A 144179-nucleotide genomic window follows, 5' to 3' on the forward strand; every position below is an offset into this window, starting at 1 on the left:
TTTTGTCGGGACAACGCCCACTTTCACAGAGTAAAACGTGTATCCGTTTTTTTCCCGTGAATGCGTGTATCTTACTCATAGCAAATCTTCGCTGGAATAGCTCTTCTTTGTTGTTGTATTTTGGGTCCAACCAGCCAATCAACGTACGATTTTGCCCATGAACGCCCACCAGTTTTGCGAGCCGTCCAATCAGCGAGTCCTCACGACGGACGCCATCTTGTCCGTTTAAAGCGGCGGTGCTCGGGGTCCCTGTTGGCTGCTGTTGGGACCTGTTGCTCTGTAGTTCCGTGTTGTGCAATGGACGGGTGAGTTATTCCACAGTCTCACGGTGACACTCCGCTTAAATGTCATTTCTGCTCTTTCATGGAAACCCGGGAGCACCGGGGTTTGTCGGAGGCGCTGTAGTGTGCAGGGAGCGCTCCTGCTGTCGCGGAGTAGTCGCAGAAGTGGGTTTTGTGCTGGGAGCAGGAAGCGAGGCTAGCACAGTTAGCTGTGCTGTTAGCTCACGGTGGGCCGTGCTCTGCGGGCACATACCTCTCTTCTCCAAAGTCCCACATCACGGCCGCACTGAAGCGCGACCCGGTTACCCGCTGAGGCTCTGCTCGGGGACGTTTTGGAAGGTTGTTGGTGATGTGTATAGGATACATGAGCGGCGAGAAGTAACCAGAGCACACAGGTTAGAGGCTCACGCCCATTCTGGTTTATCTTGCCAGGCAGTCGTTCACGTGAAACAGTTAAAATGTAAAAAACTAATAAAAGCATAAATTAATAAAGTAGCTTCACTTGTGTCGTGTGTCCCGAAATGTGGAGCTGGCCCTCTAATCCTTTAAATGCGGAAACTGTACTTTAAAGTGTGTGTGTGAGCGAGAGAGGACTGCTGTGAAACTCCTAATTGTCATGTTTCATCTGGAGTGCATTTTTAAAAGCGGTAACACACTCGTAGAAGTCGCCATCAGGAGTGTGCGTGTGTTGTTTTCTGCGGGTGATTTTGTTTTGAGTGTGTGCTCAGGTTTAGATGTAAAGTAGATGGTGTCTTGCTTTAGTCTGCTGGATTAGGGAAAGGGCCTAAAAGTGGCTGTTTTTCACAGAGTTCAGTTGCAGCGATGGTGAATAGGAGAAAGCAGCTTTGTTGGTGGAGGGAGGGAATGTGAGGCCTGTAAGCCTGCTGCTGTTAAACTGTGTGGACTGACGGGGGAAAATAGCAGCGTTATTAGCGTTGATCACACTGGTAGCTGTGTCCACTCATAATATAATGCGTGTCATTTCAGCTTTAGTCAGGGGGCTGTGGAGCATTCACGGTCCTGATGGAATATTTGTGTTTCGTCAGGACTCATCCCTGCCCTGAGGGCTCCTCTTCCAGCTGCTCCTCATTGAACACAGTGGTGTGGGCCTCAGCCTGGCCAGCCGGTTTTCACTTGCTCTGGGCCATACCTTAGTGTGTAAAACGCGTTTTGTTTTTTGTTTAGTTTGTTCCAAGCTCTTTGTGTCATTTATTCATTTTCATATCGAGGCGTCTTTGGGAAGGTTTGTTCAGCAAGCCTTTATTTTTGAGACTGACCCATTGTTTGTACATTTCCTCCAAAAAGCTGTGGGGTGAAAAAGGGCAGGTTTCCTTTGACTTGCATCCGATAAATCAGTTCCACAATTACGTAACTCTCACCTCTGTCTACAGGCAAACATACTCTTTAAGGGGGAAGTGAGGAACTTGAGCATACTGGATGGAAGTTTGTGTGTTTGTGGGGAGGGGGGTGAACAACACCAACAAGTCATGTTTGGAGTATAGCCTGCAGTCCATGTTGATAAGTCAAAGCGGCAGCAGAAAGGATGTAGATATAGTACCTGTGTGTGAGAAAGTCAAACTGCTGTTCAGTGGACTTGTGCACTGTGTGCTTATAGTAGTGCTTTTAAATTAATTAATTTATTTTTTACACAAAGGAATTTCTTGAATTGGAATATAATTTATCGAGTAATTCGAAAAATTCTCCAAAAAAGTCTTTGCTTCGATTAATGCACGGCTCTGTAGCGCGCCGTTGTTACCATGGAAACAAGAACACGAGCGTTTCACCCCCATCTGCGATTAAAAACAGACCTGCAATACAAACGCATTTAAGAGCAGCGTGTGAAAATAAAGTCTGAAAACATTAAGCCTCTAGTTTTAAACAGAAACAGACACACACAAGAGGCGGAGCCGTTACCGAGACGGGAGCTCACGATGAGTAAAAGAAAACTTATTTGTAGCATCCAACACAGCAGCGCTGTTCCTGTAACCACCATTAAAACCTTTCCTGGGAAAAAGCTCGCAGGAGCCCTTCATCAAACCACCCGATCAACAAACTCCAATGTAAAGACTGTTCGTTTTACACAGAGATAAATCTGCAGTATACCTACAGAAGTTGTATTAAAATATGCAGATGAACTATTAATTCAGTCTGATACATGTTTCAATGGTACAGCCTGCTGCAGGCTGTTGCCAGCCTCCTGTTTTACATATAGCCATACCGCAGCAAACAGGGGTGAGTCTAAAGGGGGGCATGGGGTGTACTAGACCAGCGGTCCCCAACCTTTTTTGCACCACGGACCGGTTTATGCCCGACAATATTTTCATGGACCGGCCTTTAAGGTGTCGCGGATAAATACAACAAAATAAAACTAGTACCGGTACCGAAAAAAAGAAAAAATATTCATAACACACGTGAAAAGACCCAGGAAAACAGAGTAAACGATAAAAACCCTGAAAACTATACATTTCACACCTGAACCTCAACTCTCGCGGCCCGGTACCAAATGACTCACGGACCGGTACCGGTCCGAGGCCCGGGGGTTGGGGACCGCTGTACTAGACCATATTTATTTCAAGGCTTTTGTAACATGTTGTAACATTTTTCAGATTAAAAGTGAAATAGTGTAAAATATTTTATTAATTCAGTTACATTAATATTTAAAAATATATAAATTTTTTTTCACAAGCCAATAAATGTATTTTCTTTAAAAAATGAAATGTATTTTCTTTGCAAAGACCTTCCAGAGCCCTCTAATAGTTTGTTAGCATTGCTTGACTTTCACGGCAATATCCGTGTATTCAAATGCATTGTAGTGCAATGCTGATGTCTCCACACGGATTTGGGATAAATGTCTGTGCGTTTTATTTTGTTTTTTTGTTAGGAACAGCTGTTCTGATAACTGTGACTCTACAGACTGTAACAGAGACCGTCGGGATGCCACCATGTTCCCGACAGACAGGAACTAGAATTGAAGTCAAAGCTTAGTGTTGATGGGCAGAAAGACACCAGCACTCCTGTTACCGAAGGAGCGTGTGCGTGCGTGCGTGTGCGTGCGTGCGTGTGCGTGTGCGTGCGTGCGTGTACACCACGGGTCAGTACACTCTGTCAGTTCTCTACACATCCCTGGCTTATCAAAGCCTGGTCATCTGATGATTTGCTGATAAGAGCTGATGGTTTGCTTTGGCAGTAAAAAAAAATTTCTTCATCTGTTCACTGTGAATCCTTTAGCATCACTCAGCTTTTTATTGATTTAGTTTTAGTTGAACTTGGTCTAGGATTTCAGTCATATCCATAGTTGATAAAGCAGCTGTGGAGCACATTCGCATCCTGTATCTCCTGTACTGAGTGACCATATCCCATGTGACTGGCAAGACGCTTCAGCTGCTCCGTGTTCACAGCCGCCTTTACTGGTTGGTTGCTGGAGCTTTGTTGTAATGATTTGGTCTGAATGAGAAATTATGATAGTGAATAAGCAATAAACACAAGTTTCGGGTCTTAAGTGCCTCAAGTGTTCTAATGTCCAACTGCAAAAATTGGTTCCAAAAACAGCAGAACTTCTCAAGCTTTTGGGTTGAGCGGCCGCTCCTGTGACCTCTGACCTAAGGAAAAAGGTTGGTGATGGAAAAGAGGGTGCAGGATTCCTTGACCTGAGAGTTCAGTGAGGTGCAAGTGGCTCTGACTGGCTTCAAAAAGCTGCGTCTCAATAGGCAGCACCTCCACCGTCACCAAACTATTGTAGCAGTCAGAGCAGTTGGAGGCTGCGTGGAGCTAGTATCCATGTGCTGGTTGTGGAAAAGGTCTGCTTCAGACTCTGCTTCATTCTCTTACCACCGTTTGGATCTTGTGTGAAAAACACTTGAGGTTGCCGTGAGGTTTTTATGGAAAAGGTGAGGTGCACACTGAGGCAAGCAGGTGCTGAATAGAGATGTCCCATCTGCAGGGCAAACCAACCCACCGAGCCATCAGTCCCTTGCCGATCGCTGCTGCCTGCTCGGCCTCTCGGCTTCTGTCCACCTGCTCCCGCACAGTCTTCAACATCATCACCTTTCTTTTTCTTTTTTGATACCTCAGTGAGACTCATTCTGTGTTTGAGTTTTCCCTGGCTGCCTCTAACACGCTGTCTTTTCTTCACAGCAGTGTCCACCACGATATAACAGTTGGCACCAAGGTAGGCACCTCTGCTTCCTCCTCCTCTTCCTCTCTGTCTGGTTTCTTGCTTTGTTTGCTGCTGTGTCATCACCGAGTGTCTGAATAGATGGAGATGCTGCCATCTGGAACAGTGCAGAGCTTTCTCCTTTAATCGTTGTGGAGGTGGCTCCCTTGTCTGTCTGTTGAATGCCCAAAGCCCAGCAGTAATTTGACCTCAGGTACAGTCCAAAACTGGTCTGTGGATAATCAGTTTATTCAACAGCAACATGCACATGCATGCATGCACTCTTAAGCAGCATGCTACTGCTGTTGCACAAATCAGCCACTCAGCAAAGATCCTGTGGATGTTTGTTGTCATTCCTGTGGACTGTTGAAAAGTCCATCACATCAGAACTTTCACTTTGAAAGTAGTCTCCTGCAGTGAGTGCTTTTCAGGTTCTAGATGGGCTGCAGAGTGTTTTTGTAACTCCTAATCAAGTCTACTCTGAGTCCACTCAGAGATGCTGTTGATTGCTAAAAAGCACTGACTAAACCAGCTGTGCTCAGAACACTCTCACAGCTCGGCAAAGATCATGTGGTCCAGTTATGTCTAAGAAATGTGTTGAACTTCTTGAACTTTACACTCCCAGATTTAACCTATGTACAGTCTGATGGGAAAAATGGACATTGATGAAGTGTCATGTTGAAATGTCCGATATTTCCCTGTATTTCCTAACTGCTAAAAGATCTCATCAGAGCCGTCCTCCAGCATTAGGGATAAGAACTAGGAATCCATATTAAAATAGTCCAAGTACCAAATCACTAATACACAAACAGCGGACTGTTTTTCATTCTTAATTTGATGGCAGAGGTGATTCTCACAGATGATTTTGTGTCCACGTTCTATGCTCTGCTTCTCCGACGATGAGGTCAGACACAGTGCAAGGATTCAAAAAGTCCAGAGTTAAAATCTGTAGGAGTGTGGTGCTGCGGCAGAAATGGTGCTGTGACATACTTGCTGTACTACATTTGAAGTGCAGCCGAACTCACTGACTAAAATGGTGTGAAAGTGTAAATGAGGCAACACGAATGTTGATCTGTAAATTACTGGATGTTGTTTGAAGGGAACAGCATCATCAACATAGCCTTGAGGCTCCAGTGCAAACACCAAACTAAAAGAGTGGTTTTCTTAGAAGAATAATTTAAAAAAACAGAGTAATGGTTTGAAGCTCTTCCTTCAGTCGTCCTTACCAATGTTTGCACAAATGACAGATTTTCTAGTAGCTAGCTGGCAGACGCCTATATCAAACTCGTACCTGCTGGCTTTCGTGTTAAGATGAAGATGTCGGTGAGCTTACCAGTGTGTGAAAAGTGGCTACAACCACTATTTTGTCCTTACCAGTGTTTGGAGAGTAGTATCAATACAGGGAGTGCAGAATTATTAGGCAAATGAGTATTTTGTCCACATCATCCTCTTCATGCATGTTGTCTTACTCCAAGCTGTATAGGCTCGAAAGCCTACTACCAATTAAGCATATTAGGTGATGTGCATCTCTGTAATGAGAAGGGGTGTGGTCTAATGACATCAACACCCTATATCAGGTGTGCATAATTATTAGGCAACTTCCTTTCCTTTGGCAAAATGGGTCAAAAGAAGGACTTGACAGGCTCAGAAAAGTCAAAAATAGTGAGATATCTTGCAGAGGGATGCAGCAGTCTCAAAATTGCAAAGCTTCTGAAGCGTGATCATCGAACAATCAAGCGTTTCATTCAAAATAGTCAACAGGGTCGCAAGAAGCGTGTGGAAAAACCAAGGCGCAAAATAACTGCCCATGAACTGAGAAAAGTCAAGCGTGCAGCTGCCAAGATGCCACTTGCCACCAGTTTGGCCATATTTCAGAGCTGCAACATCACTGGAGTGCCCAAAAGCACAAGGTGTGCAATACTCAGAGACATGGCCAAGGTAAGAAAGGCTGAAAGACGACCACCACTGAACAAGACACACAAGCTGAAACGTCAAGACTGGGCCAAGAAATATCTCAAGACTGATTTTTCTAAGGTTTTATGGACTGATGAAATGAGAGTGAGTCTTGATGGGCCAGATGGATGGGCCCGTGGCTGGATTGGTAAAGGGCAGAGAGCTCCAGTCCGACTCAGACGCCAGCAAGGTGGAGGTGGAGTACTGGTTTGGGCTGGTATCATCAAAGATGAGCTTGTGGGGCCTTTTCGGGTTGAGGATGGAGTCAAGCTCAACTCCCAGTCCTACTGCCAGTTTCTGGAAGACACCTTCTTCAAGCAGTGGTACAGGAAGAAGTCTGCATCCTTCAAGAAAAACATGATTTTCATGCAGGACAATGCTCCATCACACGCGTCCAAGTACTCCACAGCGTGGCTGGCAAGAAAGGGTATAAAAGAAGAAAAACTAATGACATGGCCTCCTTGTTCACCTGATCTGGACCCCATTGAGAACCTGTGGTCCATCATCAAATGTGAGATTTACAAGGAGGGAAAACAGTACACCTCTCTGAACAGTGTCTGGGAGGCTGTGGTTGCTGCTGCACGCAATGTTGATGGTGAACAGATCAAAACACTGACAGAATCCATGGATGGCAGGCTTTTGAGTGTCCTTGCAAAGAAAGGTGGCTATATTGGTCGCTGATTTGTTTTTGTTTTGTTTTTGAATGTCAGAAATGTATATTTGTGAATGTGGAGATGTTATATTGGTTTCACTGGTAAAAATAAATAATTGAAATGGGTATATATTTGTTTTTTGTTAAGTTGCCTAATAATTATGCACAGTAATAGTCACCTGCACACACAGATATCCCCCTAAAATAGCTAAAACTAAAAACAAACTAAAAACTACTTCCAAAAACATTCAGCTTTGATATTAATGAGTTTTTTGGGTTCATTGAGAACATGGTTGTTGTTCAATAATAAAATTATTCCTCAAAAATACAACTTGCCTAATAATTCTGCACTCCCTGTATAGCCACACGTGATTGTAAGTGGTTCTTATATAGTGCTTTTCTACTTGAGCACTCAAAGCACTTTATACAACATGCCTCAGTCAGCCATACAAGCACTTTTTCTATGCTCAAGTTCTTTCTATGTAATAATTTTCACTATTAATATTGGTGTTAATAAAATACTCCCCATATTCTTCATAACCCAGCAGTGTCAATAAGTTACTATAAGATGATTCACAAATTTATTTAATAAGAATCTTCCTTTAGCTTATTAAAACCTAAACATTGTCTGGGTTTAAAAATAAGTTGGTCTGAAGTGAAGTGCCTCCCTCGGCTTTAGTGATTGGCTAGTACACTATAAGCACAAATGTCTTAAACAGTGACTCCCTGCTGTTCAGCAGGTCTGTATTCAGTCATTAAACTGGAATGCTGCTTGATCTCTCTGACTTTTCCGGCATTGAAGCCACGTGTCGGATTACAAGAAGTCCTCAGGTACATGACTGCTGCTTTTCATTCTTCAGGAGCACAATGAATAATAGAACATAATATTATAGCGGCATCAGAGACGTTTATTTGTAAGCAGTAGATGTGAAGTACTCATCCTTATTGTGCATAATAACAGGCAGGTTTTTATTCAGCTGCCTTGAACATGCAAACCTGGAAAATAAGTCAGTGTTGTAAGAAATGCAGATGGGGTGTGGATCTGTGACCGTGACCTGTGGGGATTTAACATGTACTTATTAAATGGACTGGTTCTTATATAGTGCTTTTCTACTCCTGAGCACTCAAAGGCTTTATACATCTTGCTTCATTCATCGATTCATACAGGTACCACCACCTAATAGAACACCCTAAAAATAGAGTCGACCCGTGCCGACCCGATTCGAATAGGTACTAATGGAAAAGGCCCCCTTGACAGCATCAGCACTAGTTCCCCTTATCAACACTAATTTCTACATAAACGCATCCTTATTCTTATTCAGGCCATTCAAGGTAGTAATCAAAACTAATCAAGGTGCTAATTAAACATTGCATTCATTTTCTATTTTACACATTTTTTAAGGCTGCAGCTGTCTATTATTTTATTGAGTAATCTACCGATTATTCCATCGATTAATCGGGTAAGAAATACTTTTATCTTATTAATGAGCAATAATAAATATTCATGATTGAGAATGCATCAAGATGCCATATTAAAGTTAAAAATTTTAAAGAAACTATTTTCTTAAATGGAAAAATATATAAATGATGTCAAGTACAGTCAAATAAAAATAAGACGTATGAAATCTACACTAAGGCATAAAAATTAACCTTTACTCTGTGTTCTTGGAAGAGTTTCTGACATTAATAGGAGACCGTTTTCAGTAGCACAAAAACCTGACTTTATGATGGTGTAGATGTTGATCAAAATTAATAATAATAATAATAATCAGTGGCTCAGTTTTACTAGCAATGTACATTTTTATTGGCTTGTGAAAAAAGCATTTTTCAATATTTTTAAATATTAATGTAAATGAATTAATAAAATATTTTACACTATTTCACTTTTAATCTGAAGAATGTTTCAAAAGCCTTGAAGTAAATATGGTCTAGTACACCCCATGGCCCCCTTTAGACTCACCCCATTTTGCTGCAGGTATGGCTATATGTATAAAAGAATGGCTACTGTCAGCCGTCAGTTGATCTGCATATTTTAATACAGCTTCTGGAGGCATACTGCCGATTTGTCTCTATGTAAAACAAATAGTCTTTATTGGATTTAAATTGGAGTTTGTTGACCAGGTGCTTTGATGAAGGGCTCCTGTCAGCTTTTTCCCAGTAAAGGTTTTAATGGTGTTTACAGGAACACCGCTGCTGTTTTTGGGTTCCAGAAACACATTTTCTTTCACTCATCTCGAGCTCCCGTCTCGGTAACGGCTCCGCCTCTTTACTCTTCTGCATGTGTGTGTTTAAAACTTTAGGCTTAATGTTTTCAGACTTTATTTTCACACGTGGCTCTTAAATATGTTTGTATTGCAGGTCTGTTTTTAATCGCAGATCGGGGTGAAACGCTTGCATTCGTGTTTCCATGGTAACAACAGAGCTACAGAGCAAAAAATTTGTGCCAAATTTTTATTTGTATTTTTTTAATATTAGAATTACTTAATGAATTGTTGCAGCCTTATTATTATTATTATTATTATTATAAATTCAGATTCTTTGGACCACTGTTTGCACGGTCCTACCAAAATAAAGTCGCAGCTTGAGTTGAAGCCCGGCAGTTCATGCGATTCTAGTTGTTTTATTAAGGTTTCTGTTACTGAAAAAGTAATGCTCACAGTTGTGAATGTGTGTGACATCTCAGCAGCCAATACTCACATTCCTCAGGTCACGGAGTTTGTCGATACAAGCTAGAATCTAAGCCAAAATCACATGAAGGTAACAAATAGCTGCGATCTAAGAGCAGGAGGAGATCTGAGAAGGAGGGATGTTCTTTGATGATTACAGCTCTCCTGTTTCTTTTTGTCTTCAGGCAAGTCATTTAAAACCATTCTGAGCTGGTATTGCATGTATTCCGCTAGAATACGTGCAACACCTTCATACTGCTGGAATTGCAGCGAAGCAACTTAATCATGGTATTTATTGTCAGTCAATCACATTTCTTTAATTTTGATCTGTGTCAAACAATTACCATGTCTCCTTTATTAGGCCGTGAGGCATCAAGCTGTAATGTTTAAATGCATCTAGTCAGAGCTCTAATGGCTGTATTCATAGGGATCATTTTGTGCAGAGTTGCGTGGTATGTGAAATACCACATTTTATATAAACACTCAGAGCCTGAAGGAGAAAACATGGCAGATGGGTTCAACTTTCTTAATGAAGAAAGCTGAGAACCACTGTCGTGATACCTTCTATCTCCAAAGCCCTTTTTTTCATTAGTGCCTTCTTGGATCGACTGGTTTCCCATTACAATCTTGTACCACCGATTGTGCGTGGTCATTGTTATAGCAGCATGTCTGAGTTTGATGTCATTATTTTGCAACGCGAATTATACAACAAAGGTGGATGTCGAGGCGATGATGTACCTGCTGCTTGGCCTGTGACTTTTCATCAGATTCAGGACACATTATTTTTTGTGGCCATTTCCCTGAGAAAAATACAGGTACTATTTTAGCACCAGGTACTATGACCTAATGAAAAACCATGGCAGGTCGATCCGAGTAGGTACTAATGGAAAAGGGGCTCAGCTTGGGTGTTAGGTTTTATCAAGCCAGCCACCACAAAGCCAACACTGGCTGTGTTTGTGTTGAACTTCCACTACGATCAGAGGGGAATACTACATTGGGATCCTTGTTTTGGAATGCTGTAATTCTGGGACGATCAAGATCTTTCCCAGATGTGGGAAACTTCCTGACATTTGGCTGATATCTGATTATCTGCATTCTGGGATGTTTGAGCACTGGTCGACTGTGAAGAAGAACACCCTTTAACACGAAGCGACTTCCTTACGAGCGCCTTGGAGAGAGAGTCAGCTATTTGTCCTACCTGGTTACAGGCAGTTTCTAGTGCTTCTATGACTTTGTCATCGACTCTCGGTCCATTCTAACCACATTCCATCATGGAGAAAAATTTACTTTTCCTAATGACTCACTGTAGAGTAATATGCTTTACCTGAATTTGAGTGATGGATGAGTGGAAGACCTATTGCTTTAATGTGTTGTCTTCATCCCCTTTGTCTTTGTTGTCTGCGTTGTCTTTGTCACCTTCTTTCTTCTCTTGTACTTCATCCTTCTCTTAAAGTGTTTTTGGGGTGAGTCAGCCATTGCGTTAATCACTGGCAGGCACATAAAACAACTCCCCCTCAGTCTAAATGGATTACAGTTGGGCACATAATGATCATCCAAACTCTGGTCTGTACATTAGTGATGAGCTTTCCCTGAGTTTATTCCATTTGCAGTATGGCTCCAGAGGAAGCAGCAGGTCCTCTGTAATTACATGTGGATAAACAGAGTTGTGGTTTGACTGTAACAGTCTGTCAAAACCAGATGTCTGTGTGGATGCGCACAGCTATGGCTCTTTTGTTTTGCTCCTCAGTTATGGGTCAGGCTGGCAGTTGGCATCTGTCAGACAACAGATGGAGATGGCTATAGAGGGGCTGGATGGGGTGGCACAGGAGACAGAGCGGGGCTCAGGTTTCTGCAGCTTTTTATTATTCATCTGATCACAAAGTTGACAACAAATTTGTGAACATAAAACCTCCTGCTTGGGCTCATGTATGAGGAAAGATTCTGGCAATATCAGAAACGTATTTTGGGGGGTGGTAAATCTGCTCACATATTGACACTGCTCATGCTCAGTGTCAATGTGTGTGAATGATAGAAAGTGCTTGTATAAATGGATGTGAATGAGGCAAGTTGTGAAAAGCGCTATATAAGAACCAGTCCATTTAATAAGTACATGTTAAATCCCCACAGGTCATGTTCCACACTAGGGCTGCACGATATTAGGAAAACCTGCAATGTGCGATAACTGCGATCAATACTGCGATAACGATATGACTTGCAATAAAACAAATATATAAAAAAAAAAAAAACCCAAATACATAATTTCTGTTTTACTGCAACAGTTTTATTTAATGAAAGCTGCTGTATTAGCAGTGTAACAACAAAGTGCACTTTAACATCGAAACATTGCCCCCATAAAAAAATTTCTGAGGCTTGAATTCTGAAAGACGTCCTTCCTGGTCTCTAGAATTAGTTTTAAATACACAACTTAAATTATACTGCAAATTATCTCAGTGCAGCTGTTCATCATTTTACCACTCACAAAGTAGTTATGATGTAAGTCAAAACTGGAGAGGAAACTTTACTACATTTCTTTTCAGCAGTTCAAACGTGATGGTCTTCCGGCATGTTTCGTACATTTGTGGAATGGCGACATGGGGAAAAGTAGTTTCGTGAGGGGATGCAGTATCTCTGGTCCACTTTATGTATCAGACTGGTGAAGCCCTCTCTGCTAACTGTATTTATAGGCATCATGTCTTTGTCAAAAAATGTGTGATGGCCTCTGTTATTTCTTTGTAGCGCTTCGACGTTTTCTCATAAGGTGTTCCACTTGAAAAACTCGGATACAGAGACGGCTGTTGGACTGCTGCGCTCTTTGTCTTAACATTAGCAACCTTTGTTTGGCTAGCCCTGTCTTTCTGGAACTATTCAAACAGTTCTCTGTGGTTGTATTGAAGATAATGGTGGAGATTAGTCGTGTTTCCTCTGGTGGTTGTCACGAGTGTTCGGCAAGTGTTGCAGAGCACCTGTGTTTGGAGAACGTCGTCTTTACCAAATCCAAAGTACCTCCAAATAAGCGAGGTACTATTATTTTTTTTTTTTGTTTTGTTTTGTTTTGTTTTTTTTTTTTTAGGCACGAGTTCATAGTCCGTAGCGTTCTCGTCATGCGTCTCGCTCTCAGCCTTTGCAACTCTGACTCGTTGCTGCAGCGTTGTTCGCTCCCCACCTGCGTAGGAAGCGGGCCTCTAATCCATTTGATTGGTTAATGCCGTGAAGGGCTCTATTCAACTGGTCAAATGTATAAAGGGTAAATTGGTAAATTCTTTAAAGCACATGTGTAAACATTTTAAGGTACCCAATTATCGCAGTTTACGTCGTCTTTTGCGATGGGCCCATCGCGCAGGCTGATATCGCGATGACAATAAATTTTCGATTTATTGTGCAGGCCTATTCCACACCCAATCTGCATTTCTTACAACACCGACAAACTTATTTTCCAGGTTTGTGTGTTCGAGGCAGCTGAATAAAAACCTGCCTGTTATAAGCAGTCACAAAAATACAGTTTACAAAACTGTAGGCAACTGAAAAGCTCAGGAGTTCGAGTGCTTCGGATGTTTTGTGATAAAGGTAACTTGTAACTGTGCTAATGTGTTAATTGTAGCTACATAAACTTTGTGCAAATTAAAGGTTCTTTAAAGCAGCGGTCCCCAACCTTTTTTGCGCCACGGACCGGTTTATGCCCGACAATATTTTCACGGACCGGCTTTTAAGGTGTCGTGGATAAATACAACAAAATAAAACTAGTACCGGTACGTGAAAAGACCCATGAAAACAGAGTTAACGATAAAAACGATAACAAAATAACGCTGAAAACCGATAAAAACCCTGAAAACCATACATTTCACACCTGAGCCTCAACTCTCGCGGCCCGGTACCAAACGACTCACGGACCGGTACCGGCCCGGGGGTTGGGGACCGCTGCCTTAAAGAATTTAAAGTGACGACTTTAGCCTGAAGTTTGGTGCACAGTAGAATATGTAGGACATGAATGGTGGCGTTTTAGTAGTTTTGACTTTTGAAAATCTACTCTCAGTACTAACATTTAATATTGAATTAAGGTCCTGATTTGGAACAACATCTATAGCAGTGCTGTCTTTACCTCTTCTAGTTGAAACACAACTTCACAGAGACAGACACACAGCTCGTCCTCACTAACAGCTGGAGTAGTTAACGTTCATAACACTGAACAGGACTTAAGGAGAAAGTTCAGAGGTCAGTAAAGGTCCTGTTTCATTAACACTGAAGTATTAAAGGGTCTTCATACATGTTAACCTGGCTGACACATATGGTAACATTAGCCGTTTACTATTAGCAATTACATGATAGCTACATTTGGGGGGGGGGACCGTGGTTCGATCCCGCAGCTCTCTGTCCTGGTCGTTGTGTCCTTGGGCAAGACACTTCACCTACCGCCTACTGGTGTTGGCCAGAGGGGCCGATGGCGCGATATGGCAGCCTCGCTTCTGCCAGTCTGCACCAGGGCAGCTGTGGCTACAACTGTAGCTGCCTCCACCAGTGTGTGAATGTGAGAGTGAATGAATAGTGGTATTGTAAAGCACATGGAGTGTCTAGAAAAGCGCTATATAAATACAATTTTTTATTATTATCATTATTATCATTATTATTATCATCAGCCATCTGTTATCATTAGTACTGTGGCTAGCAGACTGTAGTTGGATAAAAGAATCATTATTGCAGGCTGAACAGGTCACAGATGGAATTTTGAGCGTTGATGGTGGATTAGATCCATTTAGAGGCTGTTAGGCTGCTGACTGTACAGAGCAGTGGGAACTGTAGCTGAACTAAGGAGAGAGCCCAGAGTGTGAAGAACTCATCCAAGCAAATAAAGAGTGAAATTTGGAGCACGGTTGTAGCCAACTGTGGGGTCACTTTTAAATTGCAGGCAGTGAGCAGTTAAATCTGTCCCAGTGAGTGCATTTTTATTTATTTATTTTAAATATTGGCTCTATTTTAGCATAACTAATACCACACTCCACAAAGTTGGTACTTATGGATTTTGGAGCTGCAACCAGCTTTCAGTGTTGGTTTTTCTGGCTTAAAGTTCAAGTCAAGGTGACGGTATTTATATAACACGTTTTGAACAACGAAGTTGACCAAAGTGCTGCACATTAAAAAGTATATAGGAGCTTCTTGCTGTGAGGCAACAGTGCTGCCCCTGAAATGAAATAAAATAAAATAAGATAAGATGAAAAAAAATTAATAGAAATAAAAACAAAAAATAAAAATAAAATTGGAAAATAAAATACAATCGTGTATGGGGATGTCAAACTGCTGCCAAATGCCAACGATGATGATTTAAATGTGTGTACTGTCTGAACTGTGTGGATATGGAGAGGAAGGTTGTTTCTATAGATCTGGTGTTATTGCTGTAAAAGCTCCATCACCTCTGTTTTAATCTGGTTTTAGGTTTGCAGAAGAGCACCTGGTTAGATGAACTGAGAGCTCTTACAGCGGTGTGAATGTGAAGCAGCTCAAACAGATACCCAGGTGTAGAGCAGGGCGATATGACCAAAAATATTTATAATAGCCATGGTTCACCCCCTACCACAATTAATGTTATACATTTATCAATGAACTGCTAAAATCTTGTTGTCATATTATGCGTCCATAATTGTAAAGTTGATGCAAACTACCACATTGATAATCGGGCAAGATATTACAGCCATTTCATAGGTAGGCTTCCCTACAGTTGTGCGAAAGAATTAGCGAATTGTTACATAGCAGGTATGTCTGCAAAGTCACTCCATTCGATGTTTGTTCGCAATTTCTATAACCTCCGAGACCACCAACGATAATATTATTAAGCTATAAAGAGTGATATGAACATATATAGAACTTACCGGAATGAAAATGTCCAGTAAGTTAAGTGATATCTGGAGATGGAAACAAACTGGATATCAGCTCGTCTCACGGCTGCTATCCAGGCTAGACGCCTTCGTTTGGTAAGGTCCGCCATATGAGCTGCCTCATGTTGCATCCAGGTTGGGAAAGAATAAAAAGACAAACCCTTTTTAAGCTTATTCCTGTGCCGGTCATGCGATCGAACATTGCAGCGGACCACACAGCAAGTACGAACGATGGCTGTTGTGTTTGCCTTCGCTTTTTTGCTTACACAGTAGCAGGTGGGATTTTTCTTTTTTGAGGACAGCTCCTTTTACCTTTCAATACGGATGGTTTGTTTATGTTTTGATCAAGAGCCTTTTTTTGGGCAGCTGAAGAGGAGAAGTCTATCTTATGGCCAACCACTGGCTGTATCTTAGTCATATTACCCAGCAAAACCCAGTATGCAGGTTCATCTGTAACAGTTCTTGTGCCACGGATCCACACTGTTACTTCTACATTAAACAGAAGAGCAGCGACATGGGTGCAGGTCTCCGCGACTCCGGCCATACAGGTGCAGCGGGCGGCTTCAACCTTCCCTGTGATGCTCACAGTGACCCATGGCTGCAATGCTGGTTCATTCAGTCTTTGAGAGTGCATTACCTGAAACACACACAAAGTTAATTTAAAGACAAGAACTATGAGCCAAGGTCGACACAAATGTGTTTTATCTACTTTATCATAAATGTAACAAAGTGTTTAGAAAGTTGGCACATACATGTAATTTTTCATATTTTTATGTGTCCATCTATAGAACGCCGCATGTTATAGTGTAAATCTGCCTGTTCTCTGTCAGAAACCTGCCTGCAGAAAATGAACCTAAAGTATGTAATGCAAGGATGTCATCACTTTAGAGATGGAGAAAGCGTAAAGTGACAATTATGAATCACTTAATATGATCAGGAGATTCTGCAGGTCATTAATCAATGTATAAAACTAAAATAAAATTTATTTTTAGTGACACAAGATACAAACATGGAAGCAAGATGTATAATTAGAATTATTTATAATAAATATGAATAAATCATTGCAATTTCTTTAACCATAAAGAATAACTAAATCCTTCAGGACAATGTCACAGCAATGCACTGAACTCACTATGTTATCCACCTAACAGCCTCCACATGTTCTCACTGTAATTTCCCCTCATGAATGAATTTATGCTGCACTAATCTGAATGTTTGGAGGGAAATCAAACGCATTTCACACGCAGTACTCGAGCTGACTTACCTTTGTTTGAATGACGACTTGTACACGCTGACTCCACAGACAAGGTACGAAAATATGTCAGGCTACGTCAATAGCGGTTGGTCTTCAGGGTTTCTACTCCACGGCCGTATTTCATACAGGTCCACATTTCCAATGCACGCTATTTTCTGCAAGTACCGCCGCTTCGCCTCTGGACGCAATCGGTCTCTATACAGTCCATTCTCTTTTGAGCTGCTTTTAAGCATCTTTCTTGTAGTCGTCGTTCCAACAGTGTGTTTGTTTTGATTCGTAGACCCCTAAATGGCACCGCGCTCCCACAATGCATTGCGGTGTGACGTCAACTCCAAAGCCCTATCACCATGAACGGCATGATATGGCCCAGCCCTACCCAGGTGCCAAGCTTTAAAAGTAGGCAATAAAATCTTAAAATCAATACTAAAACGTACAGGAAGCCAGTGAAGGGACGACAGGACCGGGGTAATGTGTTCATGCATTTGAACACCTGTTAAGGGCCGAGCTGCTGCATTCTGGAGTAACTGCAAGTGGTGAAAAGATCACTGTTAATACCAAAGTATAGGGAGTTACAGTAGTCCAGGCAGCAAGTGATAATAGCATGAAAGCATTGTGTGTTAGAAAGGGCAACGATTGAGCTTAGCATGCCTTTTATTGTGTGTTAGAAAGTGTTTAGGCATAGTTAATGGTGCTGTATGATTGTGTGTGACTGGGTGAATTTGACCTACAGCAGAAAGGTGCGTTTACCATTCATCTTGTTTTGCTTTCTAAGACTAAGGCATGGCCGCTATAGACTGTTTCTTTATTGACATCTAGTGGCAGCAGCATTACTGTGTGCCCCTCAATTCTGCTTATTTTCTACAAGTTGTGTAGTTTTCTTCCCTTTGCCTTTTGCTGTAAATGTTGTACCCACTGTGACCTGGAAAAAAAACAAACAATCAAACTGTTAATCGATCAATCAGTTACACGGCAGGGGGACTAAACGACTTTTGGATCAGACTCTGAGCCTGTCAGCAGAGCTTAATGTCACGGTGTACAGTTGGTGCAAAGGATAAAGAAGTAGCTGTCTGATCACATTGTTTAAACCTAAAACACGAAGTCAGTGGAAGTGCAGTCCAGAACCTGCCCCAGGCTGGATGATGTCAGGTACAGCTCAGGGTTCTGCAGAGGAAAGCAGGTTTTAACAAACCTGGATGTGGACTTCACTGAGACAGCTTGGGTCACATGTTAGCAAATAGTTTTACATCCTGTGTATGTTCGTTTGTATTTAGGCAGTTTTACAAAGGGGAAAACAAATATGTCATTACTTTCTATAATACGCTGTAGCCATCTGTCAAATATGATGACTATTATTTTATGATATATTTGTAATATTTTTATGTATTTTTCATTTATTTTATTATTTTTATTGCAACTGCTGTAACAAAAGTATTTTCCACCACCATCATCATCATAAAGGAGATATTTGTAAATGAAGCCCTGGTACCAGGACTCTCAGAAGATTTAGGTTTTTGCACATGAATGCACTGATAATGATTTATCCCAAAAGTCGGTGCATGGCTGTTTTGCAGAGCAGGTAGACGGAAGAGGAAGTGCATAAATTAAATGCAGCAGCTGGGGTCTGTGTGCTCTTGTGCTAACCAGCTGTTGTCCAGGAAGGCTTGGATTACATCTAAGAGATGCACCACTTAGTTTAACTTGAGATGTATGAAAATCCCAACAGTTGTAAACATACTGCGTGTTTGAATCCGCAAATTTTTTGGTTTGATGGCGAGATGTCTTTATAATTAAAGCCGCTAGACCTCACTTGTGTGGAACTGCAGTTTAATCACAGAACTGTTCTAAAGTTTGGCTAATGAAGAGCAAAAACAGGATCTCATGCAGGCGAGAGCTTTTCACATGTTTGGGACAGATTCATTCACTGCTCTTCATGAAATCTTCTCTCGTCTGTCCCTGTCAAAAATGCAAAGGCATCACTTCTTGTTTGGTATCCTAATTCTGTCCTGTCATGTATAAATGAGGTGCATACTGACTGAGGAGAAGAGGTCAAACTGAAGTGCTTCTGTTGTTTCAGAGAGGATCTGACGAACTTTTCTCCAGCGTCTCCAACAGCCCTTATATCATGAGCACCACAGGTCAGAACCCACTCTGCACACGCGAAGGTGTTTGTGTCAATGCACAACTTTTAATGGACAATATTAGCTTATTGAGTTTTGAGTTATACGTTTTTTCCAGACATGGGATGAAGTAAGGGGTTCATAGTGTAAGATGACTTAAGATTCCTGACTATGAATGACACAAAGCTCCTCTAGAGTCCAGGAGTGAAAATATGTGTTTAAAACGATCAGAAAAATAATTATTATTCAGATTTTCAGACAAACTGTCTGCACTCTGAAAGAACAGATTGAAATATCCATTAATCTCATGTAAATACTATTTATTTTTTTTAAATGTAAAAAATATTGGACAGAAATGGTTTCATGCCGGTTTACAGGCGGATGATGAAGACAGAAAGAATCAGCAGTGTTAACACAATAAGTTTGAAACACCACAAACTGATGGGCGTGTTCAGCACCAGGACTCCTGTTTCTGCTTTGATTCATTTAATAAAAAACTGTGTTTCCTCTCCTCTGTAGCCAATGGCAACGACAGCAAAAAGTTCAAAGGTGACATAAGAGGTCCCAGCGTGCCATCCAGGGTCATCCACATCCGTAAGCTTCCCAGCGACATCACAGAGGCGGAGGTGATCAGCCTCGGCGTGCCTTTCGGAGACGTCACCAACCTGCTGATGCTCAAAGCCAAGAACCAGGTACACACTACAGCGTCCTGTGAGAGTGTATTTCTTTTCCATCCACAGTTCACAGGATCCAGATAACATAACTTAGCTTGGTCGCATCTCAAATTGAGATGTGTTTTTTGTTTTTTTTGGGGTTTTTTTTAACATGTACGAAGAGACACTGATCAATACGAAGGCTCTCGGGTCTACAGATCTGTGTGTTGAGGAACTGCATCATGAGCAGCTGCTTCTTACATGTTCTGTGTCTCTTGTCTCTTCTTAGGCCTTTTTAGAGATGAACTCAGAGGAAGCAGCTCAGAACCTGGTGGGTTATTACTCCACCATGGTGCCGATCATCAGGCACCATCCAGTCTATGTACAGTTTTCCAACCACAAGGAGCTCAAGACTGACAACTCCCCAAACCAGGAGGTAAGACATACTACTGTTAGCGCCTTAACAGCTCCGTCCCTCTGCTAGCACCTTGTTAACCACCCCCCCCCCCCCCCCCCCCCCTTCTTCTCTTCTCTTTCAGAGGGCTCAGGCGGCTCTTCGGGCTCTGAGTTCATCTCACGTGGACACGGCGGCGGTGGCTCCGAGCACAGTACTGAGGGTGGTGGTGGAGAACCTCATCTATCCCGTTACCTTGGATGCTCTGTGCCAGGTATCCGTAGTGCACCACAGCAGTGTGCGTGCATGTATGTAGATCACTGCTTTGATCAAAGTCATGACAGATGGAGAATAACTGTGAACCGACTGTTCTAAAGTTCATCTATAATAAAACAGCAGTTAAACACGCACCTTTTCTGTGCTTCACTCTACCTGTGTTACTCCAGCATCAGGTGTTTGCACTAATGAGATGCTGTCAGTTCTGCTAAGAAGTAGTTAAGTAACAAATTACTTTAGCAGGAAAAGGGAAGATAACCCGAGCAACACTCGGCACAAAACAGAGTAGCAACACAAACAAACCAGATGCAGCATAAAATGATGACCTGCAGTACAGGTTGGTTAGCAAGAGGCTTGCAGATGTGCAGCAACTCTTGGCAGGCTAACACAACATAAATGAGATTTGGCAGTTTGGTGTGCAGACGGTATGGTGATCAGCTGATCTGTGGGGAAGAGCTGAGCGTGACGTTGTCCTGCCTGTTGGATTTGGTTTATTTAGTGACTAAACTAAGCTGCTGTTTGGTCCTCAGATCTTCTCAAAGTTTGGCACCGTGCTGAGGATCATCATCTTCACAAAGAACAATCAGTTCCAGGCTCTGCTGCAGTATCCGGACGGCGCGTCAGCCCAGGCGGCCAAACTGGTGAGCATGATGGTTCCCAGTGCTTTTGTCGCTTCTACTAAATGGTAGAAGTAACGAGTGTTACTGCTGCGCTGTTTCAGTCTCTGGATGGTCAAAACATCTATAATGGCTGCTGTACTCTGAGGATCAGCTTCTCCAAACTCACCAGTCTCAACGTCAAATACAACAACGAGAAGAGCCGAGACTTCACCAGACCAGACCTTCCCACTGGAGACGGCCAGCCCACCATGGAGCATACGGCCATGGCTACAGCCTTTAGTAAGATCCCACCATACTGATGTAACATCACTACAGCTGTGCTCAGCTGAGGCAGAAGAGAGAAAAAGAAAAAAAAAGTACTACACCAGTGGAACTGAGGAAGGGACAGATTTAGTATGGAAGTTGTTTTGAGAGGGTGTCCCCTGTTCTCTGACACACACAGAGACACTGCAGACATGACATGTGAGTCCAAAGGGCATCAGAATGCTCTCAGTGCGAAGCTCGTTTCAGTCAGTGAAATGAGCAGAAACTCAAAAGAAGATCAATTACCAAACTGAATCATGCAATGCTACTCTAGATGGCAATAATAAAAATGCTGAGTTGAAATTATCATTCTAGTTGTCTGTAATAACCTAAACTGATTTAAAGTCCAGTAAATCAATTCAATTCAGTTTTATTTAGAGATACTGCACAAATGGGGGGGAAAAAAGCAGTCCTACATATTTGTTTAATATGTGCATTGAAGGACATATCCTGGTTAAAAATTGTATGATTGATTTGTGGTGGAATCTCGCTACTTTGCTGAGTTAAAATCCAGCCGGTGTTTCTTGTCTGCAGCTCCAGGCATCATCTCTGCTGCACCGTACGCTGGAGCCACTCACGCTTTCCCACCAGCCTTCACCCTGCAGCCTGCTGGTGAGTGTCAGTGCTAAGAGAGATGTCTGTTAGATGACACACACTTTGAAAAGTGATCACCTTGTTTTTTGAGAATGACCTTTGCAGCTGCAGACAGACCCAGCAGCTGAGTTATTGTGATGAAGCCTTTAGAGGGTTTTCAGTTGCTTATCCTTAAGGAACGCGTAGACTCCTCCCTATCAGTGTGGAAATAATGGTTAGGTTTAGGATCACTGTGCATGGGAAAGCTGTTGCATTCCCTCCTTCCTCTGCACCTGAGGAAGTTAGGTCTCATGATTTAATTCAGGGATGCAAATATTTTCCATATCAGTTCATCTGCAATTATCATTTGTTCGCCACATACCAGAAGTGTTGAAGCCTTAGTGTATGACTGTGTTGTGTGACGCATCTCTGGCAGTTTGCAGATTTTTGTTTACTTGTCTCAACTCTCCCAGTGTCCTCCCCCTATCCAGGCCTTGCGGTCCCCGCTCTGCCCGGAGCCCTGGCCTCTCTGTCCCTCCCTGGGGCCACCAGATTGGGATTCCATCCAATCCCTGCTGGACACTCTGTCTTGCTGGTCAGCAATCTCAATCCTGAGGTTAGTGATTGTCTCCCTACAGGCTGTTAATTCATGTATCTGATTGTATCTAACCTGCAGTGATGTAACCAGTCTTGCTACAGCTTTGGACTAGCCTGCATGTTTTTTTTAGAGGATTTTGTTTTCTAAAGCTTCAGTTGGTCTGAATATTCAGTATTTTGGACATGGAGTGAGATGTAAAGTGTTTTCAGTGCTCTGTTCCGCCTGGATTTTAAAGTTCTTCATGTTTGAATCAGTGAGTGGAAGTGGAGCAGTGAGTGCACAGGAATTAAAAAAAGAAAAAAAGGCAGCTTGGATCACAGCTCAGCTGCAACGTGCACAGCGGTGATCCTCAGAACCGCCTCTCTGACACGGCTTGATGTCATCTGTGGTTTCTTCGCCACTGCGGTTTATTTCTAAACCCTACCACATAATCCACAGCTGTGAGCAGCATACAGGCCCACTGTGATCAGTATGACGCTGATGGACTGTTGAGCCACAACATTAAACCTACCTGCCTAGTGCTGTACATGCACCAGTCTGCAGTGTTGGGATACCAGTTGACTAACTCATCAGGATGCTGATGGTGGGTCTGCCTCCCACTCCAGTCCATTTTTGATCAGATTAGGATTAGGATCTTGGGCATGTGGAGCCCACACCCTCTGGTTCATATGCCCAAATAGAAAACATGTGACTATTGTCAAGTAAGTTCTTAACAGTCCAACATCCCCACAGAGTGTCACTGTCAGGAATGTTCCCAATCTAATGGAAGGGGTTAAGCATTGTCTATACAGACACTCTGTCTTTAAAATCCATTTAAAACCATTCGTCACATTCTTAAATGTGTGTGGCAGCAGTCACGTGCCTGTGTACACACTGCAGTGATCCAGTAGTTATGTCCCTCTGCTGTGACTCAGCCAGCTGTTCATCTCCTACATCAAAGTACTGCAAGGAGGAATCCATGGTACTGAATAGGCCAATCACTGTCCTGACCTGACATTTAGTGGCATTGCAGGGAGCTGCAGGTCAGATACCCCCTGCGCTTACAGCATAGCAATGTTGTAGATTTGCCACTGCAGCAGAAATCCCCACTAACTGAGCGGTGCACCTCAGTCTGGTTGTTAAATGATGGGAAATCTTTCTGAATTCTCATCATTAAACAGTTTGACTTCATGTTTGTTCGTCTCCTCTGACACTGATGTTTTGCTCACAGATGGGTTTTGCCTTTGATTCGGGAATTTTTTCCATATTAAACTCTGTCATGACCCCTCCCCTACCACACACACACACGCCTGTGCACTCATGTAAAAATGTTGTTCTCATATTGACATTATCTGTATGTGATCCCTCCTCCAAAGGTAATTAACCTTCTGATTGACCCTGCACCTGTCTTTTTTCCCCTTTAATTTGTTGCCATGGAAACACCTCGGACCCTGCACCTGTCCTGCCCTCCCACCTTTACCTGTCCTGTCCCTCCGCTGCCTTCTCTGCTGTCTTTAAAGAGAGTTACGCCCCACTGCCTCTTTATTCTCTTCGGTATGTTATTACTAGCTTCTTATTTTGAATTATCAGTACCACATGGTTGTTCTGATTTAATTTTTATTAAAATTCTGGTTTCTGTTTGGGTTTTTTTCCCCCTCTTTTTCATTATTTTTGGTTTAATGAAAAATGGTGTGTACTGGTCTTGTCAGATTTTGTGTGTTGAATTGAAATTTTCACAATATTTGCAGCTTTTCCTCAGTGGTTTTCTTGCCAAAAAAAGGTCATGTTTGTACAGAACCCTTCATTTCTTACCAAGTAGAAACTAAATAGCAGTAGAGGCTTTTAAAGCCTCTTCTAATTTTCAGGAAGTGCATCCTTTGGTCAGATGAGATGAGACTGCTTATGTTTGGAAAAAGAACGTATACAACCTGAAGAGCACTGTCCCTACGATATAACCGTGGGGGGAGTATTATGATGTGGAGACGCTTCAGTGTATCTGGAATTGAAACAAAACATACGTCACTCTCGGTGAAGAGCCAAAGTAAAGTTTTTGACTGGCCTACACAAAGCCTTGACTTTAATCCCATTTAAAAGTTTTGGGGTAAACTGAAGACCAGCGTCGATGCAAATAGACCACCAAATGTGGAAGATCGTGAGACTCTTTATTGTGGTACAGCACCCTCTTTGTAACTGACTTTACCTGGCAGTAGTCTACAGCTTCTAGCAATAACTCACCAAAGCACTTTATTTCTTTGTATGAAAGGAGCTATACAAGCTATATACATACCAGTCCGTTCAAAAAAATGAGTCTTCAGTGTGGCAGCTCAATCCTGGGGATTTGAATCAGGGGTGTGCAGTAGTTTTCTGTTATACATACACTACCAGTCAAAAGTTTGGACACACCTTCTCATTTAATTGTTTTTCTTTATTTTCATACATATTTATTCATGCTTTGCACACTCTTGGGATTCTCTCGATGAGCTTCATGAGGAAGTCACCTAAAATGTTTTTCCAGCAGTCTTGAAGGAGTTCACAGAGATGCCGAGCACTTGATGGCCCTTTTGTCTTCACTCTGCAGTCCATCTCAATTGGGTTTAGGTCAGGTGACTGGTGCAGCACTCCAACACTCTCCTTCTTGGTCAAATAGCCCTTACACAGCCTGGAAGTGTGTTTAAGGTCATTGTCCTGTTGAAAAATAAATGATGGTCCAACTAAACGCAAACTGGATGGGATGGCATGTCACTGCATTGAACTTCAGTTCTTAAAGTAATGATGAACTGTTGTTTCTCTTTACTTAGCTAAATGGTTCTTGCCATAATATGAGTTCTAACAGTTGTCAAATAGGGCTGTCAGCTGTGTACCAACCTGACTTCTGCAGAACACAACTGATGGTTCCAACCTGATTAAGAAGGCAAGAAATTCCACAAATGGATCCTGACAAGGCACACTTGTGAAGTGAAAACCATTTCAGGTGACTACATCACGAAGCTTATTGAGAGAAGGCCAAGGGTTTGCAGCACTGTCAACAAAGCAAAGGGTGGCTTCTTTGAGGAATGTAAGACATATTTAGAGTTATTTAGTTTTTCTTTGCTACATAATTCCATATATTTGACATCTTCAGTATGTATCTACTATGTAGATAGTAGTTAAAATAAAGAAAATCATTGAATGAGAAGGTGTGTCCAAACTTTTGATGGTTAGTGTATATGTGACTAAGTTGTGGTCTGAATGCTTAAAAAAGCATTGAAATGGATATGAAGCCAATGAAAGACAGAACTGAATGCTGAAAAGAAGTCTGTGGTAATAAGAGTTGGAACATTACTAATGCAGCGCTGCATTACTGCACTATTTATCTGCAGAGAGTAGTTTTACTCTCTGCAGATAAATAATCCTTGTATTTAGCCAGAGCACTCTGCAAAGAACTTTTGTCATATTTTTGAGATTTGCAACATTTTTACAGTTTCATAAGAAAATCGCTCAAGAGACAGTCATCAGCTGAGGGCACTCCTCTATTTTCTAGGACATTTTGACAGTAATGGGAATTTTCAACACTTTGCGTTAATGTGTCGTGTTGTTCTCGAGTTCAGGGTCCAGCTCTTAGACGAGCGCTGCCTTTCAAACTTTGTGTGCTCTGAGTACACAGTTATCATTCAGTTGGAGTCAGAAAGTTTGAAAGCAAATATTTGCTTTAATTCTTTAAAAAAAAAATGTAATTTTTAGTTTGGGCCTAACACTGTGAGGAGCTGCATTTATTGTGTCTTGTCATTTGATTGTCTGTTTTTAATTTTGCATGCTGGGGTTTCTTACATTTTGCATGTCCTCAGTGCTCAATCAGTGCTTTTGTTTTATTATTTTATTTATTTAGTTTTTGTCCCATAATTCATAGCTCCTACACGTTTTTGTTTGTTTGTTTTTGTTTTGTTTTGGGTTTTCCCCTCTGACCCTTAATTTTCCTCACTTGAATTTTCCTGTATTTAACCATTCAGGAATTCCTGCTGAGTTCACGCATTTGTAAGTTCCTTTAGTCATGTTTGCTGCTGCTCCCCTCACTTCTGGGGTTTGTGTGCAGCCATTCAAACACAAAAGCCATATTTGAGCATTGAGACAGAGGGTCAGTCGCCTGGCAGGCTGCAGTCAGTCCAATATAATACACATCTTCCTGTAGGGCTTGGTGGCAGGGAGGGTTGCTTTCCTATTTCCTGTGTGCCAAATAACCTGGTCCTCTTTATTTAAGGTGTCTATGGAGATGTCATGAGAGTGAAGATTCTGTTCAACAAGAAAGAAAACGCTCTGGTTCAGATGTCTGACAGCACACAGGCTCAGCTAGGTAACACTCTGCACATGTGTGGTTCTCAGGTGTCTCAAAATCCGAGTATTAAAAGAGTTAGAGTGCTGCTACATGAGTGTTGCAGAAATGTCTAAAAATGTGTTGTTTCTGCATCTTCTGACTGTGACTGTGATGAACCCAGATTGTCACAGTGGTCGTTCATCTACCATAAAAACCACTCTTAGTCTGGAGTCTACAAAACTAATACCCTCATACCTCTGCTGGTGCACCATTGACTGGGAGCACGTCATGGGTTGTTGCTATTTTGTTGACGTTACTCTCAGCCATTAATTAGGCCCTCTGCTGATTCACTCAGGTCTTTTTACCTGCCCGATTTTAACATATTAAAGAAGAACTGACTATGGCTGACAGTCAAATAAACTGGTACTGATACAAGTTGATAATTGTTGTGATCAACTTGTGATCTGTGATCACGACCCTCAACCTCAGCTTGGCAACAAAACACATTCCCAAATTGAAGCGTAAAGTTTATTCAACATCTGAAATGTTGTCGTGAGCATTGGGTTAAGCAAACGTGTTTCATTATAAAGTCACAGTTTTTGTATTGTATTTTATCTTTATTTCAGACATATACAGAAAAAAAATGATATATACAAGTACACATACTTGCATTTAAATGTACAAATACGAATATATATGTAAATACACGCACGTATGTGCTCAGACAAAACAAAAAAAGAAAATAAATATAATGAAATAGAGTCTAAATGACATGAAATTACAATTATTAAGTCTGAAATGGAGTAGTAAGAAGTATAACATACTTATTAGTCCCTACCCCATGTTCAACATTCTATTGAATCCCACTATTCCCATCATCACTTACCCCACACAATAAACAAGGAATGAAGGACATGTATTAACATAGCTACAGTGATAGATACAATTTAGTATAGTTACATATACAGTGGGTGATCAACTTTATCAGTTTCATATTCTTCCAAAAGCAGTTTTCGAAACATCTTTATGAACTGACTAATGATTGAACATTGCTGTAGGTCCACAGGAAAACTGTTCCACAGTTTTACCCCACAAATGGTAACACAAAAGGTTTTAACCTTTGTCTGTGCTTTAAGAGTCTTCAGATTTAATTTTCCCCTCAGTTCATCACAAATGCTCTTGACTCCAGACTAAAACAAAAGGAAGAGATGAGGAGTGTTCATTTTCTAAGAGCTTGCTAAAAATCTGCATTGGAACAGTGTCTCTAAAAGGAGACCAGAAGAACTCGACTCAGGCTGTAAAAGGCTGTGTTTGTATGTGTACAGCCATGAGCCACCTGAATGGCCAGCGGCTGCACGGGAAGCCTCTGCGCATCACTCTGTCCAAACACACGAGCGTTCAGCTTCCTCGTGAAGGGCACGAGGACCAGGGCCTGACCAAAGACTACAGCAACTCCCCCTTGCACCGCTTCAAGAAGCCCGGCTCCAAGAATTATTCCAACATCTTCCCGCCTTCTGCCACCTTACACCTTTCCAACATTCCGTAAGTCCTTCAGCTTACTCCAAACTGAGAGGTGCGGCTGACCCCAAAATGGGGAAAAAAAAACTGCATTCCTCAAATCTACTTTGCTTGTGTTTGTAGCCCCTCTGTGGTTGAAGATGATCTGAAGATGCTGTTTGCCAGCTCAGGAGCCGTGGTCAAAGCCTTCAAATTCTTCCAGTAAGTCGCTCCTTTACTGTCTCAGCTTCTTAAACTCGTGGCTATTGATTCGTGTCATCCATTTAAAAAAAGCCCTGCACCCCCTTCTGTCTGTTTGTCTGTCTTGTCGTGTTAATCTGTTTGATTAGCATATGTACAAGTCCTTGTTTTCAGGAACATGTTGTGAAAACACATTGTGGCGGCTGATGTTTGCTCCTATTTATTTCTTAAATGGCCTGTAATTGCTGGCCAGTCAGTAAATGGGTTTGGTTGTGGACTTTGTGCCCCCCTTGCAGTAAAAAACCAAAATCTCCTTCAGTCTTTTAGGCTCCTCTTGGAGTGTCCAAGCAGCTTGTTCAGTGTGTGCGGTACTATTCATCCTTCCCCTGAATGTCCTGTTGTTGCTTTGCCTCAAAACAGTCTGAATGGAAGCTCTTGTTCATTTCTCATACAGGAAGGACCATAAAATGGCTCTAATCCAGGTGGGCTCTGTGGAGGAGGCCATCGAGTCCCTCATAGAATTCCACAACCATGATTTGGGAGAGAACCACCACCTGCGAGTCTCCTTCTCCAAATCCTCAATCTGAGCCACCATCTGAATCCTTAGTCATCACGACAGTATCTACCACACTCCAATCATTCCACCACATGTCTGTAGAAAACACAGTCTGGATTAATGTTAATTATTATTATTATTATTATTATTATTATTATTATTATTATTATTATTATGATGATGCTTTTTTTTTTCCAATTCTTTGCCTTCTGACAGAATTAAGGTCTCTTGAGGAGAAATCTGACTTTATTCTCTCAAATTTTATAAACTAGAGAATAAAGTTGTAGTTCTGACCTGTTCAGGCTTTCTGGAATAAAGCCGGAGTTCTTCGGTTAGTCAGAATTCAGATAGCAAAGTACTTTTTTTATCTTGCCTTTGGGCTTTGTTCCCACCGAGGGATTAAAGTCGGCCTTCTTATCCAAAGATGTTACGTTTTTCAGATTCAGACTTTTACTTTGATCTTAAATTAGCCCAAGTTTTACAGGTGACCCTGTTCCTTTTTAGCTCTCCCTTTAAAAGTTCCAGCTCTGCTTGTAAACGATCAGAGGTCAGATGTCCGCTCAGGCCTGCAGGTCCAAGTGTGGCCCCGTAAAGAGAAGCCTGGCTAGACCTTCACATGATCCCTGTGCCTTATTCCTGGAGTGTGAATGACCGTGATTATGTCATGTTTAAGAGAAAGAGGGAAAAAAAAAAGTGAGCAGGTTTACAGTTGAAAAGGTTTACTGTTAATGAGCTGTATTACAGATATATCTGCGTTTTCTGTCTCTAGTGTTTTGTACCACTGTGTTACTGTAGTGTGAAACAAGAACTGATTGTCTTTTAGCAGGTTTGTTGGGTCTTTAGTCCTAAATGCATTGTTTTTCTTTTTGATTTCTTTATTTCTGTGTTTGCAATCAAATGTTTGTTAATCAAATGTTGTAGCAATATTTTAATCATTCCTGATATAACTGTTTTTGTGTTAGGTTTTTTTTGGGTGCCTCTGTGAGCTCGGCCTTTCACGGCGTGCAGACGAATGTTTTGTCTAGTTGGTGAATCTGGTCAGGTTGTCTTGTGTGTCGCCTTTCTGGATGGTTTTATTTATAAGTTTGTGATCCACTACAGCTGAAACCAAAAATGGCCTTCAGGATGCAAACAAATATGTCTGCCTCAGGTTTCTGGTTTTATGGACTACAGAAAGACTGCAAGCTGGTTTCAGCTTTCTTATTTTCCTGTGAGAATGCGGAATGTTTTTATTCATTTCTTAATTGCAAAACCAGATGTTTGGAGTGCCTTTGACGCAGCACTGAGTTGTAATCAGGCATTAATTTATCTGTATACTGATGTGACAGTTTGGCAGGGAGGAAGCCCACAGTCCTCCGAAACCACAAAATGCTGGTTTGATCTGTTTGTGTCTTAATATGAATATTGTTATTTTGTCATTCCAGCTGCTCAATGTTCAACTGAACTTCAAAAAGACAAAGATTCTTCACTGACCATGGTTCATTTAAACAGGTTCATTGTGGTGCCTTCAGTAGAGCTGGGAGGGTTTGTGTGTTCACTTTGTCACTAGGTGAGGAGAAAATGGTGATTGTGTCCCAGTTTACTCCCTCCCTACATACCCAGACCAAAGGTCCAGGTGGGCGGGTCATTTCAGAGTCAAACAAATAAACTGTAGCCGCGTTGCACCTGAATTTGAACATGACAAAAGCCCCTTCTCCATTAGTACCTACTCGGATTGACCCGCCACAACCCGACTCTGATCGACTGGTTTTCCATTACAATCGAGTATTACCTAATGTGCGTCATCGTTGTTATAGCAACCCCTCCCAAGGCCCTGTGACGTAATTAGTATGCGACACATACGCTGCAACAAAGGTGGCAGTTGAGGCAACAATATACCTGCTGGTCAGTCTGTGGCCTTTTGTCAGACTCAGAACCACGACATGTTTTTTGTTTTTTGTAGCCATGTCACTCGTTGCTGGGTTTCAAAAGTGGCGGTTTAGATTTTTGTGAATGAGACGGTCTCATGACTCATCAAATGAAATGACGGCACTGACCAGCCAGTCGGTGGCATGCAGTCTGACATAACATTTAGTACCTGTTTGGATCCCTTGGAATCCCTGCCAAGTAGGTACTATTTTAGTACCTGGCATTAGGAACTATCACCTAATGGAAAACCCTGGCAAGTCGATCTAATGGAAAAAGGGCTAAAGGTACATCTTACGAGGTCCCTGCACATTGTGATTTCAGAGTTTGTATTTTTAGACAGTTTCTAAAATTCACAGCTATACGTAACAGGTGGGCACATGTGTCCATCAGGACTCTGAGACATGTCAACAATAACAACCAAACCCTCATGTACCGACACTTTTTGCCATCTTCTTTCATTTAACTTTTCAATTGGCTTTAATTCTTACTGCGGAATTAAAATACTCATGTTCGTATTGTTGGCAAGAGAAGTCTGAGCTCCTAAACACATATGTTTAAAAAAAAAACAACTCAGATATTGAAGACACATGTTCACTGAACACGAGGGTGTTTGTATTGGCGATTGATCAACTTAAACTGTCCATTTTCTTCCACTATCAGACTGTGATGTGCAGTTCAGGGTTGTGATAAACCACCTCATTGCAGTTCACACAATGTAAAGCTCAAACCTTTCTGATTATGTGAGGTGCAAGTCTGACCTGAACCTGACTGCTGTTACCACAGTGTCAGGGACCTTCATCTGTCAAACTGATAGACGTGCTGCATGCTGTTCATCACTACATGGAGGCTGGGAGACATATTAGGACACAGTTCCCTTTAATCTGAAACTGCAGCCTTTCCGTTGGGACAGATCCCACAGGTGACTGGAATGCATCACAAAACCTGGTCGGGTGAGGTGGGAATGGGACCAGTCAGTCAGTAACAGGAGGGAGGGGCATTCAGCTGTACATACACATTTTATACCACAGTTCAGTGTCTAAAAGGCGATTGTCAGTTTTCTATCTGATGAAATCTGTATATTTTGATTAAAGTGTGAAATCGGTTCTGAGCCTTACATTGTTTGTGTCTAAAAGAAAGATTAAATCACTTTTTAATCTAAACCTCTAAGCTTTTGTTATCTGTCATCAGAGCGGTTTATATCAGTCTTTCACAAGTCTTGTGTGCGTAGAGTTGTTTGTTCATGTTAATCACTTTGTTTGATGACATTGATCAGTCATGGCTAACAGAGCTTTTTAACGAGTGTTTATTGATGATATGACTCCTGATAGAAGTACCTGAGGCTTATACTGCCAACCAGAATTTAGTCTGATCCAAGGTAACTTTTGGCTTTACACTGAGTGTTTCTAATTTTTTACTTAAACAGGCAGGAGGTTACTAGGTTACACTGGATCAGTGCAGTAAAATATAAGAAAATAAGTTGTATTTTACTTATATTCTATGAGACGGACTAATTTGGGGAAATTACTGCAATGTCGCCATTAATAATACACTAGAATTCATATACAAAGATTCAGCCAGTTCACTTCAGTAAAAACAACCATTAAGCCAAGAGCAGAACATTAGTGACTCAAAAACAAAGTGTTAGAGCAGGTTTCACGCATTTCTCTCTGAAAACAGCGTGGCAATTCAAATAAATGAGAGGAAGCTGAAGAAAAATAAATATGCTTTTGATATAAGAAATGACTGATAGGAATTGTAGAACAGTGTGCACATTATTCTGATTAAGACTTGGGTGCAGTGGAAGATTTATGCAAAGGAAACCTGCATTACAATAGTGCAAACTATTCCACCATACAAACCTTAAACAGCTGACCTTTATTTTTACTGCTTTCTACACAGTAGATGCATATTGAAGACAAAGATGTGAAGCAAGATACATGGAATTATGCAGCACAGAAAAAAAACTCTAAATACAAATACATATCAGAAAACGTTGGAACAGTATGGTAAACAAATTTTTCTTAAAGTTTTGCCTGGTCAACTTCATTTGTAAATGTTCATCCTTTCCTGTCATTCAGACCTGCAACACATTCCAAAAAAAGGTTGGGACTGGAGCAATTTACATCTAGTAATCAGGCAAATTGGTTAAATAATGATGTGATTTGAAACAGGTGATGTTAACAGGTGATTGTAACTATGATTTGGTACAAAAGTAGCATTCAAGAAACATCTAGCCCTTTAGGAGCAAAGATGGACCGAGGATCGCCAACAAATACGTGAGGAAAATTGTTGAAATATGTAAAAACAATGTTCCTCAAAGAAAGGTAGGAAGAGATTTGGATATTTCACCTTCAACAGTGCATAACGTAATTAAAAGATTCAAGGAATCTGGAGGAATTTCAGTGCGTAAAGGACAAGGGCGCAAGCCTAAGCTGAACAACTTATCTCCAATACCTCAGGCAGCACTGCGTCAAGAATTGTCATTCATCTATAAGCGATATCACCACATGGGCTCAGGTCTACTTTGGCAAACTTTTGTCAAGTACCACAATACGTAATTGCATCCATAAATGCCAGTTAAAACTGTACCGTGCCAAAAGGAAGCTGTATGACAAGTGTCCAGAAACGCCGTTGACTTCTCTGGGCTTGGAGGCATCTGGGATGGACCATCATACAGTGGTCAGATGAAGCAGTATTTCAGGTATTTTGGGGGGAGAAATGGATCAAACTACTCCATACCCACATACTGATGGGCCAGATAGTAAATGTTATGTGAAATAATCTTGCAGGCAGGATATGTCCTGCGGGCCGTATGTTTGACACCCCTGGTTTAGAGTAATTGGAGTGGCTGTGGCTCAGGGAGTAGAGCAGGTCACCTACTAATTGGAAGGTTGGTGGTTTGGTCCCCATCTGCTCCAGTGTGTATGGCAAATATCCTTGAGCAAGATACTAAACCCAAGTTGGTTTTCTATATGTGTGTGATTGCTAGAAAGTACTCTCATAAGAAAAACATAGAAAAAAGTTTTTGTACGAATGGGCGAGCGAGACAAGTTGTATAAAGTGCTCAGAGTAGAAGAGTGTCATATTTAAGAATCGCCCCATTTACCATAATTGCTACTGGTGCCAGTCAAAATGTCCTAACGTTTCCTTTCTTTCTTGTGTTAGAAATAAGTTCTTTATACAGTTTCTTTATAACATTAATTGCAGTGTATGCTCATAATAGAGTTCATCCACTCCTTGTTAGAAGGATACAAGCAGAAGCCCCACGGTGTGAAGGGTTATCTAAGAGGCAGGAGAGTTGCTACACACTTGCACAACAGAGTTTCAGATAGGAGGCTCCCTTGGCCTTGTGTGGGGGTATAACACGATGTTCTAGTCAACAAGAAATACAAACTTTATTGTGTTGGTTAAAGCTGACATCAGCATAAAAACATCCCTGGTAACAACTGTAAGGTAGGGGGAGTTTTCTCACACAGGACAAGATCCCTGACTGGAGGTCAAAGACTGTTACCATGCAGAAGGACCCTGAGGCGAAAACATCAAGGAGTGCTTTGTTTAAACCACGGCATCTCCCCATCAATAGCTAATCACAAATATTTCTAGTTGCCATGTGTCTAATATATACTTTGAATTATGAACTGTACTTCACTTCTCTGTGTGCAGACTGACATAGAGACATCCACAGCTGTGCAACCCGAATCTTTAACTGCCTGATTTAAAGAAAATAATGTGAAATGCCAGATTGTCGCCTGAACTTCTCTCAGTGAAGAAGAATGCCACAGTTGCTCAGTGTAGGCTTGTATTGATAACAGCACCAATTATTATAAACCCATCTAAGCTGGATTTCAGGAAAGTGAATGACTGCACAGTAAGATAGTCTTACCCTATTCCCACAATCCAAGAAATTCTGGATAACCTAGCTGCCGCTGCTGTATTTTCTTTGCTAGACCTGAATACCTTGCTATTGGCAGGTGGAAATGTATCTCGTAGTACAAGATGTTACTGCATTCATCTGCCCCTTGGGTCTCTAACAGTTTATGGTTATGCCATAAACTGTTAACATTGTAATGTTACCAGAGGCTAATGGAAAGAGCTCTGGGGGATCTGAAAGGTGTTATCTGCTTTGTGTATCTGGATGATATCATCACCACCTCCAGGTGCAGGGAACAATAATTCCAGGACATCAAAGCTGTTCTGGACAAACCCGGAGAGGCTAGGCTAACTGTAAATATGAAAGAATCTCTCAAATTTCTAGATCATGTGACACCCTTTCCAAATGCCTTCGACGCTTATTCCCTTCCGATGCTGACGGTGGATCATGGAGACCAGCGCACGCAGGCCCGGATGTACTGTCTAATTTGGCTGTCTCTCACCCTTTACCCACCCCTGTTGCTTGTCATGTGTTCTTTGGTGTATTAAGAGTTTTTTTTCATGTGCTATATGCAGAGGTGTTTTTTTTCTGTTCTCAAACTGATCTCCCTGTTGGAGCTCAGTCTGGGGGGAGTTATTTTTTTTCTCCTTATCTTTCCTCATGTGGTGCATTTTCCATTGTTATACCTCTCTGACCTGTCTTCCCCATGTGATGTTTTGTGTAATGTATGTATGGTCGGAGGGTAAGATGGCGCCGCCATTGCGTGCAATAGGTCGGCAGGCTTATGAAATTTCCCCTTGTGGGACTAATAAAGGTATATCAAATATCAAACTCCAGTGCAAGTGAGAGTTAAAATGTCCCAATGACTATAGAATTTAATCTACTGGCCAAAACTAACCCTCCCCTGCTGCAGAGGCACAGATCACACCCTGCCACTGTTTTTAATTAAATTGACGACACGGATAAGCCACACAAAACATCACTGTGCATTGTAACAAGAACAGGAAATGATACTCTACTGCATAGAGAGCCAACACCCGGTTGGAGCTTTTACTTCTCTGAGAACAGTTACAACCTGCACTTCATATGAAATCATGCTAGCATTAGCAAGTAAACGAGCTTCAGTTCTTTAGCACTGTAACAGATGAGTCTCCTCGCTTACCACCCTTGGTTAGTATGTGTGATGTAGAGAAGATGTGGTTTGAAAAAGTAATGTACACTCCATTACATTGTACGTGTAATTCCATAAAAAATACACACAGTAATTTCTTAGTAGATATAAGCTCTATGGATATAACAACTTCTGAAAGTTTCTTTCTCTAGCATTTTTAAAGTGCTAGTAAGTCTTGTTGCTGTCTTTAGCTATATGCTGCCTATGTGGGGTCTATACACCTGAATGCCACTGTCTTTGGCGAGGCTCTTTGCTACCTCTACAAGCTACATGATTCCATGCTTCAGCATGTTTATGATATTAACAACGGGTGCACCAGGAATCAGGAATGGCTTCATAGGTGGACCTCACTGACATCTTTTTTTTTTTTTAACCTCTTCATCTTTTCTGATTTCTTTTAATTTATTATATCTGCATATGTATATATTATTTTAATTTTTCCTTGTCGATATCTGATGTCTTTTCAAAGGGTTATTTGAATTTTTTGAACAGTGTATAAAACAACGTGGGTTTGTCATCATTTGTGGCTGCATTTGGTCAAAATTGATGGAATTATGAATCCAAAATGGGAGATTTTGATCTACCAATCACTGATCTCAAGCCCACCGCTAATGCAGTAAAACACATCACACAGAGGCACAGTATTACTAATGGACTGGACTTCCACAGCACTGACATCTTCATTATTAAAGCAGCGTGGGATCATCTTGACAATACACAGAACAAAAGGTGGTCAGCCTCCAAAGATCAGCTTTTCATTAACCTTCAAGAAGTCTGGAGAATTATTCCTGAATACTACTTAAAGAAAGCACAACAAAGTAGCCAATAGTCAATTCACTCTGTACATGACGGAGGTGGCAAAAAAATGGTAAACGGCCTGTATTTGTATAGCGCTTTACTTAGTCCCTATGGACCCCAAAGCACTTTACACCACATTCAGTCATCCACCCATTCACACACTGGTGGCAGCCACAGCTGCCCTGGGGTGCACTGACAGGCGAGGCTGCCGGACACTGGCGCCACCAGGCCCTCTGACCACCACCAGTAGGCAACAGGTAAAGTGTCTTGCCCAAGGACACAACGACCGAGACTGGTGCTCGAACCGGCAACCTTCCAATTGACAAGACGAACTGCCAACTCTTGATCCACGATCGCCCCAGACTTTCTTTAAGTAGAAGTACTGAAATACTGAAGCAACTTCTTTGCTCAAAAAAAGTGAAAAGTACAGGCTCTGAAATGTACTCACAGTAAGAAAGTAAAAAGTAGCTTCTTGAAGGACAATTCTACTAAACATCTCTGTAAAAATGTAACTTTGTGCTATATTAATATAATAATAAAACAATATTAGATAGAACATGATACTACAAATGTTATTCAAATCTAAATTCTAACTCTAAGGACTGTACTCAGCTTGAATCTGTAATGTAGCACACAAGCAGTGAAAGGGAATTTTAAAAAATAACAATTTTCTGTTGCCTACATTGTATAGGGTGACTTTGTATCCACACCTTAAAAGTAAAATGAGTACAGTCAAGGGCTACAGTGGAATTCAGCTGTGTAGTAGTTCAAAAGAAGGAAAGGAATCACAACTCCCAATAATTTCTTCTAAGAGCTTCAGCAGATTTTCTTAGTGTACAGGCTGTGATCAGGTTACCCGCTCCCCTTTTTTCTGCTACACTTGATGTAACCTAAATCTGACCATGAGGACCACAGCCACTGAGCACCAGTCAAACACACAGCATTACCATGAATTCACCACAGGACTGCATATATTTTTGAATAACACAAAGCTGGTATAGCTTAATTTGTTTTGCAGTATTTTTTACAGCATGAAAATACATCATTTATCAAAACACACCATATACAGATCCAGTACATGGTTTAATTGATGGCTTTACATGCAAGCTTAACATATGCAGTTTATCAAGCATCACTGAGCAGTCCTTACCATTAAATCTAACCTCTCTTCTTTCACTCCTGTCCTCTCTGTCTGCAATCATTCTGGTGCTGTGCAAAAAAAAGAAAACACAACACAAACACCCTCTTTAACCCCTGACTATAGCACATGATTGTGCCCCTTTGATCTCTTTTTATGTGACGTCCCCTGGTGATTAATACATGAACAGGATTGACTTTCACGTGCTACTGTTCAGGCTTAAATCAGTTTGATGTTTGAAGGCCCGCAGTGACGTGAAATAATGACTTCTCCCATATCCCTTAAACCAAAAATAATGAGCCTCTTTTAAAAATGTAAGCAGTTGAAAGTACAGTTATTTGTTTAGAAATGTAGAGAGAAAAGTTAAAGTAAAAGCTGTCAGAAAAACTCAAGTAAAGTAAAGATACCTGAAAATTCTACTTAAGTACGGTAACAAATACTTTGTTACTTCCCTCCTCCAAGTGGCAAGGGGGTATACTTTTACTGGAGTATTGTTTAACAGTAGTATCTGTACTTCTACTTAAGTACAGAATGTCTGTACTCTGGCCAGCACTGTGGAGAACATCCTGTAAAAAGTCTCCAGCTGAACTGAACGACTACAGACCAGTAATCAAGAAAACCTTAAAGCGGCTGATTATGACACCAACTGAAACTCGTGGTAAAAACCAGACTTCCCCTGCAATCTGCATACAAACAACACATTGAAGTGAATGATGCTGTCCTCTACATGCTTCATCATGTCCTAGCTCATCTGGAGGAATCTGGCACTTTTATGAGAGTTCATTTTTCAAACGCTTTCAGTACTATTCAACCAAATATACTCAAAGACGAGCTCACAGAGATGGGAACAGATTCTTCCTTTGTTTTCTAATTCACAGACTACCTGACAGAAAGGCCACAGTTTGTGAGACTGGGGAACTTTGTTTCTGGAATGTTAATAAGCGGTATGTGAGCGCCACAGGGTTCCAGGTCTATTTCTTTTTCACATTTTATACAGCACACTCCTGCCACATCCAGAAATACTCAGATGATGCTGCCATCGAAAAGCTCCCGGCCCAGACGGTGTGTCTCCTGCTACCCTCAGACACTGTGCAAACGAGCTGGCCCCAGTGTTTTCTGGCATTTTCAACTCCTCACTGCAGGCATGTCATGTGCCTGCCTGCTTCAAGTCCTTTACCATAATCCCTGTCCCCAAGAAACCTAGGATCACTGGACTAAATGACTACAGACCCGTGGCTCTGACATCTGTGGTCATGAAGTCATTTGAGCGCCTGGTTCTCTCCTATCTCAAGACCCTCACGGCCCCCCTCCTGGACCCCCTGCAGTTTGCATACAGAGCCAACAGGTCTGTAGATGACGCCATCAACATGGCCCTACACTTCATCCTGCAGCATCTGGACTCCCCAGGAACCTACGCCAGGATCCTGTTTGTGGACTTCAGCTCTGCCTTCAACACCATCCTTCCAGACCATCTCCAAGGCAAGCTTTCCCAGATGAATGTGCCTGATCCCATCTGCCGGTGGATCACTGACTTCCTGACGGACAGGAAGCAGCATGTGAGGCTGGGAAAGAATGCCTCGGACTCCCGGACCATCAGCACCGGCTCCCCTCAGGGCTGTGTTCTTTCTCCTCTGCTCTTCTCCCTGTATACCAACTGCTGCACCTCCACCCACTAGTCTGTTAAGCTAATCAAGTTTGCAGATGACACCACCGTTAGGGCTGCCACGATTAGTCGACTAGTCACGATTACGTCGACTATCAAAATCGTCGACGACTGATTTAATAGTCGACGCGTCGTTTGAAGCTTTGTAAGATCACAAAAGACGCAGGAATAAGTAGTGGGATTTAAGAGTGTAATAACGGACTGAAACAGAAGATGGCAGCACTGCATGTACAAGGATGCCAGCTGCCGTTAAACCCCGAAGAAGAAGCTCTGTCCCAGAATTCATAGCTGGCCCTGCGTAGTTTCCAACAATGGCGGCAGCTAGTTAGTTTTAATATTACTCTTATTATTCTTTCTGGGTCACAAAATAAACGTTGAACATATTTTCAGGCGAGAATGTAGCTGTGTAAACCTCAAATATCTGCTCAGTTTATCAAGACACCACATATTTTCAAAAGCGCTCCGACGTTTTCGGAGACGTCTGTTACCCACCAGCTCGATAGTTAGCCGGGGGCAAGGCTCACTAGAGCCGTGAGAACACCGGACTCCTGGCAGATCGTTTTCAAACCCACCGCCGTCTTTCGCTACTCAGGTTAAACATGATATTTAAGCCATTTAGATAACTTAAAATGTTATTGTTTCCCTTTTCTTAGTATTTTATTTGTTCCTGAGTAAATCGGTTTGGCTGAGATTAAAGTTATAGTTTTTACACAGAATAAACATCAAGCAGACAGCTGATTATCAGAAGTGTGAGATGCTCGAGAATTTACTCCGGTGTCCTGTTATATTTTGGATAGCAAGGAGTTTATTAAACTTCACCGAAACAATCTGCAAATTTCATTAAACTTTAATAAACTATCATCTTGTCTTTATTTTTAGTTAGCACATACCTGAAACACTTAAAGCTGTAAGCTAATGATAGTTATATAAGAGCAGATGCTGCTGGTGCAATAAGCTGTAGGTTTTACGTCCAATGGATGATGATCTGATTAGTCGACTAATCGCAAAAATAATCGGTGACGAGTCGACTATCAAAATAATCGTTTGTGGCAGCCCTAACCACCGTTATTGGACTCATCTCGGACGGGGATGAGTCTGCCTACAGGAGGGAGGTTGAACGTCTGGTGTCCTGGTGCAGCCACAACAACCTGGTGCTGAATGCCCAGAAGACAGTGGAGATTATTGTGGACTTCAGGAAGCACACAGCTCCACTCCCCCCCATCATCCTGACTGACACCCCCATCACCTCTGTGGACTCATTCCGCTTCCTGGGTACCACCATCACCCAGGACCTGAAGTGGGAGCCCACCATCACCTCCGTCATTAAGAAAGCCCAGCAGAGGATGTACTTCCTGAGGCAGCTGAAGAAATTCAACCTGCCAACACGGACGATGATGCAATTCTACACTGCAATCATCGAGTCCATCCTCACCTCCTCCATCACCGTGTGGTACGCTGGAGCCACTATCAGGGACAAACAGAGACTGCAGCGTGTTGTGCGCTCTGCTGAGAAGGTGATTGGCTGCAGACTCCCATCTCTGCAGGACCTGTACACCTCCAGGACACTGGGGCGTGCAGCTCGGATCTCAGCTGACCCTTCTCACCCTGGACACAGTCTATTTGACCTGCTCCCCTCAGGCAGGAGGCTCCGGTCCATTCGCACCAGAACCTCTCGCCATAAGAACAGTTTCTTCCCCTCTGCTGTTGGACACATGAACAATAACCGTATGACTGTTCCCACCACTAACACATGACGCTACGCTGTGTTCACTGCATCATTCCATGTTTGGCACTGATCACCACCTGCACTCATGTATATATCATGTATATATCTATCTACTTAGCACTTTTTATTCTTATTTTTATTTTCATGTCTATTTAAGCGTAATTTATGACAGTATGTTTGCACTGAAGCACCGCAGCAATTTCCTAATGTTGTAAACCTGCTCAACATTTGGCAATAAAACCCTTTCTGATTCTGATTAGTGGCATGCATCAGGAATAGACAGAATCTAAATACAGGGATCTTGTAAAAGCTTCCAGTGACTGGAGTCACAAGAACTGCTATTATATTGAACACCTCTAAGACGAAGGAAATGATAGGAAAGTTCTGAGCAGTAACAAGTATAATTAAAGCTGCAAGCAGCGTTATGAGGGCCCTCGCACCCCGGCGCGTCGAGCCACGCCCAACACCTGAAACCAGCACGTCCGATCTGATGTCGCATTGATGGAATTCATGCATTTAACCACCAGCTAACATTTCATCTCGTTCAATCATGATTAGTTAGTCGTCCCACTAGGTGGCGCTCTAACCATTACTGACAAATGGCATAACAAACATTTCCGAGCTCGAGTCTCATCACGCCTATGACCTTTGGGAGAGATTGAACATTGTGTTTTTGAGTGACAGCAGATTACTGCTTTTTGGCGAGTGATTGAAACTCCACGTGCCGCCATGACCACCCCGTTTCCCTGAATGTAAAAAGCTTCGCAATTTAACATCACAAAGGTCTTTAGATTCCACGCACTGGAGATCGCATCAATCTGATGAAATCCCTTGGAGGAGTTCGTCAAAGTACGGTGCCTGAAAAGAGGGGAAAATGTTGCCAAAATTGCACATTAATTTTAAAATGGCTGACTTCCTGTTGGATTTGGGATATTGCTCCAAGAGACTTTTTTGTACATCTTGATATCTCCTATAAGCTTACCAGGTTTCAGACTCATACATAAAACACAGAGCAGGGGCTGTGGTTTTGAAATTTTGTAGGGGGCGCTGTGGAGCCATTTTGGGATATTCAATGAAAATGATCACATAACAAAAAAGCCCTCATCACATTGGAGGTGTGCACCAAATTTCAAGACTTTTTAAACTTTCCAAGCCCCTGAAAAGCAACTTCATTGTTCATGGTGAACCGCGTTGCCATCAGGGTGCGCCGTTCAGTTTAAACTCACAATTTTCGCACTAAAGCATCATGAAGGACTGATGGTGATATTCACAGCTTTTGAGGTGGCCACGATGAACCTGTGAAAATCAGTACAACAAAATTAAAGCCATGACATTTCCTGTTGCCACTAGGTGGCGCTGTGCGCATTCCCGACAATGGGCACATCAATCTGTTCAGGGCGGGTCTGACATCATGCCTGTAAAGTCTGGTACGGATCAGACTGGATTTCATTGAGTTATACTAATTTGTTTCTTCATGGCGAGACATGAAAGTTCGCCATTCTGCTGGGGTAACACCCTTTCGCGAAAAGTCACCAGTTTTCACTGTAACCCAAGACCAACTCCTTAAGGCTTTCCTGGAGAAATTTGAGGCTGCAGATGTAAAACATCACAATACTGTACCCCAAAGTGTAAAACATGACATTTCCTGTTCCCACTAGGTGGCGCTGTCCTTGATGTCAAATATGGCAGTTGAAATATGTTCAGGGGTGGAGCCTTATCATATGTGTGCTCTTTGGTCCAGATCAGACAATGTATGACAGAATGAGAGGCAATAAGATTTTCATGGCGAGTCATCGAAATTCGCCGTGGCGCCACGGCCTCACGGTATTGTGAAAACTCAAAAGCTCCGCAATTTAACATGGCCCAGGTGTGTAGTTGACACTGACCAAAGATGAAGCTTATACGACCAAATCCCAAGGAGGAGTTCGAAAAAGTTCGAGGCATGGAAATGGCAAAATTATAGCCAAAATGTCACCTTCACTTCTAAATTGCAGACTTCCTGTTGGGTTTGCGTCAATGGGCCCACTGACTTTTTTGTTCGACTCGGCATGATACACGTGTGCCAGATTTCATACATGTAGCTCAAACGATGTGTTCGTAGGGCTGCATTTAACAAGGCATAGGTGGCGCTCTAGAGCCATTTCCCAGTGCTCATATGTAAAACCTTTAAAATACAAAATTTTTCACCAGACCTGGCATGTGTGCAAAATTTCATGAGTTTTTGAGCATGTTTAGGCCCTCAAAAAGGCCCTTGTTTTGCCTGAATAATAATAATAATAAGAAGAAGAAGAAGAAGAAGAAACGGAGCAGATACAATAGGGCCTTCGCACTCTCGGTGCTCGGGCCCTAAATATCTACGTTTACACCTAGATAACAAACTAGACAGTTGATGCCATCCTGAACAACTCCAATAACCCAATTTATAACATCTTCATAGACGAAACCCCCCGCCCCCCTCCCCAATCAATACTGGAAGTCTCCCGTCTTTTTGTTGTCAAACGGAGAAATACAGAAAATGATTCGCCCCCACAGCCATCAGGCTTTTCAGTTCTCATACAGTTAGCAGATATATGATTTTTTCCCTCTGAGATCAATAGTTATTCTTATTATTTCTTATTCTTATGGCCTGGATAATTGAGAACCGACACAGACACGTCACGCTCACTGGTTTTCATGGAAATGTGGAGGAGTACACCCCCCGGAAACAGTGCAGTGCCAGCAGAAAATGAATCGGAAGTATTACTTTTCTTTTTTCGTGAGTTTATTTTTCAAATCATTCTGCACTTAGTAGTGTTGAATGCCCCAGCCGTGCGAAATCACAGTGTCGACAGTTTGTGGAATGAATAGGCTTATCAGCTTGATTTGATGAAACAGGGTGCCGACTGTGTGGAAAACGTTGCACCGGCTGAGAGCAGACTGATGGAGAAGGCAGAGCGGTCCTGCCCCCCTCAATGACCATCTTCAGCTGCTAGCGATAAAAGTTCTCGCTGGCGACACTCTAACTATGGGCCAGTACCATGAAATCCCTTAACTACTGCTGCCACTAAGTCGGTCGTGGAACTCTTTCACAATGCCCGGCTGCTGGTACAGCTGGAAGCTCACAGTAGCCTGATAGTAACGTTACAGGCCTGCTTTTACCATCTCGAAATTTCTTGGCAGGTGAGAGCAGGCCAGCTAGCACTGCTAGCGTTAGCCTTTTCCGCACTGCACCTGTAGGTTTTGATAGTGCAGTTTTTTTCCTCTGGCCACACCTGTGCATTGACATCTACCAACTGGAGGAACGTTTAACTTCAAAAAGTATTTTTATGGGATTCTTATCGGCGAAGAGAGAAGCGGGCATAAGCTAAAATGGTGAACTGGAGGCGGCTGCTGCGAATGTCCAACCGATCATTTTTGGCCTTCATATTCATCTTCTCCATGTCCACCACTTGTCTGTACTTCATTTACGTGGCTCCCGGAATAGGTTAGTAATCAGCAGTTTACGCTAACTACCTAAGACGGTAACAGTTAATTTAATTACGTTTGAAATACCCTCTGCACCTTAACCATCTGCTGCTGTTGTAGTTGATACTAATGGTAAACAAGGTCGCTAACAGGCTCGCTGTTTCAAGTGTGATACCAGGCTCTTAGGTTTATTTGGACTTAGTAATTTTGCTCTGTTAATCAGTCAAATGTGTCTATTGACTATTGAATTAAAACATTGAAATAATAAAATACGCACAAGAGGGTAATGTTTTGACACTAATTGTCACTACATTGCTGGTTTATGAATGGGATGGAATGATTATGATTTTATTTGTATTATTTTATCTATTTATTTTGCACATAGTGTTATTTTGGTGAAATTGAAAAAAGTACTGTTAGGTATGGGCGCTGAATTCTGGAACTGTGTTGTAATGTTTGTTAAACCGATCATATTTTATCCCAGCATTTGAGCAATTATGGCTTAAGACTTTCCAAAACTGCCTTACCTGAAAAAACTTATTTCAATATTCTGTTTAGATCTACTTTTGAATGAAGGCAGATTCCAGACTTAATCAATTTAGTAGCATATTTCCAGTCCTTTTATGTATCTGACTGGTTGTATAGTAGCAGCACCACCCCTTTCATGCTAACATGCTCACACCTAGATTGGGAAACCCTTACTTAACTTACTAAGCTGGCAACCCCCTTTGCGGACAAGTTGATAACCACTTCTGTTGGCATAGCTGAAGCCAGTTAAGGAAAAGAGATCCTGGATATTTTGAACTTGCTCTGTAGTAGGGCTACATCTATTGACTATTTTAGTAATATAGTATTCTATCAATTATGCAATTGATTGAGTAATCTGATAAGAAATACTTTTGTGTTATTTGTGAGCAATAATAAATATTCAAAGAGAAAGAACACGGGTAATTTAAAATCGGCTGCTCATATGTTTGAATTTTAGAAATTGCAGTGCATACATTAGTGTATGCACTGACTATATCTATATATATCTATATATATATATAGATAGATAGATAGATAGATAGGTGTGTGTGTGTGTTTATTCTTTGCTGACATGTTTTGTTGTGGTTTTTATTGAGGGGAACAAATTCTTTTTTTCCCTCGCTTTAATTGTTTTTAACTACAGCTTGCTTTAAATACAACTACTGTGTTGACTAGAGAATGGGCTAAATTATTGAAGACCCAAAGTATCAATAACCAACATTACATTGAAAGCACTGCTTTTGTTAGTGGAGAAATTAAGAAAACAGATATATTATCTCTACATAAAAGTTGTCAGCATAAAAGAGCCTGCATGTGAGGGGCGGGTGTGGCACAGCTCTGTCTCACACACACCCGCAGACCCTGGTCTTTGTGAGGATGGTGGAGAGAATTAAATGTTCAAAAGTTTGGTTGTGCTTAGCTGGAGTCAGTGCTGACAGTGCTTATTGCCTCAAATGCAACAGGTCATTTGTTTGTAAAGGCAGAAACACAAGTATTCTGTGGAAACGTTTAGTGAATGTCCATCATATTCAGTCTGAGAAATGTCGTTTTTGACTGCCTTCCTTGTAGTCCATCTGGCATTGCTCCAGGTATGTTATGCTAGCCACCTAGAGCACATGTGCACAATTAACTATATTACCGGTTATTTTTATGTAAAATATAAATGTGGTTTATGGTTTAAAAGTAACTACTAGTAGGTAGATTCTTATGAATACGTACATTCAGTATGAGATGGTCAAAATGTCACCTGAACTGAAGTTCAATACCCAATGCCAGTTTCAGATCACTCAGTGATTTGGAGGCTGCAAAGTATGACAACATTAAGCCAATGCATCCCTCTGTTTGTTGTGTTTTTGTTTGTTTTTGACAACACAATGAAGATGATGTTTAACATGTCGGATTGTGTCTACACACGTACACATCATGAAGAGTAAAGAGGTGAAGCAGGTATTGAGACGTTGAGCTCAGGTGGAGTGAAATAAAACATTTTTTTAGGGTCCAAAACAGTGGTACTGTAATCACCATTAAAGTTTACTGAAGACAGCTAGTGGTAGGCCTTCATCAAATGTAAAATTTAAAAAAGCGAACTTTGTAGCTGCTCCTGTCCACCACGTTTAGTTTTACACAGGGAAGATCTACAGTAAAGCTACAAAAGTTGGATTAAAATATGCAGATCAACTGATACCGATTCATCTGATACCATGTTTAAATTAGCTGAAGGCCAACGACAGCCGCAATGACACCTGCTGACAGTCATACACATGAACACACACCAGTTTTATCCAGGATATAAAATATTGTTTATTTTAAAAGATCTGTTTTTTTCTCTTTTGAATATTTGTTCATGCTCATCAATAAGACAAAGGTCTTTCATGTCTGATTATATCAGACTCAAATCTTCATGCTTGAAGCATGAACAGGCTCTCAATGCATCTAACCTGGTGGCACACGACATTGCAAAGTTAAAGAAGCCCCATTTGTGCGCCAGTATCACAAGTGATGGTGCTGCCTCCATAAGGAGAATCCTTGAGGAAGGTCCAAATGCAACTCGGAACCATTGTTTTCTGCATCAGCAGGCCCTGCAACAAAGGATATGGTTCCCGAGCTTCCAGAGACATTAAAAGATGTCATCCAAGTGGACTACATTAAATGGAGCTTAAGATGTTTTTAAAACTGTGCCAAGATGTTGGCAGTGAGCATGTGCAGCTCTTGTGTCATGCAGAGGTATGCTGGCTTTGGTGGGGAAAGGTGCTGTCCCGTTTTTATGAACTACGATCGGAAATAGCGGTCTTTTTGGTGTAGAACAGTTCGCCTCGTGCAGATCTGTTTGGTAATACTGTGCAGTTCAAACTGCACAACATTGTCATTCAAAAAATTTGATGTTGGAAAATTTGGGGTCGTAGTTTGTCATATGAAGGTGATGGTGGGTCCAAAAGCCAGGTAGAGAACCACTGATCTATAGAATACGAACTTTATTAATCGATAGCTACTACCCTAAAATATTTACTTTTAATGTTACATGTTTAATTCTGACTCTGCTGATATCTTACAATAGAACTTGTTGTTGTTGTTGAACAAGGAGGCACTCCTTGTCTATTGCATAAAAATAACATAAAATTTTTTTTGATGATTTTGGGTTATTATTCATGCAAATCAGAAATCCAATATCTCAGAATATAATTATTATTATTATTATTATTATTATTATTATTGTTGTTGTTGTTGTTGTTGTTGTTATTAGAATATTTTATTTCAAATTTGAATACATTTCTAGATTTTATAAATTCTGTGTATTACTCTAATAATTGCTCAATAGAAAAAAGCAAAATCATAGGTAAGACTTTTGACGCCAACTTCCGATTGAGTGAAAGGTGATCTTCTCACTCATTTCTCTGCATTCAAACGTCTTCAGGAAAGGGGCTTCAGTTGTCACACTGTTAATATCAAGCCACTCCTGAAACAGATGATATCAGAAGTATCTCACTCACAAAGTGGGCTGTTGCTCAGTGATCCAAAGTCATTTTTTAAGATAAAAGTGTATTTTGTGTTCGATTTGAAATCAAGGTAATGGAATCTGGAAGAAAAGTAGAGCTATCAGGAGATTTTAGACTTCATGTGTCCATCTGCTGACAAATTTTATTAAGATGGTGATTTCCTTTTTCAGCAGGACTTGACCAGAACTACCATAACTACCCAAAGGTTTACTGACTATATTATTACAACTTCCATTAGGGATTTCTGGGACTCTTCACCATGTAGTTTTAGAACTGAAGAAGCTTCTTGGATAAGAAGTGAAACATCTTAAAGAAGTCCACTGGCTTTCTTTCGAAGCTCCTTAGACTACCATGACTTGGATGACTGAGAACCTATGTAGACATATATGGTGGAGGAGGGGGGGGGATTTCATCAGTGACCTAAGTTCCTTCTTATTAGACTTCGTAATGGACAGGCTGACAGATTAGGTCAGGTGTGAGTCTCCATAGACTATGATGTTTGCAGAGAACATTATGATCTTTAGTGAGAATGAGAGTCTGGAGAGGTGGAAGTATGCTCTGGAGGTAAGAGGTGGGCGATAGCAAGAAAGGATACCAAGAAAAGTGAAAGCAAAGATTTACAAGATGGTAATAGTATTTAAAAGTTTGAATGTGTAATTTTTTTGAATTTATGTAATTCACTAAGTCAATAACACTAAATTCTATGTCTGCTCTTTCCATCAGCCAACACATACTTCTTCATGGTGCAGGCTCAAGGCATCATGTTGAGGGACAATGTGAGGACCATCGGCCAGATGATCAGATTGTATACAAACAAGAACAGTACTCTTAATGGGACAGGTGGGTTGTATAAGTGCTCACTTTGACTTTGTATCTAGCCAAGAAATGACGTGTCAAAAATCAGTATATAGTATAAAGAGTGTCTGCATAATGCTGACTGTACAGACATAGCCACTTAAAATTGCTGGGTGGTCTGTGACAGGACTTTAACAGATCCTTGCCCAATTCTTGGCTGATCCATGGCTGGTACATAAGCAGGATTTTTCTATCCACTTCTTGGATCTACATGATGAGTTCCACAGCTTTAGAAGTAACTCAATAACCTTTTAAAACTTTCTTGATTGACAACGAGTGTGGCAGTAATCAGGCCTCAGTGTGGCAAGAGAATGTTAGAACAGGGGAAAGCGATCGCGTTTTCCACACAGAGCCATTTAGGTTTTGTCTGTTTTTCTCTTAATACTAAACGCCTTCAGTTTGAAACTGAATTTTGTGTTAACTTGTGTTATTTTTGTAATATTAAATTGGAGATCATCTGGGTCTTTATATCTTTAAGACATTCCTGCAGTTCATTATTTGGTGTTTTAAATCTGGCTTCATGGATGGATAAGTTTGGGTTTCATCTGCATAGCAGTGAAAAATGTATGCTTAGGGAATCATGTAATAATATAAATAGAATTTGTCCTGGCACTGAACCCTGTGGAAACCCATAATTAACCATAGTGTGTGAAGAGTACCCTCCATTTACATGAACAAATTACAGTCTGTTAGATAGATTTGATTCAAGCACTGCAGCAACAGAACTTTAATACCTACACCATGATCTAATCACTGTAATAAAATATTACAGTCAACATTATTGAACTCTGCACTGCTATGCTACTATGAGTCCACTCTCAGAGACCATAAAACCTTTTGTAACCTTCACTAAAGCTGTTTCTGCACTGTGATGACCTCTAAAACCTAACTGAGACTCTTCAAATAACCCATTGCTTTGCTGATGATCAGTTAATTGTTTTACGACCATGTTTTACCATTTCAAGAGTTTTTGCAATAAAAGGAATGCTGGAGAATAGCCTATAAAGCCCTTTTTCCATTAGTACCTATTTTGTTCAACTTGGCATGGTTAGCCACAGTTTTCAGGGTTTTCCATTAGGTCACTTTTTAGTACCTGCTTGCCCTGGGGTTCCAAGCGATCCAAGGAGGTACTAAAATCTGATGTCGTCAGACGATTGGCTGGTCATTAGCATCACTTGATGAGTCATCAGAGCGTCTCGTTGACGAAAATTTAAACTGTCATTAAAACCCGGCAACGAGGGAAAAGGCTGCAAAAAACAACGCCATGATCTCCAAATTTGACAAAAAACAACAGATCAAGCAGGTATATCGAGGTATATTCTTTCCTCAACCTCCACCTTTTTTGTAGCCTTTGTGTCGCATGTTATTTACATCATGGGACGTTGCAATAACAAAAGCCATGCACGTTAGGTAGTACTGGATTATAACGGAAAACCAGTTGATCCGAGTGAAGTTGTGGCGATCCATGGCGAGTCAATCCAAATAGGTACTAATGGAAAAGGGGCTTAATTAGCAGACATCTGGGTCAAGTGATGGCTTTTCCAGTAACAGTTTAACTACTGCCAGCTTGATGGCCTGTTGTACATAGCTGATTAATATAGATCGGTTGATTATATTTAAGATTGTAGCTGTGGGCCACTAGTGTGTCACTGGCATGGTGGTGAGGCAAAAACTAAAGAACTCATAATCATCACTTATAAGGTGACAAGTGATGCCAAGATATACCTGGTAGGGCAGGGCAATATGGCCAAAAATATTTATCATGATATATATTTGAAAATTTGCGATAACGATATAACTGACGATATAATTGATGCAAGACAAAATACTTTACAACTCCACAACTTTATTAGTGCAAAAAAAACCCCATCAATGTATTTTCACTTAAACAAGCAGCTGCTTTTTATGTGGATTAAAATTATATAAAAATTTATCAGTCCAAATGCAAATTCCTTGCTGACAGTTTAACCAAAAGGCATTTCCAGTGGAAATTGGCCGACATATCCTGATCCTCATAACCATTTATAATATCCACAAAACTTAAAAAGAGGTTATACACACACAATACGGTAATATTATGTTGAAGCACAGTACGTATCACTCCGCGAGGCTCCTGCCTACGGTAGCCGTAATGCTCCGACAGTCCATCAAGCGGTGCTTTGGTGTGTATCTGATGGACGAAAGCCAAACCAGTTCCACACCACTGAAGTTGCACCATTTTTACAATCCAGTTCTGGTTCGTCTGTTTCATTCAACGATCTGCTTTCACCCTTCTCATTCTTCGTTGCCGCCATGCTTTTTCCGCCATGTGCGTATGAAAACAAAGGCACTTCTTATGTGCGTTTTAACCATATTCTATCACAATATTTCATTTTCTTATCATTGCCTAATGTTATACTGGTATTACCGTGAACGGTATGATATGGCCCAGCCCTAATACCTGGTATATTTAAGATTTAAGTAATGGTAGGACTTTTTTGAGCAGTCTTGTAGGAATGGGGTCTAAAAGACACGTTGATGGTTTGGAGGAAGTAATTACTGAAGTTAACTCAAAAAGACCAATTGGAGAAAAGGAGTCTAAATAAATATCAATGATATTGAAAGTAGCTCTAGATAATGTTATGTCTATGAGATGGTTATGAGTATTTGTTTTCTCTAATGGTTACTATTTTATTTGTAAAGAAATTCACGAAGTCATTACTAGTTAACTAGAGCCTGGAGCAATCGGGGACCAAAACCAAGCTTCTGATTTGTAGATGGCCTGCTCTCCTGAGCTACAGCCACGCCTGCAACTAAAAATTATTTTGGTTCCAAAGTAATCTTGCTGATTTTTTTTTTTTTTTTGATTAGTCGAATAGTCCTATTCTAGGCTCCAGTATATACTTTATCTAACCTTTTCAAGTCTGCCCACCTGTTAAAATAACCCTATTGTCTCTTCCCACAGCAAACTAAAGTAATCACCCATGAAACATTAATTTGAATCTGATCAGCACCTGCCATGGTACAACAGATGAAAATTAACCTGATGGCTAAATATGACATGTTAAATTTGATTTTAAATGTTCATTAATATGCACCACTAATACTTCAATTTAAAAAAATCATACTTCATTAATTATCAACTGATTGTGTGAATCCTGTTAATTGTTCGAGGTTTTTGTTGAATCACATCCATTCAAGAGGGATTCAAGAGCACATCAGCTCTCCTATCACCTGATTGTAGATTGATGAAGCTACAACCTACAATCTTGTTTTTCATATTCGCTTCCATTGAATGCAGGGCAAAAGTTTTTATTTTATTTGTGGGTCCAGATAATCGTGGGTCTAGAGCAGCAGCAGTGATTGGTTTGCTTGGGTTATCATCTTTGATGATGACTTTCTAACCTCAGTTTTATCTGAATTAAGAAGCAGAACATTAGAGTTCATCCTGGTCTTTATGTCTTTAAGACATTCCTGCAGTTAAACTAATTGGTGTGTGTTATCTGGCTTAATGGATGGATAAAGTTGGGTGTCATCTGCATAGTAGTGAAAGTAGTGAAAATGTGTGCTATGCCTTCTGATGATACTGCCTAATGGAAGCATGTATAATGTAAACAGAATTTGTCCTAGAACTGAACCCTGTGAAACTCCATAATTAATCTTAGTGTGTTAGTAGGACTCTCCATTTAAAATGAACAAATTGGAGTCTATTAGATAGATATGATAGATAAATAAGCAAAGATAAGCAAAGTACCTGTAATTAGGGGTGCAACGATACACAAAATTCACGGTTCGGTTCGGTTCGATACTTTGGTGTCACGGTTCGATATTTTTTCAATACAAAAAAAAAATGTTCATGCCTTTTTAATTTGTCATTTATTAAAATTATAAATATATATTTTAACTCAAAAGTACAGTTTTAAAATTTTATGTTGCTGAAACAAAAAAGTAATAAAAATAAATAAATATATCTCAGGGCTCGCAAAATTTCAAAATCCCTGGTAGCCCTTCGGGCAGGGACTCTTCAGTTTTTGGTAGCCCAAAATAAATTTAAGTAGCCCGAATAAAAAAGAGAGCAATTTTTTGATTGATGTTTTGTTTCCTGTTTTGTTTCTTTACAATATATACATTAAAGTATAATATTGTATAATTATATAATATTAACTTCTTATATTGTGCGCGTTTTTTATTTTGACAGCAAATGCGCACCTGCGGACCACTTATGTGCACCCCTGGTTATATAGCTTGTCATATTGCAGCCACAGAAATTCTTTTGTCCATGAAACCATAAAGCTGCACTTTCTTTTTGCCTTATAGTCTGATTTGTCATAACTTTTCCGTTTTGTGGTCACTTCTTCACCCTGACCTGTCTTATTTGGCTCAGCAGAACTAAAATATATATCCTGCTGCTTTTACACACGCACTCACATAACGCTCAGCGATTCTCTGCGCGATCAACCTCTCACATGTTTAAGCTTGCTGCGGGAGATTTCACTTGTCATGTTTGCATAGTAAGCTAACGATTGATAAGACGATGTCAGAGGAATTGGTGCGCAAATTATCGTCACTCACCAATCAGTGCTGACGCTCTCTATACACAGTTCGTGCGATTGCAAAGTGAAAGCAAAAAACAAGCGCAAATTCAAACACGATTTCAATATGTCACATATTGACAGTGGCTCACCGATGCCAATGACATGATTACCCAGCTACATTTCCGAAAGAATGCAAAAGCATTGACATATATTTTTCCTTCCTACGATAGCCCGACGGGCAGGGCAGAGATAGATTTTGGTAGCCCGACTGGAAAAATCGCTAGCCCCGGGACGTCGGGCTAGCGATTTTGTGAGCCCTGTATCTGATTGAGGAATCACTCATCTTTGGAAAAGAGAGTTTATTACAGAGAAATGGCTCTTTCCAAAAGAAAAGCTATACTATATGCTTCTTCTGGGCTATATTCTCAGCAGCATATTAAACATATTAGGTCCCCATAAGGAGAATCATGTGCTAACGGCTGTCTAAATGACTCGGGTAAAGTTTGTAGCATGCATGCTTGTTGTTTTTGTCTGCTTCCACTTGTCTTTTGCACTAGGATGATGTAAATGTGCAGTCATATTCGTTGTGTTCCCACTAGTGCTGTCAGCGTTAATCTCATTGAAATGACATTAACGCCACAACACGGCAAATCTCCGTTAACGAGCTACCGCGGATCGCCCTGTGCCTGGGGCTGGACGGCCAACACGTTAACGAGCTAACTGCGCTAACACACTAGTTCCCACCCATGTAATTGAACATTGCGTGGCACATCCAACATACTGTTATACTTTAGTCCATGACGCGCTTACCTTCAGGGTCATACGTCACATGAAAACCAAAATAGTTCCAAACGCCACATCTGAATGAGGGTGGGGGAGGTTCAATTTGCCATGTTGCAAGGAGAGCTTAACTTCTGTCTCGCTAGCTTGCCCTGCGCTCAGTGAATCTGCGTTCGACTACTCCGCCTAGGCTGCACTGTCGAGCGCAGATCCACTGAGCGCTCAACACAGACAGCATCGTCAGAAGGAAAGTTGATAAAAGAAATTAAAAATTTTGTATTGTTCGATACATATGCGTACCGAACCGAAAGCACTGTATCGAACGGTTCAATATCGATACGAGTATCGTTGCACCCGTACCTGTAATACCTACAGCATGTTCTAATCGCTCTAATAGGATATTATGGTCAACAGTATCGAATGCTGCACTGAGGTCTAGCAGGACAAGCACAGAGATGAGTCCACTGTCAGAGGTCATAAGAAGATAATTTGTAACCTTCACTAAAGCTGTTTCTGGGATGAGCTCTGAAATCTGATTGAAACTCTTCAAATAAGCCATTCCTCTGCAGATCATCTGTTAGCTGTTTGACAACTACTCTTTCAAGTATTTTTGAAATGAAAGGAAGGTTGGAGATTGGCCTATAATTAGCTAAGACTGCTGGGTCAAGAGATGGTTTAAGTAATGGTTTAACTACTGCCAGCTTGAAGGCCTGTGACACATAGACGATTAATAGAGATTGAAGCATTAATTAATGGTTGGACTTATTTGAGCAGTCTTGTAGGAATGGGGTCTAAAAGACATGTTGATTGTTTGGAGGAAGTAATTACTTCCTCCAAAGTCAGAAAGATCAACTGGAGAAAAAGAGTAAATAAATATCAATGGTACTGAAAGTAGCTGTAAGATAATGTTACATTTGTGACATGATTATGAGTATTTTTTTTTCTTTAATGGTTGGAAGTTTATTTGTGAAGAAGTTAATGAAGTCATTACTAGTTAATGTTAAAGGGATGGTTGGCTCAACAGCGCTCTGACTTTTTGTCAGCCTGGCTACAGTGCTGAAGAGAAACTTAGGGTTGTTCTTATTTTCTTCAATCAGTGATGAATAGTATAAGGTTCGAGCTTTAAAGAGGGCTTCCTTATAATGGAGCAAAAGTATTTCTCCAGGCTAAATTATGATCTTCTAAAATTGTGATATGCCATTTTCTCTACAACTTCTGAGTTATCTGCTTTACTGTGTGCGTTTGACAGTTATACCAGAGTATGTGTAGAACAAGGTGACTGTGGCCTGTAGTGTAACGCTCGGTAGCAAAATCCCCAGGAAGACTAGGAAAGATGCCGAACTATTCTATTGTATTGCTCTGTTTCATTGAGTCACACAAGCAACACTAATCACATTTAGTACAGAAGAGGTAGTAAACTTGTAGTACTGGATAACAATTGTACAACAGCAACCGGTTGCGATTGCCTCAGTCATTGTTGTTCATAGTAGTGCTTTTACTTCTTCACTGGAACATTAAGTATATCAATGAGCCAGTGAAAGGGTACTACTCTGACGCATTTAGCATTTGCTTCGGGGGCCATATTACTATGTAGCTGGGATAAAGTTGTACCTTATTTTGGTTGTTTATACTACAGATTATCCTGATGGCACTAACTCCAGTGAATACCTGGCCCAACCAACTACTTACCTCCCTGAGAACTTTACCTACGCTCAGAACCTCCCTTGCCCAGAACGATTACCTTCTATGAGTGAGTACATTGATATCAGAAGATAAGTGTTAAAGTGGCTCAGTATGATTTTGGGGGGAAAGGGGGAAAAATATTTTGTTGTAGTTTTTTCTTTTTTTTTTTTTTTAGTTTTTCATTCCAAGTATATTTGTGGAATAACCTCCCGCTTAAAAATAATCTCCTCAGAGGGCCTTATGGAAGTAAATATGACAGAGGTCCCTATGGAGGTGATAGAAATGAAGTTCTCCAAGTTTTTTGGCGTCGAGTTTGGAGGCCAGTGGAAACCAAAGGACTGTAGACCTCGCTGGAAGGTGGGTTTTACAAGTCTCGTAATTGTATATTGTAAAGACTAATGATGAAACATACTAAAACATTTGTATTGGCTGGTATGGCTTCTGGCGGAACTGCAGCTATAGATGATTGTAGTAATCAAATAATCTATCGACTATTTCATTGATTAATCGAGTAATTCGGGAAGAAAGGCATTAATGACAAATAAGTGAATCCAGCATGTGTCACAAAAAACAAACCTTTTGATTGTGCTTATGTGGCATATTAAAATGTAATTTTCAAAAATAAATTTAGTGTCTTGACTGGAAGTTGGAAGCCAGAAGTCTGCTTTTCTTTTGGCTTTGGATAATTTTTTGATTCGCCTCAGTTGCGGTGGTATATTTAGCCAAAGTGATCACCAATTCTTCCATTTCCAAATTTGTCCAGATAGTTTTCTTGGCTTAAAGTGGGCTATATACAACAGTAAGCATGTGAAGTGTCTATGATGCCTTATTTGACTCTATTGAAAGTGTTTTCCTATTAAATTGAATTGAATTAGATTAAGGAATAAAACATTCAAACAGTCGATGAACAGCAAATCAGTGACAGTAAAATTAATTTTTGTTCAAACTGTGCAAAATCCTGCATGTTCTTTACATGGCACGAGAGATTGTTATTCCTGCTTTGTATGTTACTATTAGTAAATACTCTTGTGGTTGTTCATGTCACATAACCAAAGAAATATTTTACTCTCACAGAGAATAAAAGTAAAGATGGTATCAAGATCCATGTTATGCATGCTAATACCTTATTCTACTATAGATATAATCCTAATGATTTTCCTACAAGAAAGCATTTGTTGATAACAGGCAATAAAAACTCCCTTTTAACAGAAGGAAAACTCTGAAAGATCCAAACTCAAGGTGGGCAGGCATCTGCCACAAACTTGGTGGGGTGAAAGAGGAAATGAGTAGTGAGAAACTATTACTGAGAATATTTGTTGGGCTACTAACTTCAGTTAATAACTGCACATTGTTGTGCTGATTCTTACCCTGACATCTATAGGTGGCCATCCTTATTCCATTTAGAAATCGCCATGAACATCTTCCCATCCTTTTCCAACACCTTATCCCCATGCTTCAGAGACAGCGACTGCATTTTGGCTTCTACGTCATTGAGCAGGTACAGTGAGTTGTCTGTTAATTGCACTGAAGGGTGTACGGTTATTATTCAACTGAATGTGATTCTTCTGAGCTCAGCATGTGCAAAAAGCATTTTCCAAGGAATAGCTCCCAATGAAAACCAGTTGTAGGGATGAACCATTACCACATGACATTCTTGATACTAGGACTGCAACTTTTGATTGTAGTAATCGAAATAGCAACAATAAATATTCAAAAGTCTTTCAAAGTGAACTTTCCTGGTTGGGTTAAACTTTGTTGGGTTAAATGTTTTCTAAAGTAGTTTCCATTTTAGAAATTGCAATGTTTAACTGCATACATCTGCCAGAAAAAGTAAACTCCTTGATTGTTCCATATCATTTTTTTTAAAGAAAACATTTTCTCAAATGCAAAAATATATAAATAAAGTACAGTCAAAGGTCTAAGTCAAATATAATAATAAATATATGCAATAGACTTTTTCCTTCCTTTTCAAAATCCTGTTCTGTCTGTCTAAGGCAGAACAGGGAGGGTAAAAAAGTAGAGTGGCAGGGGGTAAATGGATACAGATCAAGGACAACCGGGCAATCCGCAGCCCCCAAGAGTACCTAAAACCTAAGGCCATGCATCTCGGCGATATCTGTGTGCATGCATCTGAGCAGGAGTAGGACGGGTGCCCACAGCCAAAGGGTGGGAGTCCCAGACAACCAGAGGTCACGGGCAGCTGACTACAGTAGAGGCCGGCCACCCTGGTGGAAGCAGGGTCCCAGGGCTCCAGGCGCACAAGAACTGCCCGATACTCACCTTCATCCATGTGCAAGGCATACAGGGAAATACTACAGCCGACCCCACAAAGTAATGGGATTGATCAGTGGGGATCAGAGAGGAACAAATTCATTCTTCTTTTTTTTTGAGGAAGCAGATGTTCTCTCCAGACTGATGTGATCCATGAGTACGTTTCTATATTGATTAATACTTTTTTTCATGTATCCAGTTCATAATGATAGTTTTCTTAGCAATGCATAAGAAATCTATCAATCAATCAATCACCTTTATTTATAAAGCACTTTAAAACAACCACAGCTGACACAAAGTGCTGTACATTGGAACCATAAAATAAAATTACATAAGATATAAATAAAAGCCAAATAAAAGAAAGAAAAAAAAAATTAATTAAATAACTAATTTCATTTCAACGGAAAACTAAGTCTCACTGAGGTTAAAAGCCAAAGAATAAAAGTGGGTTTTAAGACGTGATTTAAAAGTGGACAGTGAAGGGGCCTCTCTAACGTGCAAGGGCAAATTATTCCATAATTTTGGAGCCACGATAGAGAAGGCCCTGTCCCCTCTGAGCTTCCTCCTGCATCTCGGTACCTCCAGGAGCAGCTGGTCAGCTGACCTGAGAGACCAACAGGGTGTGTGGGGATGAAGAAGCTCAGAGAGGTAAGGCGGGGCAAGACTGTGAAAGCATTTTAAAAACAAACATAAGAATTTTAAAATGAACTCTAAAAGACACAGGCAGCCAGTGCAGTGAGGCCAGGACAGGGGTCATATGCTCTCTTTTACGAGTTCCTGTTAGGAGTCGTGCAGCAGCATTTTGAATCAGCTGCAGACATGAGAGCAACGACTGACTGACCCCCAAATAAAGTGTGTTACAGTAGTCCAGGCGGGAAGAAATAAAAGCATGGATCACTATTTCAAGGTGCTGCCTCGAAAGAAAAGATTTTGCTCTTGCCAGTCGCCTTAAATGATAAAAACTGGACTTCACCACTGCTCTGATTTGGTTGTCCAATTTAAAACCACTGTACAACTTAAAACCAAGATCAGTAACAACAGGTTTAAAATAAACTTCCAGAGGTCCCAAATCTGCAGAGGACTCACAGGGACCACTGGGTCCAGTGGCAAATAAATTTGGCAGTCATCGGCATAACGATGAAATGCGATCCTATGCCTTCTAAGGATAGAACCCAGAGGCAATAAATACAGTAAAAACAGTAGTGGCCCTAATGTGAGCCCTGTGGGACGCCATATGACAGAGGAGCAGAGGATGATTTGGAACCGAGAAGGCTGACAGAGAAAGTTCGATCTGACAAATAAGACTTAAACCAATTGAGTGCAGGGCCACCAATACCTACTACATCACTTAATCGAAAAATTAAAATATTGTGGTCTACAGTGTCAAAAGCAGCAGTTAGGTCAAGCAAGACAAGGACAACATGGTTACCAGAATCACATGCCAGAAGGATGTCATTAAAAACTCTTAATAATGCAGATTCTTTGCTATGAAGGGTTTTAAAACCTGACCGAAAAACCTCAAAGATGCCATTATCATCTAGAAAATCTTTCAGTTGACTAAAAACAATCTTCTCTAAAACCTTGGAAAGTAAAGGCAGCTTGGAAATAGGCCTATAGTTTGCTAAAACTGAAAGTAAGGGAGCATAGATCACATAGATCAGTGTTTCCCAACCTTTTGGAGCCAAGGCACATATTTCACATTAGAAAAATCACATGACACACAACCAAACCAAAATGTGGCAAAAAGCATATTGATAATGTTTCCCTGCGCACCAGGTATCGCTGAATTGGCTCAGTTTGTCCCCAGTATACCATTTTTGCTTTCTTCTGACCATTGTTGTGCTAGCTAGGGCCTTCATCTGGGCCGGAATTTTCTCCAGGACCCAGGTCAAATTGACTACTGTTTCTTTGCAAATATTTATCTATTGCTATTATGCGCTGCATCGTCTCACAGCATGACTATTAAGCAATTTCTTCTTCGTCTTCTTTTGTTTTACTGACAGTTGGCGAATCATTTAATTAGAGCAGGTAGGTGTACTGCCCTCTAGTGGAAGAGAATTTAATTGTTCTGCCCGTTACTCATGCCGATTGCTTAGAGTACTAATCAGGGGAACCAGATAATCTTCCACGGCACACCTGATCATTTCTCACGGCACACCTATGTGCCGCAGCACAGTGTTTGGGAAACACTGACCTAGATGCACAGTTTGTGTGAGGTTGGGATACACCAACTAAACCATTTGGATACGTCTTCACATATCTTCTGCCAGAACCTCTGGGCAGGTGTGCAGGGCCATATAGCATGGATATAGTTCTCAGCAGATTTATCTTTGCAATAGGTGCAGATTTTTGAAGGTGTGATGCCCATTTGGAACAGCTTTTGTCCTGTATAATGTGTAAAAGAACACAAATTGTGTAAAAGAACACACAGTGCTGTCGGCCAAAAATAACATTGGCCGACAGCACTGCACATAAAACTGTACACAAAGGTAGACTGGTGCGTAATAAACAAGTGAATAATGCAAAAAATAGAGATTTCTTTTATGGTAAACTGAGAGAGAGAGATGTGCAGGAAGTGTGATTTTTTTTTTTTTTTTTTATTGCGGTGGAAGCAAAACAGCGAAACTAAGACAAAATTCATGACAATGTTTTTCAAATGTAAAGCGTAGTTTTGATCTCCTAATGCTGCTGGTTCAGTGAATTTTGGTCACAGTGATGAAACCTGCAGCTTCAGAATGTGTGAGATATCTGCTTTCAGCACCGACGACGTGTACGTGACTCGACAGTTGTTTTTACATCTGTTTGCAGAATCTGTTTACCTGCTCTTTAATCGTTTGCTGTTTTTGCTGTTTAGTGGTTGTCGGAATAGTTTTGTGAGCTTTAAGCTGAGATTCTGGTGTTTCTGGTAAAAACCCACCCCTAGTAACTGTCCTATAGACTTGTCTATTATGTGAAAGTAGAAAGAGACGTATGTGTAGATACAGATCAGCTGACTCAATACTAGAGCAGGGCGATATGACCAAAAATATTTATCACGATATACATTTGAAAATTTGCGATAACGATATAACTGACGATATAATTGACACTAGACAAAATACTTTACAACTCCACAACTTTATTAGTGCAAAAAAACCATCAATGTATTTTCACTTAAACAAGCAGCTGTTTTTTTTATGTGCATTAAAGTTATATAAAAATGTAACAGTGCAAATGTAAATCACTTGCTGACAGTTTAACCAAAAGGCGTTTCCAGTGGAAATTGGCCGACATATCCTCAGCATAACCATGTATAATATCCACAAAACTTAAAAAGAGGTTATACACACACAATACGGTAATATTATGTTGAAGCACAGTACATATCACTCCCCGAGGCTCCTGCCTACGATAGCCGTAATGCTCCGACAATCCATCAAGCGGTGCGGCTTCGTAGCTTAGCAAAGTCGAACTAAAACATTTGACAGATTTTCGAGCGCCGTGTACATAAAATCGTTTCGAGGTCAGTAAACACAACCAGAGTTCATACATAAGGCACACGGGATTATAAGGGGCACTGTCGATTGTCAGAAAACTCAAAGGTTTGCCGTATTTTCCAAAAAACACGGTAATAACGACGGCCCGCTAGCATGCTCTACCAAAAATAGTGCTTTGTTGCGTATCTGACGGACGAAAGCTAAACCAGTTCCACACCACTGAAGCTGCAGCATTTTTACAAACCGGTTCAGGTTCATCCGTTTCATTCAACGATCCGCTTTCGCCCTTTTTATTCTCCGTCGCTGCGATGCTTTTTCCGCCGTGTGCGTATGAAAACAAAGGCACTGCGCATGCGCGTTTTACCCATATTCTATCGCGATATTTCATTTTCTTATCGTTGCCCAACATTATACCGGTATTACAGTGAACGGTATGATATGGCCCAGCCCTACTCAATACAGCCATGCCGTGTTGTTTTGGTAGTGATAAACCTGCTGCTGGCAGAACTCCACGTGCAGCGTCTAAAAATCTTTATGCAGGATTTCCAGGAATGCCAAGCGTGCGTCAAAGTTGGACTGTTTTTTTTTTTTTGTCTGTGGACACCAAAATGTCCACCATGTCGCCATTTGGTGGAGAAGCTGGTTCTGGTGAGTTTTCAGGGGGGCTTCAATTCGAGGACGCTGTTCCTTTGCTGCTGGAGGGAGTCAGTGCCAGTTACCTGGTTTTCCCATAACAATGCACTCGAAACACTCGTCAATAAATTGCTGCAAACTGTCCAGGTCTTCTTTACGATCCTCCTGAGTGGTGAAGTCGTTTAGATATGTATGCAATCTAAACTAACTAATGTACCTTTACTCTGTCTTCTTGGAAGGCTTACTTACTTCAATAGAAGGCAAAAAGTGTCCTGACAATGTTTTATCTCCTGGTAGATTTGTTTAAGTGTGCTAGTGAATGAGTCAGTTTGTGTCTGTAAGCATTTAAAGGTGTGTGTTGTGGCTGCAGTGAAGAAAAGTGAGCATATCAGTATTCTGAAGTTTTTGTGCAAGACATTACGATGGTCTAGATGTTATTTAATATTAATAATAATTTAGTGTCCAGCCTAAAAACCCTCTGGGCAGTGTCTCAAAGTTTTACTGGCCCATGTGCATTTTTGTTGGTCTGTGAAGAAAGTTTTATTTTCATAGTTTTAAATATTAATGCAATTTAATTAACACAGTATTTTTATATTATATCACTTTCAGTCTAAAAAATGTTGGGAAAGCTTGTGAAATAAATATGGTCTAGTACACCCATGCTTCCATTTAGAGTTACCCCTGTTTGCTACCATGTGAAACAGGATGGCAAGCTGTTAACCGTTCATCTGCATTTTTCAGTACAACGTCTGGAGGCTTACTGTAGATTGCTCTCCATTCTATCTAAGAATTAAGCATTACCTAAGTGCTGCCATGGTTGCATCGGAGAGCACCTTTTTGCTGCAGAGGATACACCAAACATCTTCTTTGCTTTTTTCCTCATCAGTACCAGCTATACTACTACTTCTTCTCATGAACTGCTCTTTGTGTGGTCCCTGACCCAGGACCAATTTGCCATGGGAGACCCCCCCCCCCCCCCCCCCAACTATTATAAATACTGCTAAAATCCATGCATCCATCCTCATAGTAGTTTGAGTACAAGTGAGATGAAAATAATCAGTTGTTCCGTTTATATCTGTTACAAAACCAAATGTACTGTCTGCAATAACTTGTCTGATGTAGTGCAAAAGTTACATATAGTTAGGACTGATAGTGTTTTTTTGCCTAGTTCACATGTTAAAGTTATTGTTTTACTGTGAGCTATGCAATTTGCTAATTGCATTGTTTCAGATCTCATTTGCAATTCAGTGTGCTTGCTTTAAATAAGTGCTAATGTAGTTTACTATACTGAATCGTTGTTATTGGCAAAAAATAAAAAACTGCACCATGCTCACCAGAAATGTGTACTTTTTAGAGTGGAAGCCAGCCATTCAACAGAGCCATGTTATTTAATGTGGGATTCATGGAAGCTATGAAGGACTTGGACTGGGACTGCTTGATTTTCCATGATGTTGACCATATCCCTGAAAATGACAGAAACTACTATGGTTGTGGTCAGATGCCACGCCACTTTGCTGCCAAGCTGGACAAATACATGTACATGTGAGTGTGTGGAAAATTTACCAGACTGGTAGGATAATAATTTAATTGCAACAGACCTGGAATTATTAACCAACTAGAACGTTTCAGATTTTTATTAAACGTGTTCTTTTGTTGTTTTCAGTCTTCCATATAGTGAGTTCTTTGGTGGTGTGAGTGGGCTCACTGTGGATCAGTTCTGGAAGATTAATGGTTTTCCCAATGCATTTTGGGGTTGGGGTGGAGAGGATGATGACTTATGGAACAGGTGAGTTACCAACTACGTTGTGTTCTTACTTTACCAGCTACCGAGGAAGCTGCTAGATAAAATGCTAAGTTTGCAATGTGTGATCTACTGAAAATCTTGGACAAGTAGCCACTGTCCAAAAAATGACTTTGAAATGCCTTCATAAAGCCTGGACAGCACCTAAAGAAACTAGGTGAAGTTCTGGCCTCTATTTAGCAAAATATAGAGAAATTTGGGGTCATTCAAGACTTTTGCACAATATAAGAGTCTGAAGAAATATAAAAAATAAAATATTAAATTGCAACCTAACAGAAAAAAGGAAAGGAGGACATACTCATAATTGAAACTGAAGTCTGAAGAAGTAACAGCCCAGCAAACAATAGGCAATAGTCTCAAAAATAACCTCCACATCTGGTTTGGGATCTATGAGGAAGCTTCTGTGCAAGAATATAATTTTTCTGTATTTAATTTTCTTTTAAATTGTATCTGTTTATTAGATTAAATTAAAATGGAACACAAGGAAAAGCTGTTTACTAGAAATAGTTTTGGTGATTTGCAGTGTAAAATGTCTGAATGGTCAAACTGGCTGTTAAGTTTATTTCACATTTTTAAAACATAACTTTAAGTTTTTACAATAAAAGCTGTCAAAAGAATCTGAAATTCAATTCAATTTTATTTATATGGACTCAAAACAGTGGCCACAATGTGCTTTCTATTATAAGTAGGGCTGTCAGCATTAACGCGTTAATGCCGCGATTACATTTTTTTAACGTAGTTAACCCGTCTGGAGCGCAGAATGACTCAAAATCCCTGAAAAGTCTCTGTCAATGCATTTCGGGCAGTTTGTCCATTCTGTGCTCCAGATGGGTTGATTGCGTTGAAAATGTTTTAATCGCGTTAATCGTGATGATGGCATTGATACGTTAACACTTACAGACCTAATTATGAGGTAAAGACCCTACAGTAATACTGAGAAAATCATCTGCAGCTAACTATCCAAGTCAAAGTTTTTTTGGAAGAAATCTCTTGGTGACACTCTGCAATTAAGTTAAATGGGCTTGTTTATAGTGGAAAGTAGATACGCCCCAAAGGACGGAGGAGGGGACTCCCAAGGCAAGGCAAGTTTATTTGTATAGCACAATTCAACAACAAGGTGATTCAAAGTGCTTTACAGAGACATTAGAAACAAAAACAAATAAAAAGCATGATTTAAAATTGATTAAAACAAGCAAACTAACTAACAAACAAAACAGTATATAAAATCAAAAATCAAAACAGATAAAATCAGAACAGTAGATAAAATCAGTAGTTAAAATGTAAGTTTTGAAATTTAAGTGCGGATTTGGTGCTTTATTTAAATGCAGCTGAGAATAGGTGAGTCTTCAACCTGGATTTAAATAAACTGAGTGTTTCAGCTGATCTGAGGCTTTCTGGGAGTTTGTTCCAGATATAAGGAGCATATCTGGAACAAACCCAACCGCTGACTGCTAGCTGAAAGTTGGCTGTCAGTTAACAGACAGCCGACTGACATCTGGCTGAAATCGGCAATTTTGAGTGGCTGTTTCTATACCAGGGATTGAACCACCAACCTTCAAAACATTTGTTCACACAATTTAGCAACGTCGTTGACATAAGTTCTGAATGTTTATACATTTTGCATGCACGAAATAGAAACCAGAAAAACATATTTTTGATTCCTGTCCAATATAAATTCAAACTTGTGCACCCAATAATTAAAATAATAATAGGAATAATTAAAAGCCCATAATTATTATTGATGTTATGTATACACTAATATTGGTTTTAATTCTGTAAATAGTGATGCAGCTTGATTACCTTGCAGGGTTCAGTATGCCAATCTGAATGTGACACGACCAGAGGGGGAGATTGGCAAGTATAAATCAATTCCTCACCATCACAGAGGAGAGGTGCAGTTTCTTGGGAGGTAAAGTTTCTTTTTTCATATTAAAAAATACATTTACAAAATGTCCTAACTCTAATGAATAATAGCTTTTAAAAAAGCATTAAACCTTTAATTTTAATTTGAGTTTATTTTGTTTTGATTCTAACTGCAGCAGATCTAACATCTTCTAGATAGTGCATACAAATATGTTGTACACAAACATAATTTAGAAAAAAGAGCAGAGCAGGCCATCCAGTAATTGAAACATAGGTTTGTTGGATTATGGTTTCCACCGGTCTGTATCTTTGTACCCTGATGTGTTCACTTGTCTATGGGTCTGTTTATGAGAGGAAACTGTATGCACAATTTAAAGTTGCTACAAGAGGTGTTTGTATTAACTTCAGACCTTCTTAAGTCACACCATTGGTAATGGTGTTGAGGTCTTAGAGTGCATCTACTGTATCTGCCTTTACGCTGATCTGCACACCATCTGAACTACACACCAGTGTAACATGGCGGAAATGTTATGGCCTGGGAATGTGGAACCATGTGAATTTTTTAAAAATAATGCGATTGCTGATGGAAGTAGCAGGATGAATTCTGAAGTATACAGGGCTATACTCCCTGCTCAGATTAAGCTAAATACTGCAAAATGTAACAAATGGTGCTTCACAGTACAAATGGATAATGACCAAAAGTCTACTACAAGTAACCCAAGAGTTTCTTAGGGCAAAGGAATGGGATATTCTTTAATGATCAAGTAAGTCAACTGATCTCAATCCAACAGAGTTTATGATTTTCAGTGACTGAAAATAAAGCGACACAGTTCAAATAGTCTACAACTGAAGCTGTTTGCAGTAAAGGCCTGCAACCAGTAATCATTTTCAGTATGATCAGTTTCTCTAATTACTGTAGAAATTTGGCCGTCTGTACCTGACGTTGTTGAGGTTCGGAACATTTCAGTCAAGTTCAGATCTGGACTTTTATTGGGCTGTTGCAATACCGTGGTTCCTTTCTTTCATTTTCAGTCATTCTGTTCTATATTTAGTAGTCAGAGGGAGAGAGCCCCATGTTTGACTCTAGAATACTTTGCTATACAGAGGAGTTCATGGTTGACTCACAAGTCCAAGTCCTCAATCCTCCAAGTCTGTACTTGATAGTGTGTTTTTGTTAATATGCTGTTTTCACAAAATTTGGCCTTGTGAATTAAAGCCAAGCATCTTCACTTTTGGTCTTATCTGTGATATGTTTATATCTAACTTTGCAAAACCGAGCCATGCGTTTTGTTTTGTTTTTTGTTTGTTTTTTAGAGAGAAGGGGCTTTCTCCTGGCAACCCTTCCAGACAAGCCATACCTGTTTAGTCTTTGTGTAATTGTACTGTTATGAACTCTGGTATTTAACAGTAACTGGGGCCTGTGGAGTCCAAGATGCATCTCTTGGTTTTGGGTTTTTTTTGTTTTGTTTTGTTTTGAATTTCTGTGAGCATTGCACAGGCTGGGGTATATTTGGTGTAAATTTGCTAGGTTGTCCTCGGAAAGTTAGCATTGTGCTAACACACACCTGAGTGCTCCAGACCAGCAAATTGACTAAACATCTGCTTTTGTAAATGTGTTCACATTTGCTGATGATCAGTTACGCAAGTATATTTGATTAGCAGCACCTGTTTGATATGCAGTCCATTGGGGTGGTGTAGAGAGGCAGAATTACAAAAGTACTGACCAAGCACTTCCGGACCTGACTATATTTAGATAACTGTTACCTTAATGTTGGACCAGTTTTGACACTTTGAAGCATCAGGTTATTAGACCCAATCTCGTAAATGCCCAAATAGGAGTAGAGCAGGTAGAGTGTACTGATACTGTGTCACTTTTTTGTTTGTAGGTATAAACTCCTAAGATATTCCAAAGAGCGGCAACACTTGGATGGTCTCAACAACTTGCGTTACAGTCCACACATCTCGCTTAGTAGTCTCTACAAGAACATCTCTGTGGACCTTTATCCTGAGCTTGCCCCTATCACAGAGTACTGAACTGACCCAGCCACATCTTCCTGCACTCCCTGAGCTCATCCTGTTCTCTTCCAGTCTGACCTCCTGGTGTTATCTTCAGCAGTTCAGAGGTAAAGCTGTGGAGAAGAGGAGGTGGCACAGGCTCTGAGGGATAAAGAGAAGCGCCATATAATGCTGCCAAGAAATCTTGCTGTGGAAAAAATCCAATCCAAATAAAAAAAATTTTGTGTTTCAAAGGCAGTGGCTAGTTTCTAAAGATGAACAATTCATTCTGTGTGTCAGTTGAAAAATGTGTGGGTGTGCTGAGTGTGAATTGATGGGTTTGTTGCTGCATGTCATTTTGTTTGTACCAGCTTAACTACAAGTCGACATTAATCTTGAGCAGCAGTTATCTCAACTCTAATGTTTACTGCAAAGCCTTAATGTGGCAAAACCACAGCTCCCTGCTCTCGGCTCTGCACTGCTTCACGTCTGATGTATAAAACCATCACCTTACAAGCCAATAAACATTTTTTTTTCTCAACTTTTATTTCATTTGTTTGATACATATCATTTTGTTATAACAGTAATCTTTTTAAAAGAGGGACACACTGTTAACATTTTATATACATATGTATGATGTACATTTTTTTCTTATTTTGATAAATTGTATTTATTTTCTGTTTCAGGATGTTTAGTATTTCTCTCTTGTCTTGTTTTTTCTCCTGCACTGCTGCTGAATCTGCATGAACATGTATGTAAATATCAGCCTCTTAATGATCACAGAACACAGATATGTAAATAGTCTTTGAATGCTTGAGCAAATACAGTGATATTCCAGTGGATATGAATTTTATTTTGGCAGCTACCCTTGATTTGAGTATTTAATAAGAGTGAATCATTCCTTTCCAGCTGGAAGTTCTAACGATGTAAGATGTTTGGGTCAAAAAGCATCCACATCTCATTATTTGTTAGCATCTTTTGCATGCCTTAATTTTTTTTTTTTTACACATTTTTTTTCAAACATAAATTAATTTCATCAGGTAGAGATCTGCGTATTTAAATTATTTTATTTCTATTTTTTCAATGTGCACTGTACAAATAAAAGTTAGATAAAGCATGACTAAGGCGCTCCATGACTTTGTAAAAAGAGCATGGCTGGCCAGCGTGTCCACACAACATGCTCAGTACAGGTTCATGGTTTCACATAAGTCTATATTTTTTTGTCTCAGATGTTTTTGTTTTTTATGATTTTCTATACTTTTTTTTTGTTTGTTTATTTTTTTTCCAAGTGCTGGACGAGATGATAGACCTCTTTATTGTACTGTACCATGTAATGAAGCATGGCAATTTGATGTGTGGATGATGTGTCTGGACTGTGGCTTTAAATGTTTTGGGGCTTTTTTTTAATTTCTTCCAAAGTTGCCAAGCAGTGAGAAGAGCCAGAACGAGAGAACATTGGTGTGAGCTTCTCATAGGTATTCATGCTGTGAAAACAGGTTTTTTTCTAAACCTAAGCACTAGAGAGCGTAATGATAGAAATGTGTACACAGAATTTTTGGTGACATGTTGGCCGTTATGATTCTGTGTCGCTAGGATTTAAATTTGACCATGATTTGTATGTTTAGAGATTTTATGTTGTTAAATAGTTCTCTGCCCACATTTGTCCTGGACTTTATTTGCTGATTATTGAATCCTGTTAAACGGCTTCAGAATGAACCTCTTACTCTCCTATACATGTGTCAATTTGTTTTTTGGTTGTCAGCCTAAATGGTGTTCCTGCTTTGGATTGTCCACTAATTTAGAGCATTGGTGACCAAATATGTTTACCTCTGTAACTGCGATTCATGCCTACCTAGAGACCAGTTAGTCAGAATAAGATATGAACACAAACTGTCCAGCCTGATTTTGTGTAAATGGGTACCACGTAAGAAAAAAGACCAAATCAGTGATTTGCAAATTAAACCTTGGATTTAATGCAAAATTGTACAACGGCATATCCATATAGTATAACTAATTTTAGTGTTTTGGTTGGCTGGAAATTGTTGAATGTTTCAATCTGTAGATCCTCAGGCAATATTGCAATAAAAGCACACAATTATTTAGGGAAAAATCAAGAACGCATCAGCATCAGATTCATTTAAACGAAAATCAATTCGATGTAAGTTTTAAACATATACATCGTTGCGTTCTATTTTTTCTATGTGGTTTTCAACAGCTGGTGAGGTTTGCCTCTTGTAAAATTGGAAGTGGAAGGAGATGGCTTATATTATGTTAAAAGTTTGAAATCTGCAGATAAACTGCGTAACAGATGTTTAAGGTACTTTTGTTAAGAAGTAACTCTTAAACAAGAAAAAATTAAAATACATCAAAACGACTGGCAACAGATGATGCATTATTGTTTGCATATTTATATTTTTTAAGTTCATAGAAAGTTATCTTGATCACTGAAATTAAAATAGCCCACTGATGGAGAGAATTTTGTTTTATATTTTCTGTATGTTCCATGTTTTTGAGCTGGAAAGACTAGTGAGAACCTACAATCCCATCCAGGCTCAGGTTTCAGAAACACTCTGCTTTATCAAGAGTAGGATCTGCAGGATCTAAAGGCATGCACTTGTCTTTCTTGTGACTCTGCTGTCATGTTTTGTTTTTGGTTATATTTTGTATTAATGTGATCCTCCAGTGACAGTACTAATGCCTTAATTTCCAACTTGTAGTAAAATATTAAAATTTTGGGAAGCAGTATTCAGAATAAAAACCTTGTTTCACATGGGATTGGATTAGATCATCTGGTACATTAACTTGCCCCATGTCCATTATCAGTGTACAACTGAAGTTCATACCCCTCTGCTGGGATATTTTTTGTGGTGCTAAAGCCTAACACAAGCATGCTAACTGGAAGAAAATGGAAACTGTATGTAGTTCAAACAGCCAGATAGACTAAAGACCTATAGGTAGGTGTGGTTGCTGACTGAATCCATTGCAAGTCTCTAGTATATTTTGTTTTGGGTTTTTTTTTTTTTGCTTTAAGTCAGTCTGTGTAATAAGAGTATTTTCCATTATGAACTAAGAGATGGTCTGACAGGGCAGCTAACATATAGCTCCTTTAGGAGGTGACTTGACTGGCCAAAACTGATCCATATACAGAAGTAGGTGAGAGTTTTCTTGATTGTCAGCTCACTGGGTCTCAGTATCAAGTGAAACTGACTTTTTCATCACATGATTATCAGTAGTCTAAAAGTATGTAAGGTTGTTCAGGTAATGTGTTCACCATTGGGCAATGGTTATTCTATTTGTAGTATTTGTGCCTTGAGTTTTTATGTTACTTTATGACTTTACATTTTTAGCATAGATATTAAAAAATGTTCTATTTTACTGAATTATCAATGATTTTCACCCTTCATATTAATTATATGAAGTCTAAAAGAATATGCAGTATGTTTTTCATGTTTCAGATCCAAAAGGTTTTGATGGAATGTTTTGCATACTTTGTCCTCTCTTGCCTTGATGTCCTGTCATCCTTTAATGATCTACCATGACTAACTGTGGGTCATTTTTAAGAAAATCTTGCCAACGATGCACTAAGACTGAGCTGTCAGGGCAGTGGACATTTTATCCATGTCCTTTGTAGCTGAGGTGCCTTTAAAAATGATAAATAAATAAACAGTGTTTCACATCCTTCCAAGAGAATATAGTTCGAAGGCAACTACATCTTTTGTGCAAAGATCCTCAAGCTTTGAGGCTAATCAAAACAATGGCTACACTTTAAAACATATTTTATTTTCTTCATTCTGTATGGCTCGGTCTTAAAATACATCTGTGCACAAGATATTGTAGGCCATAACTAGTTTCCATGTGCATGAAGACAAGCAGAAACGAGGTTTTGCTTTTATGGCTGGCACAGGTGGTAACTTTCCACTGTGTAGAAAGCGGTTACTAAGAACCTGATGTGATGACTTTATGACCTTGACAGTTTGTGACGTTGATACCTCTTTGGGTGTTTGCCAGTAAGTTCACCATTTTAGTGATAAACCGTCAAGTTCGTTCATATGGTGAAAAAACCCAAAATATGTTAAGTTGCTGTTGTTTATAGCTACAGTGGTTGTTATTTCAGAGTTGATAAAGTAGAGACATTTTCTAAATAATGGCCCAATTGTGTCATGAAACTAAGAGTAATAACTGAAATTTTAAAAAGAAAACAAAATCACTCCCTGCAATGCTCAAGTTGGTCTGAGTATTTTAGATTTCATCCCAGTTTCATCTAAACAAAGTAGCCTGTGTTCTTTGTAGCTCTTTGATCCTAACTGTCTAATTGTCACGTTTTTCATGCCCACATCTCTATAAAACAACAAATGAGCCAAACCTGTTAAAATGTTAATGTAGCACCTACTCCCTGGAGTTGTGCCTCTTACTAGCAAGTGCTAGAGCCCTTCATATTGTCAGATTTCTGCGGTCTTTAGTTCCAGACAGTATAAAACAATTTAAGTGTTTTATGTTGTTACTTTGTGAAAGCTTTTTTTTTTCTGTCAATCAAAAAGTAAATAAACACATCAGCATATTCTGGAAAGTGAGCTGTCTCATCTGCTTTCTTGTCCTCATAACATTACATGTATTTGTTGTGACATTTATCTCCAGGCTGCCTTGGTGAAGAATGAACTTTAATTGGACTTAGATATGCAGATCCATGTGTGTGTGTGTGTTTTAACAACGAGTCAGTGTTTGACTTTGTACAACATGAAAGTAGATTTGAAATCAAACAATGAGACAGGGTCTGTCCCAGCTATCAGTTCAATTCAGTTTTATTTATATAGCATCAAATCCCAACAAGAGTCACTTAAATGTGCTTTACACTGTAAGACAACCTATAATCAGACAACCCCCTAAGACAATATCAAACTCATTTTACATTACTTTCGTAAGTGAACCAGAGCAGTGAAACTCCTCTTTTGGTCAATGTAAAGATATTTAACTAAACATTTAATCCCTTATATTCTAATAAAAGAAAATATAAGTACACTTGCAGCAATACGTCTCACAAGTCTGCTCTCTCATGCATCCATCTGAGTATGAAAAAAGAAAGAAAGGACTTACAGAGAAAGAGCATAGGAAAAAAGTGCTGCCGTGACTGGGTGAATGAGTCAAGTTGTGTAAAGTGCTCAGATAGAGTAGAAAAGCGCTATATAAGAAGCAGTCAGTTTACCAAGTTTAAAGATATCATTCATCTGCTCTTATCTTCTTCAGTGCCTTGTGCCAACAGAGTGCAGAGCAGCTACTTGAACGCTAATCCACAGAGGTTGATTATTTTGTTAATAATTTTACATCTTCATTGCCTATAACTCTGGATACTGTAGCTCTTATGAAAAAAGGGAGCCTCAAATCAGACGTACTTGACTCCCTGGTTTGACTCTCAAATGCGCACCTTAAAGTAGATAGCTCATAAGCTGGAGAGTACTGACAGAGACTAGAAAGAGAGATCATATTTGTCCTATATTCATTGACTCCCTGTTAAATAAGAGCACTATCACATAATGAGAAAACAAACTCTTGCGTTCAAGAAACATCCATCTATCCTTTGCATGCTAAATGCAACAATCACCACACCTTTTCCCCCGCATTTATATTTTTGGGATCAGTTTATCCTGCGCATGCATTACAGAGTGGAAAATCAATCAAGCTTATTGATTTTAGCTCAGCAACACTCCACTGGGTTCACTGTCATTTTCACTAAGCTTCAGGTTCAAGATGAACTCGTTCTGATATTTGATTTGATTTGATTTGATATACCTTTATTAGTCCCACAAGGGGAAATTTCATAAGGCTGCCAACCTATTGCACGCAATGGCGGCGCCATCTTACCCTCCGACCATACATACATTACACAAAACATCACATGGGGAAGACAGGTCAGAGAGGTATAACAATGGAAAATGCACCACATGAGGAAAGATAAGGAGAAAAAAATAACTCCCCCCAGACTGAGCTCCAACAGGGAGATCAGTTTGAGAACAGAAAAAAACACCTCTGCACATAGCACATGAAAAAAAACTCTTAATACACCAAAGAAACACATGACAAGCAACAGGGGTGGGTAAAGGGTGAGAGACAGCCGAATTAGACAGTACATCCGGGCCTGCGTGCGCTGGTCTCCATGATCCACCGTCAACATCGGAAGGGAATAAGCGTCGAAGGCGTTTGGAAAGGGATGGGGGATGAGTGTGTGCATATCAGTGTATATATGTATGTATGTGTGTGTCCAGAGTTCAGCTGAGACAGTGTCCTTCGCCCTGCTAGGCTAAGTAAACAGTCTTCCAGCCAACCCAGATGGCCTTGCATGGAATGGGAAGGAACAGTCTAAACACAGTCGTTATCAGGGTGTTTTTTGTTCGGCTCCAGCCTTGCAACCGCAGCTGGCGCCGAGAGGGTATCCGCATGAAGTGATGGTGCTTTTTACTTTAGTGCGAACAACTCATATAAATATGGTATTCCTGCTCGGGGACCACTCGTTCCCATGAGCACAATTGCAGTGAACATGATTGGCCTTTAAAAAAAGATTTAGGTTGATGTTATGAGCCAACTTCCAGTGTCAACTTTCACATGAATGCAATTGTGATGCAAGGTTTTTATATTACTATATTTGATGTGACTAGTATTATTTATTTCTTTTGCTTAAATACTGTTGTTGATCATATGACCAAATTATTAAGCTTGAAACTGACTTTCACACAGTCTACCACTCCTTCATGTGTTTTTGGAATACAGTTGACAGCTACTGACAGCCATTGTTTACACCAATGGAAGATTTATGCAGTGTTATGCTGATTTGATCAACCACGTCTGGACAAGTCTGCCTTGTTACTACCACCATCACAAACCTCTTAAAACATTGAATGGTCCTAACCACATCTGCCCATGTGTACTCCACGTGTCTACATACTGCAACAACAACCACCACCACCAACTCTTTTTTTTGTTTGTTTGTTTTTTGGCAAGAAGATGTCCTTGTAGGCTATGATGCATACTGGACTGTCAAATCTAACACACTCTGAAGGGTTCTTTAACCAGAATAACACCTCTTGTCAAAATGCCCTGAGATGAGATTGGTTCCAACTGCCCTTCCTAATTCCTACTTTTGACTACTTTTATCCTTATTCGGCATACAATGACCATTTAGCTGCATTAGTTTCCTATCCTCCGTAGAGCCCAGGGGCATAGGTGGGCTGATGGGTAGGAAAGCAATGGGGCTGGTTGGAACACTGTGGCTAGCAGGATTTCTTGACCTCTCAATGTCCTGGATAAAAAATCGATTGGTTCCGTTGGAGCCATCTACTAACAAAAGTGTGTTCTGTAGATGTGGTTGAACTACATATTGTATGGGTTGTGATACAGAGCTGGTGTAGTAAATTGGTTCCTGTTGTAGTAAAACAGTCTGAACTGGACTGGGTAGTTTATCATAATGACTAATATGAGAGGAACGTCTGACACTAGTACTCTTAGAGGTAGGAAGTGTCATAGATCGGGCAGTACTTACAGTACCGACAGATGATTGTAGTATATTTGTATTGGACGTTACTCTTTCTGTTTTTATGTCTGCATGCTTTGTTTCAACAATGTGCTCCTGTCTGCTCCTAAAAACTGGCTCGACAAAATCAGCTGTGCTTTTGATAGCACCTGCAACATTTTGTGCCAATATGGGTTTGGGGGACATTGTAGGAAACATACAGATCTCAGCCAGAGTCTTGAACTTTGGCCCAAGTTCAGTGAGGAAATCTAAGTCATTGTCATCCTCCAGAAGGCTGCAGCAACCCACAGAGCCAGCAGAGGAGCCCTGGCCCTCAAAATCATATTCCAAATGGGAATCCTCCACAGGAACAGCACATGCCGCTTTCTGTTTGAGGCAAATAAACAAAACAGTCAGTGGCATCAAAAGCTTCATTACACAGGAGTCCAAAGAGAAGATACTGTGACAAATAATTGCATGTATAGCTATTATACCATAGTACCTGAGAGTAGTAATCATTGAGAAAAGCATCAGGAAGGGCTATGTCCTCATACAGGGCTTCTGTGTGTTGTATACCCATCACTTTTCTGTTGAATGACGCACGCCCTTTGCCAAGGTTCACTGATTCCCTTGAAAATGTGTAGGCATTGTCAACCTCCATTACAGTCTGGACAGCTGCCTGATATTTCTGCTCGCTGCGGATTTGTATCTCATCAATTTCCATTATGTTTGAATTTTTCCTGTTGAAATTTGACGACTGTCCCATCTTAACCTTTTGGAGCATAACAGGTAAACATTGGAGTGACATTTCCTAAAAGTAAAAGAAGAAGAAAAAATTATCTTTGAACACAACTTCTGTACGAAACGACATTGATTTCAGTTTTCAGAATCATGTTTTTAAAACAAAGTTGAATCAGGGATGACTGACAAGCTATCGCATTCCTCCTTAAAAATCAGTTTGTTTTCTACATATCCACATTAAATAAAACAAAAAATTTTCCCAGACAAACGTGAAAGCCCACCTTATCCTCGCCTCTGCCTTCAGTATGATAGGATATGAGGTTTTCTTTGGGGAGAAATGGTAGCTCATTAAATTGGTCAGGAAAGATTTTGTCTGCCCCTGCATACTGACAGACCACCAGAAGAAATGGGATAACTGCACAAATAAAAAATAGATAAAAACATTCAAATTCAAATGTAAAGATTCAAACTAAAGCATAAAAGTTTGGGCTTTTCATGTATTTAAACCTTTTTTCTGTTATGCACAGTACTTTTTCAGTGTAGGTAAAAATACAACGAACTAGTATTACATTTAAATAGAACTGAATAATACTTTAGAACAGCGGTCCCCAACCCCCGGGCCTCGGACCGGTACCGGTCCGTGAGTCGTTTGGTACCGGGCCGCGAGAGTTGAGGCTCAGGTGTGAAATGTATGGTTTTCAGGGTTTTTTATCGGTTTTCAGCGTTATTTTGTTATCGTTTTGATCGTTAACTCTGTTTTCCTTGGTCTTTTCACGTGTGTTATGAATAAATCTTCTTTTTTTCGGTACCGGTACTAGTTTTATTTTGTTGTATTTATCCGCGACACCTTAAAGGCCGGTCCGTGAAAATAATGTCGGGCATAAACCGGTCCGTGGCGCAAAAAAGGTTGGGGACCGCTGCTTTAGAATAAATAGCTGTACAGACACAAAATAGTCCTGAATATGTATTGAAAATCTTAAACATATGTTTTTCCCAACTAGGCCTGTTATACGTATCATTAGTGGATGTTCTAAAATCAACTCACATAGTAGTAAGCAAAATGCCAGTAACAACAAGCCAATGGCTGGTGCAGCAAGCTTAGATGATGTAGTTCCTAGTCTTGCTGTTCTCAGGCTGCAGTCCTCTGTTTCCAAACAAGTACAAACATTCACCGTAAAAACTTCCTTGGTTGGACAAGACAGACCCTGGGCATCCAACACCTCTACCTGGAGATTATGTTGTCCAGGCCATAGTGGCACATGAGAATGAATAGCAGCGCTTGTCTCTGGAGATAACAAAGCACAAAGAGTTTTCAAAGACAATTTCCCTCCACTGCACTGCAACTCAAGCTTCGAATTAACTTTACTTCAGGATTTATTCTGCCTCCTCAAACAAAGCAAATACTTTGGAAAGGAAAAACCAATTACATTAAATTACATTTAGTAAAAACATATAAAAATTTGCCCAAATTTCTTTTCTGTAAACTAGCAGATAGTTTATTTTACTGCATGATATTAGAATAGGGTGAATTGATGCCACTGTAATAGGATTAGAGGAAATAATTATTGTATTGTAACTGAAAATGTACACTATATTGCCCAAACTTTTCACACTTTACACACATATGAACTTGAGTGGCATTACATTCTTAATCCACAGAGTTTAATATCATGTTAGCCCACCCTTTGCAGTGTCAACTCTTCAGGGAAGGCTTTCCACAAGGTTTAGGGGTGTGTTTACTGTGCCCATCAACTTTTATGGAATTGTTTTTAATCTAAATGTTTGGTTTATGATCTCTCTCTCTATTAAAATGAAAAACTGCTCATTTCTTTGTAAGTGAGCAAACTTGCATATTCTCAGCAGGGGATCAAACACTCATTTCCCCCACTGTATAGATAAGGCTTAAGTCTTTACGGTAAGTCACTATAATAATAAAATTAGTACTACAATTACTAATGCAAAAATAAATAAATAAATAAAATTAAAATGGTAAATGGCCTGTATTTGTATCGCGCTTTACTTGGTCCTCAAAGGACCTCAAAGCGCTTTACATGTTCAGTCATCCACCCATTCACACGCACATTCACACACTGATGATGGCAAGCTACATTGTAGCCACAGCCGCCCTGTTGCGTACTGACAGAGGCGAAAATAAACGTTTCCATTTTTTCTTTTGACCCAAACCAGATTTTCTTACCATTGATGACTTCTACAACCCAGCTGCCTTGTGTCCCATCAGGTATTATTCTGAACGTGAACGGAGCAGCATTGGGACTAACATCTTCATCAATGCCCGTAATGTAAACAGATTTCTGATCAGAGCACAGACTGGCATGGTTTGTAGTCAGGGTTGGACAGTGGTCATTGCCGTCAGTGACTTGAATGGCTATTGTTCCTGTTGCTGTCTTTGATGGCATGTCTGAAAAGCAGATACGGTAAATATGTCAGTAAAAATTTGAAGCAAATGCCGTGATTGCCATTTGCTGGACTGGTATACATAGCACCTTTCCATTTAATAATAATAATAATAATGGATTGCATTTATTTAGCGCTTTTCAGGACCCCTCAAAGCGCTTTACAATTCCACTATTCATTCACTCTCACACACTGGTGGAGGCAGCTACAGTTGTAGCCACAGCTGCCCTGGGGCAGACTGACAGAAGCAAGGCTGCCATATCGCGCCATCGGCCCCTCTGGCCATCACCAGTAGGCGGTAGGTGAAGTGTTTTGCCCAAGGACACAACGACCGAGACTGACCGAGACTGTCCGAGCCAGGGCTCGAACCGGCAACCTTCCGATTACAAGACGAACACACAACTCTTGAGCCACAATCGCCCTTCCTTAAGTTGAAGGAAGTGCCTTCTACTTTCTAATTTTCAGTCATGGGTACATATACATGCTTTATACCTAAGCACCTGAAAAGTTGATTCTTTTCATGTGGACGTAGCATTTTCAGTGTCCAGATCAACAGAATCAGCTTTTTGGGACTTCCTTACCTGGATGATTGAGCATGCATCAGGACTATACCTAAACATTTTTTGAATTAGGTTTGTAGAGTTTTAAAACATTTTCTTGTTGATTTGAATTCTACTAGTATTTCAGTTTCTGGGTCGGCCTCCTGAACTGTCTCTGTGGACTCTGTTTGGTTATGCTCCCAGCTGTGTCTCCCTCCGGTTTCCCATTCCCTGATGACCTTTAATCCATTACTAATTATTCATATGTTCAATTTAGACTGGTGAAACTAATATTTTAATTAGATTCCACTTATATGTTGATCATATGAAATAAGATAATAAAAGCTTTTAAGATCAAATCCAAAATGTTTGATGACATAAGGGCTTCATATGAAGGCAGGTTACACATTTGTTTTGACTGCCTTAAATATCTTGGCTACAAGCACAACCCAGTAATTCTAGGGGCTTGTTAACCTGATAGGTTAAATACCTGATTCTTGGCCCTCCACAATGAAAATTTTCAAGTAAGATCTGAAAAGTTGTTGCTACCAATATTTTATTGGTAGTTAACTGAAATGAAATCCTTCAGTAGGGAAAAAGATAACCTTCAAACCTAAATATAAGAAGTGGAGGAAGCAGCAATGAAGTCTTAGTGTTGACAAGAGAATTACCTTTGGGTATAGCTAGAATCTTGGCGATATAGGTACCATTCTTCAAGTAAGGTGACTCCCTGTCTGGTGTCCTTTTGAGTTTAATTTCAGCTGTTTCTGCATCAATTGTAAACAGGTTATCTGGATCATAAGCTTTGGCATAACTGGAATGCAAAACATATATAAGAAAGAAAAAAAAACATCAGTAAAGTAAAAACGAGCATCAGTGAAGTAAAAGTTCCATTTACATAAAACACCTGCTCAACATTATGATAAAGATGAAACCTTCAAAAACAAACAAAAACCTCTAACACAAAGTAGTTTTTAACTATTTTTATTAATTATAATAAATAATAATCATACCTGATAATGCTTTACATTAAAGACTTTATATTATTAACATAATTTGTGTCTTGATAGGATTAAACAGACCCATCAAAGATATTTTAAATGCTAAGAAGAACACAGCTGTTATCATTGTTTTATTGTTTTTACAGCTACCCCTGCTACCTGCTACGATTAGTTAATGTATTATTACACCAATTGACAACTTTTGCTGTTACCAGAGTAAAAGTAAGGAAAGAGCCCTCATTAAGATAAATACAGCTATTCAATTTTTTCAATTAATTTTTGTTCAAATAGCACCAAGTAACAACAGAAACTCTATTTTATTCATTTTTCTAAAACTTTAATTTATTTCTTGACTTCACTAGGATACTTTTCTTGTATATTATAGCTAAAATCATAAAATGTTACCAAATTGAAAAATAATTTAGTAAAGTTTAAAAAATGTCATCATTGATACTTTAGTTAACCAGTTATAGTCTTTTTGACACATAATATTTACATATGTGTTAATAAGTATCTTGTAATGAATTTTAACCACATTACTGCCTGTTCTTAGAAAACCTTAATGTAAAGCATTAGCCATTATATTATTATTGATCAAATGAAATAGGTGTTTGATGAGTGACATTTTTATATAAATCATATCATTGGTAGCTTTGCCATTAATAGAAATTACTGAAAACTGGATCATTATGACTAGGTCAAAAGCTGATGACTGTTCAATTACTGAACATAAGTCTCACAGATTTTACTGTAATTTGACAAACCTGACATCTTCAGCTGTTTTTCCTGTATCTGGATCAGTGGCAGCAAACACAGCGATCTTGCCATCTTTAGGTGCTTCCTTCGGGTCCTCGGATACATGAACAATCTTGGTGTCAGGTATAAATGCTGGACCCTCTGGTACATTATTAACTGATATTTTAATGGGGTAGCTTTTTGGTGCATCTGGCTTCAGCTTTGTTCCTGGTCCTGGTTTAAGCTTCACATCAGTGCCCACTTCAGGTCCAACTCCAGGGCCAGCCCCCACCTCAGGTTTAAGTCCTGCATCCAACCCTATATCCCCCTCGCCTTTCAGATCTAGGCCCACATCTACACTCACGCCTACATCCAATTCCACATCTACTCCCAGCTCTGTCTCTGCACCCACACCGGCACCAGCACCAGCTCCTGCCCCGGCACCAGCTCCAGTAACTAGAGGGTTACCCTCTCCAACATGAACACCCACATCCATCTGTACAGCACTACCAATCACAAACGGAGCAATATTCTCAATCAAAAGGCCAAGCTCAAGCTTCTGGACTGCTTCAAAATCCACAGGCTGCAAAATAAATGATAAAAGATAAAATGAGTTACTTGAGAGAAAACAGACACACAAAAAAATGAAATACATTCAAGAAACAAACCCAGAATTAGCTGCAAATTAAAACGTTTGAAGTGAGTTTATACAAATACATAGTGTAAAACATTGAACACGTCACCAATTTCTAAAGGTGCTACTGTCATGAAATTCTCACCAGATGTTGAGAACAACCAATCCACCAATCCACACGTGTAGAGAAATCAAACTATAGATGTTCATGGTTTTAAGTTTTAAGTATTGAGTTATGTGTAAAAATGAGAAATGTAGTTACAATAAGAACAGTGACAGACTGAACTAAATTATACTAAATCTAAGAAAGAGCTCTACTGTATACAAACAGCTCAATATATAAAGACCCATAATATTACAGTGATAACATATATATGTGGTGATATGCAGTGCTTTTTGACCTCCAAATATGGCATCGGCAGACCAGAAGATATTCTCCCAGGATCTCACGAGCTTGCCTAAATGTTGGTCAGCAAACTTTAAATGCACTTCAAGATGTTTTTTCTTCAGTGAGCATGCCTACAGGCCATAGTGGTCGAGTGCATTACTTGTTTTCTTTAAAACAATTGTACCTGCTGATTCCAGGTCTTTCTGTAGCTCTCTACAAGTGGACAACTCTGCTGATAATTCTTTTTACTCTGTCTGAATTCTTGTGGGGGAGCACCTGGTCATGGCCGGTCTATGGTCTGTCCACTCCCTGATTATGGCCCTAGCAGTGCTCACTTAAACATTCAGGCTATCAGATAGGCGGGCAGGATTGCTTCTAAGTACCGACAGATTTCAGCTGGTGTCATGACTTTCCATTCCTTTTTGCACCTCCCTTTCTTCATGTGCTCAAGACTTTTTTCGCGGTGTCCCTGCATCTGTGGTTTGTTTTCTTTGCAGGTATGAATTGCATGGGTCAGGGTTAGGGTTGGGCAGTAACACATTACTGTAATCTGATTACTTTTTTCAAGTAACGATCGAAGGGATTACTATTGCAAAAAAAGTAATACGAGTACTGTTACTTTCCCTTAAGCATGCTGCGTTACTGCGCTACTAAACCGTGATTGTGTTTGTTATAGTGTCTCTAATATTACATATTCTGGTTGTGTATCATTTTTTTTAAAATTGTAAGTAATAAAGTAACTAATTACTTTTGAAAATATTTAATCAGTAAAGTAACAGGATTACTTTCTTGGAGAAGTAATCAGTAATTAGTAACTGATTACTGTTTTCAAGTAACTTGACCAACACTGGTTGCGACGGACATCTGGTGAAAATGCTTTTATAGCTCCTTTAAAACTAATAAAGGTGCTACTGAAATATCGAAAATATTGAAACTTGGTGACACATTCAGTAGTTGTTTACCCGCTGTATTAAATACCTTTATCAACTTTAAGATGCCCTCGTTGGTTTCCTTGTCTGTCTCAATGGAAAAGAGATTATCTTCATTTCCTTTGGAAATTGTGAAGCGAGTCAGCCAGTTGTCTGTGTATTCTTGGTCTTTGTCCAAAGCCTTGATTTTCATCACCACGACATTGTCAACATTTTCATCCACTGAGCCAGAATACTGAAATTAGAACAGCATGATAAAGATACACCCCATAATGAAAATGTTTTTGTAATAATAAGATGTTAAGTGCCTGGCAATAATACATTATTTTAGTAACACAAACTTATCCTATTGTCATCTTGTACTTTTGTACTTTTTTTTCTTTATCATTGTGCTTACAAAAGACTAGAAAAACATTGAAATTATATGAAATGATAAACTGTACATAGTTCCTTTTTAAATTTTCTATAGCTTTCGATGTAAGGTGGTCTCTCACGGTTAGCATTCTTGTTAATTTTAGATTAAATGAAATCCTGCCAAAAATTCACGAACCGTTTTTTCAGTGTCTTTCTGAAACAGGATGTTTTGTATTTACCAAATGAAAATAGGCAGTTCTGTTTTTTCACCAATAATTATCATAACCCCAGTGTTAAGCGATCCATCAGTCCATCCTTCAGAATGCCATGCTGTGAACCACTGCAGTGGAAGCTGCAGGTCTCCACCTGATGAAGCTAACAGAAATACATCATCTACAAAAAACAAAGATGAAATCGAGCCGTCCCCTCATCCTCAGACTCTGCTTCTATTATAGAAGGCATGAGATGTGATTGATGAGATTCTTAAAGCATTTCTCCAACTCTACAGGCCTGACAGGCCTGGCACCAGGGTAGGACCCAGGTAATCCTGTCCCGCACAGTGTACACTGGACCCTTGATTTATTACAAAGTAAATGGGTTATCTGAATCGCTCTTTGTCTGCTTTAAAACATGCTGCAGATTAATAGTGGTAATAAAACAGTGATCACTGACTTTTTTAGGGCATTTTTAGAGCAAAGAATTAAAGACAACAGCCTTAACGAACACAGTGTAGTTTGTACTCGGAAGCAGGGTTTATGGGGCTGTAAGAGGCTTGTTGGAATCTCTGAGCTTATGGTGTGCTCATCCATAGCAGGAGGCACTAATACTGTCTTGCTTGGAAGTTTTTCTCCTGGCTTGGATGCTAGTTTTGGTTAAAAGTTAAAACACGATGCATGCTCTATAAAAACTGAACAGCAGACATCGTTACATATTTAGTACACTATAATACTGAGTAAGTAATAGGGATAATAAGTAATAAGGTAGAGCTGACTTAAAAACTGTTTATAACAGTAACCTGGAACAACATGAACAACTCGCATGACATTACAATGTAAGTATGCTTTAAAACAGCGGTCCCCAACCCCCGGGCCTCGGACCGGTACCGGTCCGTGAGTCGTTTGGTACCGGGCCGCGAGAGTTGAGGCTCAGGTGTGAAATGTATGGTTTTCAGGGTTTTTATCGGTTTTCAGCGTTATTTTGTTATTGTTTTTATTGTTAACTCGGTTTTCCTTGGTCTTTTCATGTGTGTTATGAATAAATCTTCTTTTTCGCTACCGGTACTAGTTTTATTTTGTTGTATTTATCCGCGACACCTTAAAGGCCGGTCCGTGAAAATATTGTCGGGCATAAACCGGTCCGTGGCGCAAAAAAGGTTGGGGACCACTGCTTTAAAACATGCACTCCTTCCATTTTGAAAATTGGACCGTGCTCAACAAAGCAAACATTAAAACTATATTGAACTTGAGCTCAGGAGAGAAATTGTCACGATCCTGGGTCTTTTGACCCAGCGTTTTGAGTTTGAGTTTATTTTGATGTTTAAGTTCATTAGGTTATCTAAGTGTTAATTAGATTCCCTTGTGTTTTCAACCCCTGTGTTAAGTCTTCCTTGTCCTTTATGTGTTTCATGTCTTTTGTTGTCAAGTTCATGTTCTCATGTCTGTATTTCATTATGTTTCCTGTTTTATTTTGAAGCGGTCCTGTGTTCCTGTGTTCATTGTGTTTAGTTTTACTCTCCCCTTGTGATGTCGTTATGTTCATTTCTTTCAGCTTTTTTCCCCATGTGTTCCCACTTCCGTCATTACCCTCCTGTGTGTACTTAGTCCGTTTGTTTTCAGTCATTCCTTGTTAGGTTGTCTGCTAGTCCACATTGTGTTTCCAGGTATCCATGCCAGTTTTCCATGTTTAAGGTTTTTCATGTTTTAGTTCACCCAGTTTAGGTTTTTGTTTAGTTTCACCCAGACCCTTTGCCTTAATAAACGGCTTGTTTTTGTTTATCCACGTCACTTTTCACGTTCTATTTTGGTCTGCATTTGAGTCCTTTTCACAATACATGCAATCTGCCTCAGACAGACTGTGACAGAAATATTTTCTGAAGTAATAAATCAACAACTGAAACTGTTTTTTGCTACCAAGGGACTTACCCCATGGCAATTAGAAAGAATGCAGGGTAACTTTCTTCCTGTATTACTTTTCAAATCCATAAGCTATGTCTAAATTACATAGACAGTCCAGAGGAGCAAACTCCAGAGCTTTCCAAAATGGGCCAACACAGTTCAAGAATTTTTTAAACATCATTTTGCCACAATTTGTCTGACACGCAGATGAATACTTTCATACTACGAAGATGGAAATGAATCTACGACTGCTTCTCAAAACTCTGGGAACAAGTAGCATGCAGAAGTAACAGCCTTTTACTGCTACTGGATATTCCTAAACTCCCTGCAGCTTGGGCCACCAAAGCGCACTTGATACCACTAACGTAAAGTGCATAACTTAAGCCATCCATAAATAATGAGACAGACACAGCTATGTACAGTTGTTTTGAAAGTGATTAATAATATAAAAATAAATTTGGATGCCTTAAGAACAAGTAAAGGCCATATTCATTACCTCAGATTTTTCCAGAGTAGGCATGTTATCATTGATGTCCAGGATCTTGATCGCTACAGTTCCAGTTCCTGTTAGTCCACTTGCTGCTCCTCCCATATCAGTTAGTTTTATAACCAGGCTGTAGGAGTCATAAGTCTGTAAAAAGGAGGTGAAAACGCATGACTTGTATCCAAATACTTCAGAAGAATTGTAATCATACTAAGCTAAGATGAGTCAGTCCTGTTTTCCTTCCACGATGAGAAAATCACCTTTGCGCGTTTAGGAGGTATGGTCCAATTATGACATCTGCACAATGTCTCTCTTAAGAATATTTTATTTGAATTACATTTTCAGTCCAGGAACATTGTTTTATTGTACCTGACAAAGATTGCCTGAACCAAAATGTATATATTTAAGAAATATATTAAGAAAGTTAAGAAAGAAATTCGTGCAAAAATGCAGAAGCATATATGTGTCTTGCTGTACGTGCAGTGACTGCTAGCCTCACCTCTCTGTCCAGCGTGGGCTCTTTGACATACAGTTTTCCAGTCTTTTCATCTAAATGGAACATGTGACCTGTGCCTTCTGGCTTCTGACTGACGATGCTGTAGGAGATCTCTGCATTAATTGTTCCAGCTTGATCGTTGTCTTTACCCTCAAGCTGCATGACAAAGGTTCCTGCAGTGGAGCACAACAGCTCAACATGATAATTTGACAAACAACTTTCACATACATAATATATCCAGACTGTGTTTATATGCGACAAAAAAGAAGGTTAGAGGCTGATTCTCAAAATGAATGTCAACTGGATCTTATAGAACGCAGACATATTTTAACCGTTTTTAAGATGTAAATATGATGCGGACGGCTGTGACTAAGCAAGTCGAAGGTCATCTGTGGAATGTTAAGCTTCTAGCCCAGAGTTCTTCTGTTCTTCTTTTCCCCTGTCTGTCATGACTTCCCCTCTCTCTATTGCTCGTGCAATATCATCTCACTACTCCTAGTCTTACTAGGCTAAAGAAATATATTCAGAAGAGAACAGATTTCAGGGATTTTCTCACAAGAACTCCATAAAAGCTAAAATGCAATTTGTACCCCATCACATATAGAAAACTATGTTTAAAATCCATCATTACCTTTTTCGCTTGCCTCATTAATGTTTCCAGTATGCAGCTCAAAAGAAGGAACATTGTCATTTTGGTCCTGGACTGTTATAGTCAGTGGGATGTTATCCTCTGCCGTGGTCCCATTCCTGTATCTAGCGATCCCTGTTAGCTGTGTAAATTGTGAATGACAGACTGAGATAGTTTTAAAATGTAACTTTTAATATGTAATACAATTATATATAGAAACTATATTAATGACTTCGGAATTTCAGATTGTACTTGGAGTTCTACGGCCTAAGATTAAAAATGATCCTTCAAGTTCAACTTTTACTGAAGAAAAGTCATTTCTTTTCTTGAGTAAAATTTGCAATCTGGTATTAATCTGGTGCGATAGGGCCCTTCTGTATAAAGGGGAGAGAAAGATACGTTCCCTGAGGTCTGTTTCTCACAGAAGTGGAGCTGAGACCAGGAATGGAATTCCATGATATTGTTTGGTGTTACATAATAGAGAAAATGGTGAAAGAAAACTGTGCAGAGTAAAAAACAGAAAAGAAAAAATGAACAAACAAACATCAAAATAAACTTACATTGTAGGATGGGCAGTTTTCCCGATCCAGCAGACCAGTGATACGTACAAAACCAGTCTCTCGGTCCACCACAAAGAGGTTAAATGGATTTTTATCTGCCCCTTCTCCAGAAAGGAAATATTGAACTATCTCAAATTTGTCTTTATCAGAGCGTATCTGAAATAAAACAGGGGGAGCATTTACTGTAAATTACATAGTAAGACTTGGTAAAATAGATGGTAAACATGTAAAAAATTGTTCTACTATTGAAGTTGAACTTAAGTCTCAGACAGTGATGTCAGGTTGGGGTGCTTCTTAAATATTCCTTGTTATACTTTTTAGCAAAAGCAAGTATGTGTTCAAGAACTGTTTTTCACTCTCTATTGGAATTGTTTTTGTAATAATACAAAAACTATGCCAAAGCACTGCAGGCACAACAGATACTGCACAGACATAAATGATGTCTAAACTTTTAATTTTACTATTGAAAAGAAAGAGTATATGCATAACTTTCCAAATGTCTGCACCTGAAATGTATCACTGTGATCATATTGGATTTGCAAATCCTTTAACAATTAGTTTTTAATAGGAAATCTGCACTGACACCTGTTTCACTGGTGTTTTTAAACTATAATTAGCAAACTTATGACTTGTGGTTGTTTTCAAGTGTTCAACTGTGTGTACAACTGGACTTTTTTAAAGGAATGTTCATGACATGCAATCCTAAAGTAGTGGAAGATAACCAAATGATGTGATAGAAGCCACTCAGCCACTGCTTAAAAATATAACGTGCATATAACATGTGTATATGCTATAAAGATTTCAATGAGCTGAAGACCTTTGCAATGTGTTTCAAATGGGTGTAGTCGATGTTCTCCATCAGCTTTGTAGGAGGAGGAATCCACTCTCTCCGATTCCTCCTCAGGTTCTTTACCTTCTTCTCTTTAGCCTCAGAACTCATCATCTGTAATGACAGTAGTACAGTTAAATCCCTCAGTCTACAACAAAACGCTGGGCGAGGCTTTCTTATTTTCCTTACACTGTGTTATCTGCAAACCGCCAACTTTGATTGTAGGATATAAATAATAATCTGTGTTAGGCAGTAAAATAAATAATACCTGACCGCACCACTTCATGGTGCTGTTTTGTCGCTTTAAATAAGAAGGATGCCCTAGCATGTTAATGTGATAGTAGTTTAAGACTGAATACTCACTAAGGCCAGTAAAAATAGAAGCAGTAGTCTCAACTCCGCCATGAGTGCAGAGACGCGTTGGGATGTGTTGAGTCAGGTTTTCAAAAAAGAACAAACCGATGGGCTGTATGTAATCGAATAATGTAATAATGTAAAGACACACCCACATCACGTTTAAGTCCGTCCCTCTATAGGGCTTGGCAACATGATGTTACCTCACAATGTGCTGCCAACACACTATGTGATGTGCAGGCCCTTTCTATTTAGCGTCCTTATTTAACACAAGCATGTACAGCATGTACTTTTGAGAGTTAAAGGTGTGTCTTATCAGCACAATAATTTTAAAGGTAATCCACACCTAAAGCACACTTCAAAGGCATTCCGTGAGAAGAGGCTACTTTTCAAAAAGATAAATGGATAAATAGTTTAGCTTTTTTCAGTGTTTTCGATGGTAAAATTTAAATAAGTTCTTTGATTTTGGGAAGAGAGTCTGGCAAAATGAATTTTGAGTTTTCCTGACTGTCTTTGTGCAGTTTATGGAAAATTAATTCCACCAGATTAATTCCAGATGTTGGCCTTCCACTAAATACTTGTTACCATTTAACATTCAAGTAAAGGAGATCATAACTGGGCTGAAAAACTAAAACTATCAGAGACAGAGACTTTAGACTTTGTGAGTGGCCAAATCATCAATCTAGAACATTCATAAAAGAAAACTGCAATATCAGATGAGGGACTGTTTCATGTATAGGGAGTCCATCGAACATGGCGCCTATGATGTCACCATTTCATACTGTAGTCTTGTAATCTCTGTAGCTTGTTGTTGGACAGTCATCTGTAAATCTGCAAGTCATCTGAAAATTAATTCATATGAACTTATATCATTGGTGGAACCTTGTATTTTGATCAAATGACTGGTGCCTACACACATACTGTGAAATACTCCATTTCAATCATGGATCAACATTTAGACTGATGTTGATATCCATAAATGTTTACTGGAATGATGCAAATGACGGTGTTAGCGTGACAATGCAGTGCACACAGTTTGCCTTTGGGCACTTTAAGGCATTCTCCAAAATAAAGCAAAATAAATAAATCAAGTCAAATGACTCCAGTGACGCTATCGTCAATGCGTAGTGTGTTAAATAAAAATGCTTTTATAGCCTTAGGCAAAAAGATAAAATCAGCATACTGCTGGTTTAAGACTCTTATTTTTACATGCAGGTACAGACAAGAACGTTCTCACATGGTATATCTTTCAACCAGTTTGAAAGGTCAAGATAGGTAGCGTAACAACTGTTCGCACACACACACACACACACACACACACACACACTTAAAATGATAAGCAGAAGAAGATGGATGTATGGAATTTTACTATTAACAATAACACAGCAGAAATAAGCATATAAATGGAAATCAGTCAACTATAACAAAATAATAAAGTGAGAAGAACAGATTGACAGACATTTGGACTGATGTTGATATCCTTGTATTTTTACTGGAACTATGCAAATGAAGGCGTTAGTGTGACACTGCAATGTGCACAGTTTGCCTTTGGGCAAAACAGATCAGGTTCCTTATTAACAGTGGTTTGTTCATAAAGTTTGAAGGTCCTCAATGTGAGGTCACATTGAGGACCTTCATAAAGTTTGAAGGTCCTCAATGTGAGGTCACATTGAGGACACTTTATTTCTACCTCACAGACACATCTTATTTGGATGGATTAGGAGTTCAGAGGGAGCTGGGTCATTGCTCTAAGGAGCCAGCTGCTCAGGGTCCAGCAGGCAACCACCAGTTCTTATATTTTCATATAAAGAGCTATAGACATGTTTCTCTGTCAAAATAGTGAAACTGGCTTGCATCCAAGGTAAGACTTCAGCCCTTAGGCCATTCTCCAACTTTAAAGAAACCTTCGCAGTGATGTTCTGTTCTGTTGCCAACTCTTTAAACTTTATGAAATGCTTTTAATGGAACTATATTATGCAATATGGAGATAAGTTTCTGCTTCATAATGTGTAAAACTACAGACCTTAAATATATTGACAGTCATGGTCCTTGGTCTTTAATCCAGAGTTTTGAGTTTTCTGTCTTTTTGGTTTCTTTTGGACTTCAAGTGCTATTACATTCTAGTTCCCGTTTGGTTTTGGTCTTTAGTTTATTTTATTTCCCACTGCTTTTGAGTTTTGTTTCCTTTGCTTCTAGTTCTCACTTCTTTTTCAGACGATCTCACTCACCTTTCGTGTCTTTCCATCCTTGTTTCATCTCAGTGTTTTGTCCTCGTGTGTCAACTCTGTCTTGTTTACCTTTCTGACTTTGTGTCAAGTTTGCATGTTTGATTCTATGTTTCAGGGTCACTTCTGGTTTTTAAAAACTATTTGTGATTTTAATAAAGATTCATTTTAATGAAGATAACATTTTTGCCACTGTGCTCAGTTTCTCTTTCTGGAAATAATCTGGAGAAAATCCTTTCTTTTGAGAAAATGTTATTAGGAAGTGATCAGACAAATGAGGGTTTTCAGAAAACACAGTTAAATGTCCGGTTTCTATGCCATATGTCAGATCTAGAGTGTGAATAGAGCAGTGAGTGGGTTCTTTTACATTTGAAAGAAGTCAGTTGAGTCCAAAAATACATTAAATGCCATATTTGGGGCTTCTGACAAATTAGTATATCTCAAGGGTTTTGATTCATTTAGACTAACAAAATCATTTGACTGTAACCAGGTTTCTGTAAGGCAGCATACATGAATTTGCTGATCAACTATTAATTTATGTACTTGGGGAGCAGACACAGTCTGTAAGGAATGAGTTTTTGGTGGGAGAACAGGAGGAGAGCGTTAACAGACATGGAGGCTGGCATAGTTGTGACGCCAATAGATGTCATCCACAGGATCGGCTGCCCCGAAGACGTAGGGTACGACCAAATTGCATGGATTCCTATTTATTTTATTTATTTATTTATTTTTATTTAGGACAGTGCATGTTAATGAACATAAATGTAAAAAAAAAAAAATTACATGAATGTAAACATACCAGATTATAGCCAAGGGCTAATTTCCATCTGTTGTCCTTAAGCATAAAATGGAGGGGATCAAACAAGTGCAGTTACTCGAAGAACGTCCGGCTCAACTTTAGAAAGAGGATCTGGCAGTTGATGATAGAGAAACCCGTAGCAAGCTGTGGCTGGCTGTGAAGGAGGCCAGGAATAGAGGAGACAAGGTCTAAGATCAAAATATGATGATAAGATACTATACCGTGAATTCCCTATTATTCCTTTGATAAGCTGAAAAGATTTAATTTACTTAATTTCATAAGGTAATGGACGTTGGTTATAGTGTAGTGTTCTCGGACAGTAACTGGCAAAGTTGCTATCTGGGAACTCTGCCATCAGTTTACTATCAAAGATAAAATGATGGATATATTAATGCAAACCAACAATCCTGACAGACCATAAAGCAGACACAATTGGTTTGTTATGAAATATGGAATTCCAATGTGAAATCTTGAGACTTCTTAACAAATACTACTTATCAGCAAAGACTGGACACAGAGCAAAACTATTTAACAGTTTTGGAAAGTGCTGGGAATTCATTACATCTGAGTTCACAAATTTGGCAACATGGCTTTGTTTTTTTTGTTTTGTTTTTTTGTTGTTGTTGTTGTTTTTTTGGTTTTTTTTGGCTTTTTCGCCTGTTCCGTTTGGTTCTTTAGCAATCAGAATTTATGTCTGAAGGCCAAGAAAGATGCACAACGGATTTACTTTGTGAGGTGGATCATCATTATTTTATTTTATTTTATTTTATTACACACAGGACAGACATTACTGGGGGACAGGAAGGGAGAAAGAAAGATTGAAAGGCAGGGAAAGAAAAACAGAGGGGAAGAGGCACAGTGAGAGAAGACACAAAAAATCAGCTGGATGACCTGTTAGAAGAAAAAAGAGAGAAAACAAGCAAAAGGAGAGCAACACAATAAACACATCACTGCAGCAATAACCTAGATAAGTATAAGTAACAGTAAATACTAAATATTGAATGTCATTGTGCAGCACGCAAGACTGACAGCACACAATGTGCTTTGAGGTAGGAGCCAAAAAAATAGTGTGCACACCTGTGTGTACACCTGTGTGCGTTCTCCATGTAACGATCTGCTAGAGGGTGTGGGAACCATAGCCCCGTCCCTTGGGGCATGAAGCAGGCATGAAAGAGATCCAGGCCCCAGACATCACAGATTTGGCCATATGAATATGGAAAAGGGTTGCTGTAAAGAAAAAAGAGATAAATCAAAAATAATAGCCAAAATAATGAGATAATCTCCAAAATGTAATTTGGCTGACCAAGAATCTAAGGAATACTCACTGTTACAGTTGGATCAGGACAAAATATATGAGAATAAAGCTAGAGGTGCATTTGTTAGATCTAAGAAGAAATGGCTGTTAGAAAAGTGCATAAAATATTTCTTTAATTTAGAAAAAAGGAACTTTTAAGCCACGGCACACCTGTGATTATGCCTGTATTACTGACCCTTGTATTCCAAGAGCACAAACACTGAGAGTAGCCAGCAGTGCTAGTTTCAGTCATTATGCAAATGTACTATTTATTATGTTGGGGAAACCTGCATTAAGCTGAGACTGAAGACGTCACTTGGATGAGTGATGAAGCGTTTCGTCCAGATGAACAGAATCAACTTTTGGGGGCTAACCATTTGTCTTTTTTCAAATTTACACTATCCATACCTATATGAACAAAAATAAATAAACATTTTTAGTTTCCTGCCTCTTCCTGTACCACTTCTTCTCAAACTGCTCATAAGCTTTCTCAAACATATGCACCATTAATTAAATAAAATTTTATTAATATAACATCAAATCACAACAACAGTTGCCTCAAAGCTCTTTATATTGTAAGGTAAAGACCCTACAATAACACAGAAAAAACCACAACAATCATATGACCCCCTGTCTGCAATGGGAAGTCCCCTTTAACAGGAAGAAACCTCCGACAGAATCAGGCAGGTCTGCGTGACCGGTTTGGAAGTAAGGGGAGGAAGACAGGACAAAAACACTGTGGAAGAGAGCCAGAGATTAACAACAACTAATGATTAAATCCAGAGTGGTGTACAAACACGCGAGGAGTGAAAAAGGTGAGTGAAGGGGAAACACTCAGTGCATCATGGGAATTCCCCAGCAGCCTACACCAATAGCAAAACTCAAACTCCAGCATCTGTTCACTCGGGCTTTCTCTCCGTGTTTCCCTGACACAATGATGAGTTTTCTTGTCAGACCTCAGCCCAAATTGACAGGCCAACAAGACGACAACCTGTTTAAAAGATCAATATTCAGTGTTTTTACACTGTTAATCCATGTGCTGTTCAATCATTATAAATGATCTTACAGTTTTAATATATCAACCACTAGTTTATTGACTGATCACTGATTCAAAGGTCCAGTTGTGGACTTTTGTATATATGTTTGTATTCAGGTCTGAGCGCTTTCACAAAGTGATCTTGCCAACTTCTCATTTTGCAACTTGGGAGCATCTATCCATGCTTTATTAGGCACTTTAGTCCATGTTGGTCTCATTTTCCTATTCCACACAGGAAAACAGTTTTGATCTCTGTCGCCATGCAGTGAGGCTGCTGCACTTTGGCTATGGTGTTTGTACATACTGCTGGTTCAGGGGTGTAGCTCGCAGGGTAGAGCAGTTCATCTACTAATTGGAAGGTTGATGACTTGATCCCTGACTATTGCGGTCTGCATGCCAAATATCCTTCGTCAAATGAGTTTTATTTCTTCTCGAAAACCACATAATATCTTAAATCAGCGATCCCAAACCTTTTTTGCGCCACGGACCGGTTTATGCCCGACATTATTTTCACGGATCGGCCTTTAAGGTGTCGCGGATAAATACAACAAAATAAAACTAGTACCGGTACCGAAATAAAGAAGATTTATTCATAACACACGTGAAAAGACCAAGGAAAACCAAGTAAACGATAAAAACGATAACAAAATAACGCTGAAAACCGATAAAAACCCTGAAAACTATACATTTCACACCTGAGCTTCAACTCTCGCGGCCCGGTACCAAACGACTCACGGACCGGTACCGGTCCGAGGCCCGGGGGTTGGGGACCGCTGTCTTAAATCACATATACCACATAGGTCAAAAACAAAAAATAAACATGTAGGTCACAAAACCTACAGCAGAAGCACAACACTTAAATTAATTTGTTTGTAGCTGCAGATCATTGACATTAAACAAACATGGGTTTGTGTTAATGAACAACTTGTTTAATGTACAAAATGTGGATATGCTACATAATGATTACCAAAAAAAGTATTCCTTGGTTCATAGAGAAAAGAGTTGTGCTTCAGTGAATCGGCAACATGGTCCACAGTCATGATGGTGATGTGTTTTCCATATTAAACTCTGATCAAACTCTGCTAGCAGAGAAGCGTCTTTAAGTCTCTTTACAGCTTGAGTGTTCCTGATGCCTAAAGTGCAGCTAAAACTCTAAGGAAACTATAATCAAAGAGGTTTTAATATTACTCCAAGAAAGCAACTGAGGGATTAGTAAAGAGTTTTATTGTACATTTAAGACTGAAACATAAAAAATAAAATCCAGAGACAGAAGAAAATCTTCCAGTAAAATTGGGGACAAAGATTTAAGCTCATAACTGAAATCCGTGGACGAGGGTTCACTTTTCTGTCATTGTTCAGTTTGTGTGAAAGACTCCCCCCTTCAGTCAGCTTTCAAGGCATAAAAGATGTCATCCTGGCTGACGTTGAGTCGGATGCCCTGCAGGACTCCCAGGTGACTCGGTTCCAGCAGCAGCAGCCTGCAGGCTCCCAGACGCTGACAAACAGCCAGACCCTCCGAGACACCGATGGGCCGAAGACCTTCAATCCGACAGAGAGCTTGGTGCTGCACGAACACCTGGCATACAAAACACAAGGGGACCTTATGTTGCATTTCAAGTTGAGACACAGCACTCCAATTCCACAGTGCGAAGTGAAAGTGGACTGTGTTAAAATGACACAATCAGCTACAATTGTTATCTTTATGTGCAGCCTTTTAAGTTTATAACTGTAGAAAATTTGGGCTGCGTCTATCAATTACTGTAGTAACAGAGTAAACTATTGATGTTTTTTGTGTTATCTGTCAATCATCACACATTTTGTTTGAGGGAAAAAAGGTTTATAAGTCGAAACATTCATGGAATTGGCAAACAGGCAAAGAGAGCTAAAGCTGCCTATTACAAGTTTTAAATCCACATTTTAAAAAAGGTCCTACTTTTAACGATTTCTGTGCTAATATAACCCTAATTAAGAGGATATCAGGTTAGTTAAGTAGCTGAGAGGATTAATTCATTTCAGCAGGTTTAAATTAAATTAACAAGTGCACTAGAGGGGTAACAATGAGAAACCCCAAAACAGGGATGGTTTTGCAGGAACCGGAAACTGAAATTTTTCCCTCCTCATCTTTTCTGACCAGTGTACTACTGGTTGCATGACACCCTCTAGTGGTCCCTATGCTCACTGCCATGGAGCAAGACTGGCCTTTGCCATAGAGAACCAGAACTGGCAGGTACATTGATGCTTTTTACAGAATACAGCAGGCTCATTCTAAACACATGTGACAAACATAAAGACCGTGGAGAATCTGTACAGAAAATTATGCTGCCTGTTACATCGTTCAGCATGACTGATGGGTCATGCTGAGGTGGACCAGTGATGGTCTGGTAAAACACAGGCATGGAGGGATGCACAGACCGCTACAGGATAGGCAACAGCCCTGAGGGCCACTAGGTTTTGGGATGAAATCATTGGACCCATTGTCAGACTCTAAAATGAGGCAGTACCAAGGCTTATTTAGAGAGAATATACAGGAAGTTCCTGGATGATGAAGGAAGTTATTCCAATGCAACATCCTCTGGATATTATGCAAGCATCACTGCCATTGTCACTGAAATCGACACGCATTTCATTCTTTAGGACACTGCAGAGATCTCTCTCATTCACCTCCAGTTAACGACGACTGGAGCTGGGTAAGCTGAAAGCCCAGTGATTTATCATCATAACAGAGGAGTTTTCTCTTGCACCACCTCGGTCAACATGTGTGATGTACTGTGATAGAGATAGACTGCATAGAGACAGACTGTAATCTAAATAAAGATATAGGCCTGTGTTTCTGAGCTCATCTAATTCCTCACAGCACAGCCAGCGAAACATGATTTCTAGAATATTATGAATGAATATCTGCATTCATGTTAGATTTAAGGTCTGTGTTTTATTCTTTAAATGTGTATTTATTGAAGCCTTTAAAAAAGTAAATCAACTTATGGAATCGTTTCATATACAGTCTATAGAGGCTTGTTGGTTTTGTTTTAGTAACTTTAGTTGTTTTATATTTCTCACCTGTTGGAAAGTCGCCTCTTCCAATCCCAGCCGCCTAAACTCTGCAATAACAGCTCTGAGGAAGAGCTGCTCCTGTGTTGACGCACACCTGAAAAAAACAAACCACATCAGTCACTTCTCCTTACAGCTGCCAATGCACATCTCTACAGCGCGCATTACTAATGTGACCAAAGGTTTGGTCTCACCTGATGGCAGCGATGTAGGCAGAGGAAAACATCTCATTTAGTGCTTCCATCACGTGACTCATTCCCACCAATCCTGTGGAGGAAGGGTCAGCAGCTGAGTGCTCACAGATCTCCGTTGCCCGCCGACAGATGTCCAAACATCGGCGAGCATCACCGGACAGAGCGGCCACCTGCCAGATATGAGGGACACGGACGTGACTTGACGGTGGGCAGGTGAGTACACAACAGAGCGGGTGAGACTGCATTAAAGACAATCTGGTTGCCAACCTTCCTGGACACCAACTGCAGAGCGTCCTCCTCAAAGGCTTTCAACTTGTTCAGCCTGGACATGATGATCTCCTGCAACTGCTTGAAGCTGTACGGCTGGAATGACATCCTGGTCAAACCCTGGAAGCAGCAATGCAAATGATCAGTGGCTTTTAGTTTATGTTTTTTTCCTACAAGTCATCTGAATGAGATATTTAGTTGTTGTATTAAAATTCAGATATTCAAAGGGCTGAAAAGCAAAATAAGTAGGAGAAGAAATGATCTCGAAAAGACAGGAAGTAAAGTGATGTCAAATTGTTTAACACAGTCTTGAATGAGAATTACACAAGTGCATTTCTGTTGCTACTACTTTGTCACAGCTTCAGCTTGTGTCCATGTGAGGGCAGGAACATAAATCAGCCAGTAAATTGCGGCTTTGCCTTCATGCTCAAATCTTTTTACCACACAGCAGTGACCTTTAAACCATCATTCATAGTATTGCTGTCAGGGAACATAGAGAATAGCAGTGTTTAATCACAGTCTCACCAGTCTACTGGCCACTCTGTTGATCATGATTCTCTCGGGCAGATCCATTGTGTTGGCGATGGTCAGCACCACCAGGCGAGCATGACGCCGTGTCGGCCAATCGAACAGGTTGTACATCACGTTCTGCTTCCTCGTCCACAGCAGGTCTAACTAAAGCGGGCCGAAACAAAAAATATAGTACAGGATGGTTATTCTGCTGCCACAATTCTTAGTTAAAAGTGACAGACAAGCACACAGGCTCTATACATGGTGTGAGCAGGCACCATTTCCTGAGAAACCTGGGGTTCTGCAACATGTTTAGCAAAAATTATCCATCCATCCTCTTCCCGCTCATCCTTACAGGGGAAAGGGTTACGGGTGGGAGGGGGCTGGAGCCTATCCCAGCTATCATAGGGTGAGAGGCGGGGCACACCCTGGATAGGTCACCAACCTAACACAGGGCTTACACAAAGAGACAGAACAAACGGTTATCCAGTATGATTTATATTACTAAATAGAGTAATATCGGCCTCTGTGATGCACATATCCCAACCAGACATGAACTTGTTAAAACTAAATAGACTATATTTCCAAATATGGGTCAGACATTGTGGTTGGACGACAAAGTCTGGTTTATAGACTCGGGTCTGTTTTATCCCAAAGATGTTCTATACAGCTGAGTGGGGACTCTGTGCAGGCCAGTCAAGTTCTACCGCACCAAACCTGCTTATGCAGGTCTTTATAGATCTTGCTTTGTGCAGTGGTGTGCAGGAAGGAGCCACCCCCAAACTGTTCCAACGTAGTTAGGAGCATGAAATCTTTCAAAATGTCTCGTTCTGCTGAAGCATTAAGAGTTCCTTTCTCTGGAACTACAAACCAGGCCCTCGAAAATAACCCAACTCCATAATATGGCCCCCACACCGTCAAACTTTATACTTGGCACAATGCAGGCAGACAGGCAACCATGCGACCACCAAACCCAGACTTGTCCATCGGATTGCCAGACAGAGAAGCATGATTTGTCCCTCCAGGAAACACGTCTCCTCTGCTCTACAGTCCAGTGCTGACATGCTTTACACCTTTACATCCTGCGTTCATTGCTTTGCATTGTGCTTCATGATTTAAGGATTGTATGCAGCTGCATGGGTTTCAATGGAAAGCTGTCTACACACGGTTCTTGAGCTAATCTGAGTTTAGAGGTTTATAGCGACTGACTCTACAGAGCGTTGCTGACCTCTGGACACCACGCAACTCAGCATTCGCTGACCCTACTTAGTGATTTTATGTGGCTTTCCACTTTGTGCCTGAGTTGTCATAATACCACAAACAGCTGATTGTGGAATATTTAATATCAAGGAAACTTCACGACTGTACTTGATGTGCAGATGGCATCGTATCACAGTATGAGAGCAACCTACATTTCTCAGACTATTAGGCAGAATACCAGTTACCTTGTGATAAATGGTCAACAAGTGAATGTGAAGTCAGGGGCTTTGCTCACAGAATATAATTTAAGAATGCTAAAATTGTTCTCACGCCGCACGGTGGCTAGCACTGTTAGCACCAGCTCTCCGGGTACTCCGGCTTCCTCCACAGTCCACAGACATGCAGTTACTAGGGTTGGGTTAATTGGTGACTCTAAATTGACCATATTTGTCAATGTAAGTGCACATCTCTGTGTTAGCCCTGTGGCACACTGTTATATACTGAGAGTGTCCCCTGCCTTTTGCTCTATTGTAGCTGGGATAAGCTCCGGGCCCCCGTGACTATGATAAGGATAAGCGGAAAAAAATTGTTCTTACTTCATCCACGAGCAGCACAATAGTCTCCTTCGTGGGCGCTAGGTTGCTGAATCTCTTTTCCAGCAGAACTGCTGCGTGGTCAGGTGTGGCTTTCTGACCAGTCAGTTTCTGCAGGGATGAGATAAATAAATGAGAGACGTTAGTACGGCAGCCCATGTGTCAAAGTATCCTTGGCCAGCACACTGAACCCCGAGCTGCCCCCATGCATTAATCACAAGTCTGTGAATGTTGGATAAAAGCACATAGGGATAGATCGCGCTATACACTGTACACACACACACACACACACACACACACACACACGATTATTACTTGACTAAAGCCTGCAGCGGCTGTGAAAAAGCTTCATTCCCACCTGTAGGATTTGGACGTAGGCCTGGTGTGGGTCTGTCATTTTCATCCCATTGATCTCGATGAAGTGGAATGAAGGGATTTCGTCCATGTCAGCTGCGTGCTGCAGACAGCGAATCACCTCATGAACTGTCGCTGTCTTTCCAGTTCCTGGCACACCGGAGATGTACATGCACCTGTAATAAAACAAAATCCCACAGTTTTTCAAAAAAAGACAAAACAAACAAACAAAAACAATAACCTCGAGACATGTAGACCCTGAAGTGTGCAGATGCGACTCCAGTAAGACTGCTAAAAGCTTTCTCTCACCCTCCTGTGTTGTCAATGATCTTGCTTTCCACAAAGCTGTAGATGTCCTGAAACTCCTGCTCCCTGCAGGGCAGAGACTCTGGCACCGATGACACATGCAGCCTGATAAAAGAGGAAGAACTCATTAAAATACAACAGTTTAAATTTCAGTCGATCCGCAAGTAAACTTTTACTGCACCAACTCTCCATCTTCTACTTCGTGACTGCAACGTGCTTTACTACAGCCCTCTCTTTCACACATACGCGACTAAAAGGTCAGCTGCAGACACAATAACACAGTTGTTCCTGTTTGACTTTCAAGGACACTCAAAGTCCACCTGAAGGGTACATGCATTGTTGCTGCACTGTGGTTGCGGTTCAAACACATACAACATGGATACGCATGAAGCGTCATGCTCACCATCTGATGTGTCTGCACCGCAACAAAGAAAGTTTAGTTTTCTGAGTCCTTTCACTTGTGTCTACCATGAGCTCACCTGGCTCTGGCTTCCTCCAGGATGTTAGCCGGCTGTTGGGTCTGCAGGGACCTGATGGGGATGCTGGGCGTGGCATGACGGGGGGTTTTGGGTGTTCCCGGCGAGATCTGTAGAAATAGGAGAGAGACGGTGAGAAAGTGGTGATCTCATGTCTGAATATCAGTGTGCGTCTGGTCTTCATCACCTTCTTTGCGGGAGTTCTTCGTTGCGTTCTCGCTGAGGAGTAAGATTTCCTTTTTGAACGAGAATTGCGAGAACCCGTTGCAACATATCGGAACTTCTTCGCTGTCACTTGATCATCAATATTCGGCCCATCCTCATCTTGACCCTCCTCTTCGCTGCTGCTCAGCAAGTCATTCTTAGATGGAACAAACTCATCCTCTTCCTCTCCGGATGAGTTTAGGTCCTGATGGTTTTCCAGAAGATTCCTGATGGAACACATAAGGCAGCTCAGACACCCTTAAGATTTACAAGTCGTTTTTCACTTTGTTAATGTTTGATTCTGGTGGTGCTACGAAGCCAAAACACAGACTACATAAGACTGACACAAGTTAAAAAAATAAAACAACAGAAAGGGTGTGAACGTTAAAATGATCATTTGAAACAAATCGTGTTAATTCAAGCTTCAAGCAGCCGTAATGGTGCCCTCACAGCTTTAATCCAGGTATTTCTTATTGCTTGAAATGTTTTAAGGCCTGGAAGCTTACTGGCCCTTATAAATAAATTATGCACACTGTGTGGTTTCAAACAACGCTCACTAATTACACTTAATTTTGCTCCACATATTCATGCGTGACTTTATGACAATAAAGTGGCAATCACTGGACAAGAGGTGGGGTACACCCTGCACAGGTCGGCAGCCTGATGCACAAAGACAATCCTTCACTTTCACATTCATACTTATGCACAATTTAGATGTAATTAACTTCAGAGGAAGCCGGTGTACCTGGAGAGAACATGCAAACTCCACACAGAAAGGCCTCGACTAGTTGGTTGAGTCAAACTCAGAATGTTCTTGTTGTTCAACTTTCCATTCAATTCAGGTTTATTTACACAGCCTAATGCTCTTCTACTTATAAATATCCTAGGAACCCCAAGTAAGCCTGAAGTCCAAGAGAGAAGTGCTCTAATGGGCTGATATGGTACTTTAAGGTCATTAAGATAAGATGGGGCCTGACTATTCAAGGCCTTGCATGTGAGGAGAAACAGTGCTAACCATCACGCTGCACGCACATGGACACAAACAAATTCGCCATCAGAAAGTCGATGGCAAACTATAAGCCAGTTGCACAAGTTGCCATTAAGTGTGGGATTTACCAGTGAGATGCTCTGTCATTGCTGCCGTTTCGCAAAGACCTGAACCGCCTCAGCCGAATCCTCAACAAGACTAGCTAAGGATACCGACTACGAAATGGAGCAATCGCCAGCACCTCCGCCACATGGATGACACCGAGCTGTATGCCAAGAGTGAATGACACATCAGTTAACTGATCCACACCAGTGGATACTACACCAACAACACTGGAGTGTAGTCACATGGTAACAAGGATAGGGAAGGCAGTCAGAACTACCAGAAGGCAACATTGCAGACAGCTACAAGTACCTTGGAATACCACAGGCAAATGGGAAGCATGAAAGGGCCGCTAGGAAAGCTGCAACCAAGAACAAGATCCGGGCAATCAACATCTATGCCCTGCCAGTCACAAGATATCCTGCTGAGATAATAAGCTGGCAAAAGAAGGAGACAGAAGCCACTGACAACAAGACAAGAAAGCTCCTTATCATCCATGGAGGGTTTCACCCAAACCCCAGCATCCTGAGAATGTGTGCTAAGTGAAAGGAACAAGGGTGAGACTAGTGGGTGTCAGAACCAATAACCAGGATGAAACAAACATCCGTGATCATCGAGAACAGGGCTCGCAAAATTTCAAAATCCCTGGTAGCCCTTTGGGCAGGGACTCTTCAGTTTTTGGTAGCCCAAAATAAATTTAAGTAGCCCGAATAAAAAAAGAGCAATTTTTTGATTGATGTTTTGTTTCGTTACAATATTATACATTAAAGTATAATATTGTAACAGAAACAAAACATCAATCAAAAAATTGTTGAAACACAAATTACAACATTGTATAAAAATTACAATCATCAACTCAAATACTTGGTTCTAATTAAACAGAAATTTCTATGAACTTGTAAGAACTGTAGAACATGAATCAGTCTGTGTCAGATCCTGAATTTGAAATTTCCACTGAACTCACGGGTTTTTGAAGTTTGCAAAGACTGCTAAATTTTGCCAGTGGTAGTTCACTCTTTGCAACATAGTACGCTGTTTTAAACTGATTTTTCAGGTTTATTTTTAGTATGTTATTTGCAATTGGTGTTTGTTCTGGGAAAGATATTGCAGACTGAGCAATAATGCATTTCTTGCATTTCTCATGGGTTCTAATGGGGGCCTTTCTTAAAATTACTGGTCCCAGTAACAAAAGCGCTTGTCGACTCAGAAATCGAGGGAAAACCAACAACACACCCGGCAGAACATTATGTTATTTACACGGGTGCACATAAGTGGTCCGCATGTGCGCATTCGCTGTCAAAATAAAACACGCGCACCAGATAAGAAGTTGCAACGCGTGTTTGCGTCCATATAAAAGGCACTGTTTTTGTCCGCTAGAGTGGGATTTTCACGGCACATTCTGCACCACATCTCTGTGCGTTCATCATTTGTTTGAAGCCAGCTCACCTCCTGCAACCACTTTTCCGAGAATACGCGCTTCTTTTGTGGTTCGGACTCCTTCTGACATTTCTTTGGAGGTGGAGGAACACCAAAGTAATTGCTTAAAGGAGCTTCTTCGACATCTTTAAGAGTTCTAAACAAATGTCTGTCCTCCTCCAGAAAATCCTATGTACGCAAACACGCGTTGCAACTTCTTATCTTGTGCGCGTTTTTTATTTTGACAGCGAATGCGCACCTGCAGACCACTTATGTGCAGCCCTGGTTATTATTTAGCTCGTCATATTGCAGCCACAGAAATTCTTTTGTCCATGAAACTATGAAGCTGCACTTTCTTTTTGCCTTATAGTCTGATTTGTCATAACTTTTCTGTTTTGTGGTAAGCTTTTCTTTGGCTGTCACTTCTTCACCCTGACCTGTCTTATTTGGCTCAGCAGAACTAAAATATATATCCTGCTGCTTTTACACACTCACTCACATAACGCTCAGCGATTCTCTGCGCGATCAACCTCTCACATGTTTAAGCTTGCTGCGGGAGATTTCACTTGTCATGTTTGCATAGTAAGCTAACGATTGATAAGATGATGTCAGAGGAATTGGTGCGCAAATTATCGTCACTCACCAATCAGTACTGTCGCTCTCTACACACAGTTCGCGCGATTGCAAAGTGAAAGCAAAAAACAAGCGCAAATTCAAACGCAATTTCAATATGTCACATATTGACAGTGGCTCACCGATGCCAATGACATAATTACCCAGCTACATTTCCGAAAGAATGCAAAAGCATTGACATACATTTTTCCTTCCTATGATAGCCTGACGGGCAGGGCTGAGATAGATTTTGGTAGCCCGACTGGAAAAATCGCTAGCCCCGGGACGTCGGGCTAGCGATTTTGCGAGCCCTGGAGAAGATGATGTGTGCATTATGAATACCTCAGGCAGCAGAAACTTGAGAAAGAACAGGAACCGTTGTGGAAGAACAGGACCCTGCACAGTATGTACCACTGGCAAATAGTGGAGGTGGCTGACATCCAGAAATCCTACCAGTGGCTGGACAAAGCTGGACCGAAAGACAGCACAGAGGCACTAATCATGGCAGCACAAGAACAAGCTCTGAGTACAAGATCCATAGAGGCTGGGGTCTACCACACCAGACAAGACCCCAGGTGCAGGCTGTGTAAAGATGCCACTGAGACAATCCAGCACATAACAGCAGGGTGCAAGATGCTAGCAGGCAAGGCATACATGGAACGCCATAACCAAGTCGCCGGCATAGTGTACAGGAACATCTGTGCCGAGTGTGGCCTGGAATATATGCCCCTAGGGTGGCTGAGAATGACCGAGCTAAGATCCTGTGGGTCTTGTAGACACAGATGGACAAACTGGTGATGGCTAACCAACCGATCATACTAGTGCTGAATAAGTAGAGGAAGAAGGCTGTGGTGATAGATCCAACTGTGCCAAGAAACATCAGAAAGAAGGAACAGGAGAAGCTGGAGAAATACCTAGGGCTAACAGAGGAGCTAAAGAAGATATGGAAGAAAGCAACTATGGTCCCCGTGGTAAGTGGTGCACTTGGGACAGTGAAGCTTCCCCCAAACCAGCCAAGTGGCTCCAGCAGATTCCAGGAATGACATCCAAGATCTTTGTCCAGAAGAGCGTGATCCTAGGAATAGCAAAGGTACTGCACAGGATCTCAAGCTCTTAGGCCTCTGGCAGAGGATAATAATAATAATAATAATAATAATGGATTGCATTTATATAGCGCTTTTCGAGACCCTCAAAGCACTTTACAATTCCACTATTCATTCACTCTCACATTCACACACTGGTGGAGGCAAGTTGTAGCCACAGCTGCCCTGGGGCAGACTGACAGAAGCGAGGCTGCCATATCGCGCCATCGGCCCCTCTGGCCATCACCAGTAGGCGGTAGGTGAAGTGTCTTGCCCAAGGACACAACGACCGAGACTGTCCGAGCCGGGGCTCGAACCGGCAACCTTACGATTACAAGACGAACTGCCAACACCTGAGCCACGATCCAAGTTTCAAGACTGCCTGCAGGGTCGTTTTGCATAACTGCACATACAAACAGGCACATACATGCACTCTTTCACACCACTGTATGTAAAAATAAGAGAGATCCCATGGATCCACTTTTGCACTCACAGCTGTTTCTTGATGCGTGATGACACCAGCATGGCCGACTTCCTCTTAGAGCTCCTCGGTGTTTCAGTGACCATTGGAGACTTTTCATTCTCCACCTCCGCTCTACACACACAACACATGGACGGGTATAAGAGGAACAGCCTGTAGTTTTTGGTTTAGTCTACATAAGGAAAACCACATCTTAAATTCAACGCATATATCAAATGCACAGTGTGTGTGACTTGTATGTGAATATGAATGTTAGTCAGGTGAACCTGGTACATTTTTATTCCTTCTCATGAATCTGGCACAAAGCGATCGGAAATCACTAACCAGACATAAACTTTAAAATCACACATTGAATCGTTCTCAAATTATCACATTCGCAAGATTTTCAGAAAACTCTGACCTCTAATCTTGAAGTCAAGGTCAATTAGAATCAAATTCAAAATTTTGAAATTTTTAGTAGATGCAGCTATTGTATCAATTTCAAAATCTTTGTATCAGTTGATACTTCTCAGAGGAAAGTAGAACTGGATACAAACTGTAGCAAGCCAAACATGTTGAAACAACAACGATAAACAGGTCACGTTAGCATCACGCGGTGCTGTCTGTGTGCAGAGTGAAAGATTATGAAGGGTAAATGTATGGATGAGTGTACTCACAGAACACTGAGGACTGGCTCTTTAATGGTTTTCAGCTCTTTCTTTTGTGACACAGTTGTAGCTCTGTTTGAAAACACACAGGACTTGTTACAACATTTGAAAATCTCTCTAGACACTGAAAGGCTAATCACTTTAATATGGCTATCCAAACCTACATGGCTAATAACTGGTTGGGCCTCGCTTAGCAGCAACAACTGCAATTAAGCATTTGTGATAACTGGTAGTGAAGCACTGTGGAGGGATTCTGACCCACTCATCTTTGCAGAATTGTTATAATTCAGCCACGTTGGAGGGTTTTCCAGCATGAACCACCCTTTTAAGGTCATGCCACAGCATCTCAGTCAGATTCAGGTCAGGACTTCGACCAGGCCCCTCCAAAGTCTTCATTTTGTTTTTCTTAAGGCATTCAAAGGTGGACTTTGGATCATTGTCCTGCTGCAGACCTGAGGTGTGCTTCAGCTTGAGGTCACAAACAGATGGCTGGACTTTGTCCTTCAGGGTGTTTTGGCAGACAACAGCATTCATGGTTCATTTACCACAGCAAGTCTTCCAGGTCCTGACCTGCCCCAGACCATCACACTACCACCATCACATCCAGCTGTCAGTATGATCTTCCTTTTCTGAAATGCTGTTACTATCATGAGATGTGAAACACACCTTCCAAAAGGTTCAACTTTTGTCTCTTCATCCACACAATATTTTGCACAAACTTTTAGGATATTCTTGCCATGCCGGCCATTTCTTGCCTAGTCTCGTTCTTATGGTAGAGTCACCATAAGAAGGGGAAGGGGTCACTTTTTTCCTCACACAGGGCTATGTAGGTTTGGATCCCCCCCCTTTTAATAATAAACACCTTTATTTAGAAAGTGCATGTTTGTTGTCTTTGTCAAATGTTTCAGAGCATCAAACAACAACAAATACTAAAGTGTGACAAACATAAAAAAGAGGACATCAGTAAAGGGGCAAACGCTTTTTCACACCACTGTATACTCTCCTTGGAGTGGCATCGCTTATCCTCTGTGTCCTAACCAAGTTCTTTGTTGAACCAGTCACCATTTCATCACCTCCCAAGGACTGAAAGTGGCACCAGTGTGCTTGGTTTTATACCAGTTATCTCAGGTTTTAAACCAATAACCTAATTATGCTCACATTCCTTTGAACTGTTGTACCTGTTTTGACCAGTATAAAAATCAGGCTCCACCTCCTGAGCTACAACAACCCCTTTCACTACAAGTATGTATGTTTACATCGAGTTTAAGTCAGTTTAAAAAAAACTAAATATAGAAGCTTTCTGGTTTCAACCCGTTTATCTTTGCGTTCGAAAAGTTTAAAACAAGCAAAACCTAAACGGACCTTAAGCTGAAAGTAGGAAGCTGTGAGTGTCAATGAAAATCTCTTAATTTTTCAATCTTAATTTGAAAATCCGTAATCCTAAACCTAACTTAGAGTTTCTACTGCATATTGTAAACTGTGTGACGGTTGAATTTACATAATTAAATGACTGGGTTTCAGTGTGTTGTGTGCGAGACGGCGCTGACCTTGTGGAGTCATCCTTGGCTGGTGACAGAGGGCTATCCGAATCAGAGAGTTTGTTGAGGAAGACGGATGAGGAGACACCACACCGAGCACCGGTGGGTCTGTGGGCCTTCCTCAGGGGTGTGAGGCTGTGGGTGACGGGCAGAGGATGAGCGGCAGAGGGAGGAAGCCTGCGAGTCAGTGTCACCTTTGATTCCAACTCTTCATTTAGCAGCTGACTCAGGACTTCTTCACCTGTCACTGACTTGTCTGAACCTGACAGGACAAAGATGGACAACAGAGTTTCATTCACTTAATGCAGTTTTATTTATATAGTGCCAAATCACAACAGCCGCTTCAAGGTGCTTCATATTGTAAGGTATTGGCCCCAAAACTTGGGATTCTGTTTACAATGTCAATAAATAAGAAAATGCAATGAATTGCAAATCTCTAACCCATATTTTATTCACAATAGAACAAATCAAAGGGCTAAAAAAGTGCTTTTAAATACATCTAAAATGAACATCAACTGCAGCAGGATTGGATTAAAAAGCTCAGAGACGTAAAGATGGGCATTGTCACTAAATCTGCAAATGCGTCTACAAATTGTGGAATAAATTCAGAAAAATGTTTCTCAACATAAAAGCCAAGACTTTGAATATCTTATCATCAAGGACACGGCCGAAAATCAGTCTTGGATTCCTGTAATCTGTGGGCTTTCAAGCTTCACAGGACTCAGATCTGTCATGGAAATCATTGCGTGGGCTAGGAAGCTTCTAGAAAGCTTCTTCATGAACATGATCCAGAAACACTTCGTCTTCTTTGGGTCGTAGGTGATTTAAAATGGACTGAGACAAAGTTGAAAACTGTTGCTTGGTCAAATAAATTGAAACTAGAAATTTGGGAGACAAGAATGCTGCATCGTCGGGACAAAAAGGAAGAGGGGCCATCAGTTCTCTGGTACGACAAAGTGGTTGCATTTTAAAATCCTTGTGCGAACACTCACTGCTGAGCTCCAGTCTCTTTCGGACACCAGGCGTCCTGGCCGTGGCATTCCTCCTCTTGGCACTGAGGCATTTTGACGCTGACAGTTTAGTGGCCGAGTGAAGTGACTCAGCCTCGACATTGGCAGGTGTACCTACACTGCTGCAGCCAACTTCCCCTAATGACGCCTTCTGCATTATGGCGTGGTCCGGTGTGGGTAGGACACGCCGAGAGGGTCCTCTGGGGGTGGCTGCAGACTGGGAGCAAGAAGGTGATATCGAGAGGGAGGGTTTAAGACAGGAAGGAGGTGAAGAAGCAGGTGCTGGCTCAGCGGGAGACTCCATCACGGTCGAGTTCACCACCCCGAAGACCTTGGAGTCCCAGGACAACTTCACGTACAGGGTATCTTTGTCAGAGGAGTCAGGGAACGGGTCATTGCTGTCGAGGTGCTTCACCTTGGAGATAAAGGAAGGAAATTAAACATTTTCACATTTGACTTTAAAGCATTTGTGATTTAAATGAAGCTCACCTTCACAGGCCTGAGGATGGACTCGACGTTGACCTCATTATCACAATTACGACATTCATAGTAGAAGATCTCCTGCGGATGAGGCTCTCTGCCAAGCAATTTCAGTTTGTTGACAGGCAATTCAGACACACGCATGAACCACTGAACTACTGCCTTCATCTGTTGCCCATTCTCTGGAAGAGACAGGCACAAGACAAAGAAAGTCAGTGTCTCAAAGCGGAACAGAGTAAATATCAAGTTAGGCCATTTGAGATTAGTCTCGAGTTGTTTTAGTCCAACTGAAGCCCAAGAAAGTCCCAAGTCGAGTTCTAAATTATTCTAAATCCATTACTATTTGAAACAAGACCATTTCAAGTGTCCACTAATATGATCTGAGACTTAAGATAGCCAAGAGACATTCAATGATTGATTGTGTTGGACTTGCTCCTTGGGTTATTCAAGTCTAAAATAATGTATCATCGTTTAAGGCAAGTCCAACTCAGGACTCAAGTTGCCAAAGTCGATGTCAATTCATAAAAACAATTAATTAATTTAAAAAAGCTGTTTGTCAAACTTGAGACACGTCCATGTCAGCTTGAGGGTCAGAACCAAATCTGTCTTGAGTTAAGTCCCAAATCAGAGCCAAAGTTATTTGTCATCAGTTGAGAAAAGTACACGTCAGGTCCTTGGTTAGCTGAGCCAGCTCCAAGCTTGTGTGAATACGACTCACCATCACCATACAGCCTGGTAACTTTGGCCACATATGGGTTGTCTTCATCATACCCCTCTATGAGGATGTGTTGGCCTGTGTTGATGATGATTTTTGAGAGACCCTCCACACTGATCGCAAAAGAGCTGAAACAAACAGGAGAAAAGAAACATAATCAAAAACTACCGATTATGGGAGCAAGAACTGGAATCTCAAAATACAGCCACATTGATCAATGGTGTCAAAACGCCTTTGTCATCTAGCAGATATTTGATTTCTGGTTTAGGGTTAAAATTTCCAAACGGGTCATTTCAAAGCACCAAAACATAACTAACAAACTTCTGAAAATACACTTTAATCTGGTCATAACACCGGTGTGGATTTAAAGTCCACAAAACAAGCCACATTCTCACAGAAGGCATCAAAACTATAAATGAACACCTGTGGACTTATGTAGTACAAAAAACATGTTTTATATTTTAGATTCTTCAAAATAGCCACCCTTTGCTTTGAATACTGCTTTGCACACTCTGCACAATGGTTTTTCAAACACTCTTGAAGGAGTTCCCAGAGATGGAAAAAAGGTTAGAGTACTTTCATCTAGGTCATAACACCGGTGTGGATTTAAAGTCCACAAACAGTAAAAAACACACAGTAAAGCCAATGTGGCACACATTCCACGAGGCGTCATCAACCCATCACTAAAACTGTGCCCCTCTCCAGGCAAACAGTAACATGGTAGACTGCATTAAAACTGACTCCACCCATGAGCCCAGATAAGAGTTGTGATATCCACAGTTACCATCTTTGTGCCTGGGAGAGTTCAATGCTGTGGACAAACTGGTAGCAACAGGTCAATAAAACAAACTATGACAGTAAATTATATGTTAACTTTGTATGAGTGTCGACTTTGGTAACTTTGACATTTTTGTAATCACATCAAAGGCAAAGGCCGACAACATAAAGTGAAGAATAAGATCAAGGAGCGCTAGACTTTCCCTTCTTTAAAATAAACAGACAATTGTTGTCCCCAGCCCCAGGGATCGAGGGCTAGGGACAACAAAAGAGCACAATCACGCGGCCCACCACTGCCTTAAATGATTATCACATAGTTGTTGTTTGATAGTTTGTCATTCTACTTAATTCATCCGCAGGACTCTTGTCTCCCTTAATTATTCCAACAGAAACATTTTTAACCATCACATTGAAAAGACGGCGCATAAAAAGGCTTTTTTAAGGTGGAAAAAGAATTACTCACTCATAGTCGTAGGTTTTTAGCCTCCTGTTGAAGCTTCGTGGCTTTCCACTCCACTCATATACTCGTCTGATTTTCATTCGAGTGAAATATTTCATCCTGTTTCGTCTCTTTCAGCTCACACAGAGGACAAAATTACAACAACAAAAAACAAAGTAACCTTCTCCCCACCGCGAAGCCGATCTGCCCGATTCTCTGATTTAATCTACTGAAAATACAATACAGGACAGCAACGAGATTTCGCGCGAAAAATGCGTAGTTTCCGGTTTTCTTTTTCGTGTCTTGAGGATCCAACACTGGCGTCATGCTGCCCCCTGCTGATTACTCCAGCCCTTCGGGGTTGCGTCAGGACACCAGGCATGAACTTGCTGTAACTTTCTGCTTTGCTCTTCATTTGCTCTTCAAGTGTCCTGGTAAATTCATGCCTGAACATTTTCTGGGTTTTTTTGTTTTGTTTTTTACGGAAGTTCACTAAATGGCAAAACGGACAATTCTGTAGATTTGCAGTATACTTTGTCCTAAATGAACACTTTACAGTATAAAGTGACTTAAGACAAGATTTGTTGACTGTTAAGTAGTGCCATATGAATAAAACTGAACAGATCTAAAGAAGGTGTTTATTAGAACAGGACAGATGGGTGACTGCAGCCCTCTGAGCACAAGGCTGACAGGACTTTTCCCCCATATAATGAATAAATAAAACATAAAAATAAAAATGTAATTAAGACAGATTACTATACCAAACCTACAGATAAAAATGTGTTTACTGGGTTTGTTTTGTCAGCTCTAGCTTTTCAAAGACAATGAGGACCAAAGTACAATTAGAAGTGCTTGTTCTGATGAACACTTCATGGTTCAGAATCATCTTCAATGCACAACTTTTTCTATGCTGTGCTCAAGGTGCTCTCAGCTGTTTAACCCGACATATTTATAATTTAATCACATTAGGTCAACAGTGTCACAAAACAAGCCGCATACTTGAAATGACCTGGTCAGCATTACATAAATCACATTTTCAACAAAAGTTAGAAACGTTTAGTTAACATTTTGAGACAGACACTTCACTCTATGTGCTATAACATGGACATAATAGTAAATGTGTGACTCTTTACATTGTAGATTCTCACTGAAGGTATTAAAACCGTGAATGAACACGTATCGAATTATGTAGTAAACAAAAAGTGTGAAATAACTCAAAACATGTTTTATATTTTATATTTGTTATATTTAGATTCTTCAAAATAGCTACCCTTTGCTTTGATTACTGCTTTACACACTCTTGGAATTGTCTGGATGAGCTTCATGAGGTAGTCACCTGAAATTTTTTTCCAACAGTCTTGAAGGAGTTCACAGAGATGCTGAGCACTTGTTGGCCCCTTTCCCTTCACTCTGCCATCTCATCCCAAAACATCTCGATTGGGTTTAGGTCAGGTGACTGAGGAGGTCAGGCCATCTGGCGCAGCACTCCATCACTTTACTTCTTGGTCTAATAGCCTTTACACAGCGTAGAGGTGTGTTTGGGGTCATTGTGCTGTTGAAAAATAAATGATGGTCCAACTAAACGCAAACCGGATGGGATGGCATGTCGCTGCAGGATGCTGTGTTAGCTCTGGTTCACTGTCCTTTCAGTTTTGAATAAATCCTCAACAGTGTTGCTAGCACCCCCGCGACCCTGAAAAGGACAAGCGGAAGCGAATGGATGGATGAATTTGAGTGTCGTTTTTTCTTTGTGTGTGTGTGTCATTTTTGTCCACACGCCATACCAGTTGGCGGCGGTAATGCACCGTTTCGCTGTTTGCCAACAAGAAGAAGCGGAAGGAAGAAGAAGAAGAAGTCGAACCGGAAATAATATTTACTCTTTCCGGTTTGGCGTCTAAGGTTTTCTTTTTTTTTTTGTTCATTTTCTCCATGCCAGAATAGTAGTATCATGGCAAACAGAACCGTTAAAGACGCTAACAGTATACACGGGACTAACCCGCAGTATCTGGTGGAGAAAATCATCCGCACACGAATCTACGAGTCTAAGTACTGGAAGGAGGAATGCTTCGGTCTCACCGGTTAGTAGTGTCACCAGTGAGCTAACGTTAGCTTCATGAGGGCTCATTTTAGCAAGCGGGTTACTATCGACATTAAGCGGGCTCAGTTATATTCTTGGGGAGATAGATAGAGAGATAGAGAGATATTTTTAGGCAATAGAAATTATTTTATTTTAGGCCAAAGATTCAAGACACAGTCATACAAGTACAACACACATTAAGATGTCCTAAACTGCTCATTGACTGTGCAAAATATTATAAACAATAAGTAACTTTAAAGTAGAAATCGGAAATTTTAAATTAAAAAACTGAATATGTACATTTTGCAAATGCAATATTAAAGTGTTTTGTACCATATTAGCACAGCAATGTCCTGACCGTGCAATGGAAGTAGAATAAACAAAATTAAGTAACGTAAAAACAGTAATTGAATTGAGTGACTATAGTTATTTAGTGTAATGTAAACAGAGTGACTGGAGTACATCAGTGACCAGAGTAATATAAGCAGTAGTGAAGCAGCATGATCAGTGTAGCAGCGTGTGCCGTAATAATAAATCAGATACGATATGAAATATGACAGTGAGAATTCTGAAATGTGACAAGAATATGATATAAGGTCCTGTTCCAGACCCTTATGGTGATGCTATGAGGGTGCTATGGTGATGTGGCTCCCAGTTTTATACAGAAGCACTGATAACACAATAGCAGCAGTGATGATAACACTGGCATAGTTTCACATGGAGCTGAACTCTGTTTACACTTACACACGCACCGGGAAGAGCAAATAGGCTTAGCTGTTACAGAGAAGCTGAGGAAAGAAAACGTGTTTCTAGAGCCCAAAAACAGCAGTTGTTCCTGTAACCACCAATAAAACCTTTACTGGGAAAAAGGTGGCAGGAGCCCTTCATCAAAGCGCCTGATCAACAAACACCAAAATTTGTTTTACACAGAGAAAAATCTGCAGTAAGCCTCCAAGAGTAGTATTAAAACATGCAGATGAACTGTTAACTTGGTTTCATACCATGTTTATATTACACAGCTTGCTAAAGGCTGATGGCAGCCTTTACAGCCTTACCTGCAGCAAACGGGGGTCTAAAGGGAGACATGGAGTGCTCTTGGCCATATTTATTTAAAGGCTTTCGTAACATTTTTCAGATTGCAATTGAAATGGTGTAAAATTTTGTGTTAATGAAATTGCATTAATATTGAAAAAGTGATGTCACTCCCAATTTGGCGCATTCCAGCAAAAGGAATAAATGTTAAAAGACCTCATCTACCTCAGAAATTAGAGACTGTTCTGGCCCTTCCTGTACAGTGTTTTTTACCAAGTCAGTGGGAGTCATTGGTTTCCAGGTCCTCCTAAAGTCCACAGTCAATTCCTTGGTCTTTGTCCCATTGAGCTGCAGATGTTTCTGCTTGCATCGCATGAGGACGGTCCCTTCTGGTGCCTCAGTGTTGCTGATGATCTTGTCAAACACACAATGTTGAAACGCACATATTGTGGTCTTTCTGTCAGGCAATCAACAATCCAGGACACAGCTTGTTGTACTACTTAGGCATTCCTTTCTTCATCTTTCTTCATCTCCTTCTCTGATAGTTGGATACCACAGTAATTGACTCAGAGTGCTAATATGCTAATATGTGAGGGACATCACTCCCCAGTTCTGAAATGGTACTGATAGTAAAATAGTAGTAGAACTGTAAACTTCTAATCTGTACAAGTCTGTATACCTCTGTTCATTGTCTAATTGGAAACATGTATGCAGGTGCATTTGCAGGCAACAATTGTATACAATGCAGTTTGTATTTATAATTTTTTGTTAACAATGCTTTTGTATGTTGTTTCATCCTCAGCCGAGCTGGTTGTCGACAAAGCCATGGAACTTAAGTATGTTGGTGGAGTTTTTGGTGGAAATATCAAACCCACTCCTTTCCTTTGTCTCACGCTGAAGATGTTGCAGATTCAACCTGAAAAAGACATCATTGTCGAATTCATAAAAAACGAGGATTTCAAGTGAGTTTTCCGCAGAGAGAAAAGGAGTAAACACTTATGTTGTGTTAATTTTCTCAACCAAGTTCATAGTGTATAGAATTCACTCAAACTCGTGACACTTTTAGGCACATTCCCACTATTTTGCTTAGCTAAGGTTGTAGCATAGTTGTAAAGATAAAAGACCTTTATGAACATTTGACCTTAAGAAAAAGTTGCATGATATTTAGAATACCCATATATGATTTCTTATATGAATATATGTTATCAGTGCAAACAGTGGCATTGAGAATGGCATTTTAAATTGCTCTTTATAGCAGCATTATCACTCGAAACTTCAGATCAGTCTATTGACCTTGAAGGAGAAGTCAGAGGTCAAATGTGACAAGGTTTTTAACCTTTATATGGTACTTTTTTAATGTTCAGAATACACACTTGTAAGAATCATAACTTAACTTTTTTTCAGTTGATCTTGGTGGATGTAAGCCAAATTGTAATAGATTATTATGACCCTTTTATCTGAATTTCTTCAAAACTTTTTAAGCTATTGTGTTTACAAATCGAATGATGAACTCAAACACAAATGTGATGAATCATCAGCGCTCGCCCGTCGGGCGGGGCTGAGATAGTACATTTGTACATTTATTCAGTTAATTTGTATGAGTGAAACCTATTTTCCTCGGTTTACTTTGCTGCTGTCACATGGCAGTGTATTTGTTGAATACTTTATTGATAATGATTAGGTACGGAAAATATGTTTCTGCTATTTTGTAAAATTGTTATTAATAAAAAGCTCTGTAAATTGTTTAAATACTGTTTTATAGTTTTATGTGTTTTTAAATGTCTTTGTGCCTGAATGTGATCTTGCTGATTATAATGTTGCACAGCAGTTTGGTAAACTGTTGTCGGCAGTCAGCAGCGTGTGTAGCACATTTCGTGCTGGATTGATTAAGAATATATTTTTATGTGTGTAACACATAGAAGAGGTATGACATGTTCGTGCTCATTTTTTTCCCTTTTCTTTTAGATATGTGCGTTTACTTGGAGCGATGTACATGAGGTTAACTGGAACTGCAGTGGATTGCTACAAATACTTGGAGCCTTTGTACAATGACTACAGAAAGATTAAGAGCCAGAACAGAAATGGAGGTGAGTTTGACAAGTTAATCTATAAATGACTGGACTCTAACTGGTGTTGGAGGGAGGTGAATGATATCGCAATATTTCAAGAAAATTTGCAATAATATTTCTGACATACAAAAGAAAAATACTAAACATTTTATTATTTGCTCGCTGCTTGCAATCAGCAGTACTTGCAATGTACAATGTAAGTGCATGAAATGCATTCTCTATCTTTTCACATGAGCTAATGTCACTAATAAACTTCCTAATTTGAAGTGTGAATCTTATTGAAACAAGGCCCCAGCACTAGGAGCATTACAGTGTAGCAGTACTGACAGCATGAGTCAAAGGTGAGCACAAAAGTGGCATGAAACTACTGGTTAACATTTTAGATTAACAATAATTAAAGTAATTTAACCTTGTAACTTGTCAAGAGCTTGTACAGTATTGTAATATAATAAACCTGAATTGTGTTTTTCTAACTCAATTTTTATATGTTTTATACATTTATTCAATTTATGTTATTTTATACCAAAACTTGAGACAGCACAGTGAGGAATTCATCAAGCATAACTTTCACCCACTAAAGAATATAAATAAATAAATTACAGTAAAATGTAATTTGACAACTTAATAAAAAAATTATCTGTTTTACTTGACTATTGTTTTTCTCTTCTTTTTGTTAAAACAGTAATTTTTTTAATTCATTGACAGTATTGATTCTGTTTTACGATTGCAAATAAAGAATTCTGACTTTTTTTCTCAGAATTCTGAGATTAAAGTTGGAAATTTGAAAAAAAAAAAAAAAAGGTCAGAATTTTGACTTTTTCCTCAAAATTCTGAGAAAAAAGTCAAAATTCTGAGAAAAAAGTCAAAATTCTGACTGTTTTCTCAAAATTCTGGAAAAGAAGAAAAAAAAAAAAGGACATGCCCACTTTTTTTTCCCAGTGGCCCTAATCCTCTTCCATACAAAGCACTTGCACATACTAGTGGATTAAACATTGCAATTTAGGACAACTTTGGTAAAAACCTTACATTGGGTGGTTGTTTATATTTGTAGGCGCTGTGCATGTATATGTACACCAATCAGGCACCGATCATACAATGAGACACTGATTTTTTCGTCACTGTGACACTTGTTAGTGGGTGGGATATGTGAGGTAGCAAGTAAACATTTTGTCTTCAAAGTGGATGTGTTCGAACCAGGACAAATGCGTAATTTTTTATTTGTAAATTATTACAGAGTTTGAGGTGATGCATGTGGACGAGTTCATCGACGGGCTTCTTCACGCAGAGAGAATGTGTGATGTCATCCTTCCTCGGCTTCAGGTGTGTTAGTGTCATTTTTGTATATCTGACCTGTTTGACGTGCCAATGTCATTGACTTTTCTTTTTTTTATGCGTGTATTACAGAAGCGGCAAGTGCTGGAGGAGGCTGAGATGCTGGACCCAAGGATTAGCGCTTTGGAGGAGGACTTGGATGAAGTAGAAAGCAGTGAAGAAGAAGATGAGGAAGAAGATAAGGTTAAAAATAAAATTATCAGTAAAAATCTACCATATAAAACTGATGCAATAAATTGGTGGTTTCTGATTGACACGTTCATTTTCCAAATATATTTCTAATGTTTAAAGGGCCCTCGCTATAACAAAACACAATATGGTCAACTATCAGCTTTTGTTTAACTGCACAGTTAGCACATGTTCAGCTTCACTGAAAGATGAAAATCCATCTGTAATAGCAGTAATGTTCAGGTTTGTAAAATGCCTTATAAGAGACTCTGTACATCCAGCGTAGCTAGGAAAACTGTGGTGTTGGCCTTCGATCTGGTGACTCAAACAGGCTCTCCTCCACACTGTTCTCATTTGTATACTGTTCTACAAAACCTAACTTTAAAACTAACAAGTGGATTTTCCATGTCAGTGCAGTTACCAAACAACAAGGAACCACTGACTGTTTAAGAGACAGATTGTTGCAGCCAGGTGCAGCACAAAACTGCCCCCCTCTATTTACTTTTAGTCCCCCTGTTTTCCAGTGATTTCTCAGTTCTGCTACTACTTAGCCGACATAAACTAATGTAAGCCTATTAGCTGCAACCAACCTGGTGTCGTTACGTTCTGTACTGCCACAAGATGGCACCGAATATGTAAAAACTGCAAACACAAGTAATACAGATAGTATTACATAGTGTAAATTAGTTCCTTTGCAATACAATGACTGGCTTAGGTTTCTCAGCTCAGTTATATAGAGGCGTCTGCATAAAATAGCTTCTATGTCCACTGAAAATATTGTCTGTTAGTGGATTAACTGAAAAATAAAAACATGAATGAATTTGGTTGCAGATGGAGAGAATTCAGACTCCTGAGCCACATAGACGTGGTTACCGTGACAATGACAGACCTCGCCGCTCCCCATCACCACGTTACAGACGCAGCCGTTCTCCCAGACGGTACTCATTGTGCTCATCCTTACATTTTCTTGAGTCTTCATATGTTTGTGAATAAGACAAGTAGACTTGCAGAGCAACCTTTTCCCACATTGAGTGTATACAGTTGCTTTCATTATGGTAAACTCCATTATTTCTTCTTCAGGAGGAGCAGGTCTCCAAAGAGGAGAAGGTATGACTGCTTTTTGGATTCACTTTAATCTTGTTAAAACTGCACTGCTAGTATGTGTGTCTTACAGGAATATCTGTGTTTTTTATTGTACATAAACAGCCCCTCACCACGGAGAGATCGCCATCGCAGCAAGAGCCCCCGGCGCCACCGCAGCAGGTCCAGAGAGAGACGCCACCGCTCCAAATCACCAGGTAATTAAAGGGGAGATCAGTGTTCTGTGGCCATGTGGTGTAACCACAATAACAGACAGCTGAGAATGGGGGAAAATATGGGTTATTAAAGAGTCTGCAGAAATTTAAGTTAAACAAGCAACCAAATATATCATTCATATGATTTAGAGCATATATGTTCTCCATCAACTTGGAGTTCCAAAGCATTCTGGCCATTATATCTTTAACTGCTCACTTACTAATGAACAAAGCACTTTGTTTACAGTTAATCAACCAAAATTAATCGATTGGCTTGTTACTGTTACTTTTGTTATGTATATACATATATATGTGTAGATATATATGTACAGTGGTGACTCGTTTATCGTGGTAGTTACATTCTAATAATAACCCACAATAGGTGAAATCCGCGAAGTAGCCATATATATATATATATATATATATATATATAGAGAGAGAGAGAGAGAGAGAGAGAGAGAGAGAGATATAGATATATATATGTGCGAATAATAAAAATAAAAATAATATATGGTTGAATATATATCGGACATTCTTACCTCCAACAGGGTTTGTTAAAAAATGCATGCAAACCATAAAACACCTGGGCCAGACATTTTTGTGGGACACTCAGGATCAGGGCCAGTGGTCCACAGGATGACTTGGATTCAAATTTGTTTTTATCTATTTATTTTTTGCAAAGATTTGTGCCACAATATCAGTGGGTTTTAAACCACTGAAATGAAGCCAGCAATCATAGAAATTCATGTTTTTCTTCTGCCATCTGTTTTGCAACTGTGTTTTAAGTTTTTAACACTGGAAATGTTCATGTTTTTTCCATAGTTACATAAGTTTGAAAATTTTTGTCTATAACTAAAAATGACTTGGTGTCATTGTTGTGATCCAGGTCACCACAGAAGCCACAGACATCGCAGCCATTCCAAGTCCCCAGAGAGGTGAGTATTATTATTATTATTAATGTATATCTGGGTAATGTTATTTGATTAGTGGGCGCTGCGCTTCCTGGTCTTGATGTCAGTGGCTTTGATCTCCTCCTGTGACCAGCTTATTATCCCAGCAGGGTACCTGATCACAGGCATAGGTGTTGATAGCCCAGATCTTGTTCTTACCATTCAGTTGACTCCTCGTGTACTGCTCTTGTAGCCAAACATCTCATGATCACTGCTGCCATAGATCAGCTGGTTAGTCTCTGTAATGTTTGCAGTACATATTGTCCGTAGTTGCTGCATTCACATCATCTAGAACAGCGGTCCCCAACCCCCGGGCCTCAGACCGGTACCGGTCCGTGAGTCATTTGGTACCGGGCCGCGAGAGTTGAGGCTCAGGTGTGAAATGTATAGTTTTCAGGGTTTTTATCAGTTTTCAGCGTTATTTTGTTATCGTTTTTATCGTTTACTCGGTTTTCCTTGGTCTTTTCACGTGTGTTATGAATAAATTTTCTTTTTTCGGTACCGGTACTAGTTTTATTTTGTTGTATTTATCCGCGACACCTTAAAGGCCGGTCCATGAAAATATTGTCGGGCATAAACCGGTCCGTGGCGCAAAAAAGGTTGGGGACCGCTGATCTAGAAGACCATCAGAGGGTAATTTATGTAATCTTGGTAACCGGCTACAGAGGGTCCGGGATCCTGTCTTTCAGGTCAATTCCTCTCGCACTTAACGATACTTTCTTCATACCCGGGGCTTCATTCCCACCCAATCTTGGGTATCTCCCCCTGACTTGTTGTCTTGTTGACAGGCACACTATACTGTGCCTGTGCGCTAATTTGATATGGGCTAAAGACAGAAAAGAAGGAGAAAGAAAAAGAAATGTGTATTTTTAAGCTCCAGGTTAAAAATAACAAGACAGAGAGGGAGAAGAAAGAGTTTCCCTCTGTGTGCATATTTGTATTCACCAACTCCAGTGTAGTGGTATTAGAATATTCATTGTTTATTTAACTTGGTTTTGTTTTGTTTCACATTACAGGAGTTCAAAAAAGAGTCACAAGAAGAGTCGAAGAGGAAACGAGTGATTTTTTTTTTTCTTTTTGTTTTTATACCAAACTTTCAGAAATCTGCTTTCTAATTCCTGTGTATTTGTTTTCTTTTCCCTTGTTGTTTTTTTATGGGGGGGGGGGTATAAATATATAAAATATTTCATGTAAACATGTTCATTGTGCTTAGAATGTGTTTCATAATCTGATTTGATCTGACATTTCAAAAATAAAGGCCCCTAAATTGTGACTCTTTGGATGTTTCAAGGATGTTGTTGTTGTTGTTGTTGTTGTAATAGAATTGGTAGTAGTAGTAATAGTTGTTATTATTATTATAATAGTTGTTATTATTATTATTATTAACTGATAGGCAAATGAGGGAAGTTTGAAATTTGTAAATGAGATGAGGGCTGAGGGAACTGAAAGTGTTTTACCCCTCCCTGATTTCCACATTTTTTTGCATGTTTGTCACATATTGAAACACAAGTAAATATGAATTGTAGTTTCTAGAAGCGGTTAGTAGTAAGGGGTTGGGGAAACTTTGACTGTGTGAAGAGGAGTGTGCCCCTGGACTTTCCCTCGATTCCCCCGGAGGCCTGCGTTTGAGTCCAGCCTGTCCGGCCTTGACAATAATAATGACTGTAGAAGCTACCGGAGCACAGAGGAGAAGAGCTGGTGAAGCCTGGAGACTGGGTGTTTGTCAAGGTGATAAAAGAAAAACATGGTCAACAACCCAGGTAGGAGGTATGATATCAGACACTGCTGTCCACACCTACTGCTGTAAAAATAGCTGAGCAAAATACCTGGTTACATCGAACTCACTGTAACACATAACGAATCCCACACCTACACAGGAGTAGTTGTAACGGATAATTGGATGTTTTAGACTGCCTCTGAAACTAATATTTCTTGTTGTGTAGCTTGTGCACCTGCTACGCCAACACTGGCCACATCACCATTTCGACTACCATCAGGTAATTGTCCAGCCAGCCTAGCATGCATGCTGCAGATGTTTAGAAGTCCTTCGCTGCCCCCAAGTGTAACCTGTATTTCTTTCTGCATTATTGCATGCAGCAGGGCATGCAGGATGTTCGGAACGTGCTGTTGAACGTTTATCCCTAACAACACTGCACCTAATGGCACTGAACCAAGCATTAGAAGGGCTCACTGGTCTGAAATGAGTCAACACTTTTCCATGCATGGTATCAGTCAGCATTTGCAGAAATGAACAGGATATTGAAATCCAACTCGAAGTACCAATCCAGACGCCGCTTTCTCTTGGAAGACCCTTCCCCTGATCTGTGATACAGTCTTGTCAAGGAGATCTACAGATAATTCCTTTGACTTCAGTTTGGTTTGTGCTCTGACTTGCACTGTTAACTTTGGGATTTTAAATAGACAGGTGTGTGCTTTTTCAAATCATGTCCAGTCAAGAGAATTTACCACAGATGGACTCCAATCAAACTGTAGAAACATCTGATAGATGATTACTGGAAACAGGATGTATCAAAGCTTGTTTTTTAGTGTAATGTTAAAGGCTGTGAATACTGTAAATATTATATTTTTGTTTTCAATAAATTTACAAGAATTTTAAGCAAATTTTTTTTCACTTTGCAATTATGGCGCATTGTGTACAGAATCTTTGAGGTGAAAAACAAAATGACTCTATTTTGCAATAAGGCTGTAACTTGAGAAAATGTGCAACAAGTGCAGTGCTGTAAATACTTTCCAGGTGCAATGTATTTTTGTCAGTAAATGACAGTGACAAAGTTTTCTCATGATAGTCTGTCCTGGTTTAGCAAAACTGTGCACCTACCCTTGTCTGCCGGAAGGATGATGATGATATTACTAAGCGGTATGAGTGCCGCCTTCTCCTTGATACTGATATGCTTACTTATATATTATATATACTTATATGCTTGGGTCTTTGCTTTGCTAAGACAGGCCAAAACTTTAATCCACAATAACAGTCTGAATAGGGGAAGAAGTTGTTTGTGGAAGTGTGGGACCTGATTGACCTGAGGAGTCAGCCAGTGTGTAGCGGGTCAAACAGGTGGTGGGATGCAAGACAGGAGGAGCTGGCGATGGCCTGCAGGGGTGGCAGAGCGCAGCCAGTGAATTTTTGGGTAGTGTTAATTTCGCTCTGCGCAACCTTCCTGTTCTCAATAGTGACCCTAATGCAAAAGCAATGTATAAGTCATTGCAGAAACAATTTGTGTAACAGCTTACATTCTTTGTGGAGTAATTACATGCTTATCACATGTTTGCTTAGGAAAATTAGGAATTACTTTTTTCCCCCAAGGAATTGTCTCAAAACTGGTTTTCCATATGGATGGGTGGTTCATTCCTTTAGCCATTACATTAATCATTTCATTTTTTTAAAAAATTCAGTTTAATAATAAAATTCCATGACAAAATATTGCAACAAAAACGGAAAACCTGTTTGGAGACATTATCTTATAATTAGATATGTCATAAATATTCTGATCTTGCAATTCTTATTTTTGTCAACATCATTGAAATGAGCCAGTAAGAGTTCTTCTTCACTTTCTATAGGCTACTTGCATAATTTGACACCGAAGGTATCTGGTTATCCTCTGCACGTTGTCATGTATTCTGAGTCGTGTGGTATTAATTTATTTACAACAGTAACTCATTTTAGATTATAAAATGTGTATTAATCACGCTTCTGTCGTGAATGCGATGCGCTTCCGTAAAATGCCAAATTGCGTTTAAAACAACGCGCCTTACGTAAAGAACGTAGAATAGAACATTTCCTGTGTGTGCTGCTGTAGTTCGTAATGGCGGAGCTTAAAGAGGCGGACGCTGCTCAGCTACACCAGGAGGACGTCGATAACAAACGTGGGTAAACTGTAGCGCCTGCATGTTTGGTCGCTAAATTTGCAAACATACAATGCAGCATAAATCATACTACAGGCATTATTAATGCTACGCAGCCTATTTAACGGGAGTTTGAGTTTATAACTGCGGAACTAAACGAGGGCCTCAGCATGGAGCTCCGCCATAGGACCTAATAGTCAACAACATCAACGACAAAAAGGGAGGCGGTAATAGTACTCCGCTATCGCTTCCTGTTGCATGAGATAGCGCAGCTGGCCTTGAACAGCTGCCGATTTTAATGTGGTTTGAGTTGCATTTTCAGTTAACCTGGTCTCATCACGGAGCTGCACTACAGGACCGCAGAGCCGCTCACTTCATTACGCTTAAAACGGTTCATTTATTTTAACCCGTGTTCCAGCTTAACTGGTTTTGGTTTTAATTGGTGATGTTTGTGAACATTTCATCTGTGGACCCAAATTCGGGGCCCTATTCCAGGAAGCATGTCCAGTAAACCTTAGTTTAAAAATAAAATATGAGTTGGTCAACTTTATGATCGGCAACTCCGGGTTGCTCCAGAACAGCTGATCAGAGTAAGTTCAGTCAAATAACTCTGAGTAAGTTCACCCTGAGTTATCCGCGTTTGATACAAAATGTATCATTTTAATTTAATATCCATGCTCATCATTTAGCCAGCTTGAACTTTCATTAGATGAATTTGAATCCTAGTTCTACGTTTGATTTTAGATCTAATGATTCAGCTGAAACCTGAAAGGTCAAAATGCAAGAGAGAAAGTGAAGATGAAATGCAGAGAGACTGATCAGACACAGTTTACTGATGGACCCAGATAGCAAAGAGTCCAGATGCATTCACCCACAGTTTAGTTTAACCTTCAATAAAAACAGTTTCTGCTATAACTCCAGTAACAATAAAGAATTCCATTATTTCTACCTTTTATTGGATAAAAATGCTTAAAGACAGAAAAACTTTGCTTTAATGTTGCCAGTGTAAGCATTCATCATTTGGTCTAATATTAGCCTGATAGATGTTGGCTTCCTGAGATTCACTGTTTCACATTTAACAAAAAAATGCAGGGCAGCTTTTTACGAAGGAGTGTTAGGGCCATATTAAGAAAAAATATTATTTCAGACTAAAGTTGTAATTCTATTTTGAGAAAAAAGTCAAAATAATATTTTGAGATAAAAGTCAAAATTCAGTTTTTTTTTGGAAAACATCAAAAAGATGATTAGATTACAGCTCCTCGACCCTCAGAGAGTATCACAGTTATGGCAGTTTGTCTTGAAACAATAAGAGTAATCTATACATTTCGACTGTAACTCTTTTTAAGGAAAGGAAAAGTGGTTAGGAGAATTGCTAAGAACTTGGGTAAAGACAAGAGCCTTGTGTTGTCATTGTCAATTGTAATGACCTTACACTATTGTCCTTAAAAATGTAATGCTGGATGTCACATTGTTAAGGAGAGATGGATTGAAACTACAATGGGCAGAAGATGGACTACAAGATGCACATTTGCCAACATGTGTTCTCATATCAGTGATTTATGGAAGTCATATAAATGAGGTCAGCCTGTGGAAAAATATCCCTTTGTTCCAAAGGTTGGAATTTTAAAGATAGAGGAACATTTAGGGCAGGGGTGGGCAATTCCAGGCCTCGAGGGCCGGTGTCCTGCAGGTTTTAGATCTCATCTTGGGTCAACACACCTGAATCACATGATTAGTTCATTACCAGGCCTCTGGAGAACTGCAGGACATGTTGAGGAGCTAATTTAGCCATTTAAATCAGCTGTGTTGGTTCAAGGACGCATCTAAAACCTGCAGGGACACCGGCCCTCGAGGCCTGGAGTTGCCCACCCCTGATTTAGGGCCATATTTACAAATGTCTACACCGGCCGAAAGCTGCCTTTTGAAGTTAAAAAGCTCATGGCTTTAAAGAGTCCCAGTGTTAGTTTTGTGATTGAAAGTTGTGAACAGGAGTAGTTTTGTGGCTGAAATATGGATTTGTAAGAGTTTCACTTTCAGGAGGAGAATATTTAAACCAGTTACGTTATCAGGCGAGTGAGTCATCTGCACTTCAAGTGCATGGCTCAAGTTGTTATTGCAGTGCCAAAACATTGGCTCTGTCCTGAAAATTCGCTCAGTCCTCACACTGAGCCCCACAATAACACTGTCTTTGTTGTGCTGTGAGCACACAGTGAGTGACTTGTTTTTGCTGACTGTGTAACAAATTAAGTTTTACTATATGACTGCCTACAAGATGCCAAAGATCAGTAAACACAAAATGTTCTTACCCTTAATGAAAACAAGGCTTCAGAATAATACCCCTATGGATGAGTTCACTTTGCCCACTTCCTTCTTATTGTTAATCTACTGTTAGAAATATTTTAATGTTTCTAAATATTTATTTTAAATTATACAAGCAGTTGACTAGTTTTTGCCATTACATGAAATTACCAAAGCAAAATCCTGTCGTCCCCCAAAACACATTGAAAAACGTATTCATGCCGTCATCACCTCTAGATTGCATTATTGCAGTTCTCTGTATTTGGGTCTTGACAAGTTTCCACATAGTGGTTTGGATCCACCCATTTATGGCTACAAGAAGTGCAAGAAGACTTAATTGTGGACCACATGGCATTAAACCATGAAACAAAAATGGAAATGACTAAAATGATAAGCTTGGCAGTGGATGGAACAACAACACTTGAAGGACAAACTGTATTAGCTACATTTACGCCTGGAAAAAGGATAACATTGGAGAAGGGTCTCAAGATTCACCAAGGCCTAACCCAAGTGTCTGAGAGGATTAGTGAGGGCCTCGTGTTGATCACTTGTTCCTTAAACGTGCATCTGAACCGCAGATGAAGCACAAATGGGTAAAACGTAAAGAAACTGTCTGGAAACATGATGTGATGTTATTCTTGTTCTGAGCTTTTCTTCTTTTTTAAATGTTGTTTTGAAGTTAAGCTTTTCTTTCTCTTCAAAGAAGTCTGTTAGTAATTTTTTTAAAAAGTGGATTCTGCTGACATTTATCTGAAATGCTTATGCCTGACATACTTAACAGTTGTGTGTGGTAGAGAAAAATCCAAATGTTATTTTAATGAGCTGGGTTTTTTCTTTAAGTGTATTCAAATTTAAGTGGGGAATAAACTTCAGTGGCAACTCCTTAACTTTATTGTAATCAGGTTTTGTGAAACGATGTCAAATATTTTTTATTTTTATTGGAATAAAATCATAAAATCGAATTTCCATCATTTTCCTCTGACCTGTAGTGATTAATTTGGTATTAGTTGTCTAGTTTTGGAGATGTTGGTCATAGAGGTAGATATAATACTACTACTACTACTACTACCGATGATGATGATGATGATGATGATGATGATGATGATGATGATGATGATAATAATAATAATAATAATAATAATGATAATAAAAACTTTGAGCCATTGAACTCCTTTAAAATAGTTAAGGAAGTATTTTTCTTTTCTCTCTCTTCATCTCTGGAGGTGGGGATGGGGGCGATGGACCACTTGTTGCTGAGGAGACACTGAAGAGTGAAACTGCCACAGATGATGATGCCAAACCATCCATCACAACTGCTGGTAATTAAATACAACTCGATTTTTGTCAGGATTTGCATAACAGCTGCATTCCTGTGCTCATCAGAATTGAATCAGGTAGCAATAATGACTAAACTTTAACTGGTCTTTGTGATAATATAACAAGTGTTCTGTTTTTCTCCAAATAGAGAGACACCTCTCCATTCAAACTAAACTGGAGGGCCTTGAGATGCTGGTTGACCTCAGTGGTGGTAAATTCACTTCTTCAGTTTTTATTAGATAGTCAGTGACAGACGGGCAGATTTAAAGACTTGTTGATTTGTTATTGAACAATTACATATTAGAACAAAATTGATAGCCCCCCCCCCCCCGTGAGATTTTCAACATAGCATTTCTAAACATAGTAGTTTTCCTTACAAAACTTCCTTAGAAAGTTTTCCTTAGAATTAATTATTATTATAGTACACAGTAAATACTTTAAGAAAAAACAATAAGAAAAAAAACCAATAAAAAACAATGAATATACAAAGTTATCACAGATATTCCAAGTGTCAAGAACTGGAGGGAAAAGTAGTGAAGAAATTCAAAGAGAGGCACACAGTAAAGAACAGGCAAGTGAAAAATAAAAAAATGAATAGTGAGAGATGTGTATAAAGACTCCAGTAAAACTACCAAGACACTAGTGAATAACCCAGCCAAGCCGGGAACTATAGTGAGGAGACTCACCACAACTATGCACAGGAAGGGACCATGATGTTGCAGGTCGGGAAAAACTTTACTTCTGCAGAAGAGATGCCTTCAAGCCAGCCTGAAGTATGTTAAGGATAACCTAGAGAAAGATTATACATACGGATATGTCCTTTGGTCAGATGAGATGAAAGAGCTCTAGACTCTTTGGTTATAGAGAATGCTGACACTCAGAGAATACTGTCGTCAAATAGAAACACTGTGGTGGGAGTATTATGAAATATTATCATTTTAAAAAAGAACAGCTTTTCATTGTCCTCATCTGTATGTTAGCTTATTGATTATGTAATTATTTAGCTAATACCAATCAAGTAGCTAAATGACACAATAACAATCCCTCACCTTCAGTGTGTATTTGACAATCATTTCTTAAGGAATCCATTTCATACTTGTTAATCACTCTTTGTTTTTATAGTGCAGGGTGATGCATTTTGTGAACTTTAAAGGAGAACAATAGACATTTAAATTATTATTAATTTTAAAATGTTCATTTATTGGCCATATTAAATATTGATACTAATAGGACTGGCAAATAGTTAATATCAGCCGATAGTATTGGTTTGAGGTTAAATTACACATCAAAGCACACTGATAGTAAATGCACAAGGTTGAAATTAGTATGTGTTTAAGAGGTTAGTTGACAATGAATCAGTAATTATTGATACTCTAATAATTACTTCAGTAATTTTTTTCAGTCCTGTCAAATGTGATCAGATGTGTCAGATTTTACATGATTGAAAATTTTCACAGTTTCAGACGTTGTATCAGGATGCTAGCTTTTACCATTCAGACATTTATGGACAAAGCAATTATTGATGCAGTCCTGTATTTTATTTTATTTTTTACATTTGAAATACAGTTATGTAATAGGTCACACACCAACCAATGAATTTTAATTAATAAAGCAGTTGATTAGTGTTGTGCTGATTTTTGCCTTTTTTGCTCAAAAGCTGGGCGGAAATCGTGTCCTCTGTGTCCTGAGGAGAAATTTAAGGCCTGTTACAGCCACAAACTCCGCCGACACCTGCAGAACCTCCACTGGAAAGTGTATGCAGAGTTTGAAGGTACGAACAATAAAAATCGACACACATACAACAATAACCAGCAGTCATCTGGTTTCAACTAAAATCTGCAGCAGCAAGGAGTTGTTTCTTCTGTGTGACTGATGCTGGATCATATTTTGTGTTTAAATTTGTCCTGGATAAGGGTGTGGTCACTGTTTGTACTCCGGGGATCTTCTTCTGTATCAAAATGTGAAAACTGTTTCTTTGAACAGGCTACAGGATGTGCATCTGTCACCTGCCCTGCAGAAATGTTAAGCCCAGCCTCAGCGGAGATCATGTGAGACACAAAACACATACACACATCATTTAGGTTTTTGTAAACAATAAAATGCTAATAAGATAAACATAAAAACAGGTAACAATTAACAAGTTTTAAGACTTCCTGAGTGTGCAGGGCTAAAGTGCTGAAATGAAATAAATAAATGGATCTTTAACATCACAGTGTGTAAGAGTAGATTGCACATTGCAGTCTGCCTCTGTGCTGTGTGTCAGCAAAGCTTTGTCCAGGCGTTGGTAGGATTTTGTTCTATGAGACACATTTTCTATCTGCTGGTGATGTATGCGATGTAGGGGACTCCTGTTCTTGCTGCTCTTTCTGCTGCCTGAGGTCCTCATTAAGCACATGAGCAATTGTGGGCATCTTCTTGTTGTACTTACAGATTTTTGTTGTTTCATCTTCAATAGTGGTTCTGACGCTCACTAGTCCTCGGCCTCCTTCCTTATGCTTAACGTATTTAGTTCAATGAAATTTTATTCATACAGTGGTTGTTGAAAACCCCAACAATCAAATGACCACCAAACTCTTGGTGACAGTGAGAAGGAAAAACTTTTAAACTTTTTTAAAAGGAAAAGTTTTAACAGGAAGAAACCTCCAGCAGACCTAGGCTCAGGGAGGGGCGGCCAGCTGCTGCTACCGGTTGGCGCTAATGGGAGAGGGGACAGGACAAAAGACACTCTGTGGAAGAGAGCCAGAGATGAATAATAATTAAATGCAGAGTAGTGTATAACCACACAGTGAGCAAAAAAGGTGAGTGAAAGAAGAAATACTCATCATGGGGATCTCCCAGCAGCCTTCGCCTGTTGCAGCACAGCTAAGGGAAGATTCGGGGTCACCTGATCCAGCCCTAACTATATGCTTTATCAAAAAGGAAAGTTTGAAGCCTAATCGTAAAAGTAGAGAGGATGTCTGGGTTCCAAATCCAAAGTAGGAGCTGAGAACAAACTGCTCTGTTGGGATGATATGATACTATAAGGTCATTAAGATAAGTTGGGTCTGATTATTTCAGACCTTGTATGTGAGGAGAAGGATTTTAAATTAGTTTCTGGATTTAACAGGGAGCCAACAAAGAGAAAATAATACCTCGGTGTTCCCTGCATAAGCTCGAGGAGGTAGCTATGGATAGGAAGGTCTCTGCATCCTTGCTTAGGCTGCTGCCAATGCAACCCGGTCATGGATAAGTGGAAGGATGGACAGATTGGCAGACATTTAAAAAATCTATGTATTTGATAATTATTCATGTATTTTATTTTTGCACGTTTTGCCCTCCACAGCTGAAAGGCACTGCAAAACAAGCAAATACTCATTATTTCAAAGTTTTGTGACAGCTTTTTTTCACATTTGTACTCCTACTTTCAAGGTCAAACAGTAATTTTGGGTTATGTACCGTATTTTTCGGACCATAAGGCGGGTTTATATTTGTATCTGTTTTTGATTCATCGACACTGTCGATGAATGGGTCTGTTTTCATACATAAGGCGCATTAAGCGAAACAAAACAGTCAGATAAGTCAAATTTTACTCAACTCATTCTTCTTGCTTCCTCCACTTCTGTAACATTGATTCATTAATGTTGAATTCTCTCGCAGCTGCTCTATTCCCATGTTGTTGCAGTATATTAATGACTAACCTCGTATTGTGGATGGATTATCTCATTTGTTCTCCTGACTGAACTTTGGTCCGTTTACAGCATCCTGCCATGCGATTGCATTTGTCCCTAACCATCAGGAACCCTCACGTTAACTTTTATTGAGTGGAAAAAAGTTAGCGTTCATCCTCCAGCTTCACTCTTTATGTTATGCTAACATAGATGTGTCGCTAGCGATCACGTAGCAAATCAATATATAACAGCTAGTCCAACTTCAGTAACCCTACAAAAGTCACTGCTGTTTAGTTTTCTGTCTTCATTTATGTTGGAAGTGATGGCAGAGCTGTACCTTTTAATTCTTTCAGAAATCTCTCAGTCAGAACATGGCATATCATGTTTAGGTGGAAGCTAGCGAGTGGGTGAAAAATCCACTTCAAACCATATGGGGTCATTTTTGAGGACCACAGGTGTGATTATGTGCTGCCATTTAAAAATTTTAAATGATTAAAGTTCAACATACAGCACACTGTGGTTAGTCAGATAGTCAAAATAATCTAAACATTTAAATATTTTATTGTCTCGTTTTATTTTCGCTCAAAAACAGATACAAATATAAATAAATACAAATACATATATACAAATACAAATACTTTATGTAAACAAGGTCTGGTGGCCCTAAATTGCAAAATGAAAGGTAAATTTTGTGTTAATATGTTAATCTTAAGTAAAACTAAGGTGAACACTGAATTGATTGACAATTTGTACTTTGTACTTGAAAAAACACTCAAACGACGTCGGGTCGTTTTTGACCCCTGAGGACCACAGGTGTATGGAAATCGGGAGGACAAGACAAGGGTTAAGTGTACCTCATGGTGCGGAAAATACGGAATGTGACAATACAGGATACTACAGCAACATTAAATTCATATTATCAGCATATTTCATATTCCTTTTTCTTGTGAGAGAATGATCTGGGCTTATATTTTATCACTTTGTTGTTTGTATTCTTTCCCTGTAGGCATCTGGGAGACACGTCGCTCACTACCACTGCGTAGTGTGCTCTGTTACCATTGCCAGGAAGACGGACATGATTAGCCACTTGAAACGCCACGTAAACAAAGGGGAGACTGAGGCTAGCTACTCCGGGACCTCAGATGTCTTGTTTGAAGAGCCAAGTAAGAAACACTGAGCTAAGCTGACGTTTACAGTTGCAGTATTGATAAAAATCATAAAAGTCCCCTCAGAGGTGAAGTGAAGTTAATATGAGTGACTCTAGAGGGGGCCGAATGACTTTCAGAAAATCTCCCAAATGACAGGTGTTTTATGGCAGGTCTGGACCCAGGGCCACTTGAAGAAGTTGACCATGAGCTGTCATGTTTACTTGTAATAATAATAATAATAATAATAACTTTATTTATAAAGCGCTTTCAGACAAAGTGCTGTACAGCTATTTGAAAATAAAGAGATAAATTAAATAAGAGTATAATAATAAATAAGAGAACAAAGCAGAATGCACTTTGGGAAGACGGTGATCTATCAGAGGCAGCCCCTGCATCATAACCATGTTCTCTGGTGACTGTGGCCTCTCTCAGCAAAACCATGTCTCCTGCCATATCACAAAAAAAATGCTTCAATAAAGATCTCAGCAACATGAAGATTTTGTCTTGGCCTTGAGATTTCCAAGATCTCCATCCAATCAAACATCTGGGGGGAGGTGTTTGAAAAAAATGGGTGTTTGTCGTAGTATGAGTGAAATGGACACAATTTTAACATTTTAGAAACAATCAGAGATGGACCAGGAGTACCATTCAAAAATAAACACAACTAATGTCTCAGATTATGATTGTTTGTGATTTGTGACACAAATATAATTCTATATTGGCACAATCATCCCGATGCTGCAGAGAGCTTACTTCAGTCTAGATGGTAAGAGTTTCATCTTTGATTTCTCCAGTGCAATCCTGCTCCCACTCCAAGAAAGAAAATCTCAGTATGTCCACCGTCTCATGGATTGCTGACTACTTGGGCATTACTCTTTGAACACATCACACTTTGTCCACAGCTGTGGTTGTGAGAAACTCGCAGTGTGAATAAGATCAGAGAAGCAGCGATTGCTACACAGCTTTTGTCTGTCTTGGCGTAGAATGTTGATGTGGTAGAGGAATATGAGTTCCTAGGTAGCCAACATTGGTGGAGATTTTCTATCAGTTGTGGTGAGCACAGTGTACTTTGCTGTGGTCTGCTGGGGAAGCAGCATCACAACTGCCAACTGAATAAACTGTTTAAGACAGCTGGACCTATGATTGGCTACAAAACTGGACAAACTGTGGTGGGGACTGTGATGGACCGAGTTGAAAAAAAGCAGGAGTTGTCACAGGAATTATTAGAAAAATAGGGTTTTCATTTATTTAACCCCCAAAAATTATATTTACAAAAGTCATAAATGTTGAGCTCATAAAAAAATGTCAAAGAAACACAACTGAACTCAGGTAACGACTGCAAACTTAACAAACCAAACGACTGCCTAAACAAACATAGCTGACCTAAACATGAAACGACACACAAGGGTTTATATAATGGCTGATCAGACCACTATGACACACTGGGGGTAACGAAACAAAACACAATCGTAAACAACAAACAATGCAGTACCGTCCAGTTTGTTAAGAAACTAAACACCAAAGAAGAAAATCCAAACTACTGAACCCTAAACTCAAATATTTAATTAACTACAAATACTTTGTTTTTAATTAAAGAAAACACACATTCTCCCCCTTCAGCAGGACGTGGTGGTGCGGTCCAATTACCTCTCTTTCTATTTAATGGTTTCAAACGCTGGCCACCACCTTTTGTCTGGCAACTCCCCGGATCATAGCAAATAAGAAGTACAGAAACAAATGGTTAGTCAAAACTCAAAATAATGAACTGGTATGAATACATAAGTAAACTAAATGTGTGCGCTTACAAATAGTAGTGATGGGCAGATGAAGCTTCATGAAGCACTGAAGCTTTTCATCCAATTGGTTCACCCCAGTGCAAAGCTTCTTGAAGCTTCATTTGCTCTAGTAGGACACCTACTGGACGTAAAAATATTATTTGGCATGAATTTGAAGAGTGTGGCCTTTTGCACACAGCCTGTAAATGTCAACAACAAAAGGAGTGTGTAAAACATATATATTGTAGTGATGCAGTATACTGTGTATATTTATACTGGCAGTATGGAAAATGATTATTTGGAAATGCTTAAAATGGAAATGATCATTTACTGTGAGGTGAGGTGTGGTTGGGGTGTGGACAGTAGTTGTGCTTTTGTAACGTTGAGGTATGGACAGCTACACACTGAGGCCTCAGTCCTGCCTGTTCACATTTTATTCTGTAAAAACTAAATTTTCACTGCTTTTATGACCTTTTAGTGGGGAGAACATAGCTAGGATTTAATGATTTAACAAATCTTTTAAATCCTTTGTCCTCCACAATGCTAAATGGCTGGGAGTCCTCAATCACCATGCTAACCAGGTCTTCATCTATTTGAGATTGTTCTCCTGAGGAAAGACAATAAAGACAAAGCACAAATATAAATATCACACACGTAACTTATTACAGTTGTATAATATTGTTATATCATTTAGTAACATTACGGCATGCTATATTATCATGACATTTGATGGCTCACCTGGTCTTGCTCCACAATCGGTGTTCCCCTTATTCTCATGCAAAGCTCTGTAGTGCCTAAGCATGGATGAGGTGTTGTTGTTATATCCCAGCTCCCTGGCACATAGCAAACACTTCACCTTGTACAAAAGTAAAGCCGCTTAACATAAATTGTATTGCACCATCAGTATTATGAAAATACATCTTCTGTAGAAATTTACATACCTTGTTGGGAGGAATAAAATTAAAATGTTCCCACACAGGGGAGGACATCCTCCTCTTCTTAGCTGGCTCCATTCTCTCCTGACTTTCTCTCCTCACTCTCATAAACCTCCAAACTGTCTCCAAACTCTCACTAACCGCAACTCTCCATCAAACACCTACATTTTGAATGAAGTCTGAGGGGTTTATATCGCTGTCATAGCTCGCGGCAAAGTTCGAACCACTTCATGAACCAGTCACGTGGTACAGCCGGGCAGCGAGGCTTCGGACGTCATCATTTTCAGCTCCTCCCATAAATGAAGCAAGCCTCGATACGCGCATCGCGGAAACGCCCCCTCAATTACTCGACACAAGCTTCGAAGCCTCGATACAGAACGTCACATCACTAACAAATAGAACAAATGTATCCAAACCAATCAACAAATTTATTGGAAACCAACGTGTGTTATTGTGTTTAAATAAAGAAATGAAAATACACAAGAGTTACCGACTTTAGAGCGTGGCCTTGGGTTTGGCCATCACAGGGACCATTGGACCACCTTTCAATTCTTAAAAATGGCTTATAAAGTTATTTATTGAGTCAATTTTCCAAATTGTTTTTGAATGTAAATTGTCTGTTATTTATTTTAGCTCTGTCTGCAGCTTAATTTCAGGGTTTTAAATGCAACACAGCTGTTAAACGTCCTGTTTTTGTTTTGCAAAATCACATGGTATTAGTGATAAAAAAACTGATCTCTCCGTCTGCTTTATTGTGCAAACAGGTCCATCAGGTCAAGCCTACGAAATCATGAAAGAACTCGGAACAAATGTTCAACTCCTCCCAAACCACACCACTCCGCAGAAGAGTGACACTTACTTCAATCGCAAGATGAAGCCCAACAGGTGGAGATGAGCTCTTGTTAAAATATGTCCAGTATGTCTCTGATGTTGAGAAATTAAAGTGGAATTTGTGGGGTTTTGTTTCAGGCAGCTGGTGTTTTGTTCGCTGGCTGTTTTGGCCGAGGAGAGAAACCCTGTTGAGTGTCTGGATGCTTTTGGAGCCACAGGTGAGTATGAAATGTACAGAACTCCACGGAAGTTTCATTTTAGTCAGGAGTTCAAACCAAAACCTTAAAAAAAAACAACAATAAAATAACAGAAGTTTTAGCATAATCTTGTTTATTTTTCCTATAAAAATTCTATTCATTAAGCTTAGTTTAGTTCAAATCAGTTATTAAGAGGCTGGAAGGCTGAATGTTCTTTGCAGTGACACGTTTTCTGAGAACAGAAAGTAAATTTACATCATGTCTCAGCAGTATTAGCTAATCAGCAATAAAATTCCACAACATTTCTTCTTTGCCACCTTTCAGGCATCATGGGCCTCCAGTGGGCGAAGCATCTTCTTAATGCTGTGAGAGTTACTATAACAGATATCAGTGAGACATGTGTCAAAATGATCAAAGAGAACTGCAAGCTAAACAACATCCGAGTGGACGGAGGCATGCGAGTTCCCCGGGGGTCTGACGGGGCCAGCGATGAGGTCGAAGGAGTGCCCATTTCTACTGTTGAGGTCGTCAAAATGGATGCTAATGTCATCATGCACCTGCGACCTTTTGACTACATGTAAGTGTGCAGCGTATCTTTTACATGGAAAGTTAGTAACGCTGAGTCATAAAAGTTAGCCTCAGTTACTCAGTTACTGTAACTCTGAAGTGTTTATAGACTCAATCCCTAGTTTCAAGTTTCATTTAACATGACATTTATTTTGATCCAGTTAGTCAAAATGCGATCGTTCAGGTTGAGTCTAACTTGTGATGAACAACTACATAAGTTTTAAGTGTCTCTTAGTTTCTTAGTTGAATTGGAAACATTTATTTCTCATCTTGTCCAGTTTCAAAACAACAGGTTCCCTTTCAAAGTGGTTATGACCCTATTTCAATATAATCTTTGACTATAGCTTCATCTTTGTAGGGTTTTCATGTTATGAATCTAAATACAGTCTGTGTTATGGGTTTATGGGAGGTCCCAATTCTGTCAGAATGTCATTAAAAAATTTCTATTTCATGAATGTTTCAGTCACCTAGATCCATTCGGTACGGCAGTGAACTACTTGGATGCTGCCTTCAGAAACGTCCGAAACCTGGGCATCATCTCTGTGACATCCACAGACACGAGCTCCCTTTATGCCAAGTCACCCAACGTCACCCTGCGTCACTATGGCTGCCACATTGTACGTACCGAATACTACAAGGAGTTGGCGGCACGAATGGTCGTGGCGACTGTAGCCAGGTAGGCTGTTTTTATTTTAATGTGGGATGTGATGCAGAATTAAATCAGCTTTTTATACTGATTAACTTCCATCTGCTGCAGAGCGGCGGCACGCTGCAACAAGGGCATTGAGGTGCTGCTAGCGGTGGCATTAGAGCATTTTGTGCTGGTGGTCGTGAGAGTCCTCAGAGGTCCTGTGCAAGCTGATGAGTCAGCCAAGAAGTTACGAAAACTGATGCACTGCCAGTGGTGTGAGGAGAGAGTGTTCCTCAAACAGGGAAACATGGTGGATGGTGAGTGGCTGAAAATCATATACTGTAGAGGATTATTTACAAGCTTTTAAATCATGAAGCATTAAAGCAATTTAAGAATCTGTCACATATTTGGTGAGCTGTAGCAAATAATTTTAATTTTAATAAGATGCTGAAGTTACCTCATCATCGTGTTCTAATGCCTGTTTGTTTCAGACACATTACCCTGCGACTGTCATGGAAGTCTGCCTGGAAAAACAGCAGTGCAGCTGGGACCTCTATGGTAAACTGCACATAGCAACACCAGTCACAGACTGCTGCGTTCTCATGTAGCTGTAATAGTTTGGTGTTAACATCCATTCTCTTCCACTTATCCTTGTACTAACATTTAATTGAAAACATTTTTGTGGCAATTAAATTACTTAATGGCCAGTGAAAAAAATGCTTTACCAAAATCCTGATACTTTAAACCATTTTTTGTTATTGAAGGGATGCATCTAACACCCACAAAAACTGGGTGCATAATTTAATGATAAAAACAAGCTTGTAAAGAGTCCAGAAAGAGATAAAAGCATGATATTACCACAAGAACCAACAATCAAGAACTATTTTAAAACTGTGTGGCTCATCCTGGCCCTAGTTCTCTATTCCTCTAATGCCTTCCTTAATTAGACTAAATAACCCATCTAAAGTCTGAATATGCAAGGTATTCCCTGAAAAAGGTATCATCTGGATGGGAGAATATGCTGCTCGAAAACCTGTATGTTTTTCCAAACTGAGCTTGCACGTCTTTTCAGATGTGCAAGCTGCCAATTCCACAAACACAACAACCCTGTACCATCTGAGCGAGCCAGATCGTCCCTCTCTTCTTTAGTTTGAAGGATGCTTTGTTTACATTTTACATTCCTTATATTTAAAACTTTGTTAGTCAGTCCAATTACGTTTGAGCCTCTGAAACTGGGGGGCTGATTATGAAAAATCGCCGATATCACAACAACAGCTCCCTCAAAGTGTTTATTTGTAAGGTAGATCCTACAATAATACATACAGATGGTAATGCAAAATGTAAATGGTGCTACAAAGTTAATACTTTTGTTAAAGACTTTCATTTAAAATCCTATGAAGTTGTGTACACAAGCAAAGAGTTAAAGTGTCATTGTCCAAATACTTACCAAGCTGTTTGTGTATGTGTGCATGTGCAGGTCTGGTCCTCTATTTAACACAGGCTTTCTGAGAAGGATGCTTTCTGCAGCTGTGAAGCACAGCATGGATGATATCCAGCCGCTTGTCAAAACCCTGATCTATGAGTCTGAGTGCAACACCCTCAAGTCTTTAGTCCACGGACCGTCTGCTCTCACCAACCAAGGTACCAATCTATCATCTGTAACATGGGTCTGATGTTGACATGGTTGAATCTTAAAAGGATCCTCTGTTCTTCTGCAGTGGAGTGCGGCGTTGTCATTAAGACCTTAAACACTGGAGAGGAGTCGGGTGCTGCTGATCAGTCTGGTGAGTCAAAGTTTTCTAAGCCTCCATTATTCACTCAGGCCTCCTACTTGGTGTGAAATATTTTCACACACATGGACAACTGAGTGAAAACCTGCAGCAGACAAGGGAAAGGAGTAAAGACTGTGTACACAGACGGCCATACTCTAAGCATGCATGTGTCCTCTAGAGGGCAGTGCAAGCCTTTCCTGCATTAAAGAGATTCATGATGAATAAATTAACTACTTGGTCTTAATTTTAACACTTTTTACAGGCATCGTCTTCAGTTACTATTATAGTTTTTGTCCTAAAAATTTCCTTTACTGCATTATTTCAGACATATTCAGTATTCAATATAACATATATGACGTTACATGAAAAAGATTTTTGACTTCTTCATTTCCAGTTTTCTGTTGAGGTATAATTTTGAATTTTCCCGTAGGAAAGAGGAAGATTGCAGATGAATCTGGGAACTTTGTGAAAAAGCTCAAGTCTGATGCCGCTCTGGATCACCCACCATTCTACTACAGCATCCATCGCCACAGCATTCGTGGCATGAATATGCCCAAGTGAGTGACCTTTACCAAACTCTCTCAAGAATTCAGGTATTTTCACATTTTGGTGACTTTGCAACAAATAGAAAACTAATGACCAAAGTACAAAAACAGGCCAAACACTAGTCAGGATCAGTTTGAGTGTACCTCGCTGTAAATACTTTGTTCTGTGCACAGGTTGAACAAGTTCCTTCAGTACCTGACAGAAGCTGGCTTCAGAGTGAGTCGGACTCACTTTGATCCAACGGGGGTTCGAACCGACGCCACGCTGCTGCAGTTTAAATCTGTCCTCACCAAGTACAGCGTTCCTACGTGCACCAACGCTAGCGCCACTCAGACCAGCGTGAGCATGGAGAAAACAGTGTGAGCAAATAAAAGGCTTCACTACTCCACACCTGAAGTGAAACTTTATTTCTTTGCTTCTTTACGCCTGAACTAAATTCTCAGTCAGTTTCAGTCAAAACATGTGGTTTTTCTGAATAAACTTTAATCAAACATAAACCAAGGAAAGATATTTTTCTATTTGTACACAAATTCAAGTGTTACAGATGGCTCGTTTTATCTCTATTTATTTCTCCTGAAAATCTCTTTATTACCTTTTTGTTTCCCTTGTTTTATAAAAGCATCATAAAAATCTCCTCTCTTGCTGTCTTAGTAATTCTTTATTGGGCTCTAATTTCATTCTTCAAACTGTTCAGTGCTTGTGTGAATGAGGCACGTTGTATAAAGTGCTTTGAGTGCTCAGAGTAAAAAGTCACTGAATAAGAACCAGCCCGTTTAACCATAGAACAGTGACACTGAAAATATTATCAGCCTAAAAAGTGATGAAAACAACCTTAGTGCATTCAGGGAAAAGAAACACATTAAAAGATTTTGTTTTCCAAATCTGTTGCTCTGTGGATAAGTTTGTTTTCGTTGGCTCTTTCCACTGGACATGCTAATATTGGGCTTGTCTGTTAGTCACCAGCAAAACGGTAACCGCAAACTCGAGAGCCATGGAAGTACTAAGAAACTGCAATTCCTCCAATGCATGGCTCCAAAAGTAACTCAGTCACTGCAGATTTCAGCGTTAAAATGTCCACCTTTTCAACATTTAAAATCCGGTTTACAGCGTCTGTGGGTAGTTTCTTCCTAGCTACTGTGTGTGAAAAGCATCTTGGATGAGAAGTCAAATGTCAAGTTCAATTGCCTGCTTTTCAATCACTCGAGACTAGCATTGCTTATGTGAGTGATTTATTTGTTTCTTTGATCAACCAAGATGTTTGTGCTTCCACACAAGCTTATTCAATTCAATTTTATTTGTACAGCACCAAATCACAACAACAGTCGCCTCAAGGCACTTTATATTATAAGGTAGACCCTACAATAATATATACAGAGGAAAACAACAACATATGACCCCCCTTTGAGCAAGCACTTTGGCGACAGTGGGAGGGAAAAACTCCCTTTTAACAGGAAGAAACCTCCGGCAGAACCAGGCTCAAGGAAGGGCGGGGCCATCGGCTGCGATTGGTTAGGGTGAGAGAACAGGATAAAAGACACGCTGTGGAAGAGAGCCTGAGATTAATAGCAGGTAATAACTGAAATAGAAAATCCATAAATAAACAAATAAAAAACAAAAAGATTTTATATAGTTGTTCTTGCAAAAGCAATACGTGTTTGGCACCACATTGCATTCACATCACAATTCTGTTTGCACAAGCTGCCGGACAGCACAGTTTGGCTTGGTAAAATTCTAGTATTTTTATAAATCTATCACAAGATTGTCCCTTTCTAAGTTTGATGTTTGAAGTAAATATTTTACACTCTACCCTCTTGTCTCCTTGTCTAGATAGAGCACTCCTGAATCCAAAGGGTCAGTTACATTAATATTATTTTAATTGTCGTTTGATGAACCGAATTGAATAGAGCTTTTTACAGCTGTGATTCAACAAGTCACACAGGCGCTATTGGGGCTGGCCTAAGTGGCGGAGCGTCACTGAATGACACACTGGCAGGAGGAGGAGGAGAGCACGCCCTGCAAACTGATGTGACGGTGTAAGTACCTGAGTGCAGAACACTACCTGCGGATCGTCTCCTGTCAGAAGCATCATGGGGGGTTCCGCGTCCAGCCTGTTGGATGAAAACAAATCCAAGTACATTAAAGGTAAAAAAAATTAAATAACCGAGAAAGTTTGAGGTTGAAATTTTGGTATGCGTTGGGTGAGCGACGCAACGAGGGCGCAACGCACTCCACAGCGCGTTTCATTGAGCACCGATGAAGAGAGTGGGCTGTTTCTGTCGGGTTTAGAGCGACGTTTCACATCACTGTGTTTGGAGTCGAGGCGCTTGAAGCTGTTAGTTTGCGCATAAATATAAGAAGCGCGATTTTAATTTGAATTGTAATGCCAGTTTGAGCTTTCTTTACGTGAAAATGTGAGTCAGGTTAGAGTGGGAAACAGTTCCCGTCGATTTTCCAGAGAGCCCAGTATCAGGCTACTCACAAAGCTGTCCGTCTGGTTATGCCTGGTTATCTTTAACCAGGCATTTTGTCCCTCTCCCAATAAGCTGTCTGGAGGGGGGGAGGGGGGTGACACTTTACATGTATTTCTCATGGCAAAAACATTAGTTCATGCATTTATTACTTCCGCCTGGTTAGTCTGGGGGGCTAATTTAGGTCACTCCAGTATTTCCAGTACTGCTAGGAAAAAGGAAAATCAGAGAGATCGAACTTTATTTCTTTTTTTCTCTTTCCTTTGGGCGTGTCCAGGGGTGTGGACTAATGTTACCTGTCTTTTATTGTGTGTATGAGTGCACAGCAGACAGGTGCACATGTGGTGATGTTTGTGTTCCAGGATTCACCGCAGCTGTGCTGCCCGTGTGTTGCATAAATAGTGAAATCTGATTTGAAGGCAATCGTTCATGCAGCATTTTCCCTTCATGCTTTCTTCATCATACAGGCTGCTGTAAGGAGGTTTTTTTATTAAAGCGAATCTGAGCTTCATAATTCAAGTTTTTTAACCACAAATATGGTTTATTTTAGCCTCATTTGTTTCTAATTTCAGAGGGACTGGTACTTATAGTGCTTTTCAAAGCCAACTGAGCAGTTTCAGAGTGCTTTTTAGAATAGCTTTGTTCGCTTAGTCACACACACATTCATACAGCCCTTTATTCCATGAGTAAGTGCCTTGTCTCACACACACTTAAATGAATGCACTCAGGGCAAGTTGGACTTTTCTTGCCCACTTCAACATACAATGTGGGGAGTCGGCTATTAAATCAGCCCCACTCTATTTCCTGATTAACAGGCATACCAGAAGACACCATGCTGTGACAAAATTTGGACTGATTTTGGACCTGATACCAGTTTGCAGTACTCAGCTGTAAAATGGGTTCAGCTGGGGCAGTCTGTGTTTATTTTTGTTGCCGTTCTTAATAGTATCAGAGTGGAAATGCTCTGTATGTTAGGAAGCCAGTGTTCAGACCTTCATTTAATGACATCCCCTGGGAACTTTCTATCTTCTGGAGTTTATGCTTATGTTCTGTACAAGCTGTTTGTACACTCAGTCTCGGGGTGAAGCGTGTGCTTTCACGTTTGCCTTGTCAGATTTTCCTGGCTGCTACTGAGGGGAGGCTTAAAACAGTCAAGATCAGTGACACTCTAGATCTATTTCTCATGGCCAGAGCATTCTTGTCTATCGTTATGTAGCAGTGAAATGTGTGTACAGGGTGGAGCGTGGCAATTTGGTGAGTAGTTTCCAAGGTTGGGTTAGATGAAGTGATCCTACTGCAGTACATAGTGTATGATTCATGAGCTGACAAAGGTCCAGTTTTGATGGAGCTCCGTCCCTTGACACTCACTAGCAGTTTTTCTGACTGATGTAATTTGACCTTTTTCTGACTGTGTCTGAACATATTTCTAACTCTGTATCATGTCTTCTTGTTGTTAAACTGTTAGCAGAGGGCTGTGTTGCTTGGTGCTGCATGTTAACACATTGGAGTTATACAAAGGGGAGTAGAGAAGGAATACTGACTCATTATGTGACACCCCCGCCCGCCCCTCAGAAAAACCCCAGACCTTACATCCCACATACCCCAGAATCACACAGGATAAAGGGGGCTTGAATGTTTGATTCATGGTGTGTTGTCATTCAGTTCCAGTTTGGTTTGGTGTCATTATTCTCCAGGTTATTAAGCTTAAATTATTACAGTGGCCTTAGAAATATCAAATGTTTAGCAATAAATGAATTCAGTTTTATGATGTTTATTTT

The 144179-nt window shown here is 40.1% G+C and overlaps 7 protein-coding genes across 12 annotated transcripts in view; 5 read left to right on the forward strand and 2 right to left on the reverse strand.

The window, feature by feature from the left end:
* Positions 1 to 224: 224 nt before the first annotated feature.
* On the forward strand, positions 225 to 31947 carry LOC146369704 (polypyrimidine tract-binding protein 1-like). Of its 6 annotated transcripts, none has more exons than XM_084910452.1 (15): positions 226 to 305; positions 4416 to 4449; positions 18899 to 18959; positions 19461 to 19633; positions 19884 to 20030; positions 20134 to 20262; positions 20795 to 20905; positions 20986 to 21163; positions 21722 to 21799; positions 22234 to 22376; positions 23858 to 23891; positions 26572 to 26664; positions 27951 to 28167; positions 28267 to 28344; positions 28778 to 31947. In XM_084910452.1, the coding sequence occupies exons 1-15, from the start codon at positions 298 to 300 to the stop codon at positions 28908 to 28910; spliced, it is 1617 nt and encodes a 538-aa protein (XP_084766578.1). In that variant the 5' UTR covers positions 226 to 297; the 3' UTR covers positions 28911 to 31947. The 6 variants fall into 6 exon arrangements, with proteins under 6 accessions (XP_084766580.1, XP_084766578.1, XP_084766579.1 ...); XM_084910453.1 differs by having other exon boundaries at positions 229 to 305; positions 4419 to 4449; XM_084910449.1 differs by lacking the exon at positions 226 to 305 and adding an exon at positions 312 to 676.
* Positions 31948 to 43829: 11882 nt separating this feature from the next.
* Positions 43830 to 72561, forward strand: b4galt6 (UDP-Gal:betaGlcNAc beta 1,4- galactosyltransferase, polypeptide 6). Its single transcript, XM_084909913.1, has 9 exons — positions 43830 to 44617; positions 48843 to 48959; positions 55905 to 56018; positions 56184 to 56308; positions 57333 to 57449; positions 63686 to 63873; positions 63995 to 64117; positions 65940 to 66041; positions 67882 to 72561. Exons 1-9 carry the CDS (start codon positions 44503 to 44505, stop codon positions 68027 to 68029), a joined length of 1149 nt encoding a protein of 382 aa, XP_084766039.1. The 5' UTR covers positions 43830 to 44502; the 3' UTR covers positions 68030 to 72561.
* Positions 72562 to 75106: 2545 nt separating this feature from the next.
* Positions 75107 to 88746, reverse strand: LOC146369706 (desmoglein-2.1-like). The gene is made up of 14 exons (XM_084910476.1): positions 88699 to 88746; positions 88324 to 88449; positions 87507 to 87662; positions 86950 to 87088; positions 86322 to 86491; positions 85835 to 85969; positions 82920 to 83105; positions 80949 to 81502; positions 79855 to 79997; positions 78427 to 78648; positions 77275 to 77514; positions 76511 to 76644; positions 75991 to 76299; positions 75107 to 75875 (listed from the first exon to the last, which is right to left on the reverse strand). Exons 1-14 carry the CDS (start codon positions 88738 to 88740, stop codon positions 75114 to 75116), a joined length of 3318 nt encoding a protein of 1105 aa, XP_084766602.1. The 5' UTR covers positions 88741 to 88746; the 3' UTR covers positions 75107 to 75113.
* A 6499-nt stretch (positions 88747 to 95245) lies between these two features.
* orc1 (origin recognition complex, subunit 1) lies at positions 95246 to 113243 on the reverse strand. The gene is made up of 17 exons (XM_084910279.1): positions 111507 to 113243; positions 110270 to 110394; positions 109561 to 109733; positions 109054 to 109486; positions 108071 to 108323; positions 106533 to 106595; positions 105889 to 105990; positions 101179 to 101422; positions 100995 to 101101; positions 100519 to 100620; positions 100214 to 100385; positions 99859 to 99966; positions 98078 to 98227; positions 97553 to 97672; positions 97286 to 97455; positions 97101 to 97188; positions 95246 to 95619 (listed from the first exon to the last, which is right to left on the reverse strand). The coding sequence occupies exons 1-17, from the start codon at positions 111599 to 111601 to the stop codon at positions 95425 to 95427; spliced, it is 2700 nt and encodes an 899-aa protein (XP_084766405.1). The 5' UTR covers positions 111602 to 113243; the 3' UTR covers positions 95246 to 95424.
* Positions 113244 to 113337: 94 nt separating this feature from the next.
* On the forward strand, positions 113338 to 121678 carry prpf38a (pre-mRNA processing factor 38A). The gene is made up of 10 exons (XM_084910280.1): positions 113338 to 113560; positions 115394 to 115553; positions 116557 to 116678; positions 117895 to 117980; positions 118065 to 118175; positions 118992 to 119098; positions 119241 to 119267; positions 119367 to 119458; positions 120342 to 120390; positions 121422 to 121678. Exons 1-10 carry the CDS (start codon positions 113431 to 113433, stop codon positions 121465 to 121467), a joined length of 930 nt encoding a protein of 309 aa, XP_084766406.1. The 5' UTR covers positions 113338 to 113430; the 3' UTR covers positions 121468 to 121678.
* Positions 121679 to 124184: 2506 nt separating this feature from the next.
* trmt1l (tRNA methyltransferase 1-like) lies at positions 124185 to 140567 on the forward strand. Its single transcript, XM_084910644.1, has 16 exons — positions 124185 to 124290; positions 127791 to 127886; positions 128033 to 128095; positions 129542 to 129655; positions 129868 to 129932; positions 132538 to 132694; positions 136154 to 136274; positions 136359 to 136438; positions 136742 to 136994; positions 137448 to 137660; positions 137742 to 137932; positions 138107 to 138173; positions 139093 to 139256; positions 139334 to 139399; positions 139818 to 139944; positions 140107 to 140567. Exons 1-16 carry the CDS (start codon positions 124230 to 124232, stop codon positions 140294 to 140296), a joined length of 2028 nt encoding a protein of 675 aa, XP_084766770.1. The 5' UTR covers positions 124185 to 124229; the 3' UTR covers positions 140297 to 140567.
* Positions 140568 to 141918: 1351 nt separating this feature from the next.
* The window catches only part of LOC146369710 (protein Niban 1-like), a 28557-nt gene continuing 26296 nt past the window's right edge, over positions 141919 to 144179 (forward strand). Inside the window, exon 1 of the mRNA XM_084910362.1 lies at positions 141919 to 142075. Coding sequence (XP_084766488.1) covers positions 142021 to 142075 — 55 coding nt within the window. The 5' untranslated portion in view covers positions 141919 to 142020. The remainder of the gene's footprint in view (positions 142076 to 144179) is intronic.

Source organism: Perissodus microlepis, chromosome 17 (genome assembly GCF_051167445.1).
Source record: "Perissodus microlepis isolate ML-2025 ecotype Zambia chromosome 17, ASM5116744v1, whole genome shotgun sequence".
Taxonomy (NCBI): domain Eukaryota; kingdom Metazoa; phylum Chordata; class Actinopteri; order Cichliformes; family Cichlidae; genus Perissodus; species Perissodus microlepis.

What these genes read in the sequence shown, in the direction of transcription:
- orc1 (XM_084910279.1), bottom strand. Translation starts at nt 111,601, where the DNA reads ATGAAATATTTCACTCGAATGAAAATCAGACGAGTATATGAGTGGAGT. An exon ending in GAAGAACTCCCGCAAAGAAG is followed by an intron (nt 101,102 to 101,178) that starts GTGATGAAGACC and finishes CTATTTCTACAG; the next exon opens with ATCTCGCCGGGAACACCCAA. An exon ending in AAGAGGCGACTTTCCAACAG is followed by an intron (nt 95,620 to 97,100) that starts GTGAGAAATATA and finishes TTTGTATGCCAG; the next exon opens with GTGTTCGTGCAGCACCAAGC.
- trmt1l (XM_084910644.1), top strand. Translation starts at nt 124,230, where the DNA reads ATGGCGGAGCTTAAAGAGGCGGACGCTGCTCAGCTACACCAGGAGGAC. An exon ending in CTGCGACCTTTTGACTACAT is followed by an intron (nt 136,995 to 137,447) that starts GTAAGTGTGCAG and finishes TGAATGTTTCAG; the next exon opens with TCACCTAGATCCATTCGGTA. An exon ending in ACAGGGAAACATGGTGGATG is followed by an intron (nt 137,933 to 138,106) that starts GTGAGTGGCTGA and finishes TGTTTGTTTCAG; the next exon opens with ACACATTACCCTGCGACTGT.
- LOC146369706 (XM_084910476.1), bottom strand. Translation starts at nt 88,740, where the DNA reads ATGGCGGAGTTGAGACTACTGCTTCTATTTTTACTGGCCTTA. An exon ending in GGTTGTAGAAGTCATCAATG is followed by an intron (nt 77,515 to 78,426) that starts GTAAGAAAATCT and finishes TGTTATCTCCAG; the next exon opens with AGACAAGCGCTGCTATTCAT. An exon ending in AAGGCAGAGGCGAGGATAAG is followed by an intron (nt 76,300 to 76,510) that starts GTGGGCTTTCAC and finishes TTTTACTTTTAG; the next exon opens with GAAATGTCACTCCAATGTTT.
- b4galt6 (XM_084909913.1), top strand. Translation starts at nt 44,503, where the DNA reads ATGGTGAACTGGAGGCGGCTGCTGCGAATGTCCAACCGATCATTTTTG. An exon ending in AGAACGATTACCTTCTATGA is followed by an intron (nt 56,019 to 56,183) that starts GTGAGTACATTG and finishes TAATCTCCTCAG; the next exon opens with AGGGCCTTATGGAAGTAAAT. An exon ending in GATGATGACTTATGGAACAG is followed by an intron (nt 64,118 to 65,939) that starts GTGAGTTACCAA and finishes ATTACCTTGCAG; the next exon opens with GGTTCAGTATGCCAATCTGA.
- LOC146369704 (XM_084910449.1), top strand. Translation starts at nt 345, where the DNA reads ATGTCATTTCTGCTCTTTCATGGAAACCCGGGAGCACCGGGGTTTGTC. An exon ending in GAAGTAACCAGAGCACACAG is followed by an intron (nt 677 to 4,415) that starts GTTAGAGGCTCA and finishes TTTTCTTCACAG; the next exon opens with CAGTGTCCACCACGATATAA. An exon ending in TCAGCAATCTCAATCCTGAG is followed by an intron (nt 22,377 to 23,857) that starts GTTAGTGATTGT and finishes CTGTCTTTAAAG; the next exon opens with AGAGTTACGCCCCACTGCCT.
- prpf38a (XM_084910280.1), top strand. Translation starts at nt 113,431, where the DNA reads ATGGCAAACAGAACCGTTAAAGACGCTAACAGTATACACGGGACTAAC. An exon ending in CGCAGCCGTTCTCCCAGACG is followed by an intron (nt 119,099 to 119,240) that starts GTACTCATTGTG and finishes TTTCTTCTTCAG; the next exon opens with GAGGAGCAGGTCTCCAAAGA. An exon ending in AGGTCTCCAAAGAGGAGAAG is followed by an intron (nt 119,268 to 119,366) that starts GTATGACTGCTT and finishes GTACATAAACAG; the next exon opens with CCCCTCACCACGGAGAGATC.